The sequence below is a fragment of the Haliotis cracherodii genome, unplaced genomic scaffold (assembly GCF_022045235.1).
Source record: "Haliotis cracherodii isolate W230 unplaced genomic scaffold, xgHalCrac1.p SCAF_3, whole genome shotgun sequence".
Classification (NCBI taxonomy): Eukaryota; Metazoa; Mollusca; class Gastropoda; order Lepetellida; family Haliotidae; genus Haliotis; species Haliotis cracherodii.
In genome coordinates, this window is record NW_027266286.1 from 9,382,801 (window position 1) to 9,526,979 (window position 144,179).

General features: G+C 39.9%; 4 protein-coding genes across 9 annotated transcripts in view; 3 read left to right on the forward strand and 1 right to left on the reverse strand.

The window, feature by feature from the left end:
• LOC139474147 (X-linked retinitis pigmentosa GTPase regulator-like) overlaps positions 1-9,383 on the forward strand; it is a 23,408-nt gene extending 14,025 nt beyond the window's left edge. The window contains exons 13-19 of the mRNA XM_071257031.1: positions 55-114; positions 2,356-2,550; positions 4,455-4,602; positions 5,224-5,349; positions 5,807-5,892; positions 6,362-6,547; positions 8,532-9,383. Of these exons, the coding sequence (XP_071113132.1) occupies positions 55-114; positions 2,356-2,550; positions 4,455-4,602; positions 5,224-5,349; positions 5,807-5,892; positions 6,362-6,547; positions 8,532-8,555 (825 nt within the window). The 3' untranslated portion in view covers positions 8,556-9,383. The remainder of the gene's footprint in view (positions 1-54; positions 115-2,355; positions 2,551-4,454; positions 4,603-5,223; positions 5,350-5,806; positions 5,893-6,361; positions 6,548-8,531) is intronic.
• A 9,926-nt stretch (positions 9,384-19,309) lies between these two features.
• Positions 19,310-34,591, reverse strand: LOC139475046 (transmembrane protein 242-like). Its single transcript, XM_071258274.1, has 4 exons — positions 34,481-34,591; positions 20,846-20,946; positions 19,889-20,026; positions 19,310-19,621 (listed from the first exon to the last, which is right to left on the reverse strand). Exons 1-4 carry the CDS (start codon positions 34,584-34,586, stop codon positions 19,478-19,480), a joined length of 489 nt encoding a protein of 162 aa, XP_071114375.1. The 5' UTR covers positions 34,587-34,591; the 3' UTR covers positions 19,310-19,477.
• On the forward strand, positions 28,124-120,144 carry LOC139475045 (palmitoyltransferase ZDHHC18-B-like). 6 transcript variants are annotated; one of them, XM_071258270.1, is made up of 14 exons: positions 28,124-28,552; positions 35,050-35,236; positions 56,895-57,055; positions 67,534-67,692; positions 75,456-75,593; positions 90,564-90,612; positions 96,695-96,797; positions 98,206-98,315; positions 98,939-99,077; positions 100,237-100,381; positions 103,157-103,180; positions 103,969-104,019; positions 110,134-110,154; positions 114,880-120,144. In XM_071258270.1, the coding sequence occupies exons 1-14, from the start codon at positions 28,522-28,524 to the stop codon at positions 115,014-115,016; spliced, it is 1,455 nt and encodes a 484-aa protein (XP_071114371.1). In that variant the 5' UTR covers positions 28,124-28,521; the 3' UTR covers positions 115,017-120,144. The 6 variants fall into 6 exon arrangements, with proteins under 6 accessions (XP_071114371.1, XP_071114370.1, XP_071114369.1 ...); XM_071258269.1 differs by lacking the exons at positions 28,124-28,552; positions 96,695-96,797 and adding an exon at positions 93,614-93,716 and having other exon boundaries at positions 34,814-35,236; XM_071258268.1 differs by lacking the exon at positions 28,124-28,552 and having other exon boundaries at positions 34,814-35,236.
• An 18,305-nt stretch (positions 120,145-138,449) lies between these two features.
• LOC139475213 (clumping factor B-like) lies at positions 138,450-139,181 on the forward strand. The gene has a single exon (XM_071258463.1). It carries the CDS (start codon positions 138,450-138,452, stop codon positions 139,179-139,181), a length of 732 nt encoding a protein of 243 aa, XP_071114564.1.
• Positions 139,182-144,179: the final 4,998 nt, after the last annotated feature.

A 144,179-nucleotide genomic window follows, 5' to 3' on the forward strand; every position in this document is an offset into this window, starting at 1 on the left:
ACACAGACTACAGATAGACCTTTTAACACTCTTGCTTTCTTACCCCCCTGATAGAGAATCACCCCCCAGCCACTACCCCGAGGATCTCCCAGGACGAAGGCCCCACAACCCAAGGTAGTGACCGTGTGTCCTCCAGCTCGGTGTGGTAGTGAGGACTGTGTTGCATGCCTAGTGTTGTCCATAGAGTTTGGGTTTGGTTGGAGAGAAATGGTTTTGCATCTTGAACTGAATTTTGTATTATTACATTGTCTAAAATGATAGAAAAAGTTAGATTCAATAATATTTCAGACTGATGTATTTTGATCATTGTTTTAGTAGCATGGTTGACATGTTGTCGATTCCGAAGACCTGTAAGTCAATGTCAGCATGAAAGTTTTAACTCAGTCATTCTGGTCTGCTAAAGTCAAATGGGGCTGAAGACTGCAGATAATCAAGTAAAGATTGTTTCAATTTTAAATTGATGCACAAATTGAAGATATTATTTACTGGTATGCCATGAATGTGTGTATGTGGGGATGGAATGGGACTACTAACATTGGTATGTGAATAGTTCTCTTTGCAGTTAAAGAGTTACATGGCTGTATGTAAATACTTAATGAATTCATCTCACACACAAGCCTCATATCAGAATTCCTGTATGTCAAACATAATTTAAACTCTTTGTTTATCTTTTTTTAAAAGCTTTATTATTGAAATTCTTTATGGCAATTCTCTTAAATTTCCTGTCCAGTGATTTTGTGTCGAGTCCTTTTCTGATATCCTGACATGAGATGATGTCACTTCCTGTTAAACTGTATAATGATATGAAATCTTGATGGATGAAATCAAGCCATGGCATTATTACATCAGTATGAAATTACCAGATTCTGTTAGGACGATATCCACCATGAAGTCAGTGGTAAATGAGGATTGGTTATGGCAACATGCTGACTCAGTCATTTCTCCCTGACCTTGACCTTGACCTCAATCATAAATTACATGAACCCAGGACCCATCAATCTGTGAGGAAGTGTCTCTATCAGAAGGTGCGAGGGCACATTGTCTATATTTGTTTTATCTGAGTTCTGATTGAAAACAGGTTAAAAAATTGGACGTATATGATATGATCTTGGTCATGCTAATTAATTAGGCAAAAGGGACCATCCCTGCTGTATAGTTAGCTAAATATAGACTAATCATAGTAGATCACAAAAATAATCCTTCTGTACACATCATATGACTTTTACAGAGCAAAGACTGAGACAGGAACCAGTCTATATCATGGGATATATTTGCAGCACAGGACACATTTGTGGTGGGGTAGCCTGGTGGTTAAAGCGTTCGCTCGTCACGCCGAAGACCCAGGTTCGATTCCCAACATTGGTACAATGTATGAAGCCCATTTATGGTGTCCCCTGATGTGATATTACTGGAATATTGCTAAAAGCAGCATAAAACCACACTCACTCCATGGGGAATCACTGTGAGAAGATTTTGGAAATCTGTGTGCGCATAAAAAAGGGATGTCACAATTTGTGCCATTTGATTTTATTTTGCCTAACATAAAACATGCAGTGATAGTAAGTAGATTTAGCCACATTTTATGTACACAAAGATTTGTTTACAAGTGTGAGTGAGTTTTGTTTAACGTTACTTTTAGCAATATTACGTCAGTATCACGACAGGGGCATCAGAAATGGGCTTCACACATTGTACACATATGGGGAATCAAACCCGGGTCTTCAGAATGATGAGAAACGCTTTAACCACTTGGCTACCTCGCTGCCCACATTTCCGCGAGATGAAAAAAAGTTAAATGTAGAATCAAAAGTAATATCCAGTTTGAGTTGATTTTGAACCTTTAGTTTATAATGTCATACAGACAGACTGACCCAACCTAAACTTTCTGTTGCTCTTTGTTGTAAACAAACATTTAATTTCTGATTTAAAGAGAAACTATGCTCCAAGATCCAGTAGCCATTTCAAATTAAGGCATAGAAGTTGTTATAAGTGCCATGTGTGGAACTCTGTGATTAGGCCATACTAACCTGATGTACATAAAGAACTTGGAATGACTAAACAATTTTGAGCACCTTGATTCCAACTTCCTGGTCTGGTCTGGGTACAGGCCTGGGGGTAGTGATGAAGAAACCGGGGGTGGGGGGAGGGGACAAAGGAGGTCCGAAATTTAACCGACAAAAGTATATGATGTGGAATGACACCCCTAACAAACAATCCCTTGTTGCCATAAACAAGCATGTATTTACCACTGGTCTGATGGTTACCATGGCGATGGTGTAACAAAAAGGCGGAAGCTCCTAACCTGCATGCATGGCACTGCTTGAGCTTGGCCAGTTAGACTAGTTGTTGCTACAGGACTCGGAGGACGAGGGGGTGGCAGGGTCGGAGGACGAGCAGGAGCAGGGGATGGAGGAGGCGCTCCGGAGGAAGGAGGAGGAGGAGGATCGGTGGAGCGATGAGGAGGAGGAAAAGGTGGAGGAGATTCAGAATGGCGTGGAGGAAGAGGGGGATGATGAGCTGAGCGATGAGAAGGAGAATGAGGACCCCCAAGTAAGGCGTTGGATGGCGCACCACAGCACTAACCACACAGTCAGATCCGATCCTTGGTCACAGCACCAGCCTGGGTTAAACCAGGTTAAAATATCAAAATTTCAGTTTGTCACCTAATGTTTATAATGCCTTTAACTTCTACTTGATCTGTTCATCAAAATCAAATACCGTATTCGACGTAATAAGCGCCTAGGGCGCTCTCAAAATTAGAAATAGGGGGCTCTTATTAGAATATTATTTTGATGGAAAAAAACAGAGTTGAAAGATAAATGTCATGGTTATGCTGACAGCCTGAAATGTTTATATATAACAGATATATTTTTCCAGAATTTAATTGCCAATAATTAAGGGTGCATATAACACACGAGTGTGTATTATACACGAATATATAAGTCTTGTGTACATTGATCAATCGGAAGGAGTGCTAATTGGGATTGTTCACTCGCAAATACATCAGCAAATGTCACTGTGGGCGCTTATTAGAGTGGGGCGCTTATTACGTCGATTACGGTACTTATTTCTTTATCAGCTTGATCAGCACAATGGATAATCATTGAGCTGATCAAACCAATAACAGATGGCAATAACCATGTTAGAGTAGATTTTAGAGACATATAGACACATTCGTCAGTAACTCCTGGTTTGCGCTGTGAACAAGGGGAGTCTTGAGACTGGCACTGCACTGTTCAGTTGGACAATAATCACTTTTCCTCATCAGTTTCCTAATCTTACAAGGAGTCTGACAATCACTATGTTTTTGCAAATCATTGGCTTTGCATGGATATAAGAGCAAGGCCATGAATTGTTTAAACTCACATGGATTGCAGAATCCTGGCTGATGGCTGAAACACTGTCAGCTGTGTACAAGCGTTATATGAAATAACATTAATTCCCTTTCCTGTTTGATGACGTCATGCCTGACCATTCACCATATACTTGACACCCAGCACTCGTATTGTTTTTTCGTGACACTGAAACATTATCTTTTCAACTGCATCTGTGAATCCAACACCATTCTTGTGTAGCAATCGTACTGCATGTTGCAATCTGTAGCTGACCTAGTTGAGTGATATCTAACATGGTGGTAGCTTCTCATGGCTGTGTTTGGCGGTCTTTCATTGTTGTTTTGAATTTGTATGTCCATGATTTTGTTTCTTTAGCAGCTTTCAGACATTGGTAAGTATGGACTGAACTAAATGAGATAATTCTGAAACAAATCTCGAAAACAATAATTGTGACAAGAAAAGGAAAGAGGGTGACATCTTTAATATAAATGCATACTTGTTGTCCCTTTGCCACTGAACGATATTGGCTATGTGACTGTTGTAATTCCCTTCCTTGACACAGACTTATGATACTGGTAGTCATTTTGCAAACGTTAAAGTTCCCTTGCAACCATTGTTTTAGGCAACTAAATGGATCGGGTGGTCAGGCTCGGTGACTTGTTGATTGCGTGTCATCGTATCCCAATTTCGTGGATCGATGCCCATGATGTCAGTCACTGGATTGTCTGGTCAATTGTTTACAGGCCACCATCATATGGCTGGGAGATTGCTGAGTGGGGCAAACAAACGAATCGCATGGATTACCTTGTGGAACATGTCTTGCTTAATAAGAAGGAAATAGCAATTGATACAGGCGACAGCTTTTCTTTAAAGTTATCCCAGAACATATTCTCAATGTATTCTTTGGCATATTTCAATAATATATTTCCATATTCATGTCCAGGTTTATTTCTTGACATGTGTGGGGGTGTGTTGCTCTGCCACGATACATTGTTGACGGGTTCGACTCCCTGATTAGCTTAGATTATGCTCACAGGTTTCCTCCCAAGTCGAATACATGTCTGGACATGCAATGATAGTTGATCTGATCATCTTGTGAGTGAGCTGCTGGTGTTTTAGCCTCGCTCCCTGCCCGGCCCCACACCGACCCCCAGGAAGAAGGTCGAGGAGGAAGATGAAGACGAAGAGGAAGAAGAAGAGGAAGAAGAAGAGGAAGAGGAGGAGAAGAAAGGAAAGAAGGGCAAGAAAGACAAGAAGAAAGAAAAAGGTGTTTTTTTAAAATTACCAGTAGTGCTCCAAGATGGGTGTTGTTACTGTACATGCTTGGTCCATAGGTGTCAGATATAACAGGTCCTGTCACTTCTCTGCAAGAGTGTAAACTGTAATGAAATGATATCAGTTAAATACATTTATTGGTCCCTGGTCTCACATGTTGAAACCTCTGAAAGTAAAATGGAATAGCCAGCCAAAGGAAGCATACTGTATTTGACGTAATAAGCGCCCAGGGCGCTCTCAAAATTAGAAATAGGGGGCTCTTATTAATTAGAATATTATTTTGGTGAAAAAAACAGAGTTGAAAGATCGAAAATGTTGTGGTTGATGCTGACAGCCTGAAATGTTTATATACCACAGATATATTTTTCCAGAATTAATTTGCCCATAATTAAGGGTGCATATTACACACGAGTGCGTTTTATACACTAATAAATAAGTCTTGTGTACATTAATCAATTGGAAGGGGTGCTAATTGGGATTGTTCACTAGCCAATATATTAGCAAATATTGCCGTGGGCGCTTATTAGAGCGAGGCGCTTATTACGTCAAATACGGTAATAATTTTTAGTATAATTGTTGGATGTGGAAGTTAGACAGGCTGCATCTCTTTCAGACAAGAAGAAAAAGAAGGGGGTGGGTCTGTTTGGGAAGAAGAAAACAGCTGATGAAGAAGATGACGAGGAGGAAGAAAAAGACGAGGAGGCAGAGGAGGAGGATGTGAAGGGAAAGAAGAAGAAAGGTTGTAGTTCTTGCCACGGAAGATCAGGGGTTCACTTGAAGTAGGAATAGGACAGACATTAAAGTGAATTTGTAATAGGTCACCAATACTAACCTGACAGACTGATTATTTATTCATTAACACACAAGAATCAGGGGTTCACTTGAAGTAGGAATAAGACACACATTAAAGTGAATTTGTAATAGGTCACCAATAATAACCTGGCAGACTGATTATTTATTCATTAATACAAAAAATGGAAACAATACAAAATCAGTGATCTCATTCAGCGCAGTAATGTTACACAAAAATCACAGGATCACAACATATTTATTTTGGAGTTAGGACTTTTGAAGTGTTGTGTAGCACCTCCTTGCGTAGTTCAAGGATGTGGCATCGCCATTGCTTTGATAGGTGTTTCTTGTAGCGTAGCCTGTTAGTCTTAGAGACTGTGTAGAATGATAAAGTTGGGTTGCAGATAAAAAAGAAAAGGAGAAGAAAGATAAGAAGAAGGACAAGAAGAAGGGGAAGAAAGGCAAGGAGGATGAGGATGAGGAAGAAGAGGTATGTTGAAGTGGTCACCGTGAAACCAGTGATGATGGTATCCAATGTCAAACTGTCAGAACTTATCCTGATCAAACAGGCTATACCCATGGTGGTAATTGGTGGGTTACTTTTCATATAAGACCTTGAGTCTACTAGATCTTTCAACATCAATTGTTGGTAGATTTAGTGTTATGGACTGTCATTAGTTAAGCTGATAAGACCAAACAGACTTTTACTGAACTCAGTCTTCAGACTAGTGGTTACTGAATTCTGTGGGATGATGACCGTATGATATCTCTTTAAAAGTGCCATATAACATTGATGTGATAATAATAATAATAACTATTATGCATGTATAACTGAAACATTTTCCTATTTGGATTGACAGTCTCATGTCGGTGGGAATATAGAACCGACATGTTCTAAGTGCTTAAAAATCCTCAGACCCAGACTGAAATCCATTAGCCTTTATAATTATTATTTCCAGGGGAAGACAGACAAGAAAGACAAGAAGAAAGAGAAGAAAGATAAGAAGAAGGACAAAGATAAGAAAAAGAAAGGAAAGCAGGAAGAAGACGAGGAAGAAGATGAGGAGGAGGACAAAGCAGAAGATGGAGAGAAGGACAAAAAGGAGGAGGAGAAGAAGGAGGAAGCACCCCCACCCAAAAAGAAGGTGAGAACAGGACTGGAGTACAAGAAAGGCCGTTTAGTGCTGCAGCTACATAATAATAATAATAATAATAATAATAATAATAATAATAATAATAATGCATCAAACGTTAGTGTTTGGATCAGTCTGCACTCAAATTTCATTCTCAGCTCCCTGGGAAATATACAAGTTAAAGGTTTACAGTCACATTATTACCTGCTCCTGCTGGGTACCCATTGACTGTTGGGTAAACAGGCATATTATGAACAGAAGACACCACATGTAGCCTGTGATTCAATGTTGTTTAACTTGAGTTGTGACCTGTGTGCAGTACACAAGACCAGGTGCCACCGCAATCTGTGTTCACTCACATTCACTCATGCATTTATTCCTGCATTCACACAATCCCACATGCATTCACACATTCACTCACAGATTTACTCATGCATTCACGCAATCCCTCAAGCATTCACACATTCACTCACAGATTTACACATGCATTCACACATTCACTCACAGATTTACTCATGCATTAACACAATCCCTCAAGCATTCACACATTCACTCACAGATTTACTCATGCATTCACACATTCACACACAGATTTACTCATGCATTCACACAATCCCTCACACACTCACACATTCACTCACAGATTTACTCATGCATTCACTCACAGATTTACTCAAGCATTCACACATTCACACACAGATTTACTCAAGCATTCACTCACAGATTTACTCAAGCATTCACACAATCACACACAGATTTACACATGCATTCACACATTCACTCACAGATTTACACATGCATTCACACAATCCCTCACACACTCACACATTCACTCACAGATTTACTCATGCATTCACACATTCACACACAGATTTACTCATGCATTCACACAATCCCTCAAGCATTCACACATTCACTCACAGATTTACTCAAGCATTCACTCACAGATTTACTCAAGCATTAACACATTCACTCACAGATTTACACATGCATTCACACATTCACACACAGATTTACTCATGCATTCACACAATCCCTCACACACTCACACATTCACTCACAGATTTACTCATGCATTCACACATTCACACACAGATTTACTCATGCATTCACACATTCACACACAGATTTACTCATGCATTAACACAATCCCTCAAGCATTCACACATTCACTCACAGATTTACTCATGCATTCACACATTCACACACAGATTTACTCATGCATTCACACAATCCCTCACACACTCACACATTCACTCACAGATTTACTCATGCATTCACTCACAGATTTACTCAAGCATTCACACATTCACACACAGATTTACTCAAGCATTCACTCACAGATTTACTCAAGCATTCACACATTCACACACAGATTTACACATGCATTCACACATTCACTCACAGATTTACACATGCATTCACACAATCCCTCACACACTCACACATTCACTCACAGATTTACTCATGCATTCACACATTCACACACAGATTTACTCATGCATTCACACAATCCCTCAAGCATTCACACATTCACTCACAGATTTACTCAAGCATTCACTCACAGATTTACTCAAGCATTCACACATTCACACACAGATTTACTCATGCATTCACACAATCCCTCACACATTCACACAGAGATTTACTCAAGCATTAACACATTCACACACAGATTTACACATGCATTCACACATTCACTCACATATTTACTCATGCATTAACACATTCACACACAGATTTACACATGCATTCACACATTCACTCACAGATTTACTCATGCATTCACACATTCACACACAGATTTACTCATGCATTCACACATTCACTCATGCATTCACACATTCTCTCACAGATTTACTCATGCATTCACACATTCACTCATGCATTCACACATTCTCTCACGCATTCACACATGCATTCACTCACAAATGTTTGTGTTGTATGAATGTGACCTGTAAACTGTTGACATATTTCTTCTTTCTTTCATTTTCAGTCCCGATTCTGCACAATATTGTGATCAAACTGATGACTGAATGTAGACATTTAGCCTGAAGGTGTCCCAAGGGGAGACAACTCAACGACTGCCATAACCTCTAGAAGCTGAGTGCCAAGTGGATTAATGGATGCTCATAGTGATTTGTATATATATCAATAAGCTGACATCACAAGGAGCATCAGCCTCTTGGCTGAAGCAGCTAACATGATATTCTGTCTCACTGAGGTATTCCGCATGTGACCCATGCACTGCAACCCGCCCTCAGCTGGCTTTTAGAAGAGGATTCTTTTTTTATTCATGAATCAAGTCTTCAGTCCTGGAACTTGAAAGTCTTCACGCCAGGGGGTACAAACTTATTTTATAAGAATGTAAAAAGTGTGAAGGTAGTAGGGCTGGGACGGGTAACTCGGGTACTCGGGTCGGCTGGGTCCTGAGTAGGACCCGGGTACCCACAGGACTACCCGGACCCGTGGTTAGTCACGTGACATATTGTTTGATGACAAAAACTAACTATAGCTCAGTGGTTACACCAGTGGCTAATATTCGCATTTCTTTCTGACGATCCACCCATTCCTTTTGACTCGCATATGTCTGAGTAAAGATAAAGCTTAAGTCAACTTCAGTGCACTGATCGTTTGATACATATATCTAAATAGCTTTGGCCAGGGCAGCGATAAAACAATTCCCAATCAGACATTTTGTTCCCAACTACTGAGACCTGCAGTGGGTACCCGGGTAGGGCCAGGTAATAGGGGGTCGGGTACCCGGGTAGGGCCAGGTAATAGGGGGTCGGGTACCCGGGTAGGGCCAGGTAATAGGGGGTCAGGTACCCGGGTAGGGCCGGGTAATAGGGGGTAGGGCCAGGTAATAGGGGGTCGGGTACCCGGGTAGGGCCAGGTAATAGGGGGTCGGGTACCCGGGTAGGGCCAGGTAATAGGGGGTCGGGTACCCGGGTAGGGTCAGGTAATAGGGGGTCGGGTACCCGGGTAGGGTCAGGTAATAGGGGGTCGGGTACCCGGGTAGGGCCAGGTAATAGGGGGTCGGGTACCCGGGTAGGGCCAGGTAATAGGGGGTCAGGTACCCGGGTAGGGCTGGGTAATAGGGGGTCAGGTACCCGGGTAGGGCCAGGTAATAGGGGGTCAGGTACCCCGGGTAGTAAATGTGGACACGCCCCAGCCTTGGAAAGTCGTTCCAACATGTGTTTAGTGTAAGGCTACATCTATGTTTAGTATGTTTTGATTCAGATCACTGCCCAATCAGACCTTGATTTCTACCAATTCAGTCCCACCACTGCCGGAGGGGAAGGCTTCCTCTGTGTGGCATGGAATCACTCTGCCAGATGGTAGCTGGAGGTGTTTGCAGGTGCTTGCCAAAACAGGAACAGCTCCTTGCTTAGTTCTCAATACCTCTTCAGTCCCAAAACATTACTTCCAGAACTTGACTGTAATCAAGAGATACTCATGAAAGCGACAACAAACATCAAGTGTCACTACCAGTAAATCTGCAACATAAGCTGTCATTTACAAATACAATCATCTTTCACAATAATCTAAAAAAATGCCCGTGACCTTTCAGAAACCAAAATTAAGGATGGTGGGATATAGGCAACCATGCCTCAGAATCTGACAGCGATATGACCATGTTTTAAAAAAACATGAATGCTGACCTTCACCTTTGACTTATTTTGACCAAAACCATTTCAAAGCAGTACACCATCCTGAGGAAGGTATATACCAAGTTTAGTGATAAATGCGTGATTTCCTTTTAAGAAAGTATAACTACAGACGTTTTTGTGAGGTTTTCTACCTCAGGACATTGACCTTTGAACTTTGCCACACGCCAAAATAATTCCCCAGGGCCATTTGGACAAGTCCAGGGAAGATTAATTTCAAATGTCATTAATCAGTGTGTGTTGTAGTCATAAACAAAAATCACCAGAAATGGCAGCGGCAATGTTGATGGTGAAATTGCAGTAAAATCTGAAATCAGTAATAGTCAGTGGCAGTAGCCCTTCATCGTAGGAGTGTATGTACCGGTATTGGTATTAGAGGTCAAATGATCAACAGTTAACAACGTTATATTTTAATTGCTCAAATTAAATGAACTAAAAATACTGTCTGGTTAATCATGAAGGCAACAGGATGAATATTGTACTCGTATATATTCCTGGTTTATTGACAAAATGCAGTATTTTTTGTGTAACCTGTTTTTCCTCCTGTAATCCACACATTCTAGACTATTGCATAAAGTGTTGTTTATTTCCTATGAATGACCGACACGTGTATACAATGATGTAGAAAGGACATATCTTTAGTCTGTTATAATTATCTCCACCTATCGTTGCCATCTGTGACCTGGTGGCTGTGCGTGATTTGTTCGTGGAGTGATTGAGGAAAGATGAGATATCCTTATGAGGTATCATTATGCCAAACAGTGGCCAGTGGTGTATCCCCTTGTTGCTCATCAGTGATATATATGTGATCATTCGTCATTATCACAAACAGGAAACTCATAGATCTCATTACTGATATTTCTTTAAAACACTTTGTTTCCTTGACCATGTCTTCAGCAAAAGACTAATCCCTGCATTAAAGTATATATTTCTGGTTACAACACGCATAACAGTTTTGACACCTCTTTGGTGCCATTTAAAAGGAGAAGAGTCTCAAGTCATTTTTTACTTAAGTCATTCCAAAAACTGCATTTCGCATACAAATTAAAGTTTTCTCTGAGGTAAAGACTTCAAAATGAAAATAGTTTTTGCATGTATCTTATACAATAGACTACTTTTCCAAGTTTTTCTCAAGGAAAGACAGGAGTTTGGAGGATAACTGGATTGTTTTACTCATCTTCATCTCTGATCTCCTGCCTGCTCCCCCTGAAGTTGACACTAGAGAGGAATCAGTAAATAATATGGATACCTTTCCAGAAATGCAAATGTGTTGTATTTGTGCCATACCAGTGTATGATTATATCAACAACCGTCCAAACCAGTTTATGTCTGTGAAGTACATGTGTAGAATGTTTCTATTTTGATGCCATGTTTGATTAACCTTAAATGTTATTCAGTCTCATTAAAATCAGATCTTAGTTCTCGCTACCTCTAAACAAAGATCTGAGAACATCCCATTACGGGTCATGTCAGAACGACCTTTCATCTGACCAATCAGAGCATCGCTTAGCAGATCATGAATGTGACAGTTGGAATGTGATTTATTATCGTGCAACCTCAAAAAAAATACCACACACAGGGGATTCCGAAGGACAGTTATGGCGTTTGTCTGTATTCATACATTCAAGACCATCCATTAGCCATTCCAGAATGTTCTTTTGTTAAATTTTTAATTTTTTAATCAAGTATATGTCAAAATATGTTTCGAAGCGTAGTCGCCAGTTTAAAACTCATGCCGTAAAGCTCGATTAAGCTGACTTCTGATTGGCTATTGCTGACTTTTTGTTAGTTATTCCATTGGTCGGTCAAAGTTCGAGAAATTTCAGTCTGACGAGACCCATAATGGGATGTCCTCAGATCTTTGTTTTAATAGTGGTAGCGAGAACTAAGATCTGATTTTAACTATGATTGAATGTTATTGTTATTTCACTGTTCCATACCTTATGCATAATGATTATTGTGATAAAATCAACAATTCCAGCCAAGGCGAATGACATCATTGTTTAATATGTCCTTCGTTATTAATCAAGTTGTACAGGCCGTCGGTGTACCGCTTCCCTCCACACGTTCTGATGATACTGACGGACCCGAAACCTGGAATCACTGCAGGTGTATGGCGCCGGTTTCTAGTGGTACACAAGGGGCACCGGCAGCCCAGTCATCTAAAGCGCCACAATTTGCTGTACAGGGTTGGGGGGCATGGGTGGCCCAGTCGTCTAAGGCGCCGCGATTCGCTGTGCAGAGTTGCGTCCCTTGGGCACGCCAGAAACCTATGATTGTGGGTTCGAATCCCGGTTCGCCCCGATTATGTTTCTAGGTTTGTCAGCACCATACCCGTGCTCGTGGGTTTCACCGAAGTGGTAAACGTCTGAGACCTGCATCACTTGGGGCTTTCCTCCCACATTAAGCTGACACGCCGCGATAAAACTGGAATACTGTTCAAAGCGGCGTTAAGCCCATCTCACTTACTCACTTAATACACAAACTGGATTGAAAAATTGCATTTTTGTTGAAGTTTGACCATTCCAACCAACCAATAATCTCTATGGTTTGCCCAGTGTTACTGCAGCAGGTTTGACAAATACACGGGCCCTCTAGACAAATTTTGGTCATTGTATTTAAAAGCAAGAAGGTTCTGACTGGAAAATATGACATGTCAGTCTCCTTGTTTAGAAATTGGTGAATGTTTTCCATACAAGGTGTGGAGATTATTTATTCTAACACTTAATGTGTAGCAACTCACAGCAACCAGTGATTTATCTGTGGCTCTGGAGCCTGCATGGACTTTAGTGTTTGTCTACTGATGAAGTCAGTTCTCATAGAGTGCAGGCTCAGTGGTGTCACATCTTCAGGGATGAGAATTTTCTGCAGATCCATGGAATTTGGCTGATTTATTAGGTCAAAAGTCACTTTTGTGATACATAACAATATACCCCTAAATCATACTGTACCCCCATTAAAAAAAAACATTCTCATCCCTGCTTCTGTTTGTGTTTCGCTGCTGAGTGCATATGAGCCCATGTTGTTTTTACTTTTTCCTGAATGAATGTGTGTACAAGTTATACCTACCATGTATCTGCTGGTTTCACAGTTTGTGTCAGTTTCCTCCTGGTTCTGTGTGGGAATCTTCCAAACAATTATGTGGTTCAGAATATGAAATTTGGTTTTGGGCAAGATGTACGTACAGTGAAACCTTCATTGTTGTAGTTCTACATTGATAATAATGCTCATTAGCTGTTGGAGTCGCCTGAATATTGCTTGGATGATTTGCTGCCGTGCAGAGACAAAACCTTCAACAAACCCTCCCATGGCCACGTTCTCAAAGCACCCTCACTACCTTGATTGCGTTGTCTTGATACACCTTGTCATCAAACTGTTTACATGGTGCAAATATAAACAAATCTTTGTTGTTTGAAGTTGCGACTAATGATTAATTTGGTCATGTAGCTTCTCTTTGTCACAAGAAGCAGCCTTCATGGGTGTTACATGTTGCTTTGAGAACTCGGCCCTATTTTCATTTTGATCATTTAGCTCTCCGACTTTCGTAAGTCTGATAATGTATATAGTTACGAAGGTCGAAGCGTTACGATCACTTTGTGAAAAGGAGCACAGGGTGCTGTTAATCAAAGCAATAATAATGCTACAACTGTCATGATTAGGCTTAAAAAAAGAAAAAGAATTGGTTCGCAGGCAATGACTTTTGAAACTATAGTATGGGTGGGTCGGGTTTTTTTGCTTGTTCAAACTGGTATGTAACCAAATAAACAGTTGTGTACCATCAACCTGGGAAACCTGGCCTCCCTACTTAAACAAGCATACAAACTATTATTGCTGCTTTGCTCAATACATGAGACTTGCAGTAAAGCATTGCCCATGTAAAGGGAAGTAACTGCATGCCATATTGGATCGGGTTGTTTTGAAGTATTTTTTTTCCTTCTTTTTTTGAGAATGGAAATTACAAAACAAAAAGTGTGACTGACTTTATGACGATGTGGGTGATGCCTGAGAACCAAGACTATTATTTCTTTTAGCCTCATAGATTCATGTTGACAGTTATGCAGGTATCATTCCCACCAGGGTCCATACACCATACTGAGTTAAGGATGTGTTAAGCACTGGCCCCCTTTATGTCGCCGGAAAATAAAGTCATCCCTGTCGTCTTGTGTTTGTCTCCAAGTGGTTGGTTAAAAGAAAACTCAACTCTCTTTTTTTAAATGCCCTTAGTTGAGCTGATAATGTCTCCCAAATAAGAAGATATATGCAAAATGGTTTCACGATATTAATCTTGACCCAAGAGGCTTTTCAAACTTGCATGTGCTTATAAACTCGCAACATTGCTGTTCTGCTGTTTGTAGTTCAACAGTTTCTGGATCAGTGTTAAGAGCTTAAAAGACTTAAAAAGTAGAGATTTTAAACTTATACAATGCAATCAGCTGTATTTCACTTCTTCACAGATCTTCGGAAGCAGCAAGGATTATTTAATGAAATAGGAAATTTATTCAGTTATGTATATATGTTTAGGTTGCAAGAGGGTGGATATAAAAAGCTCCTCTTTCTTTGACTACTGGACTGATAGGGCCTGAGAAACACAAAACAGAACAAGGAGGGGCCAACACTTCCTTAGTCCACCAATCAGTCTTAGTTATATGCTACACACGTCTCAGCTCTCACACCGTACCATAAACTTAGCTAAGATTGTTTTGTGAAACCCTGGATTTGAAGCTGAATTTGAGGTCAGTTTGCTGTTATTTATGTCCTACCGCCACACTGTGATAATTGTTTAGTTTGTACTTAATAAGGAATGTATATAGTGTACATGTGTACAGTGATGACGAGACATGTCACTGTGACATTGGCAGACAGGAAGTGTAAAAATGTCCGGTGAAATGACACCGTACACTTAGTATTGTATATAGCACAGTCTGATACTTTGTTAGTATCATGAAGAGTACAGACTAACACTTTATAAGTATTGTGTAGACTACGGACTGACATTTGGTCTTTATTATCATACTCAAACAAATTATTCATGTCGGGGAGAATCGTAAGCATAAAACGGATCATATTCTGTCTGTCAATATGTACAAATATTTTGTAATACACAGATTCTGTTCAGATGTTAAGCTAGAAATGCAATATACTTATGACAAATGAAATATAAATTACATTTAAAAGTGTTGTGTTGTTATTTGTGTATCGTTGTGTTTAAGGTGAGGTCTGGTGAAATGGGGTTTAACGTCACATCCAAGATTATTGCAACGTATATAGCAACGTGCATGTACGTGTGTGTGTGTGTGGCTGCTTGTACTAGTCCGGACTGATGCCGATTTATAGTGCTAGCTCACTGAGATACCGTGCCGCAGTTAAACATAAATACCCCACTCAGACACAGTATACTGACTCCGAGCCGACCAGTCCTTGTTTTAGCCCCTTAATGCCGAGCGCCAGACAGGGTAACAACAAGTACCACCTTTTAACATCTTTTGGTATGACGCGGCCGGGGATTGAACCCCGGACCTTCCACTCTCCGGGCGGACACTCTACCTCTAGACCACGGAGGCAGTTTTGTGTTTAAGGGTGTTCAATACATCCTTCTTAGTTGAGCTCAGAGCTTTTCATCCCTCGCATCACTGCAGGTCATCGGAATGACGAAGGATACTCGGAGGTTAACAATTTTGTGAAACAAGCAGGGGCATGGTGCAGACAAACCAAGGATCATAATCTGGGATTTGAACTCCCAACAGATTGTGACAGCCAGGGGAGGCAACTCTGCACACTGACCATCTTTATACGAGACATTTACTAGTTTCAAAATTGACTTGCAGGTAGTACAGAAATATGCCCCAAACATAGAAATAACGTATCAAAATATATTGACATATGATTTCTTTGCTAATTGTTCTGCACACATTCATCATGTACAGAAGTAATTAGTGAAGGACGATGAATGTCAGAAAATTGTTTTTTATAGGTTTATTAGTTTTAGCAAATATAATAAATGTTTGTTCCACAACTAGATAGTTCATTAACGTTATTTCGGTCGAGAATACGATATGCCATCGTCATCAGCAGTGCCATTACTGGTGCCAGATTGATATCAGGTATTTCACTTGCCTCATTCATCATGAACAATCATTTCAAGATTGATTTTCATCTGTTTCTTTTTACAATTATGAAAGGTTAACAAGATGAACCGACGTCAGCGTTTCAATAAATAGCTGACACTGTTTAAAGGTGGTCTGGGCATCATCAGAAACCTGTATCAAAACCAAGTTGACTTTACAGAATAAGGCGACAGCTAACCTCAACAATACCTTTATTCATCTTCCATCTCTGATGTGATCAAGTGCAGTACAACCTGGGCCTGGGCCCCTAGCTTCTACACAGTACACACTTCCAGTTTTTCATCACTTCCATCTTCTAGAGGCAAGGGAGTTAGCAGACTATAAAAGTCCAGTTTCCACCCTTGCCGAACTAGGCTGGTATTATGGAGTTACATTTTGGCTGGACTAATGAGTCTATGCATAGTCATATGCATATCACTTCTAAATGCCTTTCAAAGACTAGGAAGTCACAAGTCTGTAGCTACATTAATAAAGTTTTATGCACTTTCGGTTTAATGACCTTGACCCTCCGTTTCAGCCATGCTTGATCATTAATAGTTAACCAATAATGGTGAGGGGGTTGGCAGCTATGACCTTGAGGATAACCTTGACCCTTGGCTTGACCTATGAATGTCAAAATGATTCCTAGGGCTATAATGAAGAAATGCCTGACAAGATGTCCAAGCACCATGTGATTTCATGAACAAAGTGCAGTGTTGGTTGTCAAATTTGGGTAAAATCTTCAAGGAAACCCATTACCATGGGACTGCGTAATCACCACATCCCCTGGCTCCAGTGAGTACTCAGTCCAAAGAGTGCCCAGATTTCATCACCAATATCTCTTGCAACGTGCTGCAAACTTCTGGCCATCAACATTGCACCCAGTTCACGCATGGTTAGTGCATATTTGAGGTCTGCGAGTTTTGCACTGCCTTACTTCAAAGCATGACTAAAACCAGCCATGCATGACAACAGATAACTGTATGTTTTCTGGGCAATGGAGTATGTAGTGTATACAAACCAGTCAAATACTGACGATGGTCATGAGAAGAACACCAGGCACAGGAGGACACAATAACAGGAGAATACATGTACATAAATAGTTTATTTCTATTACTAGAATTATATTGTTTTGACAAGTTAACGATTCACATACCAACTCCCGAGATGTTCAGGACACAGGGAATTATCCTTGCCATATATAATACTTGTACTGTGTGTGCATGTCCATCTCATAAACACACACACACACACACACACACACTGCTCACATGTATGTCGCACCATGCACTGAGTGAAGACTTTTCCTAAAACTTGGTTTTCAAATCCAACAACTCCAAAAAAATTGAAAAACTGTTTTCTGCCAACTTGAAACTTCAGGCGAGAAGAAGTTATCCACATTTTGAAACCTGTGTGATTCTAATAATAGTTCCTGTTACATGTCGGCGATGACCCGTGAAGATCTGGCGTAGAATAGGTCTTCAGCAACCCATGCTTGTCGTCAAAGGCGACTATGCTAGTCTTAAGAGGCAACTGACCGGATCGGGTGGTCAGGCTCACTGACTTGGTTGTGGCATGTCATCATATCCAAGTTGTGTGCATCGATGCTCAAGATGATGTCAATAACATGATTGTCTGGTCCAGACTCGATTACTTGCAGTCCGCTGTCATACAGCCAGTATATTGCCGAGTGCGGCGTTAAACAAACAAACACAAAACATGTCAGCGATGTTCTTTTCCATGAGTGACCATGTTGCTCTTTACTGTGTGTATCAATAGTTCTAGACACATGTTGTTTGTTGTTTAACACCGCACTCGGCAATATTCCGGCTATATGACAGCGGACCAGACATTTCAGTGCTTGACATAATGAGCATCGATCTATGCAATTGGGATACGATGATATGCATGAACCAAGTAAGCGAGCCTGACCACCAGTTTCCGCCTCTTACAAAAAGCATAGTCGCATTTACAACACGCATGGGTTGCTGAAGATCTATTCTACCCTGGATCTTCATAGGTTTCTAGATACATTTAAACTTATATCCAGCTAGTGTCCGTGTTTCATGTTTTGTAATTCCTCAAAAGTTTTAGATCTACATATCATGGGACATTGTATCCCAATTGTGTAGATCGATGTTCACTGGACACGACTATTCACAGTGCTGTGTTAAACAACCAACCAACAAACATATCATGAGTATTTGTGCTGTTCAAAAAATGGAGTAAAAACTATACTATTTTCCTGACAGGTTTGAAGTTGTCGGACAAAATGGCCGATTCTGATTCTGACTTCTCATTGGTCGATCATATGGCCTGATTGACATGGTGAATTCCTTATTCTGTATAGTCATGTCCTCACAACTGTCTGAGTGAGTTTGGTTTTACGCCGCTTCTAGCAATATTCAAGTAATATCACACCAGAAATGGGCTTCACACATTGTTGGGAATCAAACCATGGACTTCAGCGTGATGAGAGAACACTTTAACCACAAGGCTACCCCACAGCCCCTCACAACTGACTGACCTGAGTGAGAGCTTATGAGTGCTTCCAGATAATGTCCATTTCACTCACTCATTTGACATTTGTCACGATAAGCCCTCCCAAACAGATGTGTCAACTAGTTGATTATGGGGTGGTGTCTGCTGGAGGCACCAATGTTCTAGGGTGGTCTGGTACTTCGTTGTAACCGTCTCATGAACGCACACCAAGAAAACAACCCACATACATACTCAGTCTCTGGCACTGAAATTCTTTCCCAATCACTTAGATCACATTGTTCGACCAATGGATGCTTGAATCACAGGGTGGATCGCATGATGGATCGCATGATGAATCGTCTGATGGATCCAAGATGGATCATGATGGATCACAAGATGGATCAAGATGGATCATGATGGATCACAAGATGGATCAAGATGGATCACATGATGGATCACAAGATGGATCATGCTGGATCACAAGATGGATCAAGATGGATCATGATGGATCACAAGATGGATCATGATGGATCATGATGGATCACAAGATGGATCAAGATGGATCATGATGGATCACAAGATGGATCATGATGGATCGCAGGACAGACCACATGTTGAGAGCTGACCCAGGCTGTTTGACCCCTCCACTGGTTTCCTGTCGCCGTGATATCCACCATATCAGTGTGCTAGGATTTCTTGTCTGATTTCTTATCTTCATCAATGAGATATTCAAATAGTTCTCTTATGGAATTGAATTCACTTCGACCTTGACTTTCTTTCTTGGGAATTTTAGGCATTATTGACTGCATCTTCGCCGTGAATTCTTTCATCTGTAATGAGAAATAATGAACCGCAATAAAGTCATGAATTGTGTTCATACACACTGAACCTGTACTTGTTTGAAGGTCAATCCCAAACTGTTTGAATTAGCACTGTGTCCCCTGCAGGGTAGACATTAGAGTTATTCTTAGTTATTCACTTCTTGAAACATTCCATTAAACATATTTTAGCACGCTTGTACAAATCTAGTGCAAGTAAAATTGTGTTCAAATGACAATTCATATTGTTGTGACAGTTGTGTGGACGCCAGTACTTACGTTGTGTACCCCCATGAGCTTCCAGACGGTGAAGCAGAGCAGCCCCACCCCCGTCACGGAGTAGAGGCTCCCCCACCCCAGCGCCCGCGCAGCCAGCGATCCTCCACTCTCTGGGAGCTCACGAGTCGCTATCATGCCCTGAAACATCAAATCCACTATGAGTTATAATACCCTGAAACATTCGCTATGAGGTATAATGCCCTGAAACACTTCACCATGAGGTATAATGTCTTGAAACACTTCACTATGAGTTATAACACCCTGAAACATTCACTATGAGCTATATTGACCTGAAACACTTCACTATGAGGTTTAATGTCTTGAAACACTTCACTATGAGTTATAACACCCTGAAACGTTCACTATGAGCTATAGTGACCTGAAATACTTCACTATGAGGTATAATGTCTTGAAATACTTCACTATGAGTTATAACACCCTGAAACATTCACTATGAGCTATAGTGACCTGAAACACTTCACCATGAGCTATAATGCCCTGAAATGCTTCACTATGAGGTATAATGCCCTGAAAACCTCACTGTGAGGTATAATGCCCTGAAATGATTCATTATGAGGTATAATGCCCTGAAATGCTTTATCATGAGGTATGATGACCTGAAATGCTACACTATAAGGTATGACCTGAAATGTTCGCTATGAGATATAATACCCTGAAATGCTTCACTATGAGGTATAATACCCTGAAAGTTTTAATTATAATTAAAACTCTTCACTATGAGCTAAAAATCCCGAAAAGCTCAACTATTAGCTTTAATTATAGATCTGCATGGAAACATTCCACTATTCTCTTCATGCCCTGAACACTACTCTATGAGCTATAATCATCACATACTTCTCAAGCACTTAAAATCAGTTTTAATGCTTGCACCCCCTGTGTCCGCAGTAGCACAACCATGGAGCACAATGAAGGTAAGACAATGGGCGTGGCACTTACCTTATTGAACATATTGGGATCTTTCTTCTTTGCCATGGCAACCGTCATCCCAAACCCTCCCAGTATGGACAGACCCGCCACCGCAGCCAGGAATACTCCCCCTGATAACAGACATGATGGGCTATTGATTAGGAGAGACAATAGAGGACATTGTTCCATAGTGCTGGCCTAGTTATAACACTGTTGTGATACTACTGCAATATAGGTACAAGTGTTACATGTATTGTAATAGTCTTATAGTCATCTATCTGCTTGCTTGGGTTGTCAAAAGGAGTGGGTGGGTGGGTGAGTGAGTGAGTGAGTGAGTGAGTGAGTGGGTGGGTGGCTTGGTGAGTGAGTGAGTGGGTGGCTTGGTGAGTGAGTGAGTGAGTGAGCGAGTGGGTGGCTTGGTGAGTGAGTGAGTGAGAGTGAGTGGGTGGCTTGGTGAGTGAGTGAGTGAGCGAGTGGGTGGCTTGGTGAGTGAGTGGGTGGCTTGGTGAGTGAGTGAGTGAGTGAGTGAGCGAGTGGGTGGCTTGGTGAGTGAGTGAGTGAGTGGGTGGGTGTTGGGTGAGTGAGTGAGTGAGTGAGTGAGTGAGTGAGTGAGTGAGTGAGTGGGTGGGTGTTGGGTGAGTGAGTGAGTGAGTGAGTGAATGAGTGTATCACGGGAATATCGGAGGGGTCACTAGATATGGGATTCACATGTACCCATGTGAGAACCGGAACCCGGGTCTTCGGTGTGACAAGCGCTTTAACCAGGATATTGTTTAGAAAGGAGGTAGCCCTGATTATTTTCTGTTTCTGAATGAATACCCACGCTAATTCAAGCACTGTGTATGGGATTGGGTGATCCGCCATCAGTGTGTCTCGTACTCCAACTGTATGATGCTCATGACATCCTTCACTGGTGTGTGTGGAACCAACTTGATCATATTCAGGCTGCGGACCCATGACGGCTCCCGTAATATGAACCAGCATATGTGAAGCTCATGTCTTGTTTCATCCAGGGTAGAATAGGTCTTCAGCAACCCATGCTTGCCGTAAAAGGCGACTATGCTTGTCGTAAGAGGCGACTAACAGAACTGGGTGGTTAGACTCACTGACTTGGTTGATACATGTCATCATATACCAATGGTGTAGATTGATGCTCATGATGTCAATCACTGGACTGTCTGGGCCAGACTCGCCGTTATATAGCTGGAATAGATCGGTCAGTGAAACATGTCCTTTTTTTCCCATTCAGTCCTCCAGTAGATATATTTCTATCATCACTCTCTCCCACTCTCATCACCTTTTGTCTCGATTGATATTTGCAGCATTGCAAATACGAGTTGCTGGAAGTAAACAATTATCAACCACTTACCTAATGATTACTTATGCAAATAAACTTCCTCATTAAGAGATTAAACCACACGACCTGAGTTGGCCACTCTCCCTAATCCTTAATACACAGGATTATAGAACAAACCATTCTCTCACAGCTTCGTACTTCAGGCCAGACGGGGCATCTCAAAAGGAAACTTATGGCCATAATGATATTTTAAGCAGTCAATAAATAGTAGAGTTGATATGTTAAAAAGAGTAAAATAAGGACAACTGTAACTATCAAAGCAAATATACCACTCAACTTTTGATAAGGACACTTCATACCAATACTTCCACATATTGAGTAATGACATTATAAGTGGGCTGAATAAAAAAAATAAAAAAAATATCCCTTCCAAAAGTTGAGTAGTATAATTCTGGAACTTGTAAGCAATGGTAACAATTATTGCTTTATTTTATTACAGGCCTCCAAGTATGGACTTATGCCAACTACACTAGTATTTACTTTGGGTGATGAATGTAGGGTCATTGGATCAGCAAACCAAGTATTACAGGCTAAAATGCAAACTAAGCCAAACTGAATGAAACCTATTTCAAGGATGATATGCATGTCACTGAACCACAAGGCTTGTCTACACAGAATTGTATTAAGCCAGTCACCAATGTTCCTGCCATATATAAAAATCAACACAGACAAAAACTATTCCAACCTACAATCAATAGTCCAAGTTTTGAAACAAACCCTCACACAGCTCAACGTTGCAATGTCATAAACCCATTATGACAATACTTCCTCGCTATAAACTTATGTGACGCTCCAAACATGTATAGATGTGACACTCCTTGTGACACTGATGTATACGCATGAGCCTGTAGACACAATACCTGCGGTGTGTACATTGTGTTGTAACGCCATTGTGCTTCTTGTTCCAACTGCCTAATGTCTAATTACTTAGCCTACGTCGCAAGGGAGGTAAGCAGCTTTAAGGTGGTAACTTGAATGGACATTAATTCTCAAAGAATGGCTCCACCCCACGTCAACATCGCTGGACATGTTTTGATTCGTATTTTGGAGACGCTGTGTTAATTATTTGAATTATTGGATTCAATGGGTGACATATATGTTATACCGTGTGATAATATGGGTGAGTATATCTCTGGTTATACTGTTCATTCACCCTGCACTGGGAGAGCGTTATTGAGTATATTACACATGTGGTATATCACTTTCTGTCATATCGTACAAAGAAAATCAATGCAAGATCATCATTTAAGATTCCTGATGCAAGAGATTTAGTTCAAAGTTCAGAATAAATCAGACATTTTGCTGCATATAATCTCAACAAGTGAGTGAATGAATGGTGCAGTATGCAGTTAGTATTGGCATTATTCTATTCCAGCCCTGTGTGTGTATGGGGGAGGGAGGAAGGGGCACACCCAAAATTATTAGATATTTATTAATCAAGTCCATCATACTGAAGCATCATCTGAATACATGACACTTTTTACGGATAATCATATAGAGTTGATAATATATATACCGGCACATATGGCCATATAATCACCATCCCCAATCACCGCACCTTACCACCATCCCCAATCACTCTACCTTACCACCATCCCCAATCACCACCCCTTACCACCATCCCCAATCACTACACCTTACCACCATCCCCAATCACTCTACCTTACCACCATCCCCAATCACCACCCCTTACCACCATCCCCAATCACCACACCTTACCACCATCCCCAATCACCACCCCTTACCACCATCCCCAATCACTCCACCTTACCACCATCCCCAATCACCACCCCTTACCACCATCCCCAATCACCACACCTCACCACCATCCCCAATCACCACACCTTACCACCATCCCCAATCACCACCCCTTACCACCATCCCCAATCACCACCCCTTACCACCATCCCCAATCACCACACCTTACCACCATCCCCAATCACCACACCTTACCACCATCCCCAATCACCACCCCTTACCACCATCCCCAATCACCACCCCTTACCACCATCCCCAATCACTACACCTTACCACCATCCCAAATCACTCCACCTTACCACCATCCCCAATCACTCCACCTTACCACCATCCCCAATCACCACACCTTACCACCATCCCCAATCACCACACCTTACCACCATCCCCAATCACCGACCCTTACCATCATCCCCAATCACCACCCCTTACCACCATCCCCAATCACCACACCTTACCACCATCCCCAATCACCACCCCTTACCACCATCCCCAATCATTCTACCTTACCACCATCCCCAATCACCACCCCTTACCACCATCCCCAATCACCACCCCTTACCACCATCCCCAATCACTCCACCTTACCACCATCCCCAATCACCACACCTTACCACCATCCCCAATCACCACCCCTTACCACCATCCCCAATCACCACCCCTTACCACCATCCCTAATCACTACACCTTACCATCATACCCAATCACCACACCTTACCACCATCCCCAATCACTCCACCTTACCACCATCACATATCACTCCACCTTACCACCATCCCCAATCACTCCACCTTACCACCATCCCCAATCACCACACCTTACCACCATCCCCAATCACTCCACCTTACCACCATCCCCAATCACCACCCCTTACCACCATCCCCAATCACTCTACCTTACCACCATACCCAATCACCACACCTTACCACTATCCCCAATCACCACACCTTACCACCATCCCCAATCACCACCCCTTACCATCATCCCCAATCACTACACCTTACCACCATCCCCAATCACTCCACCTTACCACCATCCCCAATCACCACCCCTTACCACCATCCCCAATCACCACCCCTTACCACCATCCCCAATCACTCCACCTTACCACCATCCCCAATCACCACACCTTACCACCATCCCCAATCACTCCACCTTACCACCATCCCCAATCACTCCACCTTACCACCATCCCCAATCACCACCCCTTACCACCATCCCCAATCACCACACCTTACCACCATCCCCAATCACCACACCTTACCACCATCCCCAATCACCACCCCTTACCACCATCCCCAATCACCACCCCTTACCACCATCCCCAATCACTCCACCTTACCACCATCCCCAATCACTCCACCTTACCACCATCCCCAATCACTCCACCTTACCACCATCCCCAATCACCACACCTTACCACCATCCCCAATCACCACCCCTTACCACCATCCCCAATCACCACCCCTTACCACCATCCCCAATCACCACACCTTACCACCATCCCCAATCACCACACCTTACCACCATCCCCAATCACCACACCTTACCACCATCCTCAATCACCACACCTTACCACCATCCCCAATCACTCCACCTTACCACCATCCCCAATCACCACACCTTACCACCATCCCCAATCACTCCACCTTACCACCATCCCCAATCACCACACCTTACCACCATCCCCAATCACCACACCTTCACTGTACATAACTCATCGGCTTCATCCTTATATTGCTATCTTTGTACATTAATCTAACCTTGTGTGAACATAACACCGTTATGGGACCATATATATTAACTCTCTATGCTTACTAAGTATTCACCTGATGAGGGGCCAAGTACTAGCTCTGAAACGTTTTCCTAAAAAGAAAAATACAAGTTGTTGTTATCCATACCAAATTGTCATGTCATGTATTATGTATTCATGTTCTTCCAACTTCTGAGTCCCCATCAAAGACTTTAATTTGTAATCAACAAACACATTTTCATTTTATCATATCTTGGTTTGTTTTCGGGAAACATTCAATACATTATAAACCAATCATAATTGATTTTTCAGTTGAAACAATGATCCACGATTAAATCAATTCCAAAAACTAATCTTACGTGAATCCAGGACATCCTGACCTGAACAGGAAAGAATTGGGTGTTCTTTAATTTCCTCGGAGAAGTATGCAAGAGTCAATGTTAGACCCAAGTTCTATCTATTACACTGATTTTTATAAGGAAGACTTCAATTAGAAAAGATTCTAACTCTTACACTTTTGAAATATTGAGCCAATTATTTTACATGTGGTAATTGAAAATTGGAAAAAAGTACACTCATATAAAACTGAAAGACCATGTATATCATATTGTGGGAGGAAAGCCTAAGTAATTAAGGTATTAGACGCTTACCACTTTGGTGAAAGTCATCATGAGTACGGTGCTGACAAACCTAGAAACACAATCAGGGCAAACCTGGGATTAAACCCCATGCCTGTAGGTTTCCACAGTGAACTACAGTGCCAAAAACAACTGGACCACCCTTGTCCTTAGTCCTGTTAACACAAATAAATTGACATACTACAAAAAGCCATTCTAACTGAAAATACTTCTCTTCTAACGGACATGACATGTTCTGGTGGCCATTCCAAATCAAGGTCAAGATGCTGTACTGAATGTGACACCAAGACACTGTCCCTGTGTTGTTAGATAATCGTTTCAAGACTTATATAAAACTTGGGTTTACTGACAAATAGGTCTTCAGCAACCCATGCTTGCCGTAAAAGGTGAGTATGCTTGTCGTAAAAGGCGACTAACGGGATCGGGTGGTCAGGCTCGCTGACTTGGTTGATGCATGTCATCGATCCCAATTGCGTGGATCAATGCTCATGATATCAATCACTGGATTGTCTGGTCCAGACTCAATTATTTACAGACCGCCGTCATATAGCTGGAATATTGCTGAGTGCAGTGTAAAACAACAAACCAACCAAGGACAAAGTGGGCATAAAATGAATCAAGCTTGCTCGAACTGCCAAATAGGCTGATTCTAATCCTCCTAAGAGTTCAGGACTTTTTTTTAGCAAAAATTCATGCATATTTATGCTCCACCCATCGAGGCTGAAGGGCCAAAGTTTGGTTTGGAAAATGAATATGCATGAATGTCCTGTGCTTTAAGCACAATCTTCCTGTCTCACAGATAATTCTGAGTACCCAATTTCCACCTTGACTTCTAAATGGCAGGCTCAGTCTGCCTACAAACAGTGAATCTAAATGGCAGACTCAGTCTGCCTACAAACAGTGAATCTAAATGGCAGGCTCTGTCTATCCACAAACACCCTGACTCAATACACATGTACAAGTGACAGCCAGGCCTCACAGAACAAACAAGGCTGACCTGAGGGACTTTGAACCTGGTTAGACTGACATACATGGAAACTAGGGTATGTTCCACTCCTCCGGCCCCCTAACCCACTGAACTAAATATCCACATCTTTATTATCACAATAAATGCACAGAATTCTTCTATCTACTTGTGCACTGAATTTGTTTCATTAAACATCTAATAAGGACAGGAGAAATTATTTTCTCGTTTTACGGCTTATGTTGGCAAAATACAGAGCGATAAAAAAGAAAAAACAATAGAAAATGGTGTCAAGGGTACTTCAAGCTTAAATTCCATAAAATAACTCTGAAAAAAGGTTTTAACACAAATATAAACAAATAGATGTTTCAAAAATCCTAATCCCCCCCCCCCCCCCCCCCCCCCCCAATAAGTCACTTTATATATGCAACATTTAGGTTAGGCTAGATTGTAAGCAAACAGATCAATGGTCTGGCCTAAGCATATGACAATGCCCTTAACTCTATTTCTAGAAAACAAATAAACTTCATGCAGCGACTCTCTCCATGTTCAGGTTCACGTAACATGTTGATATGTAAATTCCACAGCTAACAAACAGCAAGTGTTTCAGCTCTGAGAGTACACAACACTAAGATCCCCACATACTGCCCTGACACTTCACACCAGTCAAAACACACGGACACACAGCCAATATCCTTTGTACATGGACGATCTCACAACGACATGATCTGTTTAACTGTCCTCTAAACACCTAGTCTCTCTGCCTTGTAATGACTGCACTGTTGCTTAAACAACCATTGAATACGAGAATACAGCATGGAGACTCGAGTGTCGCACTGTGGTCGGTTTATTTGTCTGTCACGAAGTGTCCTCACGCCTAGGAAAGCGTGACGGAAGCCAATAGCCAAGTCATTGCAGTTGACAGTGTATCCATGCTTATCCAAAACGTTTCTATATGAGGATCATTTATTTCAATACTGGCCATACCTGTGTGACAGGTGCATGATTTAAATTACCAATGTGCCCATTATGTTTGAAGCCATGTGTCTTACGACTTGATTCCATGTCAACGTAATGGTCGGACTTGAAACAAGGAGTATTTCCCAATAGGTTACCGGTCTATGGTGGTCAGAGAAGGCTGTGTTTTGTGTTGTGAACATGTTGGGCTGTGTGAATGTACAAGTTACGCAACACATGAGAGTAATAATGGATTAGAGCTGGAATAGACACACCTGTCCGATGGCTGCTCGTGTGCATGCAGCAGACGTGGGTGAGTGGTGGATATTGATGCGATATTCATACGATATTGACATGATATTGACAAAGTCAGATGATACTGACATGTTTTTGATCTAATATTGAAAAGAAGGTGCAATTATGACAAAAAACTGATGCGATATTCAAACAAAATTAATGTGATACTGACAAAATTAGATAATACTGACATAATTTTGATGTAATATTGAAAAGAAGGTGCAATTATGACATAAAACTGATATGATATTCAAACAAAATTGATATGATAGTGATACTGACAATACTGATGCGATATAGACATGATTTTGACATATTGACTAGTAGTGGGGCGATACACCGATGAACTGGATAATCTTGATTTTTTACTTCTCGATACAAGTATCGATCACAGTCGCACACAAAGAAAAAAAATAATTTCAGGGAACATTTTTGCTTTTATAACTGTTACACCAAACACTAATTAGCAACAAAATTAGTAGTGAAAACATAAATATTTTCACCTATTGCACCATACTTGACACTGCCAATGTAAAACATCAGTGCGCCAGGTATTTGGCCATCCTGTCTATGAAAAAGATGGCTTACGCACCACAGATAAGAGCACATGCAAGTATCGTGATGTTTCGAATCGTGGGCAAGGTATCGTGAAACGTATCAGATCACATGGGGGGGCACGGGTGGCCCAGTCGTCTGAGGCGCCGCGATTCGCTGTGCAGAGTTGCGTCCCTTGGGCATGCCAGAAACCTATGATTGTGGGTTCGAATCCCGGTTCGCCTCGATTATGTTTCTAGGTTTGTCAGCACCATACCCGTGCTCGTGGGTTTCACCGAAGTGATAAACGTCTGAGACCTGCATCACTTCGGGCTTTCCTCCCACATTAAGCTGACACGCCGTGATATAACTGTAATACTGTTAAAACGGCGTTAAACCCAACTCACTCACTCACTCACTCAGATCACATGGTTGGTGTATTGTATCTACCCTAATATTAACAAGACCATATTCAACATAATATACAAGAGAACTTGGCTCAGGTCAACTGTCAAGTCTGGCAAGTTTGAATAAAGTCCTGCAAGACCCACTTTGTCAGTAAACCTAAATTCAATGATGTATAACTATCAGTAATGTAACACCAATTATTCACAGACAATGTCTCAGATTGACACAAGTCACCAACATGACAACATTTAGTGTGTGAGTGAGTATTCCAGTCATATCACATCATGTCAGCTTGATGTAGAAGAAAAGCCTGAAGTGATGCAGGTCTTAACATAAATTATTGATAGGCATTCCTTAGAAGTTGACAGATGACAAGGTAGACACAATTTTATGGATAACAACTTCTTTAATACTGTAAAAAGCGACGTTTCAGTATACAGTAAACTATGGTTATAACAAACTCAAAGGGACCACTATTTTTAGTTCGTAATAACCATAGTTCATTATTAGCATATATACAGCTTTTATACAAAAAATGGTTGGGACTAAAAAATCAGTTCATTATAAGCGTGTTCATTATAAACGTAGTTTACTGTAGATCCTTATACCGTTTTGTATAAGGATCTTTACCGAAATGTCGCTTTTTGCAGTAGTAAAGAAGTTGTTATCCATAAAATTGTGTCTACCAGGTCTCAAGATGTTTACCACTCTGGTGAAACCCACAAGCATGGGTACGGCGCTGACAAACTTAGACAAATAATCAGGGCAAACCTAAGTACAACACTTTGACTTAGGCCGGAAATGGTAACCAGTACATCAAGTCAGTTTCCTCTTTAAATGTACTTGCTAATAAATAATTCAATAATAGTAAAGCTGATGTTTATATCTTTTAAATAATTTGGAATATTTTATCATAACTTGACACAAAGCCAATAACTTTGTATGAAGGTAGGAAAGTACTAAAGTAGTTTTATCTCCTTCATCTAATATGCTGGCAGATATACAGGACACTATCAAACAAGGTCATGTTTCCACAACCATTATCACACATCAATTCTTTGATTCATATTAATCATTTTGAAATACAAATAAATTTATGCACTTGCCATGCAATGAAACACATAAAAGATAGTCATTAAGCCATACGAAAAGGCTGGCAGACTTACAGTAACTCATGGCCTAAATACACCACCCTGGAATGTTTTTCTGCCTCCCAATACCATCCCTCCCCACACACACACACCCACACACACACCTCCACACATCAACACACACACCCACCCACACACCTCCACACACACACACACCCACCAACACCCACACACACACCCACAACCACCCACCTCCATCCACCCACACACACACACACCCACACACATACATACACACACACCTCCACACATCACCCACTTCCACCCACCCACACCCCCAACCCCGCCCCTACCCCCACACACACATGTCACCTGTCACACACACCAAAGGAGTAAACGCTTTTTAGGGACCAACAGCTCTTGACCACCATTAAATTTTCCAATCCAACCAGGTTTTTACCAGTCAATATTCATTACATATTGCAGAACACAAATATGATTGTGCCATTTTTCTAGTATAGGTCTAGATAGTGTTCCTGCTGGCTTTTGAAACTGCCTAGTGGATTGGCAACTCTAAAAATTACAATTCCCCCCCCCCCATTTTTGTCAGTCCAAACTTTCAACAAATAAAAAAACATATGGAAATTACCTGGTTTTAATTCTTTCAACATCATGTGCAATGCAGTGACGTCATCTCTGAAGTAGCTTAGGTCTACATGTCATCTCAAAAAATTCAGTCACAATTTTCTTTTTCGAATATTTCGAGACTAAGTCGCTACAAATATATATCTGACCTCGAAACAAAGCAAAATCTTATTTCCTTGCACTAAAAATAGACAAGGGAAAACCCTGATGGTAACAGACAAGCAGACTTCATTCGAAAAATATACTTATATGAATACCGCTAATGCTTTGTTCAAAAACAAAGATTAATAAGGTACTTTATTTGCCGGCCCACAGGGACTGGCAGTCACATGAATTACTGGTCCAAGCCTAAGCGGTAAAAAACTGATAATTACGGGTAAATGGGAACACAGCTCGATAATGTTTGTCATCTGTGAAACTGAGACGTTGTCTCTGTAATTAGGCTAATCATTCATCATTCGACAATGAGTAGGTGACAGAATAGTTTTCTGAATGACTTGCATCAGACTTGATCGGAGTCCTTTAAATTTATGGACAAGGGTGTTCATAAACATTCTCAGTCACGGAAAGGAAACAGTCCAAACAAATTTTTGCAAATGTTTTTTATTTAAAAACTGACTTTCACTTTGTGTGAATTTATTGGAATATGAACTTTCATTGAGTGAGGACCAAACTGTAAACAGAATACGGTCTTGAGAAAAACGCATGACCGTCAAAATGTGTCATCCATACACTTATGAACATCAGTTTCGCAGGCATATGTATGTATGTGTTTATGCTTGTATATTATGTATCTTAAATATTCAATATACCTAAACTATGTACAAGTGACAAATATAAACAACAACAACAACAACCCACATCTGAAGGTTACAAAGATGTGCCAGGTGTGTGCACATGTGTGAGCACATCTTCAAATTCAGGAAATATATTTTCTCTCAAGTAATTTGAGGATGGCAACAAGCTCTAAGCTACATCAGCAAAAAATGCTCATGAAATCGGCACCATAGTCTCAAATTCCGGCACAATAAAGTGCAACATGAGAAATGTAAGTTAAAAATGTTAAAGAAAAATCATCTCTTCTACTTTACATAGAAAATCAACTTATGTTTTAAAATTGGGGAGCCTACATGCTTTATGATGTTTGATACACATGACTTTCTGATAAAAGGGGGGGCACGGGTGGCCCAGTCGTCTAAGGTGCCGCGATTCGCTGTACAGAGTTGCGTCCCTTGGGCACGCCAGAAACCTATGATTGTGGGTTTGAATCCCGGTTCGCCCCAATTATGTTTCTAGGTTTGTCAGCACCATACCCGTGCCCGTCGGTTTCGACGAAGTGGTAAACGTCTTAGACCTGCATCACTTCGGGCTTTCCTCCCACATTGAGCTGACACGCCATGATATGACTGGAATAATGTTAAAAGCAGCGTTAAACCCAACTCACTCACACTCTGATAAAAGGCCCTACACCTGCATAATGAATGGCACTCATCAACATATTGCAGGAGTCAACACATGAAACTAGGGCTGCAAAATACATTAAGTCAAGACACAATAAGACCATACAGTTTTTATTTTATGGTTTGAATATTTTTGCTAACCAACTAACTTGATGAAAATAAAAATAAGTTTATGTGGAACAATATTTGTTTTTAACATTTGGCATGGTTGGTTTAATGGGAAAAACATAAATGCTAATATTGTTTACAATGCAGGATGTTTAGTATTCTTAATGTAAGCTAGCACATACTATGCACTTAATATATTATTATTAAACAAATAATAGTGACTATACAAAATGTGTAGAACTTTTTAAAGTTTATCTTTATTTCTTTTAATCTATCAAAGATGGACCATTCAGGCACAGAAACAAATTTAAACTATGTTTGTTTTATACATTAGACTTTGGGCTCATGTCAGTTGATTCAATACACTAAAAAATATAAATGCTGTCACCAAAGTATCATGATATCTTGTCTGTTTAAAGTATTATGATATGCTAAAACACAGTGGCCTTTTGAAAACTCAAAAAGAAATATTTCCAATGTCATCAATGCATCATATTTATTTTTGAATTAACAAATAAAAAAACCTTTCAAAATATAACTTTCCTTACATACATAAAACAAATTTTTAGCAACAGTAACCGTAGTGTAACTGGTAATTCCCGACCATGTTTACTTAACTAGCAGGACAGTAACTGGATATTAGGTCCTGACGAGGTCCTATATTTATCACAATTATAGTTCTGATAAATAGAATCGCTGAAGTAGAAACTCTGAACTAGACACATTTCTGGGTCCCCTTTAACAGACAATATTAACTAGACGTGAAGTGTTGTAAAATCTGCAGACTGGGAAGGTAAGGTGCCCGTCATTCATTGTGTGTGTTCATAATATGGCTTCTTATCTATATGAAAAAAGTAACGTTAGACATATCACTGAAGACAGATTGACTTTTGGATTTAAAATTGTATATATTACTCCATATGTCAATCTGTTTTCATAGATACTGGGCGGTCGGGTAGCCTAGTGGTTAAAGCGTTCGCTCGTCACGCTGAAGACCCGGGTTCGATTCCCGACATGGGTACAATGTGTGAAGCCCATTTCTGGTGATATTGATGGAATATTGCTAAAAGCGGCGTAAAACCATACTCACTCACTCACTCATTGATACTTCATATATATTATGTGTTCTCATGGTCAAATGTTGGTATCAAAGTTCCTCTCCCTCTTCAGCAACTCAGATGATGAGCACCATATGTCTATTTATGATAATAATGCAAAATGAACTATATCATTATTCATAATTATAGATCATCATATCAATTTTCACTCTCTCTGTAATACTGCACATCACATCCATACAATATGGGGTAAATATTAAAACTAATATGCTCTCAAAGTACATTTAAAGATCCAATAACGAGATTCTATAACGATAATTACTCATGCGATAAATCATAACATATTTCCTCAAAAACAAATCTATGCTACCATTGCCATCTATTTTGTAAATTCAATACAAATTAAGGCTTGTATGGGGTGATAACAATCTCGTCGGGATAAGGCCATTGCTAATTCCAATTAACACACCTCCCAATAAACGGATTTATTACATCACCATCGGTTAATTACATACGAGGTGATAGAATTAGCACACGAATTTAGGTGACACTGACGACAAGCGAGCAGGTGCCCGTCCACACACGCGCGTTGTATATTCATGTCTGAGTACTTGATTAACACCAATGTGTAGTAACGAACCAATGAGTTTCGGCGTCCCGGTAGATGCAACGCCAGCATGTTTTGTAGTATCCCTTTGCGCACTTGAGCGGTCTTCAGAATCAATCTTGTTTTCAGTGGGAGCCATGCTTACCACATATGTCAAAGGTCAAACAAGGTGAAGGTCGATTATATATTTCATTACTGACAGTATTCGTGCACACAGGAATGTGTTTCCATTCACGTTTACCATACCGTTAACAATAAACAAATGTTGGAACACATCTAAATAATATTTTGTGAAAAAGAAAATGTCTAGAATACGAAACAACACCGATAGAATATGTCATCGCAATACGCATGCGTCATGAGATCATTATGATCAACAAAGGTCTTGGTGACAAATGTGTATGAAAAACAGGTAGAATTTAGCGGTATTTGTGTAGAAAATTAGACAATTCGATCGTTGGATACATTTTAGGATGAATTAGGATCATTACCGATTTCCCTGTGATGGTCCATCAGGCCGTAGTGAGGGTTTTTCTCCCCTATAGAACACCACTGTTTGCAACTGATGAAAGACCATCTCGTTTATACTGCTGTTTCGACAGAGTCTCCGTCAAAACATATTGACGAAGATAAGGATAAAATGGCGAAAAAAGTGAGAAGATGGGAAGTATTTCCAGGAAAAAATAAATTTCACTGCAACGGAAGAATCATGATGGCCAAACAAACTGGAATCTTCTACTTGACTTGCACCTTAATCATCGTCACAAGTGGACTGTTCTTTGCGTTCGAGTAAGTACTGGAATTTTATCGAATTGAATTACATTTCAGACTATTTCACTTGATGTCGTAACCAGTTTAGAGCAACATACCACATTGTCATCAGTGAAACAGAGTTATTAATGAAAAGTCCAGTGATTTGTTTTCAAATATTTAGGAAGAGTTTTATTGAACAGGTTCATTCAGATATGTTGGTCATCATGGCCACTTCCTGAAATTACCCACCAGACATGTCAGCAGTCAGGTCTACATTTATTGAAGGATTGGAAACTGAAACGTTGTGGGTGTTTTTCACACTTGTATCCATGTGGGGAATGGTCCGGGGCTTCTGCATGACGAGCGAACACTGTATCTACTCGTCTATCCAACCGCCATACACAAAAAACAGTGAGGAACATGTGTCTAGTGTTATGTAATAATGTCATGAATTTCTTATGACCACTGAACAGGGTTACAGATATGAAGAAAGTATTTATGGTACCCCTTGGAGCTTTCTTTTTATTTAGCATTTGTCATGTCTTATGACCACCTGACTTTCAGTTGTTTGAAAATGCACAATAAATTTTATAAGTTAACCCGACATGTTTTCATCACTGAAGTGAGATGTCTTCAACCTGCAGTCCAAAGATTTCTATGGATTTAGTTAAAAAATGTCCACAAATCTTGACAAATTCAGGTCCTTTTTTCATAATAAGCAGTGAGTCAAAGGCACTTGATAATTTGACATGTGAGCATATTACATTTGGTGCTGTTAACTACAACTACAAGACAAATTATGTAATTAAATTTTCACAAGTAGTCCTGACCTGATCCTGGTGATATTAATGTTAGATGAAACTGATATGACACAAACAGACATTGAATTTTAATCACATTGACAATCCACTGAAGCCAGTGATTAACATGGGCATCGATCTGTGCAATTAGGGTATGATGACATGCTTCAAGCAAGTCTGTGAGCCTGACTACCAGATCCCTATGTTGCATCTTACGACAAGCATTGGTTGCTAAAGACCAATTCAAACATGGATCTTCACAGGGTAATGTCAAACACTGAGTAGTCTCTATTTGCCACAACAGGTCTGTTATAAGGCATACTATATTTGACAGGATAAGCGCCCAGCGCGCTCTCAAAATTAGAGATAGGGGGCTCTTATTAGAATATTATTTTGGTGCAAAAACAGAGTTGAAAGATAAATTTCATGGTTTATGCTGACAGCCTGAAATGTTTATATATGACAGATATATTTTTTCCAGAATTTAATTACCCATAACTAAAGGTGCATACAACATATGAGTGTGTGTTATACATGAATAAATAACTCTTTTGGACATTGATCAATCGGAAGGGGTGCTAATTGAGATTGTTCACTAGCCAATATATTAGCAAATATCGCCGTGGGCGATTATTACGTCGAATACGTTAATGCTGTCCAAGGCCTACCAAACAGAAGTAATTAGGAAACTAGACGTCTCTCTGTATCACTATGGGAATGAATATTGTGATACCTTTATATACATCACTCACTACCTGTTAAGCAATAACATCATCCTGGTTTGAAACTGAAGAATATGTCTTATGAGTGGTTATGTATCTTGATATAGATACGTATGTATGTATCATTCGATTGATTCATCATATTGAAGGCCATGTATCATCCGAGTTTCAGTATATCATGTGAATCAATCGTTCACCCAAATAACCTTCAGACACCATGTAACACACACACAGAACTTTGAATTTTTTCTTTAAAATGACTGTCAGTGATTTCATGTGCACGTAGCTTCAACACTGGTTTTGAAGGGTTAGTAACAAGGCTGACCTGTGCAGTCTTTAGTGTTCTGCATAGACAGTTTTCTTATAATTTAACAGCTCGAAAGACTCATACCTAACTTATCTTTTGTCCAAACAGTTTTCCCAGAAAAGACGCTTCTAGGACTTTGATATTCATAGTCAATTGTGTTTTATTTGTGATCCTGAAACTATTGACCAGTTACTACATAGATGTACAATGATAATGAATTTAACAATATGAAATAAGATACAGATACACTTCAATCTGCACTGATACACACACAGGTTTACAAATGGTTTAATTATTTATTGATGGTCTATAAATTGTTCCTGTTTGACATTTTGGCTTCATCATGTCCAGTATCAGCGGTAGAAACTAACATTTTTAGTCCACTAGTCCTTAAAATTACAACCTATAGCAAAACTCTATAAAATAGCCAATTTCTACTATTCCTTTGGATACATTAACCGTTGGGCAGTTTGGCAAGGAATATTGGACTAGTGCGTATCTCTAATGCTGTGTATTAAGTCAACTTCCATTACATATATACATCTTGTATAACGAATAATGTATTGTTTCAGAACTGTTAGTAATATCTCATGCATATTTGGGGGTGATTAGGTAGCCTCGTGGATCAGGCGTTCACTCATGTCAAAAGCCTGGGTTGATTCCAAAATGGGTACAATGAGTGAAGATTATTTCTGGTATCCCCACATTGATATTGCTGGAATATTGCTAAAAGTGTTGTGAAACCATGCTTACATGCTCATTATATTAGTACAGTATTTAAACTTGTGAATTTACGATTGTAATATGTCGACATGATGTAAGAAATGATCAGAATCCATACTTGTCTTTATCGCTCTGAAGCTGCCCTGTGACGTTTTAGATACAAAGAATGTTTTACTACACAGGCCATTACTTACACCTCCACAGATGACAGGAATATTAACAGGGGTTACGCCAATGGGAATAAGACATCAATGGCAGCGCGTGATCAGATGGATGTGACGTCGCATGTTTTAATGTGTCTCTGGCTTGTGTGGTGTGGTAGTTTCCACAGATAGAGTGGTCTTAGATTGTGTACGTTGTTCAATCACCGAGTTCAATGCTGGGAATATTGACCTACCCTGCAGTTATTCTTCATGCCAATTTGACCTCATTCCTATGTGGCTTGGAATAATCTCCATATCAGTGTCACATCATGTGTCACAATGGCAGCATGACACAGGGTGACCTTTGGTCAGCATGGCCAAACTGGCCAATTGTGGCCATTTCACAAGTGTGTCCCGTATAACTGGAGGCATAATGATCCACAAAAAAATATAATATTAGAGTTCTGCTGTTTCTAATCTTTATTTAATCAGGATGTTTGTTGTGTGGAATTTGATCATTAATGATTCGTTGTGAAATTGAGTTCTACCCATCAATCATTGACGCTCTGTGATTTTAGGTGCTAGTCTGAAACTAGAGCCTTGTAAGATTTCTTCATATCTCTTATCTATGTTATTCTGGCCCCTGGGGCGGTCGGGTAGCCTAGTGGTTAAAGCATTTGCTTGTCAAGCCAAGGACCAGGGTTCGATTCCTGACATGGGTACAATGTGTGAAGCCCATTTCTGGTGTCCCCTGCAGTGATATTGCTTGAATATTGCTAAAAGCGGCGTAAAACCAAACTCACTCATTCACTATTCTGGCACCTTTACTGAGACCAACATCTGAAACTGCAAGAACTGAAACTTCTGAAACAAATTGAAGTTCAGGCTAGTAGTCTTAGGTTTTGGCATTGATTATATATTGTGGTACTCACTATTTGGTATGTTTTCCAGAAAACATGTCATGTGTTGTTTTCTTCTGAAGGCTGAGTCTTGCCAGTTATTGTCTTGTGATACTGTATTAACCATGCAGGTAGGGTCCTTATCACAACCCAAATGTTTAAGGATTTAGGGGTGTCCCTTGATTCAAAGTATTATGGCAGCAAATGTCAAGACCATGTGGACCTCACTTTTTTTTTCTTTTTTTTTAATGTTTTTAATGCCACACTCAGCAATACTGAAGCCATACGACAGCAGTCTATAAATGATCAAGTCTGGGCCAGAAAATCCAGTGATTACAATCACAAACATCGATCTATGCATTGGGGTACAATGAACATCAATCTATGCATTTGGGGTACAAAGAAGACATGCGTCAACCAAGTCAACCATTAGTCGCCTCTTACGACAAGTGTAGTCGCCTCTTGACAAGCATCGGTTGCTGAAGACCCAATCTAACCCAGATCTTTATGTTGGACTTAATTTTAAACCCTGGGATATTTTTTGATATGCAACGACTGTATTACAACAAGTAGTCTTGTTTCAGTTATGTGGGGTAGGACGAGTGTCCAGTACTCAAGCCGACAGAAATGGGGATCTTGTGGTAATAGTTATTGACCTTGAGTATTGTGTGTCACAATCATATGAATGTTGCTCTTGCTCTCAACCACTGGTTTCCACATGCGCCAACAGGCCATGTGCTACCGCTGTAGAGCTGGTGACACAGAATAACGTTCACTCTCTCTTTCCTCTGTTTAAGCGGCCATGAAATATTACTGACGACTGGGTTAAACCTGACTCACTGATTATGTATTTATGATCCAGTGATTCACTGAGATTTAGGAAAATGAAAAATTTTCAGAATTTTTTTATCATGGAATGGCTCTCCTATGAAACTTATCAGCTGGCGATTCAAATATTCTGTTTTACATTTTGAAATGGCTCCAAAAAACAGTTATCATTTGTCTTTTGAAATTTGATTAGACATTTTTCTAGAAAGACAAATTAGGGAGCGGATGATGTTCATTTTAATCCTCAGAATTTAAATATTTGTTTTCTAGTAGTCATATTCTCAGTAATTTTTAAAAAGTATGCAGTGTCAATCATTCTGCCTTTTTGATCGATATGGTGTTATATGTTAATATAACATACTATTTAATGAACAAGCAGTTTTGATTCCAATAACTCTGTCTATTATAGCATTGACTGCACAGTGAGGTCTTTAAACATCGATGGAGGTCACCATGAACTGGAATTCGTGTTTTAATAAGATTGGGCATGAAAATTTATAGACTTGGATAATACTGAAGTAATTAAAGTTCAACAAGGCTTAATGACACTGCCGACTCAACTCCTCTACAGTCAACACAGTCAACATGTATGCTTGCCATCTTCACACTCAAACCATGTCCCACCAAATTAAAATAGGCAACAGAGACAACAAGTCAAAATGCAACCAATTTCATCAAATTGATTTCTCTTTGGAACTTTGTGGCCAAATCAATGGCTGTTTTACTGGAGTTAAAATATGGGTCAGCTAGGTCACCAAAAGGCTTTGAGTTTGAGTCATGCGGGGTGGGATCTCCGGGTCATCCATCAGCCATCATTCATGGGAAGTTCTCCATCTCCTTGGTTCAGTGGTTCAAGACTTGCAGTTTTTGTGGAACCAGGCAAGAATTAGTTTTAGTTGCTTGATGTTTAACCAGGCCCTGAGCCTATGGATTGAGTCTGCTCCAGACACACCATCAGTCTGGGACTTTGTCCACTCGTCTGATTCCTGAGTCTCATAAAATTCTGTTTGGTCTAGTAAGCTCAACTAATAATAGTATGATTACACTAAAATCTACTGAAAATAATTTTAAGAGCTGTGTTCGGCCTTGCGGACTTAAAGTTTTTGGCAGAACCTGAACCAGTGATTCATATTTATAATGTTCAAAGGGACAATCAGTCGAGTCACTGTGTCCGACCACCTGATCCATAGAGTTGCCTCATTCACAAAACCTAACTCCGAACTTAGTTGGGGTGAAACGATACATCAGTGCACTGGTGAATCATGAGTTTTCATTCGAAGATACAATACACGATACATTTTTTTCTGTATCAATACAAGACGATACACTTGCTGATATAAATTACTTACTACTCAATAAATGATCCCCAGCATTTTTGTGACTCAACTATTGCAAAATTTGTTGTAATTAGCCTTTCAAGTTCACTATTAAAATATTAGTCACTATAAATATGTGTCCACAGGTAGCTTTTCCTCTTAATCTGCTCTGAAATACTTATAGACTATTAGTCCAGAAGTTTCCACGAGATTTGACGTATGTATGTGTATCGCGATGTGTATCATATCATGACCTATGTATCATGGTATGTTTCGTATCATGACCTTGCTGTATCATTTCCAAGAACTTTCTGCTGTGTATTCTCTGCTGATGATTTCAGCCCCTATTGCAGTAACATGAGGTATGAAAATTAGCATCGGTTGTGAAAGATTCTACAGGGTGGTTGGGGTCATACTATAGAGGGCGATATACAATATATTATCAAGTATAGGGGTGGTATAACTAATGACAACGTTCTTCGCCATCAGGGTGCAATGCCACACAATGAGACAAGGCACACTTGGCCACCACACAATCCTCAATGTAATTAGGTTGGAATCTTAAGCCCCTGAATCTCCACAGAATGGCTCAAATTAAGAACTGAGATGTGTGAATATATCTTCATAAGTTCACATAATTTTGAGACGTGACATCAGGTGATGGGATTGGAAAAGATTGTATTTTCTTGATTTGATGAAAAAATGATATTTTGGTTCTCGGGCTCTTTTCATACAAGTAATGAATCTTTTCATGAAAACATTTTATTTCTCGTTCTGGACAAGAATCTAAAAGTGGATAGCAGGTTTTTTCACGCTAGAATAATAAACTGACTCTAGTTTTTCAAATATCATTGCTGGAGATCTGATTTGTTGTTGTTTTTTGGTTTTTCTGCACCCTAATGTAGAGATATATGAAAAGAAAACTGCTTGTCTTTATCTGAATATTTATTAAAATGCTGTCGTTCACCAAAGTGTTATTTGTAATGGAGAGATCAGCTGGGTCTGATTGCGCTCCTGTCATGACTGGTGTGCCCACACAGCATGTGTATGTTCTTAGATCAGCTGTCAGTTGTATCATGGAGCATTAACAGATTGTGAACATGCAGTTAATTTTGGGATATGTTGATATATATGTTGAGTTTTTTTCAAACAGCTCAACATGATTTAGACATGAGAGCTATGTTTTAAAGAGACTGGGCCTTAGTGACTTAATTTCTATGTTAATATATTATCATAGCATTCGTACTCTCATGGTATTGGGAGACAATTACTCAATTGCCACCTGTCAATCAAACAACATGATTGACCAATCAGAACATCTGAAGTGATTCAGAATTGGATGTTTTTTTAATGACAAATCAAATTTTCATAGTGGCAGGTATATTTTAGGTTAACTTATGTATGGCTTACTTTTCCATCATATGTAGATAAAAGATTCGGACAAGAAAGAAGGAGAAATATGAGCTGAATGTTTTTAACCATGTGACAGAAATTCACAAGCATGAGGAAGGAAATAAATTCTTTCAATTGTGCCTTGGGTCACTCAGTAACCATGTAAATGTGTGGCCTTTGCAACGTCAGTATGCCACCTTGAAGTACATGTATACTATTAATCCCTCTTCCATCTCGGTGAGGCACGGTCGGGTAGCCTAGCGGTTAAAGCGTTTGCTCGTCACGCCGAAGACCCGGGTTCAATTTCCGACATGGGTACAATGTGTGAAGCCCATTTCTGGTGTCCCCCGCCGTGATATTGCTGGAATATTGCTAAAAGCGGCGTAAAACCATACTCACTCACTCCATCTCGGTGGATGTCATTTCAAATATGGCCGTAATTGTCTAATCTGAGTAACCCTGTGTGGGTTCTAGGGGTTCCCTGCCAGAATTGCTTACCAGCAACCTCTGCTGGACGTGAAGGGCCTCGAATTGGATTGGGTGATCAGGTTCACTGACTTGGTTCTCTGCGAATAACTGCAAGATTGTTGATGCAGAATTAAGCAACTCACTCACTCACTCATTAAGCAACTCACTCACTCACTCACTCGAATGTGTGTCATCAAGGACCACCACAACAGGGATCATCTGGCCCAGACTTACCGTATTTGACATAATAAGCGCCCCGCTCTAATATTATAGTAGTAATAAGCTCCCACGGCGATATTTGTGGTTATATTGGCTAGTGAACAATTCCAATTACTTCGGATTGATCAATGTACACAAGACTTATTTATTCGTATATTATACACACTCATGTGTCATATGCACCCTTAATTATGGACAATTAAATTCTGTCGTGTATAATACACACAGACTTTTCTTTTGTATCATTTCAGGCTGTCAGCATAAACCACGAAATTTACGATCTTTCAACTCTGATTTTTCTTCACCAAAATTTCATTCTTATAAGAGTCCCTATTTCTAATTTTGAGAGCGCCCAGGGCGCTTATTATGTCGACATACCATCATATAGACCATCATATAGCTCGAACATTGCTGAATGTGGCATTCAAAATCAAAACATAACAGTATAAAACATCATGATGATTCCATAGTATGATACAATATCCTAAGGTCTCCAAGCATTATGATGATAATCACATGCAGTAACGGTGTGCTTCCAGTCATAACAATGAGCCGAATCTCATTATTCCGCTCTGATGAATTTGTAACTTTGTCAATACTTGTATCAATCACTCTTTCAACTGGTATTCTTTCTGTTAATTACTAAGCATTATGCCATGTATATTCACCTATATTTTGAATGTTTGTACCGTCTTAAATACTAAATACATGTAATTGCTTGATCAATGAGCTGTCTGAACTATGATGAGTTACTGGCCAGTTACGTCGGCAGTATTGATTGTGGAAGGAGAAATTGATTCCTGAAGCAAGATGAGGCTGCTATTGCTGACAAATGTGCTATGTACAAATACTAAGCATGAATCACTTGTCTGATTGGCTTAAATAACTAAGGCAGAAAAAATACGTAGTAAATATGATTCACATAGAGTAAATATGTTGTGTTAGTGAACTGGTCACTGTGACCAGACACTGACCACACACTGACACTCCTGTAATTTACACGGGAGGGCTGATTGGATTGTGCAAGGCTCAGACATTTTGGACGTAAACATTCCACTTCCAGTGAAGGTAGACATATATTGCCTGCCATCAACCCTTTCAGGAACATGCTAGACAGAAAGGAGTATCAGCTGGATAAAATGGCTGCTTTGAACCCCTGATTATTAATGCTGAATTTTGAAGACCTATTTATTGTGGGGATAGTACTGTGATAGTACTGTGATAGTACTGTGATAGTTCTGTGATAGTTCTGTGATAGTTCAAGTTGTTTCTGCTAGGCTGTTGCAGATACAAACACTTCTTCCAGTATCAGCCCAAATGTTGCATGGTTTGATGAAGTACTGTCATACAATCAGCAGTTTGATCTTGAAGTTCTTTGGATATAGCTCAGAGTAATTGCTGATTATTGTCTGTTATTCATGTGTGATCATTTTCTGAATAAATGCTCCATATGTATAATAAGAAATGTTATCAAATATCAAAACATTTGGAAAAGTAAATAAATTTTTTTATTAGAACCTATCAACATACTGATAGTGCAGCAAGGATTTTTGCTTTTGATATTTGAACCTACTGATGCATTGCAGTAATTGTTGCACTCCTGAATGGGGGATGGTGGCGTAGTGTTTAGTGGTAAAGTGTTAGCTCATCACACCAAAGGCCCAGGTTCGATTCCCAACATAGGTACATTTTATGAAGCTGAGATATTGCAAAAAGCGGTTTCAAACCATACAAAAGATCTGTGATCATGTTTTTTTGAAATGCCCGTTATTGAGATAGTATGGACCATTGCTGTTGCCTATGTTATCTGACCAAATGGCTCGAATCCCTGTGGGTTTACAGGTTAGAATAGGTCCCCAACATGTAACCAATGGATCGGGTTGTCAGACTCGGACTTGTTGACAGCATGTTCTCTTACCCCAAAGTAGTCTGTCATACAGACCCTGAAACAAATATATCCAATACAGCCCGTGCAAGTCTATAATGTTTGGCAAGTCTAGATTACTGCAGTCTGAATATAAAGAAAGTCTCTGGGCTCTTTTTTATTATATTTTATAACTAAAATTTAACAACTGTTTTTTCTGTAAAATGTGTTCATTTCAGAAACTAGACGTTAGTCTAACCCCGATGGTGTGGCACCATTGGGTCACAATTTAGATCACTGGATTGTCGGATCCAGACTCCGTTATTTACAGGCCACCTTAATACAGGTAGAATATTGCTGAGTACGGCTTAAACCACAAATAAACAAACAGACAAACAAGATGGCTTAGTGAACCTCTTGGGCGTCATTTACCAAGTTCGCAGCAAGTAAACAGTGTGATTAGTAATTGATTTCTCCAATGGATATTGATCTGCAGGAAATGCATCATGGAGGGTTGCAAGGCAATGATGTAAGCATGTACTTGGGTATTTTTAGGTGGGTGAATCACACACATTGATTTGGCTTTAATAGTTTTAAGTTTTCAATTTTGAAATTTTTATGGTTGTTGCTAGGGTAATGTGCTTTAATTAACACAACAACCAGGAAAGTGCTTGTTATTGCTGGTAAATGCTATTGAACAATGTATGTTAAATGAGTTGGAATGAGATCAGAAGATGAGTAGAATTTTCACTTAGGATGGGCCCGTGAAGATCCGGGGTACACTAGATCTTCAGCAACCCATGCTTGCTGTAAAAGGCGACAGTGCCTGTTGTAAGAGGCAACTAACAGGATCGGGTGGTCAGGCTGACTTGGTTGATGAATGTCATCGATCTCAATTGCATGGATCAATGCTCATGTTGTCAATCATTGGATCGTGTGGTCCAGACTCGATTATTTACAGACAGCCGTCATATAGCTGGAATATTGCTGAGTGCGGCGTTAAACAAAAAAGCAACAAACTTCACTTAGGATGGAATTAGAATAAAATCAAATGTCTGAAAGTACAGTATACTTCAAATTTGAATGTATTTTTTTTCAATATGTATTGTGTTGAGTTGATAAAAATACGAACTGAAGTAAAGATAAAAAGCCATAATGAAACATGTCTTTTGTGCACTACATTATTTTGTAAACAATTTTAAATTGGGTTATGTAATAACAGGTCTTCCATTACATGTAACAGAAACAACATTCTGTTTCCATGGTAATATTCGATTTTGACAGTTTATCAATATCGGAAAATGCTGGTTTGAAAACCAACATTGAGCACTTTCACAGTAAAGTGAGGCAGCTGATATTTCCTGTCCATATTTTTTACATTTTGTCATCTGTATCCATGAGACGTAACCTTTAAACTTGCCAGGCATATGATAGAAACCAGAAGCAGGAAGCCCCCCCCCTCCCCATCTCACAGGAACCTACCCCCACACATTAGCTTCTGAATTTTTAATCACGTTCGAAAGAATTTGAAAAATTCCTGTTATCGAAAGGCAGCTTGGTGAAGAAGTTGGAAATGATTATTTTGAGGGTGAACAGATGGTTCAGACTGGTTGCTGAGACGCCATGTTTGATTATCACATCAGTATCACGTTATCATGTTATTGTACCGGTACAGTCGGAGCCTATTGGGGCCCCTAGATGTCCCTGGGTTTTTTATGAGGTGTTATAAACCTCTCTATATCTAGCTTATTACCAGTTGGCAATTTGATGAACAATATCAGAAGTGTGTACTGTTTAAATTCGTCTATAGTGATGGGCAGCGGGGGACCTGTGAAGATCCGGGGTAGAATAGGTCTTCAGCAACCCATGCCTGCCATAAAAGGCAAGTATGCTTGTCATAAGAGCCGACTAACGGGTGGTCAGGCTCACTGACTTGGTTGATGCATGTCATCGATCCCAATTGCGTGGGTCGATGCTCATGATGTCAGTCACTGGATTGTCTGGTCCAGACTTGATTATTTATAGACCTCTGTCATACAGCTCGAGTATTGCTGAGTGTGGCATTAAACAACAAACAAACAAACAACAGGCAGCTGTGTCTTGTGGGCCATGGAACTGATCACATGAGGACTGACGTGTCCTATACACTTGTCATGTGATACACTATGTATTTCAGTTGTCATAATATAATACACCTGTTGTCATGTGATACGCTATGTATATGACTAGTCATGACACACAGTTATACACTGTAGGAGACCTGTTCATTGTCAGATGGCATGAATATAGAACAACCACAACATTATAGTAAATTCAGTGATTTGTAGGTATTTATCAAGATGTGATAACTCAGTACTTACTACAGGAGATGTTGCATCTTCAAAGGGAATAATTCAGGGCTCCAGATAAACTACATTTACCATATTCGACGTAATAGGCCCCCTGCTCAAATAAGCGCCCACGGCGATATTTGCTAATATATTGGCTAGTGAACAATCCCAATTAGCACCCTTCCAATTGATCAGTGTACACAAGACTTAATCATTCATGTATAAAATGCACCCGTGTGTCATATGCACCCTTAATTATGGGCAATTAAATTCTGGAAAAATACATCTGTCATGTATAAAACGCACAGACTTTTCTTTTGTATCATTTCAGGCTGTCAGCATAAACCACACAATTTATGATCTTTCAACTCTTTCACCAAAATTTTATTCTAATAAGAGACCCCTATTTCTAATTTTGAGAGCATCCTGGGCACGTATTACATCGAACACGGTACATAAAATGTGCAGATTAGATCACCATTAACTGATTTATTTTGAGTTGCTGGCATGCAAATACACATGAAACGTTTCAAAACCCTTAAAATGTCTCACGTGTTGTTAATTGTTGTTTATTAGATGCTGTGAGTTTACATAAACAAACACAGATTAGAAGTCACCTGAATTGTAAGAAGAATTATGTTTTTACAAAAATGTCTACTCATTGCTGTAAAAATATTCAATAGATTGTACCCAAGGGAGTAAAAACAACAAATACGCAGAGAAACCAATGATTACACATGGTATATGTTCCCTGCATTGTTTTATTGTACAATAAACAACTCCCACTCGTCGTTTATTTCTTAAATATGTTCACAATATGCACAGAGTAGCTCCATGCAGTGAACATTCAGTGAATCGTTACTCCTGTATTCAAGTTGAAATTGTTCTTCTTCTACAAGGTAAAACGTTTGCCAGACAAGAGACCATGTACCGATATCAGAGGTCTCTGGCCTGGCCTGGTCTATCCTGCAGCTCGAAGGCTGTAAGGTGTTTCACTAGAACTAGTTGAAGGGTTAATGTGATATGATGAACGGGCAGAAAGACCCAAGTCCATCAACAAGAAGGTGGTCATATGGTTCTGATTAGTCTCAGACCAGTGGTCTTGTCCTGCCAACACTCGCATCAATCATCGTGTAATTTACGCACTAGCTGGGGTCACATCGATTGGTTTGCCATGTGATCGAGCATTCCATTCTTGTCAGCGTGATATGAACACCTTTATTTCCAATATTGGTTTGTCAGTTGATCTCGAAAGGGAAGTTTGTACTGAGGATTAGATGTGGACATTTAATGAGGGTCAACTAAGATGTAGTGTGTTGTATCACGCGATGCATCACCATGGTGACCATGTTCTCTGTCTCTCTCATCACCACAGTGAAATGTATATTAACATTGTGACAGGACCGTTTCGTATTCTCGTTGAAAGGGTGTCTACCTGGAGATCGGACGATCAGAGGTTCAATCCCCGGCCACGTCATATCAAAAGACGCAAAAAAATGGGACTTGTAGTTTCCCTGCCTGGCGCTGTAAGTGCAATAATCCTGAATGCTGTAAGTGCAATAATTTCACCTCGCCTTCTAGGTTTTTCAAAACTATACCTAAGCATGCAATGATATATAACTGAAATACTGTTAAACCTCACTCACTCATCGCCATACAGCTTGAATATTGCTGAGTGCGGGATTAAACAAACACTCACTCACTCAAGAGGCGACTAACAGGATCGGGTGGTCAGGCTCACTGACTTGGTTGATGCATGTCATCGATCCAAAATGGGTGGAACAATGCTCACGATATCAATCACTGGACTGTCTGTCCAGACTCGATTATTTACAGACCACCATCATATAGCTGGAATATTGCTGAGTGTGGTGTTGAACAACAAACAAACAGAACAAACAAACAATTAATTGTCATGGATTTTAAGGATCAGCCTTTGAGGATTATGAAGGACCAGAACACTTTGAAATAACTAGTTACTGGGTGCAGCTTGAACGCGTCTGGGATACACTGTTGCAAAGTAACCAACGACAAACTCTGACTGAAAGCCAAGTCCATGACATGCATTGTTGGAAGCTGATCGCTGCTTGTTGAAAAGGCTGAAGGAAGAGATTGAAGCTGTTTGAAAAGCACCAACACTTCGAAGGTCTATTAGCCTTGCTGTCAGGCGGAACTGCTGGTAGCATTCAGTTTACCGATCAGCAAAACGTGATATGGTTAACCAACTTCACAAGGAAGCCTACGGGTACACATGTAACTGGTGAAGTGGGCTCCAGGTTCTATCAGTCATTCAGCATGGCAGGTTGAGCTGACCTACAGTATCTGTTCCAAAAACTCTTCTGTCTTACAGCCCAGATTTGTTTTAGCATCAGTTTCAGATTAGTCGGTGAATGGGTGTTTACTGTTCTCAAGGTTAGAAACAGACACTTGTCATGAGACTTGTTCCAATTACCTGTTATACTAAATCTCATTATGTTGGATACACAACAAGAGCACAATCAGAGTCATATGGTTGGACTTAGCTTACCTTGTCTCCTTAGACTGGTTTTTAGTCAAGAGACTCATGCCGATATACAGATTTCTCCTCTGATACAAGATTACCGAAAGTGTATGCAGGGGTTGAAATTGGCACTAGCCCGGAAGCCTGAGTCAATTTCACCATAAGTTAAAGGTGTTTCGAGGGCTGGTAGAATTTTGAATATTTTGGGGTTGTTCCTATATATTATCGTAGTTTTCACTAATTGGGTTGATTTCTCTCCCTGGTATGTATTGGAGACCATACTATAACCCTGTATAGGCAAATACTCTATATAGCTTGTGTTATCTATTGTAGTATTTTGATGGTGAACCACTGACATCACCCATCTGTTCTGTGACGACCCGTGAAGATCCGGGGTAGAACAGGTGGTCAGCAACCCATGCTTGCCATAAAAGGTGACTATGCTTGTCGTAAAAGGCGACTAACGGGATCAGGTGGTCAGGCTCGCTGACTTGGTTGATGCATGTCATCGTGTTCCAATTGCGTGGATTGATGCTCATGATGTCTATCACTGGATTGTCTGGTCCAGACTCGATTATTTACAGACCGCCATCATATAGCTGGAATATTACTGGTTGCAGCATTAAACAACAACAAAATAATAGAAATACAATAGCCAAACACAATTGTATCAGCTTTCACACATGTCTTTTCTATCTACCTGGGCCTTGTTCCACAAAGTGATCTTCTAAGGGCTGCGACTAGTATTATTTAAGTATGGGAGTTACGATCATTTTCATAAGTGCTAAGATCGCTTTGTGGAACATGAATCGGGTCTGTGTGTTATGAACATGACCCCAGGAGACTCCATGGGAGGCAGGCAGTTCTTGTTTTGGCTCTTCTATTTGAGTCTTGTGTCTGACTGTGATAATGTCACCAGGCATGTATCTAGGCATTTATTCTCAGAGGCTGATATTTGGCTGTGATGAATGTCAGTAGGTCTTCTCAAATTGGAATAAACAACTTCCCACTTAGGTTTACTCACAAGTTTAAGTTTTAGTACTCAGTAACTTGGCAATTTGAATAAAAATAACTTCGAATTTAAGAAAATGAGGATTTCCAAAAGTTCCAATTTTCGACAAGATAACTCTTTCAGTTGAAGATCCTCTGTAAATCTCTTGTGTCTCCAATCTGAAATCAAGTAGCATCCAGTCTTTTACTATCTTATTTTTCTTAAATGCCTGGCAGATTTGATTATGATATATCGTGACTTTATCTTCTGGTGTTATGAAATGAATTTGTTTTTATGACTTGGCAAGCCTGACTTCTAATCAAGCAAGCTCAAATTTGTGTTTGTTCCAAGCATATCTGATCTCCATGTGATATGTTCAAGATGGCGTAGAGCATACCGGGGAGCTTTTTAATTAACAGTTTTCATCATGTGCTCATTTACCTCCCCGGTGTCTCACTGTTAGAGTGAGGCGTTTATCGTATTTGTGACGAGGCATGTCAAGTATGGACATTCTGCTTTCAGTTACAGACTGCAGAGTGGAGTGTGTGGGCGGGACGCAATTGTCTGTACCATGTTACCATGTGTAGGCTCAAGCTGTTAGTTACTAGAACTATTCAATCAATATGAACAGGTGCAACTATTTATTTTGTACTATTTGTATAATTAAAATGAGTTTCCTCTCTGATGGAGATGTAATGGACAAGGGGGCGGTTGGGTAGCCTAGTGGTTAAAGCGTTCGCTCGTCACGCTGAAGACAGGGTTCGATTCCCGACATGGGTACAATGTGTGAAGCCCATTTCTGGTGTCCCCAGCCATGATATTGCTGGAATATTGCTAAAAGCAGCGTAAAACCATACTGACTCACTCATGTAATGGACAGGACCTTGTGGTGATTAGGTTTCTAAGGTAGGTTGATCAGGTCATGGAGAACCTGTGGGGATGCCAGGTTAGAATTGGTCGTCATGTTGGTCGAACGAGGCAACTTTATGGATTGGATGGTTAGATTTGGTGACTTGGATGTTAGTGTGTCATCATATCCTGAAGGCATGGATTGTTGCTCGTAATATCAATCATTGGTTTGTCTGGCCCAGACTCTGTTATTTACAGGCTACTATCATGTACCTGGATTGTTACTTTATACAGATTTAATAATATAGGAACAAAATGAAGAAGGAAAACAGGTTCATGGAAAAATGTCTTAAAATTATGAACAATTAATTAGATTAGATACAAGTCGTATGTAATGATTTATCTTCCTGAAAACACACCTGAAATTTAATTTGATTAAGAACATTTATCATTTTCATGAAAGCTGTTAAATGTTTGAAATGCTAGAAATTGTTTGAAAGTTGATGCTTTTACAGAAATCAGTTCACGGACTCACGTAATGCATATTTCATGTATCTAATGCATAGTGTACATATTTTAGACCCAAAGTGACTGAGTTATTACCTGATGGAAAACAGCTGCACCCACGCTGAAGATTCTACGTTATCCATGTTTCATATCAGTTCAGAATTTTCCCGTCCAAAATGCTGGTTAATTAAAAAAAATGGCATCCCATAAAGAGATCCCTACTGATATGTCTTGTGATATTCTGCAAACTGAAGTTGCCATGGTAGCGATCATGTTTCATAATTAATTTGAATTTGAGTAGTTTTATCTTTCAGACCTAGACTAAAACCACATCAACAACAAAATGAATGTAAGCTTAGCATGCTGTTATTAGTAATAATAATATATTAATAATAATTAATCATAGCTCCATCTCTACAAATTCTTGAAGTCCAATGACAATTTCAAATCTGATTCAAATAGCCCTGTGCTGTTGCCATTTTACAAGGCAGTATATAACAAAGCTATGAATGTATCATTTCATTGCTTCAGATTCCCAAACATTCTTATAGATGAGCCAATGGGACTTGCTGTTGCATATATATATATATAGCCCTTTTGCAACCCCAGGTTTCTTTTGCAATAGCATGACAGTGCTGCATTGTTCTGAAAGGTACTGTGACATAACAGCCATGACACACTTTGTTGGTGAATTTGTCCCTCCCCTATTAAATAGCCTGCCAATATGTGATTTGTTTAGCAGCATCAGAAACATGGGTTATAACCAATAAGCATTATGTGCTTGTAGCCTGGTTGACCTGTTCTCCTGATATGGAGCAGCAATACGCTGGGCATCTTAATAACCATTGTTGATGATGTGCTGCGAAAACACACATAGTGATCTGCTCCACAGCTGCGGAGTGTCCATGAAACTGGGGGATCATTGAGTGCTGCATGAGACTAACAGTAGTGGTATGTCTTCTAGTACCAGTGATAGGGAAGCACATAGTTGTGACCAAGTCGTGTTATTCAAGGACAAGCCGAATAGCGACTCGTGCCCCTCTTGTGGCCATTTTTTCAAATGGGTCCCATCTAAGCGCAAACGTGCATAGCTAAAAGAATTGTCAACTCGTTGCGTAATGATTCACGTATATTTCCCCCTTATATCATATATATTTTCCAGGTGCTATTTAAGACACCTCAGGACCTACAGTATTATACAATGTGATTGAACACATTTAACTGTATCTTGGGTATAGTTTTAGATGCAAGACAAATGTCAAATAAAAATATATTCCTGGGAATTCTTTGACCGAAGTACTTGATGTCATATGTGCATTCTGATTGGTTTGTCATATTTTCGCATATCACATTCATCGGTAGGGGGACGAGTCTTCTTGCAGGTTACGGAAAGGGGCGAGTGGGGACAAATGGGGAAGCACGCTCACCTGAAAAGGAGCTATCATGTATTGACAGACTTGTCAAAATGCTTGTCTAACATCTACTTCTAGTCTCTGAGATGAACATATTTTACTGATAAAAACAGTTGTTAAAGTTATGAAATATAATTTAAAGGCGCCCAGAAACTTTCTTCATTTTGATGCTGCGGTAATCAAGAATTCTTGCTAAATATTATAGACTTGCATGGGCTGTATTGGATATATTTGTTTCAGGGTCTGTATGGCAGACTATCAAAATGCTGTAAGGTTTGGGTTTGTATTGAGCTAAACTGCCTATGGACATTCTGTCTTTGAACCTGTAAACCAGTCTCAGTCATCATAGGTCTGAAGCCTTGGTCTAGTGAATTGTCGTTCTGTCTGGTAGGCTCAGCCATAACTGTCCTATTGACACTAATATCTACTTAAGCTATTTGTAAACAAGTTTGGGCTATGGCGAACTCAAGAGGTTTTGGTACCAGCTGCCTTACCACCTGTCAGAAGCCCCTGTGTTTTCCTTTGTCGGCATGGAGTGAGTTTGAGTCAAATTATTAATGGCCCATGATCGCATCAACAATGTTTCAACCATACAGAGATATTAGTTTCTTAACGGGGTAGCCACACCAGATCATCAACCACTTGCAAGTTTCAAGGCAATTGCATGTTTATCATGATAATAGGGTGCGTTATAACATGTATAAATTCAGTTGGGTTGGATATGGCTTAGTGCATGCAGAATGTACACAATACGATGTGCAGTCAATTAAAAGTGAATAAACATTGTGACAGTTATCAAGCATGCAGACAAGAGTATGTTAGCAGGGGAGGTTACTCTAAGGTGTTGATGAAATCTAACTACATGTGTAATGGAGGGCTTTGATACAGGGTGGTGACAAAACCAAAACGGTCTTTTGATTAAACTGCTACAGCCAGGACATAGAGAAACGGAATCTCTTTGTTTCTAACAATAAGTGGGGCAGTTGGGTAGCCTAGGGGTTAAAGCGTTCGCTTGTCATGCCGAAGACCCGGGTTCGATGCCGGACATGAGTGCAATGTGTGAAGCCCATTTCTGGCGTCCCCTGCCGTGATATTGCTGGAATATTGCCAACAGCGTAGTAAAACCATACTCACTCACTCTAACAGTAAGTGGGACTCTATGTAAATTATTAGCCCCTAAAAATAATTAATTGAAATTACCAGTTTGTGCTGGTAGAGAGAAAAATGGTGGGCACAGATTGCACATGTGCATAAATGAGAAATTTCCATCTTTTATTTAGCCATGTGATTGGAGATTAATGCAGTCTTGCAGTTGAGAGAATTTTCAATTGTGTCGCATCAGCAGATATGCATCTTCAGCATGATAATGATATGAAATATCTGCCTCTTGCAGGTGCATATATCTGTCAATATTACTACAGAACTAAATACGAACAGGCAATGTTTGAAGTACTATATTTTGTATGTGGTGTCTCCACTATGGTATGAATCTTTCATACCTGTGGTGACAACTCTTCATGGATATTTAGACCCGTTAAGATCCGGGTAGAATTCGTCTTCAGCAACCCATGCTTGCCGTAAAAGGTTTATGCTCTTAGTGACTTGTGTCAAACTAAGATATTCTTTGCGTGTAATTAGGTTAATCTTTACCTGTTTGAGAGATACCACAATTTACAGATAAACAAATTTAAGGATTTTAATAAAATTTGCTGGGCCCGCTAGTCCCTTTAAGACACAGTTATTGTTCTCAATACATTGTCACAAAGTGCAGGTTGATCAAACATGAATAAACATGAAGACAGTAAACTGTTTTTGTCAAGTCTGAAGCCATTATTGGCTGTCAGGATTGTAGACAAGAGTATATTACTAGGAGAGGTTATTTTGAGGTGCTGGTGAAATCTGATTACATTTATAATGGAGAGGTCTGATGCAAGGTCATGGTGACCCAAGACTTGGCGCAGAGTTATTGTACTGCTTGAAGCATAGTTGACGTTTAGGCCCTTTTTTTATTTCTTGATGTTTTCTTAAACCATTATAAGGATTGGTGTACAAAATAAAACACTATAAATGCATGATATATATTTGGGGCTGATATCAGTCTTTAAGAAGAATGGTTGGTAAGGGCAAAATTGCAAAAACTGAGATGAAAGGAATGGGTTGTTGAAGTTGTCCTTTGAATGCCATGACAAGCAGTGGATTTCTTCCCATATCGATCAACTAGGGAGTTTTTCTCCATAACTGAATTTTACTTACAGACTTGCTGGGAAGAAAAAGACTAAGTTCTTGTTATTTCATTCCTCATTTGTAAAACTGCAGACTCAGCACAGCCATAAACATGATGAACTCAGTTGTGAAAAATGACTGAACGATGTGTAGTGTCAGCAGGGAATTGTTTGATGTTGCATTTATTCCTATCATTTTTCTCGTCAAATATTCCAAAGCAATCTTACCGCGAGATTAACACAACGGGTGGTACATAAATCACAGTTGAAAAAGGACCATGGCCTGGGTACACTTGCTCTAAGTGTTAGTAGCAGCTGCACTGCAACTATAGCATCTCCCTTACTTTAACATCGACTTACTGTAGCTTTAGCCAGCGCTACTGGTAATGGATTGAGCCATTGTGTATTTACTCACAAGTTGTCATTCACATTGATAATTGGTAGATTTCTTTGGGTATTCAATATTTTTTAACTCTGTTGGTCCAGTTGATTTGGTATTATTATACCAGTGAGTTGCCATTTTTTAAAAATTATAATTACGCAAATTGTATTTATGCTATTGTATTTTGCTCAAATACATAGGTTATCTGGAGCTCTGCATTAGCGCTATGAGCAAGTGGCCCTTGTTTATTTGGTACATGTTCATGCAGTCTTTGCCGGTATAACTACATGTCATGTATCATCCATTCAACTCCCTCATCTATTTTGACATCTTTAGACCAACTTATGTATCACTTATATGCTATTTCAGTGAGCTGTGATGCATTGGTGGCCCTGTGTTCTTAGGTGCCATGATTGGCTGTGCAGAGTTGTGTACCTTTGCACAGCTTGAATTTACTAATAATGGGTTCAAATCCCAGGTGAACCCTGATTATGATCCTTGGATTGTCAGCTCCCGAGCTGTAGGGTTTCACCAAAGTTGTCAACGTCTAAGACCTGCATCACTTCAGATGTACCCCATTAAGCTGACATGCCTTGATATAACTGAAATACTGTTGTATTTAAGACGGTGGTAAAACCCAACTTCCTCTCTCCTTAATTTTTCCTGAAATGCTTTCCATTTGTGGATATCATCCATTTTATTTGTGTAACACTTGTGCATGTTTGATGGAAGAAGAAGGATGATATAAACATAAGCACATGTACATGCAGACAATCCAGACCCACGTTGTGTATTTAATCCCACTTCCTGATTGTTTCAGCTGTGTGTATCTGGCTGTGGAAGTTACGCCAGCAATTCCCGCCATTGGAGGGGCCTTGTTTATATTCGTCATGGCAACATTATTCCGAACAAGCTTCAGTGATCCTGGAGTTATCCCGCGGGCAACACCGGACGAAGCTGCCGAGTTAGAGAAACAAATGGGTAAGTAGCACACAAGTAGCATCTTAAGACCAAGCTTTGTGAGTTCGCTCTCTCTTCTGTGTGGAATGGCATCTCCTTTCTACACTTCTCCCATTGGTTGGGAAAGGGGTTTGGGGGGAGGGGGGGTGATGGGTGACCCAGTGGTTGAAGCAGAAGCAACTTGCTGTGCGGAGTCGTGTCCCTTAGCTGTGCCAGAAACCCCTGATCGTGGGTTTGAATGTGATTATGTTACTAGGTTTGTCAGCACCATACCCGTGCTTGTGGGTTTCAGCTAGTGTCAAACATTTAGATGTGCATCACTTCAGACTTTCCCGACACATCAAACTGACATGCTTGGATATAATTGAACTATTCCTCAAATCGATGTTAAAACAGAAACTTACAGGTTTCCGTCAAGCCCCCTGTCCATGCCCTGTTTCATCCTTTATAAGGCTTACACCAGCATGCTATTTTTAGCACATAGGTATTTTTCCCACCCACAAGTTTATAATAACCAATAGCATACTTTACTCGAACTTAAATAAATTGCAATGACAGGGATTTATCTAGACCTGTCTAGAGGCTGTTATTGGGCCCCAAGTCTGCAGCAAATGTTTGTAGAAATGTCTAAATTGGACTTACACATTTCCCAATTCATGCTGGTATAGTTATAACAAATGGAATGGCATTGGAGGGGTGATTTGTATTATATCAGGTCCCCAGAATGTGAGTCCCCTCAAATAAAAGTTCCTTAGAATCAGTGTGAATCACCATGAGAGAATAGCTGCTAGTGTTACATCGTAACCTGAAAGAGTTGGTAATGGTACTGCTTGGCCCAGTGAGTAGGGCAGGTCTTCAGTATGACCTTGAGGCTTGAACTTACTGAGGTCCTGCCAGGTCGGTGCGACCCATCTGATGGTGCTGCTCCAAGATGGCCTCAGAGCATGGAGACCTACTTTGTGTCGTCACATTGTTACTAAACCCATTCCATGCGTGGGAGTGAGCTCAGTGGGAAATGTTTCCGGCTGGTTCAAGTAATAGTTGAGTAATTACATAACGTGGCCTGTATTTGTTAAGGTGAAGTTGCCTTGTGAATACTGGGACTTAAGCGAAGAAGAATTTCTAGAACTTTTAATTAATATTAGGTTTTCATTACAATGTTTCATAAATATGAGGTGGGAATCATGTTCTTTTTCTTGTTTATTTCCGAGTGTGAGATGTGTAAACATGGAGTGTCAACAGGTGTGATACGCAGGCATCTTGAATGTTTGGTAGCTCCGGTGTATGGTGTATCCATGAAGTAGAGGAACAAGGCAATACACATGGTGATTTCATTCATCCGTAGTTGGGGACAATAATGTGATATGAGGTGAGGTGTTTAGTAGTGAAGACGGACAGGGTTGAAATTCAACATTTAATTCATTTTGGCCTAATATCAGTTTTTGAAGCCCACAAAATTACTAGAAGCATCTAAATCTTGTTGCTAGAAGTCACAGTTTATCATTTCTATATTGCTAAATAGTTCATGGCTCCATATTGATATTTCCTTTGCAAAACAAACCTTGTGTGACTTACAAGGTCCCTAAACCCAGGAAGTTCAAAACATGCAATTAAAGCATTAATAGTTCTTATTAAATATTGATGCAAAATATAGGCCAATACTGTATCTTTATGATAAGGAAGAGTGTGAGGCTTATGGTTCTTTGATAAATGTAAAATATTTACCAGGTTCGTTGCCGTTGGTAACATTTTTTCAGTGTCTTCTAATGTTAATGATAATGTGATGAAAGGTTGTTAAGGAAGAATTTGTAAATGTGCTTTGGTAAACTCTTTAGCTGGGAATCAGTGGAGATTTTGTTATCAGTTATGATCAGTGTCATACCAAATTATGTTTAAAGATGGTACTTGTTGTTACCCTGTCTGGCGCTCAGCATTAAGGGGCTAAAACAAGGACTGGTCGGCTCGGAGTCAGTATACTGTGTCTGAGTGGGGTATTCATGTTAAACTGCGGCATCATCAGGTATCTCCGTGAGCTGGCACTATGTTCGGCATTAGTCCGGATGAGGACTAGCAGTTAATACACGCACACTTTGGCTCATTGCGTCATAGCATCTGATGGGATGAGAAGGTGATCATGTTGCTATATAGTGCAATAATCTTGAACACAATATTAAACCCCATTTCTCCCCACCCAATGAGAGGTTATTATTATTTTAAATGTCTCTTACACTGGCTGCTGACAAAATCCCCAGTATCAAGCATTTATTAATTCATTGCCTTTATCCTGCTCGTTTAAATGGTGACTGAAAGTAACTCTAGATAAGGACAAGCTTTTGTTAATAACAGTTGTTTTGTCCAATCGTCATGGTTACTGCATCATGCTTTTAGTAAATATATTTAGGACACTTCAGTCACTTAATGACGTGTGTAATTGGTTCTTCCTCAAATGACATTCAGCAGACATATATACTCTTATTACATTGCTCATTTCCAAAGGACACCAGCATTCAGATCCTATAACCATGGTAACCAAATCGCTCCTACTGGTTCCAGACAAAGCAAGCAGAATGGTCGTTGGTAGGAACGTTTAGATAGTAAGGCAGCTAATGTAGCAGACTGACACTCTTCCTTGATGGGACAAATGAATTTATCAACTATGTTAGCTTTGAGAATGTTGTGTCAATCTCAACTGGAAAATAAGGTTGACACTACCTAATGTATGCTGTAAGATGACATGGCCATGAAAATTAGGATTGGGTGGTCAAGCTGTGTGATTTGGGTCATTGTGTCATCGTATCTGATGGGGTGAGAGGGTGATGGTGCTTTCCGTCACTGGGTTGCCTGGTCCAGACTCAAATATTTACAGGATGCTGGGATTGGCGCATTCAATGAAATTATTTGTCAATTTATACATTACAGAGAAAATTGAATTCTGTCCATAACAATCACTTCCTGATTAAAAAACTATTTTTAAAAAAACAACCCCAAATCCCTTAACATCTTGAAAAATAGTGCCTGACTCTCACAGTGATGGATTGTGTCAAGTTACTGGTAACACTGTCAATGTTAATGTTCTGCCATGTTGTCATCGTTTGACTGCTCCACCTTAACTTTGTAGTGATGGTGAGTGAATTAGCATGTTTAATTCATTTGACAATATTTGAGCCATATTTTGGTAAATTGTACATATGATTTGGTTAAAAGTTAAAACACCTTACCACATTTGATGTGATAAGACTCAATTACATAACTGGTGACATTTGAATGTCATCTCTTCATGCAACACATTCAAGATGATAAGATGCTTGCTGTTGATGTATTGATATTGTACATGACATTCAAGTAAGACTGAATCCATGTGACAGTAGTGGATTTTATGTTAAGTTATTGGATGTAAGACAGATTTTATCTGCCATTATTTGTCGCTAAGTGACACTGATTCAAATCAAAGAAATCTGATACCATATGAAATTACACTGTTGTGATTATGACACAGTATTGCATGTCTTTTACACGTTTAAACATTGTGTGTTTGTAAATACTGATCTTCATAATATGGGCCAGCTGTGAAATTCTCTGATACAGTTGAAAATATTTTTTTTATTATGGACATTTTTCATGATACGGCATTATTTCTGTCACTCAATTCCAAAAACTGAATTTTAAAAGTATCACCCCACTAATAATGTCTTATATGCTCACAGAATTCCAGTTTGATTATTAACATGGCTTCCATAGTAGCCATTTTGAATATGTGATTTTCTTCCCAATAATCATGTGCTATTTATATATTTATTTATGTGTTTAAACATGCGTTAATGAAGCGACATATTTATTTACAAGATATTTTGTGTTTTCATTCTTTAGCAACCACTATGATTGTCACTTCCAAATTTATGATTTGTTGATATTCCAATGAATTCCAGGGTTACTAAGGGTGGCCTTGTGGTTAAAGCACTTGCTCATGATGCTGAAGGTCTGAGTTCAATTTTACAATGTGTGAGGCCTTTTACCGGTGTTCCCCAACAGTGATATTGCTGGAATATTCCTTAGAGCGCTGTAAAACCATTCTCACTCACTCCAATGAAATCCTGTGAGCTACAGGACCACACAGAGACTTTATTGACCAATGATTAGGTGCGTTTCTGGTGTACAAAACTCTGTATGGTTGGACAACACAGGGACTGTGATATCATTGTTCAAGGAGGCTTGAAGACATTATTGCCACTTTTTGTTCCGGAAGCCAGACCCCATGCTACAAAGTGCAAGTCAGTGTAGCTTCCTGAGATCCTGATTGGACTACTTTCCAGTGCTCTAAATCAATCTGCTACACACAGGAATTAATCACCTAATGTGGCTTATTTCCCCTGCCACCTTGTGTTGAGCAGACCACCTGCTTCCCATGTGTGGGCAAGCTGACAACTATACTTTCATGGGGTATAATGGCCGTCGTTAGAACTCAATGACTGTCTTCCGAACCAACTACTAATTGAATGAGGTTGGATGGTTTGAATTACTCGTATGGACATCTTCGAAACACATGGAAGCTTGGGGAAATTTAGCTATATTTTTGTTCATTTTGCTGTGGAGATTCCAAGGCAGAATAGGTCTCCAGTACCTCATGATAGTGGTTAGAGCAGGCTTATAACAATGAGTGGCTTACTGTTCGTCTTTGTCTTCATGATGACATGGATTGTACTGAAACTGTCCTTCACAGGTTTGCTTTGCAGAGTTAAATTAGGTGACTACATAGATTGGGTGGTCAGGCTTGCTGATTGTCATCGTATCCTAATTGTGTGATCGATGCTTATGATATCATTCCCTTGATTGTCTGATCCAGACTCGATTATTTACAGACTGTCATCATATGGCTGGAATATTGCTGAGTGCGGTGATAGACAGCAAATCAGCAAGCTTGGTGCAGACTCATTTGTTTAGAGGCTGCCAGCTGTGATGTGCTTGGAATATGCTTGACATAGCTGTAATGTTTCAAGTTAACAACTGTGACCATGGTCTCAGTGGATTTGGTCTCAGCGTCTGCCCAGAGACAGCATTAGAAACTGGCACTCATCCTGTAGTCCTTACCAAACGACCCAATAGTAAAGGTATCCTAAGGATTAGTAGAAATTGGCTATATGTTATCATAAGGACTAGTGGACAAAAACTGTTCGTTTCTAACCCTGAGAGAGCGGAAGGTGGGTGTGCTACAGCAAAAGATGCAAAAAGATGGTACTTGGTGTTACTCAGCCTGCCACCCCGCATTAGGGAGATAAAACAAATACTGCTTGGCTCGGAATCAGTATGATGTGTCTGAGTGGGGTACCCTTGTTCAACATAAAACAACTGCAAACAGACATGCAGACAGACACGTATGTTACTCACGTACACGCACGCACACGCACGCACACACGCATGCACACATCCATAAATGCATGCACATTGCTATATTATATATAATCCTGAATGCAGCAAACCTCAAGGCCCACAGGACTCTCTTAACTTTATACACTTAGACAGGGATGAGATTACCACAATGACAGCAAGCCGGTGCTAGGTGTGGATGTTTATGGAACGAGTGGCAACCAGGAAGAACAAATCTATGCTAATAGTAATGGATCCTTCTCAAGTAGGGTGCCATAGAGGGTACGAAGTGGCATAAAGCAAATATACCTCAAGTCTGTGAATGTATCCTGGCATGCCATGCTTCACTGGAAATGGCTGTTATAAAATTGAAAGATTGAATCAAATTCCATGGTTGATTAACTAGGCAATCGGTTTATGTGCTTTCGCATCACAGAGTGATGCAGGTTCGATTCCCATACGGGCTCAATTTGTTGCCTGATCTTCTTTACTCGTATGTTGCTCTAATCATGGAATACTGCAAAAACTGGCATTGAACCCCATTCTGGATAATCAGAATAACGATCCATTAAAAAGTCTGAAGAATACTTTTTATGTCTTTGTTGTAAATTGGGCAGGACAGAGCAGTGAGAGTGTTCTCATGCAGTGCACCGTTGTCTAAATCAGGTAAATCATCCAATATCAAATTGTCAGAAAAAATCGGACAGCTTGAACAGTTCCCAGCAATACAACAGTCAGCCGGCATTGACCAATAACATGAATTGTCTGTTCTCTAAGGAGCTGGAAATGCATTAGATTCAATAAGAACAAATTCTTGTGTATGGCCAAGTAGGCCATGCTGGATTCTATCAGGCTGTTGATATAGATTTATGTTGCCTGCTTCTTATTTCATTACACAGGGTATAGAATTCTTAAGAGACTTTGTGATAATGATATAGAGCCAGATTGGATGCCGACTACCGACTACCGGTGGAAGGTGTGTGACGGTCGTGGCAGCGATGGCGCTGTAGAGGATGAGGCAGAGTGATAGAGCATGATAGAGATGCTTGGTTGTCATTTAAGGGCAGTTGACTGTTTCCGGATCTTTTGTCACTCTGTTAAAAAATGTATGATGCTGTTCCCCGTAGTAATGCTTGAATTACCGATGGATGAGTGGTTTGGGTGGTATTCAACATGTTCATAGGTTTAGGTGGGCGGGTATTGTGGCAATTTAAAATAATATTTATTTTCTGGTTTCATGTGGCATCTGCTGAAATACAAAATATAGCACTTGAGCGATTGATATATTGTACTGAAACGTGTTATACTTACAGGTGAAAGTATTGAATTTCAAGTTTGATTGAAACAGTGAAAAATGTGTTTCGTTAATCTGGATATTCATTTATCTGAATGATTATGATTGGAATGGTGCAAACTGGATTATCAATGGTTGACTGTAAAGATGAGAATGAAGTCAGCATAACTTCTAGTGAACATTTTAGACAGGCCAGATACAATGGATTTGCTTCATGGTTAAGAAAGCATTTGTTCTTCATGCCAAACTTTAACAAGAAAACCTCAAGCACCAAACAGTTTTAAATGAAAGGATCGTTATTAAATGTAACAGTTAGTCGGCATTTCCTCGGCAACCAGGTCCTTGTGTTGGGCCATGCTTAAAGGTGGCACTGTACTACTTCTGCTATTTGGGGAGGTAACTCATTTAGTTCCTGTTCTATTTATAGCATATCGCTATCTCGCAAACTGACGATTCAAGTATCGTGTGTACCAAAGTATCCATGAAATCGTTATAGCCCTCTTGATGTCCCAAATATAGGTGCAGTATGCTAACTAGGACTGCAAGGTATACCGGGATATTGCAATACACTTTCACTTTTCAAACCATACATACTGCAGGAACTTTTCTGTGTTCTGGAATATTGGGTAGAAAAATATTTAACAATTGTCCTATTATTTGCATTGATTAACCTAAAATCTTCACACAAGTTCATTCACAAATGATGTTTCCCTGTGTAATTGATTGACAAAACAGACGGAAAGGTGGAAGTGATGTTTCTCTCACCTTGTTATCTTCACAGTATCCATGCCGACAAAATGGCCGCAACTGACCATGCTGAGTTTGACATTGTAATTGTAATATTTACCTTAGTATGTAGAACTAGGATCTCCATGTACAATTACTGTTAGACGACGTCAGCCTCAATATATTGCCATACGTATCACAAAAAGGATATACAAGTCTTGGGCCAGTCCACAGCCTTAATGCTAAGAGCAGTGTAAGAACTCCCTCACTCACTTGAGTGAGGGGCGGTCGGGTAGCCCAGTGGTTAAAGCGTTCGCTCGTCACGCCGAAGACCCGGGTTCGATTCCCGACATGGGTACAATGTGTGAAACCCATTTCCGGTGTCCCCCGCCGTGATATTGCTGGAATATTGCGAAAAGCGGCGTAAAACCATACTCACTCACTCACTCACTTGAGTGAACCAATATGCCTGGCTTTCTTTCCTTCTTTCCTTCTGATCTGCTGTGTAATGAATTCATATTTATAAAACATTGATATGAAGAAGATTCAGTTTCAATCTATTTAAATTCTTTTCCTTATATTTTTGTGTGAGATTGGGATGACTGAATCGAGTCTGCTAGCAGCCGGCACAGAAATTATGACTTCCATGTCGGTTCATTTTCCTTGTTCATTTGTGTTCCTGCGAATGCCATTGCATTGGCACGATCCTTTCAATATGCAACAGAATCAGGAAATTGCGTTCTTTACCTCTGAAGAGCTGCTGCAAGCTTGTGTGAATATTCATGTTGTATTGATAACTCCATCACATGCTTTGAGGTTTTCTAAATATATGTGTTCACCTGAGAGTAAATGCGCACTAGGAAGACAGATGAATATTGAGTGGTTCTTTCACATGTGAATCTAAATTGAACATCGATTTCCTAGACCTTTTTGTGCCACTTTCTGTAGGCCACTGGGGCAGGCTGTCAGTTGGGTGATGTTTTCCTGATCACACAGAAACTTGACCCCTACTCCTGCATCTGTCCTCGGGTTGACAAATAAGGGAATTGGTTGTCACAATGAATGCTGGGTCTGGATCACTTCCTGGCTGCGACTGTCTTGTTGGCCTGATGACTGACAAGCTTGTGTGATAAGACTGTCCATTGATGGTCTTGTTGGCCTGATAACAGACAAGCTTCTGTGATAAGACTGTGGTCCATTGATGGTTTTGTTGGCCTGATACGTGATAAGACAGTTGTCCATTGATGGTCTTGTTGGCCTGATGGTCTTGTTGGCCTGATAACAGACAAGCTTGTGTGATAAGACTGTCCATTGATGGTTTTGTTGGCCTGATAAGTGATAAGACAGTTGTCCATTGATGGTCTTGTTGGCCTGATGACTGACAAGCTTGTGTGATAAGACTGTCCATTGATGGTCTTGTTATCCTGATAACAGACAAGCTCATGTGATAAGACTGTTGTCCATTGATGGTCTTGTTGGCCTGATAACAGACAAGCCCCTGTGATAAGACTGTCCATTGATGGTCTTGTTGACCTGATGACTGACAAGCTTGTGTGATAAGACTGTCCATTGATGGTCTTGTTGGCCTGATAACAGACAAGCTTGTGTGATAAGACTGCTGTCCATTAATTGTCTTGTTGGCCTGATAACAGACAAGTTTGTGTCATAAGACTGTTGTCCATTAATTGTCTTGTTGGCCTGATAACAGACAAGCCCCTGTGATAAGACTGTTGTCCATTGATGGTCTTGTTATCCTGATAACAGACAAGCCCATGTGATAAGACTGTTGTCCATTAATTGTCTTGTTGGCCTGATAACAGACAAACCCCTGTGATAAGACTGTTGTCCATTGATGGTCTTGTTGGCCTGACAACAGACAAGCCCCTGTGATAAGACTGTTGTCCATTAATTGTCTTGTTGGCCTGATAACAGACAAGCCCCTGTGATAAGACTGTTGTCCATTGATGGTCTTGTTATCCTGATAACAGACAAGCCCATGTGATAAGACTGTTGTCCATTGATGGTCTTGTTGGCCTGATAACAGACAAGCCCCTGTGATAAGACTGTCCATTGATGGTCTTGTTGGCCTGATGACTGACAAGCTTGTGTGATAAGACTGTCCATTGATGGTCTTGTTGGCCTGATAACAGACAAGCTTGTGTGATAAGACTGTTGTCCATTGATGGTCTTGTTGGCCTGATAACAGACAAGCCCCTGTGATAAGACTGTTGTCCATTAATTGTCTTGTTGGCCTGAAAACAGACAAGCCCCTGTGATAAGACTGTTGTCCGTTAATTGTCTTGTTGGCCTGATAACAGACAAGCTTGTGTGATAAGACTGTTGTCCATTAATTGTCTTGTTGGCCTGATAACAGACAAGGTTGTGTGGTAAGACTGTTGTCCATTGGTGGTCTTGTTGGCCTGATAACAGACAAGCCCCTGTGATAAGACTGTTGTCCATTGATGGTCTTGTTGGCCTGATCGATAACAGACAAGCCCCTGTGATAAGACTGTTGTCCATTAATGGATTTTTGGCCTGATAACAGACAAGCTTGTGGGATAAGACTGTTGTCCATTGATGGTCTTGTTGGCCTGATAACAGACAAGCCCCTGTGATAAGACTGTTGTCCATTGATGGTCTTGTTGGCCTGATAACAGACAAGCTCATGTGATAAGACTGTTGTCCATTGATGGTCTTGTTGGCCTGATAACAGACAAGCTCATGTGATAAGACTGTTGTCCATTGATGGTCTTGTTGGTTGTGTTTCTATCACTGGTGCAAGGCCTTCCCAGGGTGTTTCTGTCACTGGTGCAAGGCCTTCCCAGGGTGTTATCTACAACTATCTTCATATGGCTTTCAACTATCTTCATATGGCTTTTATTGCTACCCTAGATCCATAGTCAAGTGTCAAGAGTCATAAGGGTAAACCTACAGTAAAGTGACATTAAAACATGGAATCTGTGTCATATCAGGTTTAGTCCAAAACATGTGCACATTTACTAATAATTCCTAATATTGATCAATTCATCACATTTCTGTACAGAAACTTGATTCTCTTATTTGCATCTGTCTTTGTTTGTGTTTATGATGACTATGATTATGATTGTTGTTATTGCAGAGGTCCCCAATGCCAGCTCCCCCGGGACGTACCGCCCTCCGCCCCGCACCCGTGAGGTGGTGGTCAAGGGACAGGTTGTCAAGCTCAAGTACTGCTTCACATGTAAAATATTTCGCCCCCCTCGGGCTTCCCACTGCAGCCTTTGTGATAATTGCGTTGGTAAGTATGATGTCTGTGTGTCTTCCACACGTATGTACCACACCTTTCTGTCCTCCTCGTACACACTGGGGATTCAGGAATCACAAACCTGGGAATTCGGGGTAGGAATATAGGTCCCCAGCAACCTGTACTTTCACAAAGGAATTTCTTTTGTCCCATGGTTAACCGGGGTAGAATGTGACTGCGAGGTGTCAAAGGCGACCATTTTGGGAATCTGTAGGGCTTCCAGATTAGAATTGGTTCCTATCTACCTTTGCTGGTCGTAAGAGGCGACTTAATGAATCGGGAGGTCAGGCTCTGAGACTTGGTTCAGGGCGTGTCATTGTTTCCCAATTGGGTGGATTGATGCTCATGATGTCAATGACTGGATTGTCTGGTCATTGTGCTGAAATATCGCTGAGTGTGATGTTAACCAGGTGGTTAGACTTGGCTGTTTGTGTGTCATTGTACACCAGGGTCAAAGCTCGTACTGCCAGACTGGTTTGTCTGGTCCATGCCTAAAGGCTGGCCTGTCAATAATCGAGTCTGGACCAGACAATCCAGTGATTGACATCATCACTGTCGATCCATGCAATGGCGATACAATGACATGTATACATTAACCAAGTCAGCGAGCCTGACCCCCCGATCCCTTTAGTTGCCTCTTAAGACGCCTTTTACACACACAAACACACTCTCCCACCCACACACAAACACACTTACCCAGCCACCCACAAACGCACTCACCTACCCACACACCCACCCACACCCACCTACCTACCAACACACCCACCTACCTACATTCCCACTCACCAGTGTTCAAGATTGGGCCTGAATGTTAAGGGACCCTTGTCATGACCTTCATATTACAGGTTAGGATGTTGGGGTTCCCCAGATTCAAATACTGTAGGAGCAGACCTCTAGGACTCCAGAACCCCACCTAATTTCTACCAACTCTCACGGCACGTTTCCTTCCCAGCTGGAGGGAGTGTTCAGTATACTCTGGTGTACATGGTTTTGTATTGATTTCTGTACATTTATTCTGGAGAGATGATAAATGTTATAGCAGAATGGCTGAGCATGATACTAGGGTTGTATTTACCTACTGTTTTCTGATGGTAAATATGGAAATTTTTAGGAAAGGTGCAGGTCTTTATAGAGACGTATCCAGCACTTATTCCCGAGGGCAAGAAATCATCTGGGAGATATATCTTTAGCCTTTGCTAGTTATTGATTTCGGAAATAATAGGTCTGAACGTTTGCGTATGTGAAGGATATCCTTCTATCTGTTTTGGAGTCTATTATTCAGTGACTGAACATTATGTATCGACATGTTGAAACATGGAACACTGACAGAGCTTCATAGATCCAGCCCATGCCACTGTGCAAAGAGAATTGTGCAAGCTGGAGTCAGTGATGAAAAATTGATAATCTGTCGGTAGGTTTGACCTATATCTGCAGTTGCTCTTTCTCAATGTGAAGCTTTTGGGCATTGATTTTTGGGATAAAGAGCTGATACTGACCTTTGTGTCTTGCTTGGTGCAATGCAGCATGAATCTGAGAATATGTGGGAGTGTGTGAAGTATGTTAGTCTCAGATGTGTGATGGCAGGTGTTCATAGTTGAAGATCTTCTCATCTGATTCAAATACCATTGGTATGTTGAGAAGAAAAGGCCCCATGTATCTTGTCCATGCTTCTGAAAACAAAATGGGATCAAGTTGGATACAGATCTGAGCTCTAGATGCGTAAAATCAATCGCCATTACCCAATTAATTTTGAGTTTCTTGCCTACACATTCACAGAAAAATTTTAAAAAGCTACATAATTTACTTAATAAATTTGCTATAATCAGCCCCCATGGGATTCTGGTTTAGAATTGGTCCCTAGGAACCTATGCTTGTCGTACAAGATAACTATGGATCTGGTTGTCGGGCATACCCTGATGGTGTGGGACGTTGTTCATAATATCAATCACTGGTTTCCTTGTCCAGACGTGATTGTTTACAGGCCACCGTCATATGACTTAAATATTTGTGACTGTCGGATGAAACAAACAAACTATGAAGTGTATATTAGGGGCCTGTTCAAAAGTTTGATGTCGAATAATAATCTCAATTCCTTAAGTTTATGGGTTGGGGGATAAATGGCCCTGCAAGTTTTCCATCCAACAAAATGAACCAACCTGATTTCATAATGTGTAATATAGTAAGGGAACTAAACCAATCCTGTTTTAATTCAGATGCTGTTAGCAGTTGTCATTAAATACATCCAGTCCATCTAGTGTAGTGTGTAATATATGATGACAGATTTGATCTATAAAAAAACAACAAATTATTGTCAACACCCAGTAAATAAACCTCATTCCATAAACATTCCGAAAAAAAACAGGGCAAAACATGAATGTGTGACAATAGAGCCCACGGAACATGGAAATTCATCATTTTCAGAATTAAGTTTTTATGGGGAGTAAGGAATTCAGTTTTTTATCCGACATCAAACTTTTGAACTGGTCCCTCAGTCCACTGCACAGTACAACTTGACGCTGCTTGTGTACAAGCAATAACAAGATAAATGCAGCACAGAAAAGAGGAAGAGGAACTTTAGAGACTCATTATGCCCACTTTTGAAACTTAATCTTTTTTCTCCCTGCTGAATGATAATTATTCTTCAAAGATGTAGATATGGAAAGGAAATATTGTCAAAACAGACACCCAATCAGAATTTCTGTTTTATATTCTACCTCACCATACATTATACATTTTTTAAGCTCCTGACGGAAAATATCCAAGTATTAAAGGGAAAAACAAGTAATTACATTCAGAAATTCAGTTTAGATAATTGTACTACAAGTTGTAATCAGCTAGAGCCTAACGACTGGCCGATGAAGAAACCCTTCACCTAGACGTGAATCTCTTGTAACTTGCCGTTTCAGAATGAAAGGAAGTAAGTGCTGATACAGTCTTTGCCAAAACCTTTTGAGACTCGCCGAATATGACTCTTAGCATCATTTGAATGTAGTATTTATGTGGGCTTTTGTGAGGTGATCTCACTAGCCTAAACAGGGGCGGTAGGGTAGCCCAGTGGTTAAAGCGTTCGCTCGTCACGCCGAAGACCCGGGTTCGATTCCCGACATGGGTACAATGTGTGAAGCCCATTTCTGGTGCCCCCCACTGTGATATTGCTGGAATATTGCTAAAAGCGGCATAAAACCATACTCTCTCATTCATTCACTCACTAACCTAAACAGAATTTTACTAGACTCTGGCTTCAGACCAGTGGCTATAGTCGCAGACTGCTGATATCTAGATTCAGCTACTGAGGAATGTTTCCAACTGTTTCTTGACTGTTAGGCTGGGCCTGCAGGCGTACAGTTACAGATCTTGATGGTTGCTGGCCTAATCACATCTCCCCTGGGATTCAAGGGGAGCTGTCGTGTTACATGTAACATGTGTTTTAGTCTCCCCTACACTGATAGCTGTTACGGATTGCCCATGCATCCTGAAAGTCTGACATTGTATGGGCCAGCATTCTACTATATTGCTGTTAACAGGTATGGTGAAGTGTGTCAGGTTACAGTGCGAAGTGTGCTACTGGAACACCCAGGTGTTGGTAATGATGTTCTGAAAGAGCAGAGGAGACGAGCTGCCTGAAGTTAGTCCAATCAAACGGTCACAGAAAGTGTGGCATTTCCTTTGGGAAACAAAGACAGTTATGTACATTAATGTTTCAGTTTGGACCTTTTGTTATGCTGCACATTTAAAAAGTATCCCAATTTTTTTATAAGAAAGACTGGAAGTAATGAGGATATTTAGAAGACTAGAAATATCAACTTTAAAATTAGTCTGAATGATTTCAGTATTGCTTCAGTGTGAAGATCCGGGGTAGAAATAGGTCTTCAGCAACCCAAGATTTTGTCTTGCCGTATAAGGTGGCTCTGCTTGTCGTAAGAGAAGACTAACTGGATCTGGTGGTCAGACTCGCTGACTTGGTTGATGCCCGTCATCGATCCCAATTGTGTGGATCGATGCTCATGATGTCAATCACTGGATTCTCTTGTCCAGACTCGATTATTTACAGACCGCCATCATATAGCAGGAATATTGCTGAGTGCGGCGTTAAACAACAAACAAACAAACAAAACAAACAAAGCTTCAGTGTGTGTGTCTGTGATTGTAAGCAAGATCAGGATCCACTGACTCATGATGACTAAGGGATCGGGTCGTCAGGCACGCTGACTTGGTTGATGCATGTCATCATTTCCCAATTGTGTGGATCGATGCTCATGATGTCAATCACTGGATTATTTACAAACTGCTGTCATACAGCTGGAATATTGCTGAGTGAGTGTTAGACAACAAATAAACAATGTCATGGCAGTGTGTTTCCCTGTCAGGGAGTGAGACAAGCCAGTGGATGATGGCAAGTGGAACGATCCTTATTTTACCATCAGTGTGGCACAAAGACCCCCAAACATACAGGTCATTTGTTCCTCGGTGTGTCAGCTTGTGAAGGACATTGGATACTTTGGACCTCTGTTGTCCTGAATCACTACGCAGATAAAAGAGCGGACTTTGAAAACTGTTCTATAATAGATTGGATATTGTAATGAAAACTGTTCAATTGTGAGAGTGGACATTTTAATGGAAACTGTCTGGCCTGCTTTTGTGAACAGTTGCCGTCAGTCCAACACACAAGCTCTTGTGCTGAATACCTGTTTAATTGTCTCTGTAGTCGACAGCTGAATCCTGTACATTCCACACAGGTAATCTGGGTGAGGGGAAGGCAGCTCCAGACTTTACAGTTTGTTTTCATACTCTCACCAGACAGACCAATCAGCTTACACCCAGGATCCAGCCTCGGTCTCGGCATAGGTAGATCCAGAGGGAGATCGTGGGGTCCCCGTTTTTGAAAACCAAACGTATGTTGGAGACAGAAAAATTGCCTGGGAGAGGATTTTGACATTTTGGACCCCTCCCTTTTAAGAATGCTGGATCTGCCCTTGCTGGAGCAGAATAGATCCTTTGCAAGTCCTCTTTAGTCAGCGCTCGTGACAAGCATGGGTATACCTGCTACCCTACCCTGGGATTCTGGGTAGAAGTGGTCCCCAGCAGCTTGTGTTGGCTGAAAGGATTGGGTGTCAGTCTTCATGGATTTGGTGGTCAGGTTCGATGACTTTGTAGGTGCCATACCCTGTTGAGGTGGATCATTGCTCATAATATCAATCACTGGATTGTCTAGTCCAGACTGAATTGTTTACAGGTCACTGGAATATTGCTGAGTGTGAAACAAACAAAACAATCCTTGGTATAGTCCTGGTTAGTCATCTCTCACGCATGCATGACATTTTGTAGATATCATCGAGGGATAAATATGTGGTTCATTTAAAAAGCAGCATGGAGAATGAATATTTTACAGAGTTGTTTGATCTTTTGGACATGAACGTGCACAAAACCGCCATTGGAACAGTTATTATCAGAACCACCATAGATGACATTTTGAATATGCGGTACATCATTAAGTGATTGGGCATATGGATGACTTTGCCTTCTTGTTATATGTTATTGTTCACTGTACAGGAAATTATGGCATGTACTGTCAACTCCTGACCCACATTTGATGATTTACAGGCCCCATAGATAATAATAATGATCATTATCATAATAATCATAATAGGCCATTTATGTTTAACATATTTCCACACACACAAGGACATGCCCAAAGTGCTATTATTAGTAATATATTACAGAGTTAGAAACAAACAGTTTTTGTCCACTAGTCCTTATAATGATAACATATAGCAATACCCCTTAAAATGGGCCAATTTCTACTAGTCCTAAGGATACCTTTACCATTGGTCAGTCTGGTAAGGACTACAGGACTAGTGCCAATTCTAATGCTGTATTACCCCGGTCACTGGATCAGTGTGCACTCAAGAATCATTCTCAGCTCCCTGGGGAGTATACAACCCAGGCTGCCTGTTAGGCGCTAGAAGTTTAACCAGGTACCCCCATTCACTGCTGCGTGAACCGAGGCACATTTCGAACAATGTACTTTGCCCAAGGAGATACAGCTGAAGTATTGTTAACAACCTTCACAGACCCATTCACTCTAATTATGTCCAAATCTTCTTCAATATGACATGGTAGATTTTAGATTTTGTTGTTGTAGTAACTAGTAATTTGAACTCTGTCCATAACCATAGAAAATAATAATTGCCATGATATTTATGGAATTACCTCCACTCAACTCATTTGAAATCCACCTACACTGAACCAGTTCCAAACCTCACCATCATCTGAACAAGCAATCCAAAATATGGTCTTGATAAAATCACCCAGAAAGGAAGACAATTGAAGGTGGCAGAACCAACCCATGTTATATCCCTTGTATTCCCTATTTCTACCAGTTCTTCATGATAACACATAATTGCTGGTGTATAACCGATGCTGTATGATTGTCTGGAGACATCTACAAAAGCTCAGGTCGCTTCCAGCCATGAATATGGAAATACAGCGCCAGCGTCATGCATTATGTATTGGCTGTAGCCAAGTCACTGATGTTAGATATCGAGGTGACCACGATAACGATACAAATGTTGGCCAGACAACGGTCATAGGTTTTACTTTTGTACGTGCAAAGTGGTTTGTTATTGATGTTTGGTTTGTACGACCTCCCTCTAAAGCTGTTGCTTCCATTACCAGTTAAACTGTTCATTGCTACAAGGAGAAATGTTTTCATTACCATTTGCTAATGTTGTACAAGCGCTGTCTACTGTTCAGTCAGATTTGTTTCCGACCATTGTAGGGCAGAAGATAGTAATAGAATGGAGGCCAGAGCAGGTTAGCCTCAGTGTGTCAGTTCTCTCATACTAGATTATGTAATTCACTTGCAAGACATTGAAAGGAAAGATGGTTTTACCCTGTATATCAGTGTGCTAGCACTGTAAACTCCTGTAAAAGTCCTGACTTGTACACGCAGCCACACACACACACATTTATACACATGCACATCATTTAATAAGTGCAAAAGAGCTTTTTTAACTTTTTGAGCAATTGAGTTTTTACTCCAGGGTTTCTATTCTAATTGGGTTATTACATTTTTCATTGGGTAACCAGTATTTTGTCACTCATTAATTCATCACTCTATTGGGTTTTTCCCAAAATAAGTGAACATTTTAAGATTATAAAAAAATTAAATAACGTTTTAGATGTATATATAACTGTTCTAAATATATATGCTTGACTCGGAAAGCAAATTAGCTCGTAAATGTGTTTCGGAAATTAGCTCCTTTGTACTCATGCTGAAAAAGCTTCATTGGCGATTTACGCAAGCTGTTTTAAACATTTGAGTTTTTCATTTAATGCATGCGTTTCTGTACACAAGTTAATTGAAAGTAATTGGGTTTTGAACTTTCTGGGGTGGGGGTGGGGGTGGGGTATTTTATGCAAATACGCTGCTTATCTGTACCTCTGGTGCAATAATCTTGAACATTACGTTAAACCCCATTTAACCTTACCTTGACAAGATGACATACACCGTACATTGTCCTACCAAACACTCATGCCTCATTAGAAACACTCTCATCAACAGTGAATGTGCACACCATGAAACAGTTTTTGAAGGGGTAGCCCAGTGGTTAAAGCGCTGATCTTTATGCACCAGTCTGGCTTTGGACAAGTGACCCTAAAATTACAGACTGAAATTTGAATAGTATTTTTGAATGCTAAAACCCTTTGAATAATGATGAGCTTTATAATGAATTGACTTGTTTTGTTTGTTTCAGAGCGCTTCGACCATCACTGTCCCTGGGTGGGCAACTGTGTTGGCAAGAGAAACTATCGCTATTTTTACCTCTTCATCCTGTCCCTGTCAATACTGTGTATTTACATATTTGCCTGCGTGCTTACACATCTCATACTGAGTAAGTACCCTTTTTCATGTTTATTATTCAATTGTATTTGTATTTTGATATAATAATTCACTGCGATTTGTTGTGCAGAATTGCCTCCCTTAGTTTGGATCTGTTGATCTTGGGTTTGAACCCTAGATTGACCCTGATTATTATGCATGGTTTAGTCTTAGAGTGTTGTTAACGAATTCAGATGAAGCAGTGAGAGATGACTAAAATATTGTTTCAACTTTCTCACTCAACACTGTGCTGTACTTAAACATTGACTTATCTCAGTCTTAGCATGACGAGGGGCATGGATGGCCCAGTCGTCTAAGGCACCACGATTCGCTGTGCAGAGTTGCATCCCTTGGGCATGCCAGAAAGCTATGATTGTGGGTTCGAATCCCGGTTTGCCCTCATTATGTTTCTAGGTTTGTCAGCGCCATACCCGTACTTGTAGGTTTCACCGAAGTGGTAAACGTCTGAAACCTGCATCACTTAGGGCTTTCCTCCCACATTAAGCTGACACGCCGTGATATAACTGGATTACTGTCAAAAGCCGCGTTAAACCCGACACACTCACTCATTCTTAGCATGGAGATCACTTTGTAAAACGAACTGTGTTTCAAATTGCATTTCATCAAGTTCCAAAAACATTTGAGTCTGCTGGCCCAAACTCGTATGTTGGCATTAGCTTCAGTAGAAGCTGTGCCCATGTGCAAGAGACAGCTGACCAAAACTCAATATCAAATGGAGCTTCCAGCTAATGGCTAAAGAATAGTCCAGCTGACATTTTTGGATAGCATGTGTAGAAAATATCTGAAACATGGGTTTATTTATATGTTTGTCCTTACTGGCACTGGTTCCTGTAACGGTCCAGCAGGCATGTACTGCCAAATCCAGTGCTAGATAAAGAGCATTGAGTGCACTAATAATCAGGTCCCACTGATTGTAAAAAGTAGGTTTTGCTGCCAAAAAAGGTGCCTTCTCTTGGTGGGAATAGCAGTTTAGATGAAGCATTCGTGTTTAATTTGGGAAAAAAGATTCTTTATTCACTGTGTCATTATTGATTTGGCTACAGGAGGGGTTTAAAAATCTATCCAGTTTGGTCTAAGATCGATACAGTGACCTGGTAAATTACTCATTAAATACAGGCAAGGGCTATTCTTCAGAAAGTGAGCTTCACAGATGCTGTAGTTGTTTGCCCAGGGAAAGAATGTAGTTTCATGTAATTTTCTAAAAGATTTACTACCTTTAAGATACCATTTTGGGGGATGAATTTCTGGCAGGAGGATTTGTGACCAGGTGTAAGCGCTTCGGTTCCATTGCCCACGTGAGCAGGGTTTCAATTTGGCTTCGTTTCCTAATGTCCTAAAGTTTCTTGTCATAATTCATGATTCTCCAGAAGGATGTCCTATAAAACAAATGACAAAATAATGTAAAACATGTGAATGTTTGAATAACGTTCATTTCTATAATTGTTGTTGTTTGGGAACAATGTCCCCCCCCCGCCCCCAAACTGTCATATTAGAATAAGACAGTACTCCTCTGATTGAAGAACCCACAATATTGTGATGAGATGTAGTGAAGCCCTGTTTCACATGAAACAAGGAACATACAGTAGAGATGCAGGAGCAGCGTTAGAAATTGGCACTAAAGTACTCACGGAAATGGAAAAAAACTTTTCGATCTCAGATTTTAAATAGATGCAGTTAATATACAAAATATATAAATATTCAAACAACTCAATTAGTACTAATTGGTCCTTGGCACAAATACAGCGTATGAAAGGTTTTTATGTCTTTTTACACGTAAAAATATGAACAAAACAGACTTTTGTGAAACTGAGCATAACCAGGTGTTAGTAGATCAAGGTGAATGTCCATGACCTATGTCACCTTGACGACAGGTGAAAACAGGTGCTTGAAACCCACGTGCATGTGATTTGTCAGTGGTTAGGGATTGGTGAGTGGCATTGTGGGATAGTGAATCATCGTCAAAATATCCAAATGTAAAAGTAACATATTCCCTTCTCAAACAACAACTTACATATCATTATTATTATGTACATAAACATAGCTGTTATTTTTATTGTTGTTTTGATAACTTTTTTTCCAGTCTAATTTGCATAATGCCTATAGCCTGTTTCTGCCATGTCAATTTGGACTTAGTTTTATTATTTTTGAATGTTGAAAGTGCCTACAAATTACCTCCTGTAAAGTACATTTTGTATTGAGCACTCAGATAAAACTAGCAAATCCAGACTTGTACTTTTCCAGTTGTTTTGTTATTTCGTATTTACATCTACGTAATGCCTTGTGTCGATTATTAAATACAGCAAAACAGGTTTTTTTCATTTCCATGAGTACTTTAGCCCAATAGTCCTTGCCAAACTGTCCAATAGTTAAGGTATCCTAAGGATGAGTAGAAATTTGTCCTTTTTAAGGGTTTTGCTATATGTTATCATTATGAGGAATAGTGGAATAAAACTGTTAGTTTCTATCTCTAAGGAGTCTGTAGGACACGTTCTCAGGCAACCAAATGTGTTTCAGCTCACATACCCCACCTTCTTCCCCTCAGATCAGAAAGATTGACAGTGAAGTGATGGACAAGAATTGTTACTCTGACTTCAGTTTTCACATCTTTCTCAGAAATAGAAACAGTTTTCTTAACTGTTGACCTTGCTAATGCTGTTTTATGATCAAAACATGTTTATTTCACATTGTGGGTAATTAAGGTCAGATTGGTTTCATGATCTAACAATCTGTGAGGTTGTGGAACATGCCTTGCATGACTTCAGCTCAACACGAGGACTTCGGCTTGGATTAGACACCAGTCATGCTCAACATGGTTCCACCAGGCAATTTCATTGCATCCAACTTTAAGATGATTAATTCTTCAAATATCATTATGTCGCCCATGTGATGCTAATGTGGAAGTATAGTAAGACCACGTAACAGAGCACGTACATGCGGATGACGTGCATGCCACTTGTTCTGAAGCATCTATTCAGGTTTCTATGGAAGGCTGTTGTCTGAAGCGTCTACACAGTTTCTACCTTTGCAAATTGGGGTATATTTTTCAGATCACAAATCTCACCTTTTTGGACAAATCAATTGAAGATTTACTTACCCCTTATATAGAAGAAGTATCTCTTGCACTGAAGACACAAGTTCATGTGTACTCTTTGTGGAATATTTTGGGGGTTCCCACCAAGATAAGGTGCTGAAAATTACTCAGAGAACCTTACCCACCTACAGTGTAGAACAGTAGGAGTCAGGGTGCGGAAGTTCTTTCTGGATCTGCAGAACCTTCATAGTTGAAATCCAGTTGCTTCTGATTTGGAACCTTGGGAAAATTCTTTGTGGAATGCCAATTGTTTTCAGGCACTACCGCCAGCTATTTTGAGTTCTGGCCCTATCCCCCTCCCTTCTCCCTCCCACTCACTCATTCACTGTAGTGATTTGATTTCATTCTACTTTTGAAATGACATCCTTCCTTTACCAAATTTGAAAAAAATATCTTCAGGATATTTGGGATGACAGTCAACTTCTAATACAATGAACCTATCTGAAACCCAGTGTCAGCTGATTCACCACTGCAAGCACAAGTTTACCTTGATCAAAGTAATGCCATTTGTCATTAATAAGTTCACTGTGATCACTACTGAAATTGCTTTTGATAGATAGGATGAGCTAATTTTAACCAGTTCTCTTTACTGGACATTTGCATGCCCTTGTTGGCAGTGCTTGCATGGCTGGCAGTGAACACTCAAGACCAACAGGACCCAGAACAAAGTCTCCTGTCTGAAGCTCTGACATTGACATTTTCTGCCTTTCACTGCTTAAGCCAGTCTCCAGTTACAAGCAAAATTTCCGCTCCTAGAATTACTGATAATTCCTGCTGCCACAAAGTGGTTCTGGCACCATGACCGGTGTAAAACTTTATACGTTGCTGTTGAAGGAGTTGCAAGGGCTCTAGCATAACAAGTCCTTTGAAATGGGGCTCAGTTGTAAAAAGAATCAAGAATATGTGCCAAGATATGACAGGAAATCATTAATGGTGGCGTCAATGGCTTTTAGATCTTTTGGATGATTACAAATTGAAACATTTTCTTATGATCTAAGATTTTGTTGTTTGATTAACAAACAGTACGTCAGTTTTATGTCTCAATATGATATTTTGCTTCAGAAGAAACAATTATTCCCTTGAAATATAACATACTTACACATGAACCTGGCCTGGAAGCCTTACACAGGAACCTGTCCTGGAAGCCTTACACAGGAACCCGGCCTGGAAGCCTTACACAGGAACCTGTCCTGGAAGCCTTACACAGGAACTCGGCCTGGAAGTCTTACACAGGAACCCGGCCTGGAAGCCTTACACAGGAACCTGGCCTGGAAGCCTTACACAGGAACCTGGCCTGGAAGCCTTACACAGGAACCTGGCCTGGAAACCTTACACAGGAACCTGTCCTGGAAGCCTTACACAGGAACCTGTCCTGGAAGCCTTACACAGGAACCTGTCCTGGAAGCCTTACACAGGAACCCGGCCTGGAAGCCTTACACAGGAACCTGTCCTGGAAGCCTTACACAGGAACTCGGCCTGGAAGTCTTACACAGGAACCCGGCCTGGAAGCCTTACACAGGAACCCGGCCTGGAAGCCTTACACAGGAACCTGGCCTGGAAGCCTTACACTGGAACCTGGCCTGGAAGCCTTACACTGGAACCTGGCCTGGAAGCCTTACACAGGAACCCGGCCTGGAAGCCTTACACAGGAACCTGGCCTGGAAGCCTTACACAGGAACCCGGCCTGGAAGCCTTACACAGGCTTATAATCTGAAATACTAACATCATTAAAAATTGCCAATCTTGTTCCCGATGTTGCACATCAAAGGAATAGGAAATGGTCTACATGCAGTATTTGACCCATTAGTGTGGCATTTTGGTCTAATACAGGATACGACAAGACATGCAGCCAGGAGCATGCATCCCACCTGCTTCCAAAAGAGTAGCAGAGGAGAGCGCTGTCACAGATGCAGCATGCTGGCACCAGGCTTATCAGAAATACCCACAATGTATGCATATTTAATGCTTGTTATTGCACTTGTTATGACTGGCTGTAATTAACATGTCATGGGGTGCACACCTGGCTGACATGACTTCTACCTGATTTCACTTCTGTTCACCCAGCCAAGGAAACTAGTACCAATGACCTTCGTTTACACCAGTGAACAGTGAATACCCCCTTCAAAGTAGCCCCACAATGAATTCCCCCTCTCAGGTAGCCCAAATGTGGGCTGAGTCAAGCTTCAGGATATGTGTTGAGCCAATGATCAAACCGCTTTGCTGGCCCCTGTGGCAGATGATACAAGGGATAGCTAAGTGTAATAATGGTTGGTGATACTTCCTTTTTACAATGTATGACAACTGCTCTGCTTAATTATTGATCTGCTTTGTTGTCTCCCGTCCCCATATCATATCTCTGTACTTGACACAGTTTTGATGCTGCCTAAAGCAATTACCTGTAATTGATGGATTTGTTTTCTAGGTGGTTTTTTTCAAGAGATCTCTTTGTGATTTTGTTGTTGGATGCAGATTATTGTTGGAGGGGGGGATCTGGGGATATTGGCTGTCATGGTACAGTGTCCTAGCTCCTTGCTGGTGTTTGATGTGTTGCGTGTTGGTGCGCCTGCATGTCAGACCGAGATGGAAACAGGGTTGTGTATGGTCTGGCTCTGTCACTTAATGGTGATGTAGAGCAGCTGTAAGGAGCCCAGCTAGTTGGTAAAGAACTTGTACAGGAAGGAATGTGGATTAAATAGCTTATTTTCTGATCAGATCTCAGAGTTCTTGTAAGGAGAAATAGATCTGCTGACAGAATAACCTGTTAGTCAAATGCAGGAGCTCAATGTAAGCACATCAGGAAAGGTTCTTAGTATTATGCCTGTCCATTGTCTGTGTGTTAAAGTAACATAGTTGCGATCATCTTTGCACTAGGCCTGCCTTTTGGACTTGGGCCAAGTACATTTTCTTTAATGAGATATGTATCTTTTCTTTGATAGAGTTCTGCAACATGTTGACAGTGATGCTGCATGTTAGGTGAGCAGTTTCTGATGTCCCTGTGTGTTTCCAGGTTCCCAGCACTCTCTTGTAAGAGAAGACAGGGTTTGGTCAGGTGGTTACGTTTGGTGTTTGATTGCGTGTAGTTCTTGCCCATCCTTGTGGGTTGTTGCTCATCAATCACTGGTTTGCTCGGTCCTGACTTGATCATATAGAGTACGTTCTATGACTGACACAACACTCATACTTTAAAACAGATAGATTAGGGTTCCAGCACCAGTATTGCTTTCATGAATGTATAATCATCAGCTAAGGATGGCTGATGCTTGCTGGAGTCGCCATCTTCTAAAAACACCGTCTTAGGATTGGGGATTTGAGGGTTAGGTTGGATTTCCACCTCCCTTAAAATGAAGATTGAATGGTTGTTCATGATGTGTGACTTTGTTGATTGTGTGACATTGAACTCTGATAGCATGGATCGTTTATCATGCTATCAGCCACTGCTTTGTCTGGTCCAGACTCTGGTCCTCAATCTCTTGAAGATGTTGTGATGTGGCTGAGTATTGAAGACTGCGGAATATACAACATTCACTCAGTCATTGACTCTGCTCAAGTTGCACTCTGCACATCAGTACAGACAAACAATGTTGACAAATGGTCCCAATGGCCATCAACACCCCATTGCCTCAGGATCGTTTGGACACCGCCAGATTTTAAATTAGTGACTTTCGTCTCTCTGTGGCAGCTTGCAGCCTGCAAGTGGGGGTGGTCCCTGCTGTACAGGTTATAATTGAATGTATGAGTGTTGAATCAGACTGGCCTCGTTCAGTCTGAGCAAATTTGGAGACTCCTGCAGTCGGACTCTGGAGGCCATTAGAAAGCCAGGAATGAAATATTCTTATCTCTGCCCAATGTTTCTGCCAACAGTAAATGTCTTCTTAGGGTGCTAGCACAATCAAAAAGGAATAAGAAATGTTATGGAATCACACCAGGTCCCGCATGTCATAGCCAGCCTGGTAAGTGGTTGGAGCAGACGGCAACAGAGCAGACGCAACAGAGCAGACGTCCAGAATACCGATGGATAGAATACAGACGACAACCAAGTTTTCATTGACATTTCATTTGTTTGGAAGGAGTACTGGCGTATGAAGGTGCCATGTTGTTGGATTGGAAATATCACGAGATTTAGTGGGGCTCAATTATGTCTTGTGTGGCCATTCAGAGGATAAGAGTGGTGTGTGTGAGACAGAAAAAGAGATATTCTTGATCTCAGTAACAGCAAGTATGGATGACCTTAATGCACTATATCAGAATTATGATATTTTATGTTGTTACTGTAATTGGGTAAAAAGAAACAATGTGTGTCACTTTTGATTTATTAACAAAGTGGAAAATATGATGGACATACACAAATTTCCTCCAAACCCAGCGATGTAGCCTTATTCTGGAAGAATATTTTTAGACATTCATCACACAAAATGTTATCTTCTAATTTGGGAACAGGAAGTAGAATTATTGTAGGATATAATTGTTAGAAATTCCGCCAGGAAATGTAGAGTAGAACTAGCTAGCAAGACAGTGTAGGTGAGTCAGGGTAGTATTGTTAGGGATGACCAAGCATTCTCAACATTCTGGATTCTGTAGCAGAATATTTGTTCCCAGTGCACCATGCTTGATGTGAGAGTCAATGAATGAGGATATCCCATGCTTGAGAAGAGAGTTGACTAATGAGGATTGGTACTTAGTTAGTTACCCTGTGGATCACTATACATGCTCTAGTCACCAGTTTGTCTGTCATAGACACAATTATTTTTACAAACCACTTCATGGATGGACTGTTGCTGACTGCGTCATGAACACTGTGTTGTATGCTGCAAAATTAGTATTTTGGGGATTTCATTGCAGTTATATGTTAATTGTCTGTTACCTGTGTAATCATCACTTATTTAGTCAGTTTAAAAAAGAATATGTTCAGAAAAGAGTCACTTCCCACACATTCGATTAAATGGATGAAAGCCTGTCCCTTGAATTGTTGTGACCTTAACACCTGACTCTACTCAGTCATCAATAGATACTCACCCAAGGTTCATACGGGCTTGAATAGTCCTTGAATTGTACGCCCTGTACCAAAACATCAATATACAATCTCTGTGCAGCCATCTATAGATGCTCACAGTATCAGGCACTGGTTTACCTGCTCCAGAACTGTTGACTGCAGGCCTCTGTGATGAGACTGAACTATGGACTCGGAACAGGGTTTTGTTTGTTTGTTGTTTAACGCCATACTCAGCAATATTCCAGCTATATGATGTCTGTAAGTAATCGAGTCTGGACCAGACAATCCAGTGATAGATATGAGCATCGATCCACGCAATTGAGATACAATGACATGCATCAACCAAGTCAGTGAGCCTGACCACCCAATCCCATTAGTGGCCTCTTACAACAAGCATAGCCGCTTTTTACGTCAAGCGTGGGTTGCTGAGGACCTATTCTACCCAGGATCGCCACGGGTCGACTCAAACAGGAAGTCAGAGTGAATCAGAAGGCACAGTTTCACTGCTGTGATGTAGTCAGCATCAAGGATGGGGCAGCTGTTTGTGTTGTGTGATAAATGAGATTTCAAACCTCTGTTCAGTCTGAAGTCAGTCGAACATCAAATATTCCACATGTCATTAATAAATCACATGACCGTTGTTGCTGACAACAGAAAGCTTGCTCTGCTACACAAGGCTGTTGACAGTAGGGCTGCAACAATTACAGTATGAGGCGAATACGATTCATATCATAAATATAGGATAATGAATACGAATATTAGTTTTACGAATACAGTAACAAGTCAGCAACTGATGGATTAATTGTTATATTCAGTGAAACAATAACAACATAAATTATTTGACATGGTTTGTTAACTATAAATGTATTACACATTCTATATCCTGCACTTATCCAGGTACCAGTATCTGCTCAAATGCAACAATGACCAGTGACCACAATACTGTCAAATTAAGAATTATAAGAGTGTTGTCTTTTAAGAAATCTATGCAATTAATATGTTGTTCTAATGGATATTTGTAGGTACAGGGTATTTAAATGCACATGATTGCATATTCATAAATATTCGATTCTTGTGGCCACGAATAACGAATTCAATTCATGAATGGATACGGTCCGATTCACCGAATACGCGAAAACTACTGGACAGAGAAGACCACTACTCAAGGCACTGATGCCACCATCGAGGACATGTTCAGGAGATGGAGCAGAGGTAACCCTAAGGTTACGCAGGGTTTTGAGAAAAGGGGCTTGTTTTAGTGGCGGGGATAAATTTGTTGTTTGCAGTAATTGTTGGGCAACCAGATATGACCCGATATGATCAATGAAGAAGGAAGCCCTGTTCAACAGTCAACTGTCTGTAAATAATTAAATCTGGACCAGACTCTCCAGTGATTGACATCATGAGCATTGATCCACGCAATTGGGATGCAATGACATGCGTCAACCAAGTCAGCGAGCCTGACCACCCAATCCTAGTCGCCTCTTACGACAAGCATAGTTGTTGCCTCTTACGACAAGCATGGAATGCTGAAGACCTATTCTACCCCGTATCTTCACGGGTCGCCAGCTGTAGGTGTACAGTGGGGGTTCCTGGTGATGCCAGAAGCCCCACACCCTGCTCAGGACAAATGAGGACCGGTGGAAGACGGGAGGTGAACAGGGCGAGTGGGGAACCTGCAACAGCCTGTCCAGGGAATGTCTGACAGGAATGATCCGAATCATCAGTCTGATAGGCGTTGAGTGGAAGGTCGTGGAGGAAATCTAGGTGTCTGTGCTACAGTTTGTTAGTGGATTGATCTCTTGGTCTGGGCCATTACACTAATTGATGGACATATGAACCGTCTCACTGGACTCATCTTGGGTTCCTCTTCAGGCAATATTTGGTTAGACCTTATATTTCCTGTGGGCTAATGGATGGGAGATGGTACAATTGGTTTGTATAGAATTAGTTTAAGGACGGCAGTTCTTTTATTGGGTGTATATGATATGCTGGTTTTGTTCTAGTCTATTCTTGCAAGTGGTTAAAACACTTTATATATTTATTTTTTTTAAAGAGAAAAATGGATCAGAGAAACTGGCTTTATTGGGAGTTATATTTTAGAATAAGGATATGGTGTTTGGTCTGTTTTTTTATATTGTTTGTGGAGATTTGTTTATTTGTTGAAACCAGCAGCAGCATGAGATTAAGGAAATGTGACATTATGATTTGAAAGTGTAGTACTGAATAAATGTTTCATATGTTACAACAAGGATCTTGGCTGATTGCTTGTATGATAACTTTCTTGAGCCTATGTTTGGTGTCTCCTGAGCTTCAGTTGTTTTCTGCTCGAGCTAAAGTCCTGGTTTACACTTACGCTCCGGTATTGATTGTGGAGGTGTAACCTGATTGATGGCAGCGGAGTGCTCCCTCTGTACAGCTAACACAATATAGATGTTGTCCTAGTGCTCCCAAACATGCACACCTCTGCCCAACTGTATGACATTTCCTGTCCCAGACTCTCTGATCACACAGCCACTCTATCCATGCACCATCTTCCTGTGAAATACTGAATGGCTGATAGCATGGTATGAGGATGGGCCGGTGGTATTGATCTAGTGATTCCAGATGGATAGGTCCTGGAGGCTGTTGACGATGCTGCGGGGGATGGAGGAACCACGATGTGCGTCATTCACTGTGTAGCCTGACATCACAATATGCCTCCCTCACAGGATGCGTCATCTACAAACTGCCGTCCTTCTCCGGTTGCCGAACAAGCAGAAATTCAATTGGAACTATTATAATGAAGCCCCGGGAAGCTATTTAACCTGTTTAGTGTGATAGTGTGATAGTGAACCGGCATTGTGACCTGTCTTGCATTCCAAATACCATTGATTGCATGCAATGGGTAGACAAATTGAGATGTCGCTCACTGAAGGGAAGCAGTCGTCTCGCTAATGTCTTACAAACTCACTCAAGTGCAGGCTCTTACGGTAGCCAATTGAAACGTTTTTTGTCAAAGAAATAGTTGTTTGAGGAAATATTGAGTTGACATGGTGGTATGTGGTTTGAGCGTCTGTTACAAGTTCTTGTATTAGTGTTGATACAGTCCTAAGCTTGAAGTTAATGGACATTTGATGTGTCTTCCTATCTGCTCCTTAGATGTTTTATCATAGGACTACTTGTATGAATCAGAGGCCCTTGACTCCACGAGGAGTAACAGGTCAAAATTAGTTGGATAGAAAGCTGCCATCTTCCTGTCTCTGTGACCGTATAGGGCGGTCGAGTAGCCTTGTGGTTAAAGCGTTCACTCATCACGCCAAAGACCCGGGTTCAATTCCCGACATGGGTACAATGTGTGAAGCCCATTTCTGGTTTTCCCCGCCATGATATTGCTGGAATATTGCTAAAAGCGGCGTAAAACCATACTCACTCACTCACTCTGACATTGTCACAGACTCATAACCTCAAATATGTTCAGTAAGCTGTCCATTTCTATTTAATTATTCTACCAGCTGAACGTGTTCTTCAAATATGAATCCAAACAATAATTGATAATGGTTATCATTGTTTGAAATTAAGATAGAAAGACAATGGTTCCTTGTCACAACCAGAACGTAATTAAGAGATTTGAGGGTTCCATCAAATTAATTACTGCACAAGGCCCCCTCAGTTTCTAAAACTGGTTATCAAGTATCAAGTATTCTGCCATTAAGAAGTCAAATTCAACCAAACGATTGGAATCTTGTAAGCTGGTCCTGTCCACCCAGAGTAATACCTCGATAAGACTAATGAGGTTTAGGGTGTCATGTCAGCAGAGACAGTTGACTTACGGGTATCAACTTCTTTGTTATTTCAATGTGATAAATCGACATAGAAATAATAATGGTGTTGCAAATCCATTAGTCAACTCTGTCTTCATTGATACTATAGCTTCTAAACAGCCACTTAGAGATGTCATATCTATGGGTTTTGGAAAGAAGCATGAAGAATCACTCACACCGTAACGGTCGGTGTAGGATTCACTGGGTATCACAGAGCCATGGGTGACACCATGGTAAGGCAGCGCAATTAGGCGGCCCTGAAACCTGTCATCACCAAATAGTGTGAAGGCTCGTAACACTTCAGGCTTTCCTGACTCAGTGCTGTGACTCACGTACTCGTCAATGCACCATTTAACGAGAGCTGGGACGGAGAACTCGGGTACTCGGTCCAGGTGGTTCCTTAGTAGGACCCGGGTACCCACAGGACACCCGGACCCATGGTTGGTCATGTTATGTGTTGTTTAATGACAAAAGTAATAAAACTCTACAAGTTGCTAATGTTCGCATTTCTTTCTGACTTTTATATGATTGAGTAAAGATAAAGCTTCACTGAAATTCAGTGTATGCATAATCGGATCGTTGTATCCATGGATGAAAATGGTGAGGGCCAGAGCTGCAGAAAAACAATTTCCATTCAAAATTTTTTGTACCCAATGCTTCAGATCTACACTGGGTACCTGGGTAGAGTCGAGTAATAGGGTGTCGAGTACCCGGGTAGTAAATTTGGACTTGTCCCAGCCATACATTAAACTAAACTCACTCACTCGCCTGCTTGTTCACTCAGTGTCATCAAAGGGCACAAGTGGGACAGTGGTGTACACTGCTGACAACTTTATATCTTCCCCTGTCAGGGTTAGAACTGAACTCAAAGTTTTACTGGCCCGGGTGAAGATAAATTGCCCTTGTAATGATAAAAGAATTGGGAAATTTGTACTAGAGTACTCACGGAAATGAAAAAAAACCTGTTTTTTCCATCTCAGATTTTAAATAAATGCAGTTAATATACAAAATATATAAATATTCAAACAACTCAATTAGTACTAATTGGGCCTTGGCACAAATACAGCGTATCAAAGGTTTTTATGTCTTTTTACACGTAAAAGTGGGTAAAAATATGAACAAAACAGACTATTGGGAAACTGAGCATAACCAGGTGTTAGTAGATCAAGGTGAATGTCCATGACCTATGACACCTTGACGACAGGTGAAAACAGGTGCTTTAACCCCACGTGCATATGATTTGTCAGTGGTTAGTGATTTGTGAGTGGCATTGTGGGATAGTGAATCATCGTCAAAATATCAGAACGTAAAAGTAACATATTCCCTTCTCAAACAACAACTTACATGTCATTATTATTATGTACATAAACATAGCTGTTATTTTTATTGTTGTTTTGATAACTTTTTTCCAGGCTAATTTGCATAATGCCTATAGCCTGTTTCTGCCATGTCAATTTGGACTTAGTTTTATTTTTGAATGTTGAAAGTGCCTACAAATTACCTCCTGTAAAGTACATTTTGTTTTGAGCACTCTGATAAAACTAGCAAATCCTGACTAGTACTTTTCCAGTTGTTTTGTTATTTCGTATTTACATCTACGTAATGCTTTGTGTCGATTATTAAATCCAGCAAAACAGTTTTTTTCCATTTCCATGAGTACTTTAGCCCCGAGGAATTTGTACTAGCCCAGAGGAATTTGTACTAGCCCGAGGAATTTGTACTAGCCCGAGGAATTTGTACTAGCCCCGAGGAATTTGTTCTAGCCCCCAGGAATTTGTACTAGCCCTCAGGAATTTGTGCAAGCCCCAGGCTAGTTGGCAAGTGTTAATTTCTAACCATGCCTGTGTATCATCAGAGGGCACAGGGGGAATAAATAGCTTGTCTATTGACTACCTTCTGTAGAGACTCTAGGTCACGAGATACCACAAGAACCTCAAGTTTGCTGTAAAAGCTGACTGAAATAGGAAGCAAGAGTCCAGGCTCTGTGCTGTGTCATCATGCATGCCCCTATAGCATGGATGGGTGCTCACGCTTTCACTCACTTGTTTGCTAATTTACAAGCAGCAGTGATACAGCCAGAATATTGCTGAGTGCGGTGTTAATTACGCAGCATTATTGTTTCACTGCATATTCCTACTCAACTAAAGGACATACAGTACATCCTCAGCCCCTTGAACCTTCCACAATCGAGAGTGAAAATGTGCTGTGGCAAAGAAGAATAGTGACTGGCATGGGGATATTCATCATTAGCTATGTGGAAGATGATCCTTCATTTGAAGAATAATGAAAAGTGAAGTAACAAAACGTATTTACTGCTGCAGGATGTATAATGCGACTCACGATATGCTGTAGAGTCAGCTCCACATGGCTTTCTAATTACTAAACCCAACTTCCAGATAAAAGTAATTAAGTATATGTTTGATACATCGATTTTTGCCTACTCATGTGTATGATACATCAGAATAGGGTTTTTTTCAAACTGTAGAAAACATTGTTTTATTAATAAATATATAGCAGCTGAGTCAAGGTATCAGGATGTCAATGATAGACCTGCTTAGTGGAGCTGGATTCTGCCTGTAGTCGTTTCATGACACTTGGTGCAGTCGAGAACTCCAACAGAATGTTGTGAGTGAGCCTTTGATTTGAATATTTCCACCAGCCGAGAGTTACTTGCCTCTATTAAACTGAGAAAAGTGTTGATCAAAGATAGTACTTTCACATGGATCAGGGTGTAGTGGGGTTGCCCAGTGGTTAATGTGTTTGCTTGTCATGTCAAAGATAACGTTTGGATTCCCCATGGGTACAATGTGGTGAGGCACATTACTGATGCCCCTACTGTGATATTGCTGGAATATAACTAAATGCGTCATTAACCATATGCAGTGCGGGAGAAAAAACAACTCTCAGCTGTTACCTGGTTGCGTTAGTGTTGTTTCGGACTCATTCATTGCATGGTTAAATCCCTAACTGATGATAAATGGTTTGCCTGCTCCAAACTGTATGATGAGACCACCATGACTTGGAAAAACTGTTTATTTTCAAACTGTGTGTTTATGTTTTGTTTGCTTATCATTGCAGGAGCCCAGCACGATAACTTCCTCAATGCGATGAAAGAATCACCAGCAAGATATCCTTTCACAATATGGCCGCTGACCATTGGAAATTGTCATGTGGAACGTTGTACTTGGCAGTGTTAGAACTCTGCATAATGCAAATATTATTCAGGGCAGGGTTAGAACTCTGCATAATGCAAATATTATTCAGGGCAGGGTTAGAACTCTGCATAATGCAAATATTATTCAGGGCAGGGTTAGAACTCTGCATAATGCAAATATTATTCAGGGCAGGGTTAGAACTCTGCATAATGCAAATATTATTCAGGGCAGGGTTAGAACTCTGCATAATGCAAATATTATTCAGGGCAGGGTTAGAACTCTACATAATGCAAACAATATACAGGGCAGGGTTAGAACTCTGCATAATGCAAATATTATTCAGGGCAGTGTTAGAACTCTGCATAATGCAAATATTATTCAGGGCAGTGTTAGAACTCTGCATAATGCAAACATTATACAGGGCAATGCTAGAACTAACAGTTACTGTCGATACATTCATCCGTGTATGTTGCACAGGGGCTCAGGTGCGTCGTCCTCTAAGGCGCCACAATTCACTGTGCAGAGTTGCGTCACTTTGGCATGCCAGAAACCTATTGTTGAGGATTCAAATCCTCGTTCGCCCTCATTATGTTTCTAGGTTTGTCAGCACCTTACCTACACTCGTGTGTTTCACACAAGTGGTAATCGTCTGAGACCTGCATCACTTTAGACTTTCCTCCTACGTTAAGTCAACAACTGTGATATAACTGGAATAATGTTCAAAGTGGTGTTAAAACAAACTCACTCACTATTTACGCTGTGCTTGAGTTCATTAATTCTTTGGTATATATTTTTACACGATAGAGGATTGGATAAAATCATCCCTCCATCAAAGACGTTTAACTAATCTTTACCATGTTGAATAGTGACAATGTAGATATGATAGTACAGGCATTGAACAATATCATATCCACAGTTAGCAATGAATTAGAGCTTTATTGGAATAGGGTAAGAAGAAATGAAAGCTGATCAGAATGTCAAAATAACATCCTTTAATGTTTGATTTGACAGAATATGAAAGTACACATATTGTTGAATTACATCAAAACTCATAGAGGATTTATTGCAAATTGATGCTCAACTCTTCTATCAAAATTTTGTTAAAATTAATTGTGTTTTTTTGGTCAGACTGTTCAAAACACTAATCATAGGAAAGTTTATAACTGTTGGAAAATACATTTTTAAATGTGGACTTTAATGGTCTGCAAATTCAGTTAAGAAGCTGGATCTTTCACTCTCTGAATAACTTTCACACCAAGCTTTCTAAATTTGTTTGTGCATTTTGAAGGATAGTGTGTAGTTAAATAGCATAAAATCAATAATGGTAAAAATTGTGTATCTCTTCCGCATCACTGTTTTGGCTGGATTCCAGAAAGAATCTATGTGAATAGTGCAGGATAATGAAATATTCTGTATCAGCATCCCTCAGAGATTGATCAGGAGTTGAGACATGTTAACTAAATGTGGCTAGTATCGCTTTGAAAGGGATCATATTTCTGGACGTTCCATATTTGGGTTTAATTCTGCTCAAAATGACATTGAGGTGAACAATTTCCATCAATTAACAAACATGTTAAGGATATTAATAAATGCTTCAATGGACATCGGTGTTGTGGGGTAGCCTAGTGGTTAAGGTGTTTGCTCATCATGCCAAAGACCTGGGTTTGATTCCACACATGGAATTAATGTCTATTCTTGGTATCCTCTACTGTGGTATTGTTGGGATATTGTGACAGCATGCCCTTCTGGTGACTCAGTGGTAGGGTAGCCTAGTTGTTCAGGTGCTGACTCGTCATGGCACAAGGTTCGATTCCCCACATGGGTACAATATGTTAAGCCCATTTTTCTTGATTCCTTGCTGTGAAATTGCTGAAATATTGCAGAAAGTGGCATAAAACCGTAGCCCCTCACACACTATATTCCCTCCCTCCCAGAAACTGATAAATCAGTATGTTATTGCCCAGTGACTATTATCAAAACTGTTTTAGTTTCATCTGTTTCAACAACGTTTGTCCACTACCGCTCAATCTTTGAATACAAATTTATCTTCTTATGTATGGTTTCAATATCTGTCAATTTTCTGTCTGTCAATTTTCTAAGTGCTCAGGGCGCATATAATAGTGAATACAGTAGTAATAAGAATAAATCAAGATTTAGGGTATTGTCTTTATTCTGGCTTATAGATAGTCTTGTCTAACCTATACCTTTATTACACAGCTGTATAAGATGCACATACTCAAGTAACATGTGTCAGAGTGGATGGGTATTATTGACCTTTTCTGCTGTTATTGGTTTCAGTGTCCGAACGGTCACTGTTTAAGTAGACTTGTGTGACCATGGTCTGATATGCATTCATGGTTATTATCATAAAGAAGGTAGTCACAAATCACTTGTGTTCTAAAAAGACATCATTTTGATATAAGTAACTTTACAAGTTTACAGATACTTTGATATTTTCAAGTCGTGTTACTTGTGAGATGTTTCCAATGTTCTTTCATTTTCTTTCAATCTAATTAAAATTAGACATTTTACTAGAATCTGATATTTCTCTGACAGTGTTAAGCATGAAAAGACAAGGGGGTCCTTGTCATAACACTAGGGTTATTAGTTAAAAATGTAGGGTATTATATTCTCTGTCTTTTTACATGAAGATCATACAGACCCTCCACTTTCTATTCCGCCAATCAGCATCAAGGCTTATGATGTATATAAAAACCAACAACTTAAATTGGCTGTTTGGTATGGACATAAAAAGGCCCTCCCCCCTCCTTCCCTCCCTCCCTTCTTCCCTCCCTCCCTCTCCCACTCCCAATTGTTTTTGAAAACTCTTACCTGAAGAACCAGTGCGTGCTTTATGTAATCTCTGGAGGGTTTGTCAGGTCTTCATGCAGAGAGTGATCGTACATATGAGAGTAAAAGATTGTATGTTATTGATTTCCACTGTAACACTATGATTCCTTGACAGCTGTGCACCATTGTGGAGGCTATTATATGTTTCTTCTCAGTGTGGTCAATTATTGGTCTTGCTGGATTTCACACATATCTGACCACTTCAGAGCAAACCACGAACGAGGATGTAAGTCTGTCCTAGGTGTCGTCACGCTTGATTGACCCTCCCCTGCACCTGTGTGTCCTGCCAGTCTCTGCATTGGATGTGTTTCATTTAGTTGGCCAAAGTCTGTTTCTGTCAGGCATGCACTTGTTTATAATTTGTGTCCTAGTTTGAAGAATTGATGTGATGTTTAAGATGAGTAAATTATGTTAATAGTAAAATCAGGATTGAAATAAAACTGAAAAAGAAAAGCTTGTGAAAGTAAATGGTTCATGAGTGTGCTAAAATGGAATAGTGGAAATGGAAATGCTTGTAAGTAAATCAAAAGGGACTACTTGCATCAAAGATTATGTAGAAGGGGTCTTCTCAATTCCTTAAGGGGGCACAGGTGGCCCAGGTGGCCCAGTTGTCTAAGGCGCCCCAAATAGCTGTGCAGAGTTGCGTCCCTTGGGCACGCCAGAAACCTATGATTGTGGGTTAGAATCCCGGTTCGCCTTGATAATGTTTCTAGGTTTGTCAGCACCATACCCGTGCTCTTGGGTTTCACCAAAGTGGTAAACGTCTAAGACCTGCATCACTTTGCGCTTTCCTCCCACATTAAGCTGACATGCCGCGATATAACTGGAATACTGTTAAAAGCGGCATCAAACATAACTCACTCAATTCCTTAAAGATAATGGACCCGAGGCCCATTATTTTTCAGGAATGGAGAGTTAAACGGATATTACCCTACTTAAACACATCCCTACCCTTACACTTTGCCTAAACATTCTAAAGAACAGTGTCTAATGCTTTGTATAGATCACAACAGAGCACATGCAACAGTGGCAGATAAAACTATCAACTGTCCATTCCTGAAACATAATGGAGCACTTAAACAATAGAATGATGTCACAGATGTGTTTCAGTTATGAGTCTCTGTTTATGTTTGTATAGAAGGACCAAGTACTTTCATCCAAGTTCCAACAGGATAGATATTTTTTCCTTTTCAAAATTAAATCTGGTGTTCCAGATATAGGTATTTCACTTGATGTATATTAAATACAAGAAGAGTTAACCTAAAACTATAAAAAAAAATACATAAGGGATTTAGAAAACACATGATACTAATTCTACATTATTTTTACATGTATGTTTCTGATATGTGTTGCTTACACATCTGTTTAGCATTTTGGTAGAACCAGCATTTGAAGTAGATTTGTTCTGTTTCCATGGTAATTCATTCGAGATTGATACTAATTATGTAGCTGCCTCCAAATGATACAAAAAATCATTTCCAGACATCTCAAAACCAAAAAAAGAACTGGAGAAGAAAAGTTTGTGTTTATGATGTTTCCTGGTTTCCTCGTGTGGATTATGTAGGAAACAGAGACACTAAGGGAGATAACCCAGCTGCACAATGCTGTAGATAGTAACAAGAAACTGGAGACAGCATCAGGATTCACTGTCAGTTTGCAGTAGAAAGTTGAACTTAAGCACAATTTAATCAAGAGGGATTTGTGAAAATCTATCTTCTGTGGAAGAAATTGGAGACCTACATTTTCTTCCTATTTTTTATTGACAATTGTTGTTTTGGTTCTTGATTAACATGATTAAAGTAGATTTTAAATTTCCAAATTAAAATTAATCTCTTTAGAGACCTTGAACTTTTACATGACTTCTAAAGCTAATTCTACTTTTGAAAATAGTTTTTTCAGCAATTTCGTGTCATCATCTATACTTAGATTTCGTGTGGATTTAAGAAATTTGATACTGGGATTGTCAGTGTTTGTTGAATTTACTGTAAAGGAAAACTTTTTATTTTGAAATATGTATCTCTTGTTATTGTTAATTGCTATGCTGATTATTTTTGTCACGAAGATATGTGAGAGTATGACAGGTGATGTCCTCAGAATAGCTCACGTGGGCGTGACTATAAGATTCCACAGTTCTTTGTACTGCATATTTGTGCTAGCAACTTGAAAAATGAAAAGAATTCTTTCAGTGTCAAAATTCATTTCATATTTTGTATTGCTGAGAATATTCCAGATATGTGCATCATTATTAGTACTGGGGGTATCGAAATTACCATAAGTCCGCTAGTCCCAGGCAAGTAAGATTCAGAAAGTACAAGAAACATTTCATGTGGACTACCACTCTATACCAGATCGTTTGTGATATTTATGAATTAATTTCTATCCCTGTTGACTAAGATTGAAAATAGGTAGCGCAGTAAACAATAAATATTAGGGCTGACTATCGATACCGATTATTGATATCAATAATCCCTAATTAAATATCGATCAGTTATTGAAAAATAACTTAAAGCAAATATGCAAGAAAGTCCCTAAAGAAATCAACATATTTCACTCCACTGGTGAGCAGTGACACATTTATGCATGGATAACTTTGTGGAGATTTGAGATATGACAAAACTGTTGCTTTCTGTCTTAGACAATTTAGACAATTGATAATAACAAGTTTGTTTCGGTAAATCTAAACTTTATTTCATCACAACAGTTTATGTAAGTTATTATTGATTACAACTATTTCATATCAATAGTCGTTAATATTTCTTCTCATTGACGATAATAATTTTCAGCCAGCCCTAATAAATATAGTCTGATCCATCATACTACCGCTAGAGCGTGATGTAGCAAACAGTAAAACAGTAATTAAGATGGATTCATTTTGTTGTAGGACTCTTGAATCAAGGAGTCTTGTTCCTTCCATACATGAGACCTGGGCCCACTTGAGATCTTAGTGCTAAGATGATCGTAACTCCCACACTATAACATAGGATTACAATAGTTGTAGTGCTAAGATTGCTTTGTGCAAGTGGGCCCTGGGCACATTCCACAAGTGATCTTAGCGCTACGACTATCGTAATCCAGTGTTAAAGTATGGGAGTTACGATCATCTTAGCGCTAAGATGGCTTTGTGGAACAGGGCCTGTAGTTTTTAGCTGAGTGTGTTGTGTTGTGCGGGACTGATTTTCTGATTATTTCCTTAACACTCTTTACTGTGATCGAGGCAGTGATCTGCTTCTTCTCTGTGTTCTCTGTTGTTGGCTTGGCGGGCTTTCACTCTTACCTTGTCTCTACCGAGCTAACCACAAATGAAGATGTAAGTAGCACAGCTGGGAGGCTGCACATTGACGAGCTCTGTGGTGTGTGGTCTACAAGGTGTTAGGTTATGTCCTCTGTTATATATTGTACCTGCATGTAATTGTTGCAATTAATGTTTTGAATTGTTTGATAGGCGCTGCTTAGAAGTTAATGGAGGACAAAGTAGAGACAATTTATGGATAACAACTTCTTTATTTACAGTTAAGGCGATGTTCAGTATACAGTAAACTACCGTTGTAACGAACTCAAAGGGACGACTAATATTAGTTTGTTATATCCGTCGTTCGTTATCCGCATTTCGACCGTCGGACATCTTTTATCAAGTCATTTGACATCATCTTACTCGATAAATAACAAAAGTATGCACTGTACATGTACAGAATATATCCACTTCAATCACTGTGTTACTATTGTTAATTGAGGGTGTAATTTGAGGACAAGGTGTCAGTGCTTAAGAGTAAATCAATTGCCTTCAATTGTTTATTGAAGCTTTGAACAGCAGTGCATGGCCGTAGATATTTTAATAGGTAGATAGGTGACACGTGAGATCAGCTCAAGGATTAACAGTTTGTTATAGACTTAAACATTCAATAATCGTTGGCAGAGTACAAACAGGACCACAAGGGGGGTTCGCTATATCCATTATTTCGTTATAAGCATGTTCATTATATCCATCAACTTTATATGATAAAATATATGGAAAATAGCTGGGACCAAAAGTACACCTAGTTATATCAGTCAGTTCGTTGTAAGCGTGTTCATTATACACATAGTTTACTGTAGACCCTTATACCGTTGTCAAGCAACAGCGTCTCCTTTACAGTAAATAAAGAAGTTGTTATCCATAAATGGTGTCCACTTTGTCAATTAATGTTTTTTTCTGTTCGTAATTCCACAAAGGAATCAAATGCCAGTGTACTGTAATCATGTATGTCAGGACTTTAAGGCTTTGATATGTCATCATAAGGCTTCCTCGCACAAACACTGCAGCTAGCTGGGGTTTCATGTACCATTTTAAGCTTACAATGCACATGACAATGTGGCTAGATGAGGTTTGCATCTCAAACTCTGTCACACAGACCCTGAAACAAATATATCAATACAGCCCATGCAGGTCTATAATATTTGGAAAGTAGAGATTACTCCAGTTTCAGGATAATGAAGAAAGTCTCTTGGCTCCTTTTTATTATATTTTTAAAGATAATTTAAGAACTGTATTTTTCTGTAAAATATGTTCATTTCAGAGACTGGATGTTAGTTGAGGTATGTCTTGGGTCTGTGTTCTGCTGTCATGTTATAGGGCTTACAATGGACAAGGATCTACAGCTTCTCTGTGGAATGGGTGAAGGTATTTTTCCAAACTCTTTCTTGACTGCAGCCTAATCTCAGATTACACTGTATTTCAGATAAAGGGTTCATTTACAGCCAAGAGGGGCCAAGAAAACTTCAATCCCTACAGCAAGGGCTCAATATTTAGGAACTGCATGACAGTTCTTTGTGGACCAACCCCTCCGAGGTGAGAGTTATTTTGATGGTTGTTGTTGTTGAACGCTGCACTCAGCAATATTCCAGCTATGTGATGGCAGTGATGTTAATAATTGAGTCTGGACCAGACAGTTTAGTTTCTGATGTCATGAGCATTGATCCACACAAATGGGATACGATAACATGCATCGATCACCCGACCACCCGATCCATATTAGTTGCCTCCTACGACAAGCATGGGTTGCTGAAGACCTATTTTCTATCTGAATCTTCACGGGTCCCTAGGTGAGAGAAGGGGCTTTACATGTTCCATGGCACTGACACGAGAGTCCCCTGCAACCTATGCTAGTTTTTAGAGGTGACTTAATGGAGCAGGTGGTCCGGCTCGGTGACTTGGTTGAATGTGTGTCATCATACCCCGACGGCCTGGATCGTTGATTGTCTGCTCCAGACTCAATTATTTACAGGCATCAATCATATAGCTGGAATATTGCTGAGTGCACATTTTAACAACAAACAAACACGTGATATATACCAATAATATTTCTTGTTTTGGAATTCCTGAGGAACGAGTGTGGAAATGAGGAGGGAAATGAAGGATTCTGCATTCCCGTATAACGTGAATGTATCCTTATATGGACATTATGTTTCTAGTTTGCTAGATCGCCGTGGCTACGTGGTGCCAGACAGTTCCCAGGTGCATACAGCTGACGGAGAGCTGCCTGTGAAGGAGAGTAACGCTGTCAATGTGCGGCACGAGTACTATGGTTCAACCAATATCACACAACAGAAGGTAACAGTTCTGTAGTAGTCTTGAAGAAAGTATCGTGTCAGTGTGTTAAAGTCAGTCATTAGTCATTTACCCTGGGTATTTAGGGGTAAGTATGAGTCCCTCGTGTCCCTCGTGTCCCCCGTGTCCCTCATGTCCCCCGTGTCCCTCGTGTCCCTCGTATCCCCCATGTCCCTCGTGTCCCCCGTGTCCCCACGTGTCACTCGTGTCCCCACGTGTCACTCGTATCCCCCATGTCCCCCATGTCCCTCGTGTCCCCACGTGTCACTCGTATCCCCCATGTCCCTCGTATCCCCCATGTCCCCCGTGTCCCCCGTGTCCCCACGTGTCACTCGTGTCACTCGTGTCCCTCGTGTCCCTCGTGTCCCCTCGTGTCCCTCGTGTCCCCCGTGTCCCTCGTGTCCCCCGTGTCCCTCGTGTCCCTCGTGTCCCCCGTGTCCCCACGTGTCACTCGTGTCCCCCGTGTCCCTTGTGTCCCTCGTGTCCCTCGTGTCCCCTGTGTCCTCGTGTCCCCCGTGTCCCAGGGCTGTTGTAAGAGTCAGGGATCACGTGGTTACAACAGTCTTAGAAATTATTCTTCTCCCTTTTGAAGACGAGCCCAGGGTGCAGTTGTACAAAACAACCCCAGCGCTACAATGATGTGTTATCTATGTTAAAGTACAGGTGTTGCGATCACCTCAGCACTTAGATTCCTTTGTACAACAGCACCCAGAGCACTAGTGGAATCTTTATCTCACAAGGCCTCAAAGTTTGCAGTTAGTTCTGCTTGAACAAGACTTTAATGTTTACTGTTTACATTTTTTGTCAGTTTTATTCAGTTCTTATTTGTAGCAAAATTGAAGCATTATGCGGTGGTTCAAACTTATAGCCTTCAAATGCTGCTTGTCATTGAATGCTTACTGGTCCTCAGCACTTTGTAGTTGTCTCTGGCTGGCGGACCAGCATGAATTTCAACCGCTGTTACAATGTGTTAGCTGTCTGATTCCATGCCATTGCATCCTGTGGCATGGATCGTCCATGGAGCGTTTGTCTCCACGCTGCCAGGTATCTCGGAGTAGTAGGTCTGAAAGTGATGAGATTGTTGTGTTCTACCATGAGTGGTTCCTGTATTTGTACTGTTCAGCGTGTCCAGCTGTGATAGTGTGCACTGTTGTACTTCCAGACAAACAGCACTGGCACCAACACGGCGGGGGAGCCAGTCGTGGTCCCAGACAACATGGGGAGCAACGCCCCCGTCACCAAGCATGACATGATCAGCTACCAGGGGCCCGACGGCACTATCAACAACAAACTTCCACCAATAAATGGTGGGTGTGCTGTGGATATTAGAACTACACAACAGTGTGCGAAATAGTCTCAAAGCATAGTTGCCTTTTGGTATAGCTAGCCTTAAAAGTTACTTTCCACTTTCATACGTCACTAGCTTTGATATGAGACTCTATGTTTTTCCAGAAATTTTAATTTGCAAACGTATCAGTAAAGTAAGGCCAAATTGCAAATCATGAGTCCAATATCATGGAGTGGGTAAATCTGATCTTGCAACCTCCATTTGGTACTGATTTTATATTTTTGATGGTCGTAGTGAGTTCAGAAATGGGAGAAAATTTGTTATTTTGATCAACTAAGGTGTGCACAAAAAAAGTCACCTTAAAGTTTCAGTTGCCATTTAGGCTAGGATATTTCATAATGTTTAGCCCAACTGAAATTTTGCTAGCCATGGGCCAGTGGGTAGGTGGCTATTTCACACACTGCTACACAATACAAGAATGTATGATTTTATGTATGTTTTGCAGGCTAACCATTGGGCCGATACAATGATATTTGATTGTGAGGATATTAACAGTGGATCTATCTGAAAGAATGTCATCTATTTGATGCATATTACTTTAGATGAAACAATTTAATTAATTCTGAACCTGTGATCGGTGGTTTCTGTGATTATTAGATTCTCCAACTAACATTATCACCATAAAGTTCTCAGATTTGGCAGTTTTATTTTCTCAGGGATAATGTGAAATCCTAATCATTACCAAAAATGGTTCTGGTTTATTAACAGACATACCGTTAGTTGTCAACATCCTTTTGACTAAACCTGTTGTATTCCTTGTCTCGTGAAAATACTAGGCAATAATCTTATCAGGATTGTATAAAAATCAATTGCAAAGACAAAAACAACATATAGATATCGAACTTCAAATACCGTATTTGACGTAATAAGTGCCCTGCTCTAATAAGCACCAAAGGCGATATTTGCTAATATATTGGCAAGTGAACGAACCCAATTATCACCCCTTTCGATTGTTCAATGTACACAAGACTTATTTATTCGCGTATAATATGCACTCGTGTGTAAAATGCACCCTTAATTGTGGGCAATTAAATTCTAGAAAAATATATTTGTCGTATATAAACATTCAGGCTGTCAGCATAAACCACAAAATATATCTTTCAACTCTGTTTTTTTTCACCAAAATAATATTCTCATAAGAGCCCCCTCTTTCTAATTTTGAGAGCACCCTGGGTGCTTATTATGTCAAATACAGTAGTAATTGAAAATGTTATCTCACTTCTATTGTAGATTTCATACTGTTTATTCTATACACTTTGAAATAATACTCTTTATTAATTAAAAAAAAATATTCATTCAAAAAAGATTCTTTAAATAAATATAACAAGACAAATTAACTAACGTAAACAAGAAAAAATAAAGTTTATTTACAGACCAGCCAAATGATATTGTGAAATCTGTTACATGAGATCCTTTCAGTGTTGAGCACAGGATTCCTCGCCATATGCCTCGGATTACTCCTCCACCAGAGGGGGGCACTCTATTTTATGGTCATATCATCCGCTGATCAGAATTGATCATGACAGAAAAGTACCTTACCCTTGATGGAAAATATTATGAAGTTATTATTTATTATCCACCATTATTTCTATGCTTTAACTCTGGTACCTTCCACGGCGGCCACTTATGTTGAGAGAACGACTCTGCTCCTCAGTAATATGATTTAACGATCAAAACCCTTGTGGTGGATATGTCACAAGGTTCATAAGCCTCTTTGGTTAGGGCTGTCGCTGGTGGAGCAAGGCTAAATGCATTCGCTTGCTGTCATTAACCTAAGACCCCATTTAATTCCTAGACTTGTCTTTCCAATCTGAGATCGGTCTTGCGTCATTGCTGGAAACTTATTAACCGCCTATAATAGCCTTGGTGCTTGAAATATCCTCGTTAACTAGCAATATCCTGACCATAAATCATCTCCCTGTGCGTATTCATGTTGGTACTAGCGGTTGCCCTACTGCTTGTGGTAATAAATTGATACATGGAAGCTTTAGATGAACCTTTTTTACCAAGTGGTTTATTTCATTAACAGTGATGGTCTAATTATTTTCTAGTGACTGCAGGTTTTAATTATGGACAAGACAATTGAGATTGACCAGACTTTGTTTCTGGTGTTATTTTGTCCACTTGCTGATTTTAATTACTACATGTCACTTGAGTATCAAGCTCAACATGCTTTTGTAAGTGCAACAAACACAAGACTTTAAACAGCAATGGAAGATGTGTGAATAAGTCCAAGAATAATGAGGCTGATCTGTGTTAGGGCAAGGAACGTGTGATCAGGGTTAGATAGGGATGGGCAGGGTGGATGGTGGACAAGTTAACAAGGGATGGGTGTGGTCAGGGTTAGATAGGGATGGGCAGGGTGGATGGTGGACAAGTTAACAAGGGATGGGTGTGGTCAGGGTTAGATAGGGATGGGCAGGGTGGATGGTGGACAAGTTAACAAGGGATGGGTGTGGTCAGGGTTAGATAGGGATGGGCAGGGTGGATGGTGGACAAGTTAACAAGGGATGGGTGTGGTCAGGGTCAGATAGGGATGGGCAGGGTGGATGGGTGGACAAGTTAACAAGGGATGGGTGTGGTCAGGGTTAGATAGGGATGGGCAGGGTGGATGGTGGACAATTTAGGATCATCTCTTCAAATTCAGCAATATTCTAAAACATATACATCCATCTGTTTCTGTACATATACCTGCTGTATATCGGTGTCTCATTCTCTGTCTTCCCTCCACCAGGCATGGGGCCACCAACATGTGCAGGTAATTCACTCACTTACTCACTCACTCTCCACCTTCTGCTTGGCAGTTTCTTTGTTTTATTGCAGTTTTATTTGGTGTTGTGTTTTATTTGTTCATCGGTATTTACATTTTGTTACGCTGGAGTTTGTTCCAAGGTTTCTTTCATATTCTGTTTTGTGAATGATTATTTTAATTGGTTGATTTATTTTTTGTGTTACCAATTGCTGAATACAGATTATTTTATGAGATTTTGTTGGGTTTGAATAGTTTTTCCAACTTTGTGCCATTCTTTTCATTGAGGATGGCCATCCTGTGTTGTCTGTATTCTCTATGTGTTTCAGGGTTCCTTCTATTCCCCTGCATAGAACTGCATTAACTATAGTTCTAATGATGTTTCAATCCAACACAGATGCATACTTTTTAATTCATCTACTAATGTATTATGTTTTGATATCTACATTATTGTGATCTAGTTTAATACATGTTCTGTTAAAATATATGTGCCGGTTATTACATGTCTACTGTTGACGCCCCAGATGAAAATAATTGAAATATCAAGACTAATTTACGGTAACATTTAAACAGATCTTTCAACTCTCTTCTTTCTATTTTTACTTGAAACTGTGATCATATGAAGGGCTGAAAGTATAATAAGTTTCAACTTATTACTGAAACGATATTTTCTTTTTCATCACTATTCATAGATAAAGAAATAATGGGAAGAAATCAATATGAGTACTGTTTATATATATCCAACTATGTAGAAGAGTTCTTCTATTCTACTTTCTCCACCTGCATTGCGTACATAGGACGAAAGAACCACATTTGGGACATGACGTTAAACCAACTCAACTTTTCTGGTGAGTTATACCGTGTGTGACATGTTGGAGGCGTGTCTGTCATCTCCAACCAGCATGTAGTACTTCCCATGTTCCTCTACGCCAACATTCTGTTACATGGCCTCTTTCCTTTGTTTAGAGCAGATGGAGCATATTCTTTGGTTTTGTTGCCTGGTCAAGTAAGCGTAGCTTTTAGTGTATATATATTTGCTTGGTAAAATTATTTTGGGGGAAACAAAACATTTTAAAGCATTCATGCATGATCAAATGAAGAAACAAAAGATATTTGTGCCACATCCTTTTGTAACGGAGCTTCCTTGTTCATGTGCTGGAGTTTGTGTTAGTGGTAAATGTAGCTTAGACAAGGTTTCTTTCATTTTGTCTGTTATGATTTGAATACATGACATTTTTAAGGGATAGCAACTTCCTCGTCACGTTTCAGAGCTACTTCTTGCTCCTTCATCAGGTGAACATTTAGTAAGTGCATAAAGCTAAAACAGCAGGAATAAATCTGAAGCGTTGTGACAAAGAATGCTATTCCTAATAGGTGTCATGTATTCATGTTCTCGCAACTTCTAAATGCCTATCAAAGACTGCTGTTATGATTGTTTCAACTTGTTTGATGCTTTGCTAAGAGTGTGGGATGGTTTTAGGGATAGGATCACTGTAGACTAGATAGGTTATGCTGAAGAGAGAGAGATGCTGTTGACTGGATGGACTGGCTATGGTTCAAATCCACATTTCAGCACCAGTGTCTGTTAGTGTGGTTTGTCTGTGCCAAGACACAACGTGGGACCGATGCTGGGTTTTGTGACTGCATCTCTGTGTTCCTGTATTGGACCTGGCACACAGTACAGTGACCCTGCCCTACTGGGCATGGAGTGAGTGCAGACCCCGTGGGTACTGCTTCTCTGTGTTCCTGTATTGGACCTGGCACACAGTGCAGTGACCCTGCCCTACTGGGCATGGAGTGAGTGCAGACCCCGTGGGTACTGCTTCTCTGTGTTCCTGTATTGGACCTGGCACAGTGCAGTGACCCTGCCCTACTGGGCATGGAGTGAGTGCAGACCCCGTGGGTACTGCTTCTCTGTGTTCCTGTATTGGACCTGGCACAGTGCAGTGACCCTGCCCTACTGGGCATGGAGTGAGTGCAGACCCCGTGGGTACTGCTTCTCTGTGTTCCTGTATTGGACCTGGCACACAGTGCAGTGACCCTGCCCTACTGGGCATGGAGTGAGTGCAGACCCCGTGGGTACTGCTTCTCTGTGTTCCTGTATTGGACCTGGCACACAGTGCAGTGACCCTGCCCTACTGGGCATGGAGTGAGTGCAGACCCCGTGGGTACTGCTTCTCTGTGTTCCTGTATTGGACCTGGCACAGTGCAGTGACCCTGCCCTACTGGGCATGGAGTGAGTGCAGACCCCGTGGGTACTGCTTCTCTGTGTTCCTGTATTGGACCTGGCACACAGTGCAGTGACCCTGCCCTACTGGGCATGGAGTGAGTGCAGACCCCGTGGGTACTGCTTCTCTGTGTTCCTGTATTGGACCTGGCACACAGTACAGTGACCCTGCCCTACTGGGCATGGAGTGAGTGCAGACCCCGTGGGTACTGCTTCTTGCTGTGCAGAGTCAATGCTTTATGTCTATGAGACAGCCTCTGTGGTCTAGTGGATATAGCGTATGCCTATAGAGCGGAAGGTCGTTGGTTCAATTCCCTTCCACTTCCTACCAAAGACGTTAAAAGATGGTACTTGTTACTGTGCCTGATGCTAAAAACAAGGACTGGTCGGCTTAGAATCAGTATGCTGTGTGGTATATGGTATCCATTTTAAACTGCAGCATGATATCTCCATGGGCTAGCATTTTAAGGACAGCATAAGCTCAGACTCGTACAAGCTGCACACACACACACACATGCATGCACTTCGTTATGTAACTGCAATAATCTTTAATGTGAAATAAATTCTATTTCACATCGTCTCACCTCATGTTAAGAAATGAGGGATAGAGTGAAGTGTTGGTGTCTGGCACAGACTTGAGCCACTACTCCGAAGTATGAGTCTTATAAAATTTGTTTGGTCCAGTAATAGCTCAGCTGATAATGGTCCCCATATTCTGCTGAAATTCATGCCTAGAAACAATTTCAGGATAGCAGATTAAAATGTTTTGTACACGGAATGTTGGCATGTCACTACCGCCCCACACAACGCCCAGTCATGGGATACATGTCATATATCCTCTACCTTCCTATTCTCTTCCCTTGTTTCGGCCCCCAGTGTATGTGATGTGGAAAGGTCAGTGTGTTACTGCTTCACCCAAGTGAGCAGCTTGTCTTCCCTACCTCCATCCCACCTCGCTGTGTTACTCGATGACTCGATTGCGGATCTGCAACTGTGCAAGAGTACTAGTGGCCAGACCCGTGAAGATCCAGGGTAGAATAGAGCAACAGTGCTTGTCGTAGGAGGCGACTGAGGGGATCGGGTGGGCAGACTTGGTTGATGCATGTCATCGATCCCAATTGCCTGGTTCAGATGCTTATGACATTAATGACTGGATTGTCTGGTCCAGACGCGATTATTTACAGACCGCCGTCATATAGCTGAAATATTGCTGAGTGCAACAAGTGCCCAGACGTCTTACACACTGTGATAACCTGTGCAGACCTTCCTCTCCAAGCGGTGGCAGAATCCCAAACTCGCCCTGGTTGTAATTGTTGGATTGTCCTTACCTTACCCATGCTTGTTGGTTTTGAGGAAGTGGTAAGCATCTAAGATCTGCATCGGTTGGCCTTTCCTCCCTCATTAAGCGGGGCGGTCGGGTAGCCTGGTGGTTAAAGCGTTCGCTCGTCACGCCGAAGACCCGGGTTCGATTCCCGACATGGGTACAATGTGTGAAGCCCATTTTTGGTGTCCCCCGCCGTGATATTGCTGGAATATTGCTAAAAGCGGCGTAAAACCATACTCACTCACTCACTCACTCCCTCATTAAGCTGACAAGGTCTGATAAAACTGAAATACTAGTCCAAGCAATGTTAAACCCATCTCTCCCCCTCACTCTGCTGTGATTCCTTCACTGCCATGTTTGTAAAAACCAAGACCCTCAAGAACACAAGAGCAGATTAATGATTAATATTGAGGGACTAACATTCTAGCAAGGAGATAAACTCCATTTGTGTGATGCATTGTGGGACTTGGCCAAGTGTTCCTGTTGCAGCTTCAGGAGTAGTTTGTGGAATGTTTTCATCTCGTGTTACTTGTGTTACTTGTGTTGAAACATGAGCCCGTTGTTACAGAGTATGTATCTATACATCAGCATGTGTCTGCATTTCATAGTGTGTCATGAATTGTTTTGTGCACATGCTGTATGTGAAGTGATTGTTAACCAGTGGATGTTTGTTTTCACTCCATCTGTACCCTGTATTTCTGGTTCTATGAATATGTTAAAACTGTACTTGGTACGGTTAATGTTTCCACACCTATAGACATGGGTGGGAGTGTGACCTCACAGCATGGGGAGCAGGCATGGATGTCCCTGTTGTTTAAGGGGCCACTATTAGCATTCGTCCCAAAGACGAGCCAGAAATTCTGTTGAAGTGGCATTTATCCCATCTCACTCACTCACTGACAGTCACAGCATTTTGATGTACTCCATGCACACCTTCAGTTTCCTTTTGTGTGAATTCTACATCCATGTTTCTGTGTGTGTGATATATACTGCTTATTTGTTATCAAATGGATTTATGGTATTATGATGGTGAAATATTAATTGTTCTTGAACATAAAAGCTTGGCTTCTGCCTTAGATATTGACCTGTCAGTCTTGACACATTATTTGCTCATTGAACCTTGTATTCAGGATTTCATTTGTTTATATTTTCAACTGAGATCTTGGATATGAGTAGAGTTGTTATCCAGTATCTCATGGTTGGAAAATAATTGACTTAAATCATGTTGCCTGTCTGGGCAGAATAGATCCAAGGATCTCGTTGTGTCATAAGATCCAACTACATAATACATATAGAATGATGGCCCCAGTGTGACCTGGCTGACTTAAAGGCATGGGCTGCTGATTATGCTTCTAACCACTGGTGTCTTTGGCCAAGACTTGATGATTTACAGCCCCACATTACTTGGCTGAAATATTGCTTGATGTGGTTTAAAACAACCATCACTCACTCACTCACTCACTCACTCACTCACTCACTCACTCACTCACTCACTCACTCACTCACTCACTCACTCACTCACTCACTCACTCACTCACTCACTCACCCACTCACTCACTGGTATCAAGTGTCATGTGATGGTTGTACCAGTAGGGAATTGAAATGAAGTAGCCTGTATTGATGATACTAGGATGATTTGACTAATCTTAAAAGTCCAGCTCTCATGCAGGCTGCATCAGTCTCCTTAAAATCAGATCTTAGGGCTGGCTTCCGCTACACATAGATCTGAGGACATCGCATTACAAGTCATATGAGAATGACATGTTGCAATCTTTGACTGACCAATGAAATAACAAACAAGAAGTTGACATTGGCCAATCAGAAAGCAGCTTTTTCGAGCTTTTCAGCACTAGTTTTAAACTGGTGATTTCCATTCCAGATGAAAACTGAACAAAAAAGAATTCTGAAATGTCTTATAGATTGCCGAGATTGTGTGGCAGTACTTACCAGCTATTAAAAGACTCTTCTGTTTGAAATGTTTTTCCCATTGAAGAGAGAGAGATAGACAACCATTTGGACAGAAATAACCATTTGGCCCGTAACTGGCACCCTGAATACACCGACCATGTTATCCTTTACGAGGTTGTATGATTGGAAAACATTCCTACTGTCACTTTCCCAATCTGGTAAGATCCCGATGGTCTTATTGGTCGGATGAAAGGTCGCTCTGACGTGGGATGTCCCCAGATCTTTGTTCAGTGGTAGCGGCTCTAAGTTCTGATTTTATTGAGATTGAGGCTGCATTGATGTAAATTGTAACCCAAAACGTTAAGGGTTGACTGAGACTAATCTTGATACTAACATGTAGACGTCTCACAGCTGATGTATTCTTGAGACTAATCAGTCTTGACACTTGTCAATTGGTTTGCTATTCTGAAACATTTGGCTGTTGGTTTGCATGATCAGCTGTAACAAAATTAGCTCAGACTTGATTTTCCACATTGACATATATGAGCAGACCATTCATACTGTCCTGATTGGCTTTTGTTCTGAAGACTACTGACAGAAGCTTCATCACTCATCTATCAAAGCTTGTGTTCTTACAGGTACTTTGTTGCCCGGGCAATTCCTTCCTGATTATGTGTCTGGGTTTTTCTTGTGGCCTGTGACATAGTGTATATCATCGCTATACAGTCTGCTCTCAGGTGCCAGGGACAGGTGCTCGGGGCAAGCGGGCCATGCTGGGCAATACTGTGGGAGTAACCATTGGGTGTTCTGGAGATAAATACTGGACAAGAAATTGTTTTGCCTCAGGTTCTATCAAGATAAAAGATTGTTGACTGGATGTCTTGAGAAACATTTTGGCACAAGAAATTTTTTTCTTGAAGCGTGACCGAGAAAATATAATGTCTCCAGCAAAAATCCCTGGCCCCTAGAATATTAAAGTCTGTCCGTTAATGGCCTAGCAAGTCAGGAGTGTTCAAGGCAATATGATACTGTTACTTAGTGATGGGTGTCTTTCTTATTTAAGTTGTTTGTATATTAACAGATGCGGCAAAAACAAATAAGTTTTGTCTTCCGATTCAAAGTCAGTTCTCTAGTAACTCAAGTTGCTACATGCTTTGATTTGGGTCTTTTGTCACTTGTTTAGGATTAAGGAGTTTTTGTGTATATATATGAAAAGTAATATGAAATCAGTGTCTCAATATTTATTCTCAATTTATGCAGAAATTCTAAGCAGAGGCTGTATTAATAAGGAGCCTATGGAATCGCTCATCACTTTCATGTAAAGGTGGTGTCAAGAATAATTTTTAAAATTTTGATTTGAGTAGCATTACCTGTTTACATGCCGATCTCCATCTATAACCTGGCAGTTTCCCGTCCATTGAAACCTGCAGAGAAGACTGTATAGATCATCTTTTCATTCTTTTCCAAAATGTAATCCAAAATATGAATTGTTATTTCCTAAAGCTTGGCAAGGTATGACTGACGGTGAGTTGACTTCTCTCCCCTTAGCGGCCGATCAGGGCCCCATCCCGGGGCAAGTCCCCTAGGGAGGCATGTCTTCCTGGGGGCTAGGATAACAAGTGTTGACCCCCCGGTGAGTGTCCACTTCCGGGTCACTTCAGTGCTTGTTGTCACCTGTACATTTGTGCCGGCTTCTGTACTGCAACAACTCCCATAGACTTGCCCAGGTTCTTGTTCAAGGGAGATCATTCTAGTTCAAGGGAGATAATTCATATTCAAGGGAGATGATTCTAGTTCAGGGGAAATAATTCATGTTCAGTGGAGATGATTCTAGTTTAAGGGAGTTGATTCCCATTCAAGAAAAGTATTATCAGGAAAATTCCAATGTAGGGATTGATATGCATACAAGATCAATGGTCTAAAATGCAGGTAGCCATTTTGGGGTTTTATCATTTTGAATTTCTTGGAATTTTTTCATAATGTGGCAGGTCGATGTTTACCTCACTTGAACCTAGGGTTTATGTGAGAATATGTCAAGGCACCTTGTCCGTCTTGTGTAAACATTCAGTTTTGTCATCTCTCCATAATGCTGTGAAACATTGTATGACTGATCCCAGCAGTGCTGCCAAAAGATTTTTATCCTGATTTTAAAATTGGCAGCCATATTTGTCCACTGCGCAGCCTTTTCTGCATGTTTATGCAGTTTGATATGCTGTATGTATGTGGTGTTTAACTTAAGGATGTAATGACTTCTTCAAAAGCTATGGCGTTGTGATTGTATAAAGGCCAGTGGAAATATAATCAATGACAAGCTGAAATTTGTCGGTACCATGTTTGACTATCAATAGTTTATACAGACACCTACATATGAAACCTACGGATAATTATCACCCATAGTAAATACGTTACCTTTTTTCGTAGCTGGAAATATTCATAAGTTTACATCTAAACTAAACAATGAGCTACCTCCATTCTCTCTCTAACAATCCTGGCAATCGATCTAACCTTGGGAATGGTTGATACATGTTGAGAAAAGTGTATTAATCTGATTGTTGGAACTTACAGTTGCTTTTTATCTTTGAATATATAGGTGAGCTACTGAGCCTACTGGCACAAGTTTTTTTGAAAACATGTATATAAAAAGAAACGAGAAAGATGCTATGATCTTAAATATAGGAGAATGTAAACTGTGTAAGCATATGTTCGGTGCTGGGGGTATTGCTGTAAGATAACACATTCCTTCAATTAGAATTAGAATCAAGGACATGAATATTAAGAAATTGCTGCCATTTTGATTAACAGTAGAGGAGGTTTTAATTCTTTTGTAATAATTACTTTGAGGAATTATTATTTGTGATTAAACCAAAGAAGAATTGTCAGTGGACTCATACAGTACCATGGGTACCGTATTCGACATAATAAGCGCCCAGGGCGCTGTCAAAATTAGAAATAGGGGGCTCTTATTAGAATATTATTTTGTCGGAAAAAACAGAGTTGAAAGATAAATTTCGTGGTTTATGATGACAGCCTGAAATGTTCATACACGAGAGATATATATATTTCCAGAATTTAATTGCCCATAATTAAGGATGCATATAACACACCAGTGCGTATTATACGCGAATAAATAAGTCTTGTGTACATTGGTCAATCGGAAAGGGTGCTAATTGGGATTGTTCACTAGCCATTGTATTAGCAAATATCGCCGTGGGCACTTATTAGAGCGAACGCTTATTACGTCGAATACGGTATATTTAGGGTTGTGCTATTTGAGGCACAGAGTGGACGAAGGGCCTGCAGCAAGTCTATATTGCAACTATTTCTGTGTAGTGGAAGCTTTTCCTTTCTAACACTCTCAACACCAGGGCTGCTGTACACAGACTGAAAACAGTCAACATGGCTAGCTGAACAGAACCTCATTCATATTTTGTTTTCACAAGATTCTGTTTTGCTATTTGACAAGAACACCCTGACATATGTTTCACATGGGATTTTTTAACAAAATGTAACAATATTTTGGACTTTGGAGGTATTAATATTTACATGGATATTCTTTAGTGGTAACACTTTTCTGAGGATAATGTTATGTGCACCGTTGCCGGGAACTATTGAGTTTTTAGGTCTCTTGAAAAGATGTAGTCAAAGAGAAATCTTCCACCATTTATAGAATTCTAGAGAGAAGTTGAATATTTGGGATAAATCATTGGATGACTTTCATGAAATACTGAAGGGCCAAATTTATAATCTCAATTTTAGAACTGTCATTTTCCCTCCTTGCATAAGGGACCGGTCATAAGGAACCAACCCATCCCACCCGGGATGGGTGGGTCAGATGATTTTGAGGCACTTATGTACTGTAAATAATTACGCCCCCCTAATGTCCTATTTTGGGGGTAGTCATCTTAGGTGCCGAGATTCGCGGTGCAGAGTTGCGTCCCTTGGGCACGTCAGAAACCTACGATTGTGGGTTCAAATCCCAGTTTGCCCCGATTATGTTTCTTGGTTTGTCAGCATCATACCCGTGCTCGTCACAGGGTTTCACCAAAGTGGTAAGCGTCTGAGACCTTCAGGCTTTCCTCCCACATTAAGCTGACACGCCGCGATATAACTGGAATACTGTTAAAAGCGTTGTTAAAACCCCATCTCACTCACTCACTCACTCCTATTTTTGAATGACCCTCCCCATGTCCTTATACATTTTTTTAAAGGCCCCTACCTGAAAAGACAAACTGCAAATGCACTTTAATTTTATTATGAAATATCCAATTTTTTCATGACCTCTCCCAAACTCGTATACTTTTTAGTTGCCCTCCCTAGAGACTGTCATCTTTTTGGGTGTCACTCTCCCGATTCCCTCCGACCCAACCACCATGATAATACATGATCGGTCCCTAAGGTGCAAATTGTAAGCTGTAAAGCTCTGATAATTCTCTTTCTGTCCGTGAACAGCAACAGAAATGACATCTTTTGTTGCTGCATGTCCCGTAATGGGTCTTCTCAACTTTGTTGTCTGCGAACAGTTCAGTTCAAGTTACATCATAGTGAAAGTAAATAAAGTAAAGTCCTTGTGTCAAAAAATATTTAAAATGTTTTTGCAAAATACCGTGCACATCACGACTGTCTAACACCTCTGTAAACAATCTATTGACTAATACAGCATGTTGCGTGTCTTTTCCTTGAAATCATATCTTTTTATTCAGAATTATATGCACTTTTCAGTATGTTTGATTCTCACAAGTAACCATTTATTTCTGCTTTTGTGAAACGCGTGAAGTGATGGTTAATTCCAACATGTCGTCTTGTGTGGCTTATCTGAGTTATCTCCCTTTGACTGCCTGCATGAGGCCTCCATACCACTTGTGTGTTGTAATAAGACAAGACTTTGTGTGTACCTTGACAACATTGAACAGGTGAGATCATTTCATGAGGTATCGTCATGTGAACCTATATTATGATGCACAGCGTCATGATAATAGGTGTATCGTCGTCATGTGAACCGATGTGAACATCGTCATAACAGTCATGCTAGTGATGAACTGACTTGTCTTTTCTTAGGGTGGTTTTAACGCAGCTTCTACAAGGAGGACAACAGGTGTCATTGTGTCTTAGTCATGATTTCATGAGATTTCATGTATTTCTTGTGCCAAGATCAAATAATCGTGGGTTTTCGTTCCTGGTTCACCTGAATATGATTCTGGGTTGTCACATACCCCGATTGGTTGTTACTTAAGTAGTATCATTTGCCATCCCCTCACTTGGGTATCTTCTCCCACTTGAAGGCGATATAATTGAAACACTGTTCTAAACAGCATTAAACCAAACTCTCATTTCAAGACATGCTGACAATATGTCCTGTCATCTACAGATGTGATTGTTCAACCTACATTCGGTGTATTTGTTTGGTAAGGACAGGATTAAAATGAATGCAATTCTGGAACCTTCCTTTGTAATGTATACATGATCTGTTCCAGGCTTCTGATTTGCAGTGCCAAGGATTTTGTAGGTCTGACTCTGCTTAAGGGAGAAAAACTTGATATCCAATCTATTGTCAGGGTATAAAGATCTTGAGGACTCCAAATTTGATATGGCAGTATTTGTAACTATCAGTTCAATTACACTAAAAATAAATTCAGGATCAATGTTCCTGTCTTAATCATATTGTTTGATATCAAAAGGCTGAAATGTTAAGACTATCAAACAATACCTGCCCTTCTTAAAGTACTGATAAATATCTTTTTCACTTATTGACTTATATATGGTCTTCATGTATGCTTCACAAACGCCTTGGTACCGATATTTTAAGCTGCTATTTCAGGTCATATATAAAGTCTGATATTTCATTGATAATGTTTTTACTAAAGCACAGATTCAACATCAAACATATTTCATGTTATCTGTCTTGTCTTGAGGCCACCGCAACAGAAAACAATTGACAAGGTTGACAGATTTTGAAAACTGGGGAAAAACTGGAACCAAGGAATAAGAACTAAGCTATCCATTCTATTATTTTTTCAAAAGGAAATTGATGTTGGATGAGATCTTTCAATTTGTCTATAATGAATTTTAGTATGAATTCAACGTTAGAATTACCTATGCAGTCCAAAAATACCAGATATGGTGTTTGAGACAGCTGTGTATGTCAAAATGTCTGTGTCATGAATAAGGTGCAAATGTATCTTCAATGTTGTATGCAGTTTGATCAATAAACAACATCCTTGTGTTAATTTTGTAAGAATTTTGTGATTTCAGGAAAATATGGGGTAGCTCCAGTGACCACAGTGAACATGCAGCCCTCGTACACGACAGACGACATCAAAGTGGTCAGCTCCAACAACGCCCACGACAACAAGCACGTCATGTCCAGGGGGTGCAGCACAGACTTCTGATATCCATGACATATTTAATGTATTTCATTACTATTGGTGTCTATGACAAGAGATGTATATGTCACCATCTTGTCTTTATTGGCTGTCAATCATAAATTCTGACACTCATTTCATTGTAAAAAAATCTGTTTCTGGAAAAATATTTATTTAAAAAGAAATTTCAGTCTGCATATTGATATTTGAAATTGGAAAGTTATATCGAATAGTTTAAGTTTAGTCGATGTCAGTTTGGGATTAACTTGGTAGTAGGTGACACGTCCTTGATGGATTATTTTAGGGTTGTTGTGTTAATATCTGTTTGTATTATTGTGTATATTATGTTTTACCATTGTATATGTCTTGTTTAAAAATCTCAGATATTTTTTATCTAGTCAGGAACAGGGATTAACGTGGCTGTCCTGTGTAACTGTATATAAGATAAAATCACCAGATAAGATATTTAACATTTACCCCTGGATGCTTAAATTTGAATTCTATTTTCACATTTAGAACCAGAAACAGATTTTTATCATCCATAGCAAATTTCATAACATCAACATGTAATTAATATCAGGTTCATTTGGTATTATAAGTTATTCTTGATATATATTCAGAGTACCAACTTGATGCATGTTTGTTCATATTAATGTTACAAGCTTTCTACACGTCATGTCAGAAATCTAAAAGTCATGCACACTTCAGTTTTCACAGTGGTTCAAATCATCACCAAAGAATGTTGTGTATCCATATTCCCATATCTATATATGATATAAATGTTCTATGTAAATAATTTGTAAATCTGGAATAATCTGGCAACGCCTTGTCTTGTGTGAAGAATTACAAAGCATTGATTTGCACCATGTAAATGTTTTCTTTTGAACATAGAATTTTCTGGTTTTAGTGATGTATGTTCCTAAAATCAGTGTTTGCTTGTAGAAAAGTCCATGTGTCTTACCTTTGTAGGTTATTTAGCACAGACAACAATCAAATGTATGAGTATTCTTGGTGGATATGTGTCTTATATATTGAGTGTCCTGATCAGAGGGTAGATATGTTGAACATGATCCTAGGTCGTAGAAACACTGTACATATCACTGTTGCAATTCTGTAGGAATTAGTGGTGCATTTAATTCCTGCTAGCATATATTTTGCTTATAAATTGCACTGAAGTCCTGCTGAATCTGTTATCATCCTTTAAACAATTTATAACTTATTAATCAGAATCAATCGCAGTGTATTTCATCATTGTATCTTACAGAGTATCATTTTAGAAATATCCATGACTTGATTTTTTTAAGAAAAGTGAAAATGCAAATACTTTCATTCACATGTTTTTGTTGGCATTTATCAACACTACCCCTGGACTGGCGAAGAAGGATGTTGGGATGAGCTTCCAACACTGTCAGTGCTGCGTGCGGAAGTGTGTGGAGTTTATCTCTAGGAGTAGAGACATGTCTGATGTTGCAGTGTAGCCATGGCGATAGTTTGTTTTTCTGTATGTTCATGTCCTCAAGTACATGTATATTGAAACCAAAAGTTTCATCATCGAGTTGATGATGCAGGGTAAGGATGTTTTAGAGAGGTAAATATTTCTTTTGTTTGGTCTGAACAGCATCTGGTTTTAGAAGTTTTATGAATCTATCAAGATTGTTCGGATAACAGAAAAGTGATTTTATCCTGGATAAACTAAGTTGCCATACTAGCTAATGAGTCTGAATTTATTTTCATCCAACCAAGAAAAGTAGCATGGGTTCCAGTTGTTTTTTTTACAATAAACCTGAGAAACTATTTTCCATGGAATTTCAATTGTGTGGGTAGGTAACTCGCAGAGAGCAGGTTGCAGAAAATGGTGGCCGTTTGTAATGTTGATTTACAGGTTCCAAGAAACGTTATCTTGTCGTGCAACTGTGACATCCCACCAGAGGCTAGTCTGTAAAAGAGAGAGAAAATGTTATTTTATTTTATTCATGAATTTCTGTTTGGAAGTGTGTTTGAAATCAGATTTGAAACTTTCTTCAATTTATTGAAAGAAGTCTTCAAAAAATGCAACATCACTGTTTTTGCGATTTAGGATTTGATGGATCTGTCTGCTAAGAAACTTCGGAAATGATAAGAGATTTGTCTGCATTTAATATGTATATGTCTGGTAGAGATATAAGTTTCTTGTGCAATTTTGATGCAATAGAACTAAAAGTTAACAGCAAAAGTGTCTGCAAGGTATTGTCCATTCATGGAAATAGTTATTGATTTCAAAAGCTAGCATATCTCATTGTAGCGCTTTCGATGGAAATGACACTGATATTTATTGAAATCCATTGCCCTTCACTCAGGTTAAAAATTTATGAATTCATATTTCAATATAGTTCTTTCCAAATCATTTCTATTCAAATTGCTCAGCCTACAACATTTTGCATTTCCTTTATCTTCAAAAAAAACATTTACCTGAGAATGTCCTCATGGTTCACTGACCTACATTAAAAAAAAAAAAAATTAAAACATTCCATTTTCTATATAACCATTTGTTGATATATTAGCGATGGACAACAACCTGTAGCTAGTTGTACCAATCATCTAGTTAGAGCATGGTGCTTTGACAACTGCATCTGTAGCCTATTACAACTGATTGATGTGGCATAGAATGTTTCAAGCTCACTCTGGACAAACTAAACATATTATCTTATACTGAAATGTTTATGTTAATATCATGTTGCTGGCTGGCTTTAGACTTGACAATTATCAAACAATTTGTATATTACAAATGGTAGTTATGTCACTTGAGTGTTAAACCTCTATGTTCTTGTGTCCGAGTGATCGATCTCCAGTATATATGTTGTGTATACAATGCGGATCCCGCTGCCATGTGTATACATGTCCTCGATAACGACCTGCGTCGTTTGAGCTGTAACTATCACTGGATGATTATCATCAAGTTGATGACTAACCGTCTCCTAAGCCTTAAATATATGTACCTGCCAAGTGTAGAGACTCGACACGAGGATAGGGTTGGGGAGCTTACATTTCAGGCATTTTGAAAGGATAACATAAGTCTAGAGAGTTGTTACAAATCTGTAAGTTACTGGTTTAGTTTGATTCACAATAGGATCGAGGGCTTATGTTTGACAAACAAGGAAACCCTATGGACCAGACAATTCTGTTCTTGTTTAAAACATTTTCAAAGCCAACAAACTGGGTGTGATAGGTGTTCAGTTACCAAGAAGACAGGCAGTGTAATGTTATGATCTCAGAATTCAGGTTATTTGTTTTAAATAAAATATATTTGAAGGTCTATATATTTTCCTAAAAAGTCTAATTCAACCTGCTTGTGTTTGGATCCACATTGTTTGTAGTTTTGTCTTTTGTACACTTTTGAGAAATCTAGATAGACTCATCAGCAAGAATAAGTATCACCCAACATTTGGATGTAGGACTTTGAGGCTCTGCACAGGAATTGAGATTAAATTATAATTGAAATTGAACTTTATTACTGTCACAGGGAGTCTTGAAAAATTAAAAGCCCTCTTTTCAACCTTGTTCAGACACAGTTTCTCTTGATAAAGGCTCCTTAAAGTCTGATTTTCAGAAATCTCCTTGAAATATATATACCTCTCAATTGCAGGTTAAGACAGGGTTTGGGTTTATTAATTTTAATCAAAATGTGATAGTCTATGTATCATCAGTATCGGTAGTCTGTGTTTCACCTAACAGTTATTTTATCGAGAGGTAACATACATATATATATGAGTGTGAGCTGATGATCAAGAGGCTCAGGTGACTGGCTGATAGGCCGTCTCCATGCTGAAGCCCCCTGTATCGTCAACAAGCATCTCCTCAAGTCCAGTGCGATGCATGCTGTACATGATTAACATGATAATGTGCCACATCCTAGACTTGGTCCTATAATAAATAGATATTGTGACACATACTTCCTGTGTTGCTCAGGCTTGACTCTGACCAGCTGTAGAAAATACTGTTCCCCCTGTATAACTGCCCGCTTCTAGTGGTGTTGTCACATGCAGCTCGTTCCGTTGCAAGTTAGACATTTCAAGTTTTGTGTGTGGATGTTATATGATAGTTTGCATTTGTCAGTGCTTAAATCCAGCAGTTCATGTCTTTGTGAAGTAGAGCCCAGAATTCTTTTCAAATTGATGGTCAAACCAGGGGAGATAAATCAGAGTTGAAAACATCTGATGTAGCGAGAGTCTTTTAAAGCATATTCTGCTGCCTTTGTTACTTAAGTACTTCATTGCTGGAATGGCTGGACGGAAGAATGTTGTCACTCTGATTGCCAGAACTCTAGAGACTTCATGCAAATTTTCAAACCTGGGAGAAATCATTCAATAGGCTTCAGTTTTCATTCAGCATTGGGATGATTTAGATTTCCTTTTTATCAAATGCACAGATTGAAGATATTTCAAAGCAACAACAATGAACATTGTATTTGTAAATTATATTTCTAGTTTGAGCCAGTAAGTCTGTTTACTATGTGATTGAAAAGCTTGGATGCAGTAAAAGTAGATTGGTGATAGAGGTAAATTGGCATAATTCAAAATGTATTCAAGCTCAACCTATCAAAATATGTCAGTGCATAAGATACATGTTATTGAACAATGTTTAATTGCTATGAAATGTTACCAATTTTCAAGAGAATTGTGTTGTCATTTTATTGATAGCTTTATAACATAATATTATCATGATCTATCTGATCTCAATTTTAATTAATGTTTGATTATTTTTTGTATCAGTGATTTTAACAATGACTGAGTCATAACGATAAATACATGTCAGCTTAGTAGTCACAGAGGAGTTTGTTATCCAGCGTTATCTAACCTGTTGATTTGTTACAATAATTATCTTTAATCTTCAAATATATAAGGATATTAAAATGTGGTAGTTTTGCTGCAGTCAAGTATTTAGGTGGTATGTTCAAGAGATAATAGTTCCTAAAATGTAACAATACTGGAATTTTGACATAAAGGATTATTGTATTGTAGAAAGAAAATAGCATATGACAAATATTTTGAGCCATGAGTGAACATATCAGCCAAATACAGTGTTTGTCAGTGCTCCTGTTGTAGTGGTTCCCCTGTACATGCTCCGGCTCGTCTGTTTGTGCAAGTGTGAATGAAACACATACCTGTATTTTCTACAGCTTTTGTGAATAAAAATTTGATTTTGATTTTGAACTTCTGCAGTCTTTCTTATTCCATTCCTGGTCAGAAGTTAATTGTGGTTTCATACTCCCGAGGGAGCTGAGAATGTATTTAAATGTATTGAGCATAGTCACTCTTTATGGCAATGATGGATGAAACGTATTTTGTTAGAGACAGAATATCTTGTCATCCATTGCTTAAAGAAATAAAAAAAATTCTTCTCTGAAAGGATGGGTTAACAATATATAGACACAAAAAAAGGGATAACCCCTGTATATTTTACAATGACTGGTCGTACAAGCGTTGGCTATGAAACTCTGAAAACTTGGGAAAATGAATGTGGTTTGCAAGAAGACACCTCTGACTATAAGAAAACATAAAAAGTTTATCCTGTTTTGAGATTTTATTCATGATTCTAACAAAAACTCAGAGGCACTGAATTTATGCCACAATAAGAATGGAGGTGCACAGTCAGTCCAAAGATGACGTTCATGACACATATCACCAATAGCGGGTAAACCAGACACGTGATTGGATGACAGATTCAGCCTTTGTCTGGTCCCTCCAGTAGTTCTGGGTGTCGTTGTACAAAACAACCTTAGCGCTTGACTGAGTGAGGTACACCGTCATGTGGCGTCCCTTATTTTTTTACTGTGGACTCTCACCATGTGTCACTCTCGCTCTTAGATTGGTTTTGTTTTTGTAAATTTTATATATTACACACAGTCATAGTGCAGGACTAGATCTATATCAGTGGGAGCATTCCATGTCACTTCTTCGTCTGCCTTGCCGCTCGTTGACTGTTATCAGCGGTGCAGATCTAAAACATCATCACCGTATACATGGGTTATGAAACTCATCTGCAGCTACCGCATTGCTTAGAGCTTCTTAGCTTAGTGTATATCCGAATGTGCACATTGCAAAGAACTCACATTTTGCTGGTTACGAGCTCCACACAGCGATACACCGTGCCCTGCGTTCTCTGTATTTGACGTACCGAAAATGGCACGCGCTCGAATGGAGCTTGTGCTGCTTCATCTGCCTTGCCGCGCGTGTGCTCAGCTTAGTGTGTATACGATTGTATACATTGCACACACATTTTGTTAGTTACGAATTCCTCGCTGTCATACATTGTGATTGTGCTCTCTGTATTACACGTACGGAAGGTGGACGTACTCGAATGGAGCTCTGTGTGCTATTTTCAAGCTCCTTCAGGGACAGTTCCCAGCATATTACACAGAGCTCCGCGAACGGAGTGTTGCTGCGAGGAGCTTGTGCTACTTTGCCGAAAGGGAAACAACTCTAATCGGACTAATTTTATATAATTTATTGCAATATGACTTCTAGGAACACCAGGAGAGAACATAAGCACACTGTCTCTTCAAAAAGAGGAACGCGACACGTCCCCTTGAAAAAAATGGCGAACCATAACGTTTACATAACGCAATGACGTCATGGTATAGTGACGTCATAGTTCAAAGTTCATCACATAGCAGCATTGTTCTGCGACCCCCGCTTGAACACAAGCCGCTCTCGTGTTTTTAGACGTTTAAGCAGTCAACTATTCCACACAAAGAGATAGGACATCGTCCAGGTGAGCACAAAAATACTCTTCTTCATTTTTAACGCCTTATTTTTGTATAGCAAGATATATTGTCTTCTGAAAATGTACTGTTTGCCATGAACACGCCACACTGACCAATCCGTACACTGCGACGCAATGTTATGGTTCGATAACTTTTAGATGTGAAGTTCACACGCTTTTCCTTTGGACGAGAGGTCGGTTACATGACCGCGAAAATGAAGTTCAAGAGTGTATTCATGAACCACGCAGTTTGACGTTTCACGAGACTGTGTGCTTGAAATGACGTAAACGCTGACGGACTATTTCCACATTCCTGGGGAAAACCCTGGGAATTCCCTCGCACGAATAAATACAGAAGCGTTGTCATTTAGACCCTTTAAACCTGAACTTAGCATTTTTGCATATATTGGAATAAGCAGAGAGTTTGATTGCATGTCCGTTCCCTTCTTTATGTTCATATCTCCCGAACCGCGCCATGTGTTTGGAAATATCTACATATATGGCATTCATATATTTTGGTCGATATATAAATAACCGCCGATACCCGGTGAAATGATGGTACAAGCACACTCTATTGTGTTTTCTATTTTGTAACCCAGAAGGTGAAACAAATTCTAATTTGCATGTGATACCTTTTGAATCAGGAATGAGAACATGACACATTTGATTTTTAATACATATGTATTATAAAAATATTTTTAAAAAACAATCATGAAAACAAAACTAGTAAAACAACAATGACTTCTCAAAACATTTGTTGTTTTCAGGGATTGTACATATTAAGTTGACACAATCATAGTGGTATACATGATACATGTTTAAAAAATTAAATGAATGGAATGGCATAAAACTATTTTGTACATCTACAGTGGTAAATTTCATTTATACTTTTTCATAATTAATCTTTTCAAGTAATAGTTACATTATTTTAATGTTATTTGTTATGAACTAGATCGGCGGAGGCATGCAGACATTTTCATAATTAAACTGAAAACGTTGTGAGTGTGTATTTTTTTTTATAACCATGAACTATACTTCCCTATAAGAGTTACCCGTCAGCGTTTCCCGCCTTTCCCCGTGGCAGACTTTTTTTTCCTTTTGATCATTGTCCGGGAACAATCATTGACGTTTTTTTGTGTCATAATGTTCATTTAGGTTTGTTTTAAAACATATTCTAATCATTTATGTATTTCGTTTGTACACATACTACATACTACTGTAGTTAGTTTACATCTTCCCAACGTTTACTCACCCCCTTGTCCTGTTCTTCCTCCAATAATTTTCAGCGACAAGGACAAACGTTTTTAGTGTAATAATTTACAGTTAGGTTTGTTTTAAAACATATTCTCATACTTATTTATCTAGTTCGTACGTACACATATCATGGACATTATACATACCACGATAGTAAGTTTACATCTTTCCAACAATTACTCATCCTCATGCCCCTATGTGATTTTCTCAAACCCATACCTAAACGTATACAGTTTCAATATCGATATTTGTGCTGGAGTAGTTTTGTTCCTCGTGAACAAAATACCACGCAAATATATTGTCCTTATCCAAAGCTAATTCTCACCAAGTGACTAGAGTTAAATAAACCATTTCTAAGCATAGCGGAGTTATGTGTCCTTGTCTTCTCCGTGTGTAACCCTTCTGTTTGTTTGTTGTTTAACGCCGCACTTAGCAATATTCCAGCTATATGGCGGTAAATAATCGAGACTGGACCAGACAATCCAGTGATTGACGTTATGAGCATCGATCCACGCGAACCTGACCACCCGATCCCGGTTGTCGCCTCTTTCGACAAGCACTCACCTTTTACGGCAAGCATGGGTTCCTGAAGACAACCCCAGATCTTCACGGGTCCCCGGTTGTCTTTTGATGTCGTAGTGGAAGACGAGTTTTCGTCATTTACGACTGGCTTCTTTTGTATTGAATATATAATGTTATACATAAGCCTAAAAATCCATTTGATGTATAATTATGTTGTTTAGATATTAGGCAGGAGCTCTATTTTGTTTGTTCACAGTTTCCGTAAAGCTAAATAAAAAATATCGTCGCACGGTACTTTGGTGTACGTTGTAAAAAACGTTACAACGTTAATGAGGTTAATAGGGTTATACATAAGCATATAGCTCCATTTGATATATATATTTCTATCCTTCAGATATTAGGCAGAATTTTGTTCGTTCACAGTTTCCGTAAAGCAGTTATATTAATAAAATCGTCGCACAATACTTTTCTTGGTGTTCGATAAAAAACGGAGAAATTTGTTGTTTTTCAAAGCAGAATATATTTTCAGACAACACATAGCAGTGTTTTTTTTCAAACCGGTTTTAAATTTGCAGTTCAATTTACACCATCAGATAGGGAATCCGATCTAAACACCCGTCCATGACCTAGGAATCTGATAACGGCAGATTGTTGTCTCCCGCTTGTCAACGAAACACAACTGCTAAATGATATATAATCGCGAAACATTCCTCCTAAAGCCCACAATGAACAGAAATATAGAAGCTCTAACGTAAATGGTATTATCTTTCAGTTGCAAATTATCCCCAAATATACACATATCTTTAATTATTCACAGTGGAATCGGATGTTTATAGTACCAGGCATTCCGTTGAGGGTTCGCATGTTTCAGTTCCATGGAGTATCGATCTCGATCAAGTCATTTCCATTTTTCCAACCGATAAAAGTTTTTAATTTCAATAAAACATGTTCCCCAGTATATTTACAGACTGGATCTAACGTTTTTATGACGATGTTGGCATCAATGGGTTTTCTTTGAACGTCAACAAAATTCACGTGACCCAACGGTTTGTTTACGTTTTGCATCCAACTCCAAATTCTAAAATCGAAATGATCGACAGGTTGTCCTCGAAATTAGTCGAGTACTACGCTGTTATTATTACATTTTTTTTAAATAATAAAACGCGGATTCATATACAGATCAATACTGAAGGAACCAATGTACTTTATAATCCCGTCCAAACAACTTTGCAGTGATGTTTACTTGACTGAAGGAAGTACGTGTCGTTTACCAGTTGGGGCGTAGCTAATTTCTTTGAATTCTCGCGCTAAATATACGGTTAAATATTAATGATAAATTCTCTGCAAACTCCAGTGTATTGTCGTGGTTGGTCATATTTTCAACAGTTATTTTCCACCATTATGTTATTGACCATGACATGTGCATGCTACACTGATACCAAAACCACCGTCATTTCCATTGAGCCATATCTTAGTAAGTAACGGAAATTTTCAATATGCGATATCTCGATGCAACATCCATCAAATTTAGTTAATTTGGTATTATCTGAAAAGCATTTGGTTCTGTCCACCAGAATATGTGGTCATTACGGACTTCTAAAACAATGGTAATTGACACGCCTCTGTCGAATATGGGCCTGCACGATTATCACGACACGCAGTCTAAGGGTTAAATGTCAAAATTGAGATTTTTGAGATCCAATTAACCCAATGGCTTCCAATCATCCCTATCAGTCTGCTTGCTGACTCTGTGCCGGATTAGACTATTCACTGACTTCTAATCTACTGGCTTCCAATCATCCCAGTCAGCTTCCGTTGTTGGTTACCCTGCCCCATTAGTCAATCCTTGGCTTCCAATCATCTTAATCAGCTCTCTGTCAATCAATTTACTGTATAAACATTGATGTTAATACGTATATATACCTATGTTGTCTCGCACATAAACAAACAATCATCCACCATACCCAGCTCCCTTAGTTCTCCTCCCCAACCCCATCGGCATCTATTCCAAATCTCAAAATTCCCAAATTCTATATAAGCAACCCCTAAAGCCCCCTCTTGGTTTGCACAGACCACCCTCGCCCCTTTCGGAAACACATTAAATGGCCTGGCCGGGCCCGTGTGCGAAATACGCATTAGTCGGAAAGCGCACGTTAAATCTCCAAAGTAAGTAAGTAAGTAAGTAAGTAAGCACTATCCATTAGTCGGAAAGCGCACGTTAAATCTCCTATATCAGTCAGTCAGTCAGCACTATCCATCACTTGCTTGATGAAGGTGTTAGGATCTACACCGAAACGTCGCACTAATTGTAATAAAGAAGTTGTTCATCCATAGAACTTGTCTTGCTTCATCACACCAACTTCTAAATGCCACTGAAAGAAGTTGTTCAGAGCTGTTTCAGATATGTAGAGGTGACGATCCAAAATCTCTGTGCATGGACTGTTCTAGTCCCCTGTCATGCCAAACTCCACTCTACGGTCTGTATGTGTGATGAAGGGACCAGTTCCCATTTGACAAGGCTTCATAGATCTGTGGTTTCCAAAGTGACCCTTTGCAACATTGAGTGACTACTCCCCACTTGCATAATTCGGATGAAGTCATAAGGCAACATCTCTGCAAATGAGCATCGATCCACGCAATTGAGATCGATGACATGCATCAACCAAGTCAGCGACCCCGACCACCCGATCCCGTTAGTCGCTTCTTACGACATGCATAGTCACCTTTTACGGCAAGCATGGGTTGCTGAAGACCTATTCTAGCCCGGATCTTCGCTGGTGGTGAATATGACAAATGCATGCCGAAGTACGAATATTGCTCAATGTATTACGTCATTTCTCTGATGTACATTTTCAGAACGTTGTGCAAGAATATTGCGGCACTGGAACAACCCTAGACTTATAATATTACCAAGAGATGTAAAATGTCAAATTTTCTGTCTGATGGTGTAAATGTAACTACAAATATTAAACCAATTTGAAAAAAGAGACACTGCTAAGTATTTTCCGAGATTTTGTTATGCATGAAAAAAAAGCATATTTCAGATGTTCTGCAAATGTGCGTCAGAAATATAACTCGGCATCATAACACCTTCGTATCGCACCATGCATGAACAGTTAATCGGTTCATTGTAGAATTGTCCTTGTTGAGCGTTATATGAGTTAAATGAGTGTTTATTGAAGGTTGTGTACGAAATGGATTACACTGAGCATACTGTATTTATCCAAACGTGACGCTTTTTCCGGTGACGTTGACTGAGGTGTCTGAGGCACCTGAGCTCGATGTGTGTCACTGTGTGTTTCCTTCCTCAGTCCCACTGATCCCTGTTAGACTGGGACGGGTTCCAATTTACACCCGACCCTTCTTCGGGTAGCCACTAGGGCTGATACGGGTAAGTCGGGTACTCGGTTCGGGTGGGTCCCGAGTAGAACCCGGGTACCCACAGGACTACCCGGACCCGTGGCTAGTCACGTGATATATTGTTTGATGAAAAAAAACTCACAAAAGCTCAGTGGTTACACTACAAGTCGCTAATGTTCGCATTTCTTTCTGGCGATGCACACATTCCTTTTAACTTATTTATGTTTGAGTAAAGACAAAGCTTCTGTCTAATTCAGCGAACATATGATCTGATTGTTTGATATATGTATCTGAATAGTTTTGGTGTTGGGTACAGAATGTCAGGGAATTGTTTTACCTCAGCCCTGGCAAAAACTATCAGATCATACGTACACTGAAGTTGATATCTTTACTCAAACATGTACAAGTCAAAAGAAGAGTTCATTCGACTGTGCACATTGCAGAGACTGACATATTTTTAGTTACGAGCTCCTCACAGCGATACATCGTGCTCTGCGCTCTCTGTATTTGAGGAAACGGAGGCGGTACGCGCTAGAATGGAGCTTGTGCTATTTGCCGAAAGGGAAACAACTCTAATCGGACGAGTTTATTTTCCCGAAATAACTTCTTGAAACACCAGAAGAAGACAAACAAATGTACATTGCGAAATCTGCATGTTTACATATCCCCATGACGTCATAGTATAGTGACGTCAGAGTTCAAAGTTTATCACATAGCAGCATTGTTCTGCGACCCCGCTTGAACACAAGCCGCGCTCGTGTTTTAGCGTATAAGCGGTCAACTATTCCAGAGTGATTGGACATCTTCCAGGTGAGCAAAAGAATACTCATCTTTTTGTTGACACCTTGATTTTTTTATAGCCAGTTATTTTGTGTTTTGTTGAGAAAATGTACTCTTTGCTGTGAACACGCCACACTGACCAATCTGTACACTACAGGGCGATGTTATGTTTATGTAAGAACGTTTACCTATCTATAGATGGTATACACCTAAACAAAAATAACCAATAACCAATATCCCTTCTTTATGTTGATGTAATTGTTATCAATATCTAAATAACTAATCTAAATAATCCGAAATGATTAAAAAGTGTAGTCAAATAAATGTTGCCTAGGAACAGTTTCAAAGCAAGTCATTAATCATGGAGTATGTTACTTTGCCTGTAAATCATGGAGCATGTTACTTTGCCAATGGCTATCTAATCTGGAAATATATAGTGAGCGGCGCTAACCCTCTGGATTCAAGAGGGACATGTATGCCCCTCCTCTTCAACCCTCACTTTGAAATCGAATAAAATTCAACATAGGCCTACTCCACGCACACTAATACACTTTACAGTTTTGAATACTGTGGGAAATTCCCTGTTCAGTCATATCAGGGTTCCGCAGTAAATGGATTGATCATTCTTTCATTCACTGTTTTGACAATTCCTTGAATGACAGCGTCATCTTTTTCCGTCCGGGATAAGCTTCCTTCTTTGTGAACACCGGACTTGTGGTGTTCATGGCTACCAGACTGTTTCATGGCTTTGAGGTGAGCAGTGAGATATTTGTTCAGAGCTGTTTCAGATGTGTAGAGATGACGATCGTTTCCCATTTCTCTGTGCATTGACTGTTCTAGTCCCCCATCATGCCAATCTCCACTCTACGGTCTGTATGTGTGATGAAGGGACCAGTTCCCCTTTGACAAGGCTTCATAGATCTGTGGTTTCCAAAGTGACCCTTTGCAACATTGAGTGACTACTCCCCACTTGCATAATTCGGATGCCCACACATGAAGTCATAAGGCAACATCTCTGCAAATGAGCATCGATCCACGCAATTGAGATCGATGACATGCATCAACCAAGTCAGCGACCCCGACCACCCGATCCCGTTAGTCGCCTCTTACGACAAGCATAGTCGACCTTTTACGGCAAGCATGGGTTGCTGAAGACCTATTCTAGCCCGGATCTTCGCTGGTGGTGTATATGACAAATGCATGCCGAAGTACGAATATTGCTCAATGTATTACGTCATATCTCTGACGCACATTTTCAGATCTGACAATTGAACGTTGTGCAAGAATATTGCGGCACTGGAACAACCCTAGACTTAAAATATTACCCAGAGATGTAAAATGTCAAATTATCTGTCTGATGGTGTAAATGTAACTACAAATATTAAACCGATTTGAAAAAAGAGACACTGCTAAGTATTTTGCGAGATTTTGTTATGCATAAAAAAAGCAAATTTTCAGATGTTATGCAAATGTGCGTCAGAAATAAAACTCGGCATCATAACACCTTCGTGTCGCACCATGCATGAACAGTTAATCGGTTCATTGTAGAATTGTCCTTGTTGAGCGTTATATGAGTGAAATGAGTGTTTATTGAAGATTGTGTACTAAATGGATTACACTGAGCATACTGTATTTATCCAAACGTGACGCTTTTTCCGGTGACGTTGACTGGGGTGTCTGAGGCACCTGAGCTCGATGTGTGTCACTGTGTGTTTCCTTCCTCAGTCCTACTGATCCCTGTTAGACTGGGACGGGTTCCAATTTACACCCGACCCTTCTTCGGGTAGCCACTAGGGCTGAGACGGGTAAGTCGGGTACTCGGTTCGGGTGGGTCCCGAGTAGAACCCGGGTACCCACAGGACTACCCGGACCCGTGGCTAGTCACGTGATATATTGTTTGATGGAAAAAAAACTAAAAGCTCAGTGGTTACACTACAAGTCGCTGATGTTCGCATTTCTTTCTGGCGATGCACACATTCCTTTTGACTTGTATATGTTTGAGTAAAGATAAAGCTTCAGTCAACTTCAGTGAACATATGATCTGATTGTTTGATATATATATATGTATCCAAATAGTTTTGGTGTTGGGTACAAAATGTCACATTGGAAATTATTTTACCTCAGCCCTGGCAAAAACTATCAGATCATACGTACACTGAAGTTGATATCTTTACTCAAACATGTACAAGTCAAAAGAAGAGTTCATTCGACTGTGCACATTGCAGAGACTGACATATTTTTAGTTACGAGCTCCTCACAGCGATACATCGTGCTCTGCGCTCTCTGTATTTGAGGAAATGGAGGCGGTACGCGCTAGAATGGAGCTTGTGCTATTTGCCGAAAGGGAAACAATTCTAATCGGACGAGTTTGTTTTCCCGAAATAACTTCTTGAAACACCAGAAGAAGACAAACAAATGTACATTGCGAAATCTGCATGTTTACATATCCCGATGACGTCATAGTATAGTGACGTCAGAGTTCAAGGTTTATCACATAGCAGCATTGTTCTGCGACCCCGCTTGAACACAAGCCGCGCTCGTGTTTTAGCGTATAAGCAGTCAACTATTCCAGAGTGATTGGACATCTTCCAGGTGAGCAAAAGAATACTCATCTTTTTGTTGACACCTTGATTTTTTTATAGCCAGTTATTTTGTGTTTTGTTGAGAAAATGTACTCTTTGCTGTGAACACGCGACACTGACCAATCTGTACACTACAGGGCGATGTTATGTTTATGTAAGAACGTTTACCTATCTATAGATGGTATACACCTAAACAAAAATAACCAATAACCAATATCCCTTCTTTATGTTGATGTAATTGTTATCAATATCTAAATAACTAATCTAAATAATCCGAAATGATTAAAAAGTGTAGTCAAATAAATGTTGCCTAGGAACAGTTTCAAAGCAAGTCATTAATCATGGAGTATGTTACTTTGCCTGTAAATCATGGAGCATGTTACTTTGCCAATGGCTATCTAATCTGGAAATATATAGTGAGCGGCGCAAACCCCCTGGATTCAAGAGGGACACGTATGCCCCTCCTCTTCAACCCTCACTTTGAAATCGAATAAAATTCAACATAGGCCTACTCCACGCACACTAATACACTTTACAGTTTTGAATACTGTGGGAAATTCCCTGTTCAGTCATATCAGGGTTCCGCAGTAAATGGATTGATCATTCTTTCATTCACTGTTTTGACAATTCCTTGAATGACAGCGTCATCTTTTTCCGTCCGGGATAAGCTTCCTTCTTTGTGAACACCGGACTTGTGGTGTTCATGGCTACCAGACTGTTTCATGGCTTTGAGGTGAGCAGTGAGATATTTGTTCAGAGCTGTTTCAGATGTGTAGAGATGACGATCGTTTCCCATTTCTCTGTGCATTGACTGTTCTAGTCCCCCATCATGCCAATCTCCACTCTACGGTCTGTATGTGTGATGAAGGGACCAGTTCCCCTTTGACAAGGCTTCATAGATCTGTGGTTTCCAAAGTGACTCTTTGCAACATTGAGTGACTACTCCCCACTTGCATAATTCGGATGCACACACATGAAGTCATAAGGCAACATCTCTGCAAATGAGCATCGATCCACACAATTGAGATCGATGACATGCATCAACCAAGTCAGCGACCCCGACCACCCGATCCCGTTAGTCGCCTCTTACGACAAGCATAGTCGACCTTTTACGGCAAGCATGGGTTGCTGAAGACCTATTCTAGCCCGGATCTTCGCTGGTGGTGTATATGACAAATGCATCCCGAAGTACTAATATTGCTCAATGTATTACGTCATATCTCTGACGCACATTTTCAGATCTGACAATTGAACGTTGTGCAAGAATATTGCGGCACTGGAACAACCCTAGACTTAAAATATTACCCAGAGATGTAAAATGTCAAATTACCTGTCTGATGGTGTAAATGTAACTACAAATATTAAACCGATTTGAAAAAAGAGACACTGCTAAGTATTTTGCGAGATTTTGTTATGCATAAAAAAAGCAAATTTTCAGATGTTATCAAATGTGCGTCAGAAATAAAACTCGGCATCATAATACCTTCGTATCGCACCATGCATGAACAGTTAATCGGTTCATTGTAGAATTGTCCTTGTTGAGCGTTATATGAGTGAAATGAGTGTTTATTGAAGATTGTGTACTAAATGGATTACACTGAGCATACTGTATTTATCCAAACGTGACGCTTTTTCCGGTGACGTTGACTGGGGTGTCTGAGGCACCTGAGCTCGATGTGTGTCACTGTGTGTTTCCTTCCTCAGTCCTACTGATCCCTGTTAGACTGGGACGGGTTCCAATTTACACCCGACCCTTCTTCGGGTAGCCACTAGGGCTGAGACGGGTAACTCGGGTACTCGGTTCGGGTGGGTCCCGAGTAGAACCCGGGTACCCACAGGACTACCCGGACCCGTGGCTAGTCACGTGATATATTGTTTGATGGAAAAAAAACCTAAAAGCTCAGTGGTTACACTACAAGTCGCTGATGTTCGCATTTCTTTCTGGCGATGCACACATTCCTTTTGACTTGTATATGTTTGAGTAAAGATAAAGCTTCAGTCAACTTCAGTGAACATATGATCTGATTGTTTGATATATATATATGTATCCAAATAGTTTTGGTGTTGGGTACAAAATGTCACATTGGAAATTATTTTACCTCAGCCCTGGCAAAAACTATCAGATCATACGTACACTGAAGTTGATATCTTTACTAAAACATGTACAAGTCAAAAGAAGTGTTCATCCGACTGTGCACATTGCAGAGACTGACATATTTTTAGTTACGAGCTCCTCGCAGCGATACATCGTGCTCTGCGCTGTCTGTATTTGAGGAAATGGAGGCGGTACGCGCTAGCATGGGGCTTGTGCTATTTGCCGAAAGGGAAACAACTCTAATCGGACGAGTTTGTTTTCCCGAAATAACTTCTTGAAACACCAGAAGAAGACAAACAAATGTACATTGCGAAATCTGCATGTTTACATATCCCGATGACGTCATAGTATAGTGACGTCAGAGTTCAAAGTTCATCACATAGCAGCATTGTTCTGCGACCCGCTTGAACACAAGCCGCTGTCGTGTTTTAGCGTATAAGCGGTCAACTATTCCAGAGTGATTGGACATCTTCCAGGTGAGCAAAAGAATACTCATCTTTTTGTTGACGCCTTGATTCTTTTATAGCCAGTTATTTTGTGTTTTGGTGTGAACACGCGACACTGACCAATCTGTACACTACACGGCGATGTTATGTTTATGTATAAGAACGTTTACCTATCTATAGACTGTATACACCTAAACAAAAATAACCAATAACCAATATCCCTTCTTTATGTTGATGTAATTGTTATCAATATCTAAATAACTAATCTAAATAATCCGAAATGATTAAAAAGTGTAGTCAAATAAATGTTGCCTAGGAACAGTTTCAAAGCAAGTCATTAATCATGGAGTATGTTACTTTGCCTGTAAATCATGGAGTATGTTTCTCTGCCAATGGCTATCTAGTCTGGAAATATATAGTAAGCTGCGCAAACCCCCTGGAAGCAAGAGGGACATGTATGACCCTCCTCTTCAACCCTCACTTTGAAATTGAATAAAATTCAACATAGGCCTACACCACGCACCCTAATACACTCTACAGTTTTGAATACTGTGGGAAATTCCCTGTTCAGTCATATCATCTACTGTCATTTCCAGAAAAGCTAAATTACTGAAAATGACTTCTGAAACTTAGGTACATCGTAAATGTCGCCATATTTTAGACATTAAATCTCCATTCACGGTGTTATTTACAGCAGGTGTCTGTAAGAGAAGTGTGAAGGGCTGTTGTGTTTTTATGATATAAAAAAAGGGATTCCATCATGTGATACATATATTTTTTTTGCAGTAAATACTTTATTATCACTGGTAATATCAATCATGACATAACAAAAATGATGTGCAAACCGTTAATGTATTAATATGTATTATATCGTGTACAATGTATTCTGAACCCTGAATAAAAAAATTATTACAAAAAAAATAATATCTGCAGTAAAATTTACACCATTAGATGAGAAATTTAATATTCTACATCACTTCGTAATTTTATAGCCGGAGGTATATCCTCGCACATCGTTCACTTTTCAGATCTTAGGAAAATGCCCATCAGACAAATTTTTTCTTCAAGTCTGACATTTTGTGAGGTAGTCCACCAGTAGGATTCGTTTGGAATCACAGAAAAACCGAAGCCATCACCTTAATTGTCTTGGAGACTTGAAATGTTTCCACTGCATTGTATGTTTTTTAGTCTCTGGCTGATAGTGGTGAACCCAAGGCTTCCAAACGACATAAAGTCTCACGAGATGATGAACCTAGATCTTTTCTGATCAGGGGTCAAAAGCCTTGGAACATGTGTGCTGAAACCGATGTCAAATCCAGTTCATTCCTCAGAACATTCTCAACCCACAATCATCCACAATCATATATTTTTTAATGGTAGCAGTTGAGGGCCTCTCTCTCTCTCTCTCTCTCTCTCTCTCTCTCTCTCTCTCTCTCTCTCTCTCTCTCTCTCTCTCTCTCACTGGGAGTTTGTATGGAGACTAGACATTTCGACAACTACAGCTGCAAAACGAGATATTTGTTAAATTAAAACTATGAGCCTAAATAATTATATAAAAACACCCTGCAAACAATCCAAGTTACCAGACAATTTCTCCTCTTTTTTTCAACAGTCTGAAGCATAATTATATTTATCAAGCATTTTTCTCGGACATAATGGGAATAAATAAATCATAATACATAATTATTTTGAGTGAAACACAACGTAATAATAATAACAATACTACAACTACTCATAATAATAATGATGTAATTGACGAGAAATTTGATACATATATGAGAGGCTACACAGTTTCTTTACCCCACTCCTTCGATACAAAATTGATCAATTCCTAAACTACGATTAATACCTTCAATACGATATATATATTCATTTTTAATCCTAGACTGCAGTAAAACATGTGTTAGCCCTTGTTCTTCTGCAGCTGATCTGTACTGATACAACAGGAAAATTTCCCTTTAGTTTTAGTAATGACCCTATTATCTGACTTGAAAACTAATTTCCTCGCCAGAGCACGGGGTGGCATCTGACAAGGGGGAGGGAAACTCGGGTCCAGATCCTCCAGAAATCCAACTCAGTAGATGGATACGGCGCTAGTGGTGAGTAGGAGGATGAGGGATCTAGTTTAGTTTATCCACCAAGTTTAGAAACCCTATTATTCTATAGGATAAGCATGGATAATTAAGCCATAGATACCTGGCACCCAGCGTTCACAATGCCTTATGGCTCAATGAGAAGACCCCTCACTGAACCCGTTCTGTCTTTGTTTGCCTTGTCATATTGTCTGAGGTTGTGTTTCCTGTCTGTAGATGGAGACAAGGACATCCCACCACACAGGGAGAAGCTGTGACAGAGAGTACAGAGATTCTTCTCCACGGTTCTTTATTTGTGGAGGACCAGCACAGGCCTAGATAGTCACTTAGTCACGTCCGGACTTCCAATCGGCGTATTCCCCAGGTCGGGTCTTATCATGTAGCTATATCCGGAGTATTTAAATGAATGTGCCTCTTCTTGTAGCGTCATCCTGTGTATTGCAATGGGCGTGTCTTATCGTGTAGCTTACCCGTGGAGATCCGGGGTAGAGTAGGTCTTCAGCAACCCATGCTTGCCGTAAAAGGCGACTATGCTTGTCGTAAGAGGCGACTAATGGGATTGGGTGGTCAGGCTTCCTGACATGGTTGGCATTGATGCATTGATGCTCATGATGTCAATCACTGGATTGTCTGGTCCAGACTCGATTATTCACAGACTGCCGTCATATAGCTGGAATATTGCTGAGTACGGCGTTAAATATCAAACAAACCAGAAAAAAACCCTTATGTAGCTATATTATGTGTATTGCAATGGGCGTGCCTAATCATGTACCTGCATCCTGTATATTGTAAATTGGCATTTCTGTATCATGTAGCTATTATATAGCTACACCCCATGTATTTTGATCGATGTCCCTTAATGTGTAGCTACATCATATGTGTATTTAAATGGGGTGTCTTCTCATGTAGCTACTTTCTGTAGTCAAATGGGCGTGACCTCTTATATAGCTACATCCGATGTATTTGAATTAATGTGCCTTAATATGTAGCTACATCATATGTGTATTTAAATGGAGTGTCTTCTCATGTAGCTACTTTCTGTAGTCAAATGGGCGTGACCTATTATATAGCTACATCCGATGTATTTGAATTAATGTGTCTTAATATGTACCTACATCATATGTGTATTTAAATGGAGTGTCTTCTCATGTAGCTACTTTCTGTAGTCAAATGGGCGTGACCTCTTATATAGCTACATCCGATGTACTTGAATTAATGTGCCTTAATATGTACCTACATCATATGTGTATTTAAATGGAGTGTCTTCTCATGTAGCTACTTTCTGTAGTCAAATGAGGATGACCTATTATATAGCTACATCCGATGTATTTGAATTAATGTGCCTTAATATGTAGCTACATCATATGTGTATTTAAATGGAGTGTCTTCTCATGTAGCTACTTTCTGTAGTCAAATGGGCGTGACCTATTATAGAGCTACATCCGATGTATTTGAATTAATGTGCCTTAATATGTAGCTACATCATATGTGTATTTAAATGGAGTGTCTTCTCATGTAGCTACTTTCTGTAGTCAAATGAGGATGACCTATTATAGAGCTACATCCGATGTATTTAAATCGATGTGCCTTAATATGTACCTACATCATATGTGTATTTAAATGGAGTGTCTTCTCATGTAGCTACTTTCTGTAGTCAATGGGCGTGACCTATTATATAGCTACATCCTATATGTATTTGAATTAATGTGCCTTAATATGTACCTACATCATATGTGTATTTAAATGGAGTGCCTTCTCATGTAGCTACTTTATGTAGTCAAATGGGCATGACCTCTTATATAGCTACATCCTATGTATTTAAATCGATGTGCCTTAATATGTACCTACATCATATGTGTATTTAAATGGAGTGTCTTCTCATGTAGCTACTTTCTGTAGTCAAATGGGCGTGACCTCTTATACAGCTACATCCTATGTATTTAAATTGATGTGCCTTAATATGTAGCTACATCATGTGTGTATTTAAATGGAGTGTCTTCTCATGTAGCTACTTTCTGTAGTCAAATGGGCGTGACCTCTTATACAGCTACATCCGATGTATTTAAATTGATGTGCCTTAATAAGTACCTACATCATATGTGTATTTAAATGGAGTGTCTTCTCATGTAGCTACTTTCTGTAGTCAAATGGGCGTGACCTCTTATACAGCTACATCCTATGTATTTAAATTGATGTGCCTTAATATGTAGCTACATCATGTGTGTATTTAAATGTAATGTCTTCTCATGTAGCTACTTTCTGTAGTCAAATGGATGTGACCTCTTATACAGCTACATCCGATGTATTTAAATTGATGTGCCTTAATATGTAGCTACATCATGTGTGTATTTAAATGTAATGTCTTCTCATGTAGCTACTTTCTGTAGTCAAATGGATGTGACCTCTTATACAGCTACATCCGATGTATTTAAATTGATGTGCCTTAATAAGTACCTACATCATATGTGTATTTAAATGGAGTGTCTTCTCATGTAGCTACTTTCTGTAGTCAAATGGGCGTGACCTCTTATATAGGTACATACTATGTATTTAAATCGATGTGCCTTAATATGTAGCTACATCATGTGTATTTAAATGAAGTGTCTTCTCATGTAGCTACTTTCTGTAGTCAAATGGGCGTGATCTCTTATATAGCTACATCCTATGTATTTAAATCGATGTGCCTTAATATGTAGCTACATCATATGTGTATTTAAATGGAGTGTCTTCTCATGTAGCTACTTTCTGTAGTCAAATGGGCGTGACCTCTTATATAGCTACATCCTATGTATTTAAATCGATGTGCCTTAGTATGTACCTACATCATATGTGTATTTAAATGGAGTGTCTTCTCATGTAGCTACTTTCTGTTGTCAAATGGGCGTGACCTCTTATATAGCTACATCCTATGTATTTAAATCGATGTGCCTTAATATGTACCTACATCATATGTGTATTTATTTTGAGTGTCTTCTCATGTAGCTACTTTCTATTGTCAAATGGGCGTGACCTCTTATACAGCTACATCCGATGTATTTGAATTAATGTGTGGATAAGAGAATCAGTATAAGTTTGATTATCTTCTGATGTAGCTACTTTCTATTGTCAAATTGGGGTGACCTCTAATATGGCTACATCCTATGTATTGTAAATGAGCGTGAATCAGTGTGTAGCTACATGTTGTGTCTAGCCTTTTCATGTTGTATTATCCTGTGTGTTTTAAGTGAGTGTCTTCTAAATATAGCTACATCCTGTGTTTTTAAATATTTGTGCCTAATACAGCAAGATCAAATGCATTTTAAATGTGTGTGACTATTATGTAGCTTCACCTTATATACTGGCACAGTGTACTTCAGTAAGTGTGTCTTATGTAGCTTCATCCTGTGTACATAAATGTGTGTGCCTCGTACAGCCACATCAAGTGTATGTTTGGTGGGTGTGCCTTGTAATTTCACTGAAATGTCCAGCTAAGCCATTGTCAGACCCAGACACAGAGGAGATGTCATTGTCAGACCCAGACACAGAGGAGATGTCATTGTCAGACCCAGACAGTGCAGGAGTCATTGCCAGACCCAGTCACAGTGCAGATGTCATTGTCAGACCCAGACACAGTGAGGGAGTCACTGACTGACCCAGACACAGAGCAGGGGTCACTGTCAGACCCTGACACAGTGAAGGAGTCCTTGTCAGACCCAGACACAGAGCACGAGTCATTGTCAGACCCAGACACAGTGAAGGAGTCACTGTCAGACCCAGAAACAGTGAAGGAGTCACTGACAGACCCAGACACAGAGCTCGAGTCACTGTCAGACCCTGGCACAGAGCAGAAGTCATTGTCAGACCCAGACACAGAGCAGGAGTCATTGTCAGACCCAGACACAGATCAGGAGTCATTGTCAGACCCAGACAGAGTGAAGGAGTCATTGTCAGACCCAGACACAGAGCAGGAGTCATTGTCACACCCGGACACAGTGAAGGAGTCATTGTCAGACACAGAGCAGGAGTCATTGTCACACCTGGACACAGTGAAGGAGTCATTGTCAGACCCAGACACAGAGCAGAAGTCATTGTCAGACCCAGACACAGAGGAGATGTCATTGTCAGACCCAGACACAGAACAGGAGTCATTGTCAGACACCGAGCAGGAGTCATTGTCACACCTGGACACAGTGAAGGAGTCATTGTCAGACCCAGATACAGAGCAGAAGTCATTGTCAGACCCAGACACAGAACAGGAGTCATTGTCAGATCCAGACACAGTGAAGGAGTCATTGTCAGACCCAGACACAGTGAAGGAGTCATTGTCAGACCCAGACTGAGTGCAGAAGTCATTGTCAGACCCAGACACAGAGCAGAAGTCCTTGTCAGACCCAGACACAGAGCAGAAGTCCTTGTCAGACCCAGACACAGAACAGGAGTCATTGTCAGACACAGTGAAGGAGTCATTGTCAGACCCAGACACAGTGAAGGAGTCATTGTCAGACCCAGACACAGAGCAGAAGTATTATCAAGCTACATCCTATGTATTAAAATCAATGTGCCTTAATATGTAGCTACATCATATGTGTATTTAAAGGGATTGTCTTCTCATGTAGCTACTTTCTGTAGTCAAATGGGCGTGACCTCTTATATAGCTACATACTATGTATATAAATCGATGTGCCTTAATATGTACATACATCATATGTGTATTTAAATGGAGTGTCTTCTCATGTAGCTACTTCCTGTAGTCAAATGGGCGTGACCTCTTATATAGCTACATACTATGTATATAAATCGATGTGCCTTAATATGTACATACATCATATGTGTATTTAAATGGAGTGTCTTCTCATGTAGCTACTTCCTGTAGTCAAATGGGCGTGACCTCTTATATAGCTACATACTATGTATTTAAATCGATGTGCCTTAATATGTACCTACATCATATGTGTATTTAAATGGAGTGTCTTCTCATGTAGCTATTTTCTGTAGTCAAATGGGCGTGACCTCTTATATAGCTACATCCTATGTATTTAAATCGATGTGCCTTAATATGTAGCTACATCATATGTGTATTTAAATGTAATGGTTTCTCATGTAGCTACTTTCTGTAGTCAAATTGGCGTGACTTCTTATATAGCTACATCATATGTATTTAAATTGATGTGCCTTAATATGTAGCTACATCATATGTGTATTAAAATGGAGTGTCTTCTCATGTAGCTACTTTCTGTAGTCAAATGGGCGTGAACTCTTATATAGCTACATCCTATGTATTTAAATCGATGTGCCTTAATATGTAGCTACATCATGTGTGTATTTAAATGTAATGTCTTCTCATGTAGCTACTTTCTGTAGTCAAATGGGCGTGACATCTAATATAGCTACATCCTATGTATTTAAATTGATGTGCCTTAATATGTAGCTACATCATATGTGTATTAAAATGGAGTGTCTTCTCATGTAGCTATTTTCCTGTAGTCAAATGAGGATGACCTATTTTATATAGCTACATACTATAAATTGATGTGCCTTAATATGTACCTTCATCATATGTGTATTAAAATGGAGTGTCTTCTCATGTAGCTACTTTCTGTAGTCAAATGGGCGTGACATCTAATATAGCTACATCGTATGTATTTAAATTGATGTGCCTTAATATGTACCTTCATCATATGTGTATTAAAATGGAGTGTCTTCTCATGTAGCTACTTTCTGTAGTCAAATGGGCGTGACCTATTATATAGCTACATCCTATGTATATAAATCGATGTGCCTTAATAAGTACCTTCATCATATGTGTATTAAAATGGAGTGTCTTCTCATGTAGCTACTTTGTGTAGTCAAATGGGCGTGACCTCTTATATAGCTACATGCTATGTATTTAAATCGATGTGCCTTAATATGTAGCTACATCATATGTGTATTAAAATGGAGTGTCTTCTCATGTAGCTACTTTCTGTAGTCAAATGGGCGTGATCTCTTATATAGCTACATCCAATGTATTTAAATCGATGTGCCTTAATAAGTACCTACATCATATATGTATTTAAATGGAGTGTCTTCTCATGTAGCTACTTTCTGTAGTCAAATGGGCGTGACCTCTTATATAGCTACATCCTATGTGTTTAAATCGATGTGCCTTAATATGTGGCTACATCATGTGTGTATTTAAATGTAATGTCTTCTCATGTAGCTACTTTCTGTAGTCAAATGGGCGTGACCTCTTATATAGCTACATCCTATGTATTTAAATTGATGTGCCTTAATATGTACCTTCATCATATGTGTATTAAAATGGAGTGTCTTCTCATGTAGCTACTTTCTGTAGTCAAATGGGCGTGACCTCTTATATAGCTACATCCTATGTATTTAAATTGATGTGCCTTAATATGTACCTTCATCATATGTGTATTAAAATGGAGTGTCTTCTCATGTAGCTACTTTCTGTAGTCAAATAAGGATGACATATTTTATATAGCTACATCCTATGTATTTAAATCTATGTGCCTTAATATGTACCTACATCATATGTGTATTTAAATGGACTGTCTTCTCATGTAGCTACTTTCTGTAGTCAAATAAGAATGACATATTTTACATAGCTACATCCTATGTATTTAAATCTATGTGCCTTAATATGTAGCTACATCATATGTGTATCTAAATGGAGTGTCTTCTCATGTAGCTACTTTCTGTAGTCAAATGAGGATGACCTTTTTATATAGCTACATCCTATGTATTTAAATATATGTGCCTTAATATGTAGCTACATCATATGTGTATTTAAATGGGGTGTCTTCTCATGTAGCTACTTTCTGTAGTCAAATGGGCGTGACCTCTGATATAGCTACATCCTATGTATTTAAATCGATGTGCCTTAATATGTAGCTACATCATATGTGTATTTAAAGGGAGTGTCTTCTCATGTAGCTACTTTCTGTAGTCAAATGAGGATGACCTATTTTATATAGCTACATCCTATGTATTTAAATTGATGTGCCTTAATATGTAGCTACATCATATGTGTATTTAAATGGGGTGTCTTCTCATGTAGCTACTTTCTGTAGTCAAATGAGGATGACCTATTTTATATAGCTACATCCTATGTATTTAAATTGATGTGCCTTAATATGTAGCTACATCATATGTGTATTTAGATGGGGTGTCTTCTCATGTAGCTACTCCCAGGGAGTACTAAATTGCTATAATATTTCTCATGTCTGTTTCTATTGTTGATAGGAGACAACGTATCATAACTTTCTATATTGTAATAAATGATTGTAAACAGCAAGACTCTTATTGTCCTGAGATAGTGGCACACTAACACGTGCAAGATACGTTGTTGGAAGTACCTGATACTGCCAGTAGAGCACCAGTACAGCACGTGTCATTGGTGTACAGACCGGATGAGAATGTCACACGTGCAAGATGCGTTGTCAGAAGTACCTGATACTGCCAGTAGAGCACCAGTACAGCACGTGTCATTGGTGTACAGACCGGATGAGAATGTCACACGTGCAAGATGCGTTGTCAGAAGTACCTGATACTGCCAGTAGAGCACCAGTACAGCACAGGTCATTGGTGTACAGACCGGATGAGAATCTCACACGTGCAAGATGCGTTGTCAGAAGTACCTGATACTGCCAGTAGACCACCAGTACAGCACGTGTCATTGGTGTACAGACCGGATGAGAATGTCAAATGTGCAAGATGCGTTGTCAGAAGTACCTGATACTGCTATGCAGTAGAGAACCAAGTACACGTGTCTGTAGGAAGCAGGTGACTCGTATATATCATATGTAGTTAGAGGCTCACCCAAGTCATTCCATAGATAGAAAACGTAATTCATCCCGAGAAAAATGAAATATAAAATTTTGAAAAATTACCAAAACGTAATTACGAGTGGTAGGGATTCTGATGCCTTTATGGATGACTAAAATATTCCACATGAAGCGTTCAATGTATAAACTACCAGAAGAACATGTAGCGGTTCTGTCCGCAGCACAAATCTCTAGCCAACAAGACGAAGTCTCCATATGTGTCACCAGTGGTAGCAGATGGCATCGAGCGTAATTTGTTCACATCAACATCGCGTTATAATTATACTCTTTAGTTCGAACATCAGATACGCCAGACAACAGACTTCACAAATAACAGCTCTGTAAAAACTGAAATTAGGATTAAGGTTATCTATAGTTAATACATTTCTCTTTTATTGTCTTTTATACACCAGATAGACATGATCGAAGATTAAAATAATTGTTTGTTAGCTTGAAATTTAAAGTACAGACAGTTATTTCGAATTGTGTTCTTTGGATAAGTTGATAACTAAAATTAACCTAAATGTATTGGCTAACTTAAACACGTGTACCTTTGAATGATCGTTGGCTATAAAGGCAAAAAATGATGTTTAAATGGTAGAGGTCAGTAAATAAATCCTTTCTGGAGATAGGGCAGAATTGATATATGGTTGAAGTCCCTGGTCTAACAGACTCGGCTGCATCGGACAGGCCACTTGGACCACGCCCAGGTGTTCGTTGAGGGGACCCCAAGGATGACGTCATGAAAACGGGCCCAAACCAGTGTAGCTGCCAGAGCGCGACATGAACAACTGCACTGGCAACAATAGCGGTGAACTTCTTTTCAGTGGCATTTAGAAGTTGGTGTGATGAAGAAAGACAAGTTCTATGGATGAACAACTTCTTTATTACAATTAGTGCGACGTTTCGGTGTAGATCCTAACACCTTTGTCACACACTAATTGTAATAAAGAAGTTGTTCATCCATAGAACTTGTCTTTCTTCAATAGCGGTGAATGTTACCGAGGTACACAGTGTTCCAGAGTATTGTGATCGGAAAATTAAGTCACTAATGTACTGGATTAGGTAACCTGGCCCAATATGAAGTCCGAGTCCGTGCTGCTATGGTACAGGAGTCCCTGCATCTCACCGACTGGGTACCTCCACTGGACATCACCTGTTGCCACAAGTGTTTTGAGGCCACCACTTGACTCAGGGGAGGAAACCTCAGAAGACTCGACTTCCCATCAACGTCAGTGGCACCAAAAACATCCTTGGCATGGCTGTCAACAACCATCAGCCCCCAGCAGGGTTCTCCAGCAGTGCTCTTCAGGAAGGCCGAGCTACTGCAAGGGGCTGATTTAGAATTGGACTTGGCTGTACATGCAGGGAAGGTGTATCCACTCACACAGTAGACTCTGTCTTATCTGTATTCCTGCGCCGTAGAACACTTCCGTTTCTTTCTTGGCGGAAAGGGAAAAACAATGGCGAACCATTAATGAGTGTGTGATATCAATAACATTAAGAAATAGT

Excerpts from the sequence above, each read along its gene's own strand:
- LOC139475213 (XM_071258463.1), top strand. The coding sequence starts at position 138,450 with ATGTCATTGTCAGACCCAGACACAGTGAGGGAGTCACTGACTGACCCA.
- LOC139475045 (XM_071258269.1), top strand. The coding sequence starts at position 35,013 with ATGAAAGACCATCTCGTTTATACTGCTGTTTCGACAGAGTCTCCGTCA. Across the intron at positions 90,613-93,613 it reads ATGAAAGAATCACCAGCAAG|CATTGTGGAGGCTATTATAT; the intron begins ATATCCTTTCAC and ends ACAGCTGTGCAC. Across the intron at positions 98,316-98,938 it reads TGTGGACCAACCCCTCCGAG|TTTGCTAGATCGCCGTGGCT; the intron begins GTGAGAGTTATT and ends TTATGTTTCTAG.
- LOC139475046 (XM_071258274.1), bottom strand. The coding sequence starts at position 34,586 with ATGGCTCCCACTGAAAACAAGATTGATTCTGAAGACCGCTCAAGTGCG. Across the intron at positions 20,027-20,845 it reads ATCCCAATATGTTCAATAAG|GGCATGATAGCGACTCGTGA; the intron begins GTAAGTGCCACG and ends TTGATGTTTCAG. Across the intron at positions 19,622-19,888 it reads AGCTCATGGGGGTACACAAC|ATGAAAGAATTCACGGCGAA; the intron begins GTAAGTACTGGC and ends TTCTCATTACAG.